The 136417-nt window shown below is 47.6% G+C and overlaps 6 protein-coding genes and 2 non-coding genes across 10 annotated transcripts; 4 read left to right on the top strand and 4 right to left on the bottom strand.

The window, feature by feature from the left end:
• Positions 1-21527: 21527 nt before the first annotated feature.
• trnae-uuc (transfer RNA glutamic acid (anticodon UUC)) lies at positions 21528-21599 on the top strand. The gene has a single exon. It is a non-coding gene; the product is annotated as a tRNA-Glu (tRNA).
• Positions 21600-23570: 1971 nt separating this feature from the next.
• urb1 (URB1 ribosome biogenesis homolog) lies at positions 23571-35293 on the top strand. The gene is made up of 38 exons (XM_076145979.1): positions 23571-23837; positions 24002-24141; positions 24252-24403; positions 24500-24629; positions 24717-24813; positions 24906-24991; positions 25114-25239; positions 25337-25467; positions 25549-25744; positions 25838-25975; positions 26069-26242; positions 26335-26536; positions 26628-26753; positions 26842-26954; positions 27063-27179; positions 27264-27380; positions 27623-27761; positions 27853-28011; positions 28199-28416; positions 28495-28707; positions 28790-28975; positions 29051-29888; positions 30013-30217; positions 30307-30552; positions 30631-30821; positions 30904-31014; positions 31121-31184; positions 31271-31439; positions 31516-31615; positions 31708-31868; positions 31956-32067; positions 32307-32413; positions 32643-32786; positions 32875-32984; positions 33076-33288; positions 33381-33622; positions 33864-34412; positions 34867-35293. The coding sequence occupies exons 1-38, from the start codon at positions 23711-23713 to the stop codon at positions 35073-35075; spliced, it is 6858 nt and encodes a 2285-aa protein (XP_076002094.1). The 5' UTR covers positions 23571-23710; the 3' UTR covers positions 35076-35293.
• Positions 35294-35366: 73 nt separating this feature from the next.
• On the bottom strand, positions 35367-36143 carry mrap (melanocortin 2 receptor accessory protein). Its single transcript, XM_076145982.1, has 3 exons — positions 35709-36143; positions 35535-35628; positions 35367-35441 (listed from the first exon to the last, which is right to left on the bottom strand). Exons 1-3 carry the CDS (start codon positions 35806-35808, stop codon positions 35393-35395), a joined length of 243 nt encoding a protein of 80 aa, XP_076002097.1. The 5' UTR covers positions 35809-36143; the 3' UTR covers positions 35367-35392.
• A 58-nt stretch (positions 36144-36201) lies between these two features.
• st14a (ST14 transmembrane serine protease matriptase a) lies at positions 36202-45361 on the bottom strand. 2 transcript variants are annotated; one of them, XM_076145981.1, is made up of 20 exons: positions 45291-45361; positions 44941-45146; positions 42662-42821; positions 42131-42261; positions 41964-42034; positions 41619-41785; positions 41492-41527; positions 40931-41165; positions 40475-40617; positions 40284-40387; positions 40078-40190; positions 39849-39985; positions 39385-39489; positions 38986-39093; positions 38784-38900; positions 38575-38694; positions 38210-38393; positions 37564-37835; positions 37258-37394; positions 36202-37133 (listed from the first exon to the last, which is right to left on the bottom strand). In XM_076145981.1, the coding sequence occupies exons 2-20, from the start codon at positions 44980-44982 to the stop codon at positions 36975-36977; spliced, it is 2541 nt and encodes an 846-aa protein (XP_076002096.1). In that variant the 5' UTR covers positions 44983-45146; positions 45291-45361; the 3' UTR covers positions 36202-36974. The 2 variants fall into 2 exon arrangements, with proteins under 2 accessions (XP_076002096.1, XP_076002095.1); XM_076145980.1 differs by having other exon boundaries at positions 44941-45319.
• An 809-nt stretch (positions 45362-46170) lies between these two features.
• trnae-uuc (transfer RNA glutamic acid (anticodon UUC)) lies at positions 46171-46242 on the bottom strand. The gene has a single exon. It is a non-coding gene; the product is annotated as a tRNA-Glu (tRNA).
• Positions 46243-46720: 478 nt separating this feature from the next.
• On the bottom strand, positions 46721-96106 carry aplp2 (amyloid beta (A4) precursor-like protein 2). The gene is made up of 17 exons (XM_076146419.1): positions 95798-96106; positions 70711-70884; positions 69655-69784; positions 64438-64550; positions 62040-62266; positions 61500-61705; positions 60824-60991; positions 59409-59542; positions 58451-58525; positions 57941-58099; positions 56576-56704; positions 54370-54469; positions 53435-53608; positions 51008-51087; positions 49566-49643; positions 48390-48545; positions 46721-48101 (listed from the first exon to the last, which is right to left on the bottom strand). Exons 1-17 carry the CDS (start codon positions 95867-95869, stop codon positions 48000-48002), a joined length of 2277 nt encoding a protein of 758 aa, XP_076002534.1. The 5' UTR covers positions 95870-96106; the 3' UTR covers positions 46721-47999.
• Positions 96107-98614: 2508 nt separating this feature from the next.
• prdm10 (PR domain containing 10) lies at positions 98615-108847 on the top strand. 2 transcript variants are annotated; one of them, XM_076146418.1, is made up of 23 exons: positions 98615-98688; positions 99747-99885; positions 100408-100569; positions 100708-100767; positions 100858-100962; positions 101083-101257; positions 101503-101744; positions 101875-102075; positions 102334-102406; positions 102499-102616; positions 102722-102842; positions 102931-103203; positions 103446-103790; positions 103876-104031; positions 104154-104333; positions 104415-104525; positions 104689-104889; positions 104984-105127; positions 105323-105493; positions 105594-105731; positions 105871-106045; positions 106164-106261; positions 106719-108847. In XM_076146418.1, exons 2-23 carry the CDS (start codon positions 99814-99816, stop codon positions 106905-106907), a joined length of 3510 nt encoding a protein of 1169 aa, XP_076002533.1. In that variant the 5' UTR covers positions 98615-98688; positions 99747-99813; the 3' UTR covers positions 106908-108847. The 2 variants fall into 2 exon arrangements, with proteins under 2 accessions (XP_076002533.1, XP_076002532.1); XM_076146417.1 differs by lacking the exon at positions 98615-98688 and adding an exon at positions 98723-98947.
• Positions 108848-109261: 414 nt separating this feature from the next.
• Positions 109262-113472, top strand: LOC142995036 (uncharacterized). The gene is made up of 9 exons (XM_076145917.1): positions 109262-109485; positions 110023-110250; positions 110355-110419; positions 110595-110733; positions 111089-111189; positions 111543-111723; positions 111853-111936; positions 112239-112340; positions 112435-113472. The coding sequence occupies exons 1-9, from the start codon at positions 109357-109359 to the stop codon at positions 112762-112764; spliced, it is 1359 nt and encodes a 452-aa protein (XP_076002032.1). The 5' UTR covers positions 109262-109356; the 3' UTR covers positions 112765-113472.
• Positions 113473-136417: the final 22945 nt, after the last annotated feature.

The raw sequence follows: 136417 nt of genomic DNA, 5'->3' as shown, positions 1-136417 counted from the left end.
GAGTGTGAGTGTTGCTATTCCACTGTAATTAAAAAAATACAGATTCCGACCCTGAGCGCAGAACCCTCACATGTCTGGGTGTAAAGTCTGCAACCATGTGTGCTGCCACGCTGAGCTTCTGTGGAATCAGCACTTTTGAAAGCCTCTGCTAAAGACTTCTTAGAGCATTCGATGCACACGCAGATCCAACTTCTATCAAACCATCTTCAGTTACAATTAAGAGTTTTGCTGTCGTATTAAAGGACATAAACGTTGGAAAGTGCACATTTAAGAGTGACGAGCATGCTGAAGACATTTCTCTGCTCTGATGTTCGGTTGCCGTCTGCAAAAGTGGAGCAACATGGAAATTATTCAACAAGATTGTCACCATCTGCTGAATAATCCAAAGCCACAAAGTGTCTGGGTGTTTCATGCAAAAGACAGCAGGCGTCTAATTGCCTGTGGTTCATAGAAATTCATAACTAATTGCGGTATAAAAATTAACACTGTAAGTCAGAGGAGTTCCTGGCGTTAACACTTCAAATCTCCCCCCAGTGGTTTAACCCATACCTGCAGAGAAACCGAGCATCCGCATATCTGTGTGTGTGTGTGTGTGTGTGTGTGTGTGTGTGTGTGTGTGTGTGTGTGTGTGTGTGTGTGTGTGTGTGTGTTCGCTCTAAATACCTCCCGTGTGTCCCCTGAGCGCGAGTGTGTGTGGATCTGTCTCAGCCACCGTGGTGACAGTGTGTTTGAGTGACAGAGTAGTACAGCAGAGTTGAAGGGCTCCATGCAGTCTACCTCTCTCCCTCTTTCTGGCTCTGCAGCATTGTAATTGAGGTCTGCTGGATGGAGGCCACGGCCGCGCAGGATTCCAAGGCTAATTTCAGTCTGCCGTGATTCCGAGCCCACAACACTGAAGATGCTAACTTTAACAGCCACCAAATTGGTTTGGATTGGACCGAGTGTGAGCGGCGAGAAGCTTTGAGGGAAATCGCTGCTTGTTTTGAAATATGACAGAAAAGTTAACAAGGCATTAATGTCCGTTGTTATTATATTAAGACTTATTTCACAGTTTAATGCTGAGGAATTGGTGTGGAGTACCTGGGTAGTATAAAAAATGACCACTGGATCAATTTGCCATCTTCATGATTAATTCCTACATCTTGCGGGGAGACCATAGTAATTCCACATGACAAGACCAAAACAGCGAGCACTTGAGATTCATCACTTAATGCCATAATTTGGATTGCTTTGGACGTGCTGTTCCTGGCAAAAACCTAAATACATCCACGAGAGCCTCCAAATCTTGACAGCACTTAAAGATGAAGGCTCTGCTGTGATTTACTTCCTTACAAAACTGGGGATGCACTTTGAAAAAAAAGAAAAAGAAGACAAGCACAAGAAAGGAACGACTTTCCAAGGCCGGATTCTTTGTCCAAATGCCACAACTGCAATAATGCATTCTCTGGTTGAGCTGCAGTTAAGGAGCGCTGCAGAGCAAAGCAGAGCCCGGCAGCTTAATGGATCTAGCAGACGCGCTCGGGGAGACTCATTTGCGCAATGCCAGGTTAGAAAGGATGTAAAGTTTAGAGGGGGGAAAAAGAAAACGGTTCTGTGTGAAGTTAAACAAGTCGCCGAGAATAGATTGGTGCACTTTAAAGCTTTATGGCAAGCTGACAAACTCTTCAACCTATGGCACCCACCAAACCACTCCACCCTCACCTAAAACTCCATTCCTGCTGCAGTGTGAGAGAGAGAGAGAGAGAGAGAGAGAGAGGGAGAGAGGGAAAGAGGGAGAGAGAGAGAGAGTCGGTCGCCTCTTCGGCTCAGGAAGGATATAAGAGGAAAGAACATATCTGAGCCCAGAGCTTCAGGAGGGAGAAAACATTCTGAAAATAACAAAATCTCTGATCTCAGACCGTCTGTTGCTGGTTTAAAGCTGTGGAGTTTGCTGAGTTCCAGTCCCACTGTGGGGCTGGGTTCACATGTTTCCCTTGCATCAGTGTCCTAAATCATGATGAGTCACTTTCATTGGTAGTTAATCCTCAGGGAGTGTTTTTGAAGTGACGCAGCGGCTCGTACCTCATGTTTCCTCAGCAGAAAACTTTATTTACACGTTGCGCAATCTGTACCGAAGCTACCTTTCTTCTTCTTCTCCTTCTTCTAAATAAGCCTGTTTGTGTAACACCTCATTGTTCGCAGCAAGGAAAGAATTAACCCAGTTCTCCCCCTGAAATCCACCAAATCCAAAGGTTTGTGGGATTTACATACAGAAAGAAACCTCTGTTAGAGCACAATGGATATCATTCTGGACATTTTGTTGGCACCGACCGGGATCGGCGTCAAAATCCCTTGGCAACCGTGATTGCTGAGAGCATCAGGGGAGCGTTGCTGCCCTCCCTGCTGTGGGCTGGATCATGTTTGGCAAAATGTCCAACCAGTCTTATTTCACGAAAGGCTGAAAATTAATTTGCTGATTTAGTTTGTGCTTCTCTTTTTTTCTAGCAAGTTCTATTGGTCTTTCCTGTGCTATACCGGAAAAGTGAGGAGGAGGAGGTGCTAAACTTCTCACAAGGGCAAATATGAGGCTAAATAACTGAGGAGGAATATCTGGAATAGGACTTTACACCAACAACAAAGATCCAATTTCAAGTTATGTCTGTAAAATGTAATTCACCCACTGATCGCACGCCATTCCTAACATCTATCACCTTCCTTTTCCACGCGGCAATCGTGCCATATTCCGATCCAAACTCCCTCAGCGTTCTGACCTCCATCAGGCCAAGAGGGACAACTACACCCACTGTGACAGACAACGCAAAATAAGCTTCTAATTCCATGTCGTGATTCCAGTTAAGTCAAATAAAACTCCTGCGGTTTAGCGAACATGCCAGGCTGCCTGAGGCTCGATAGTGCCATAATGGAAACCACAGAAGGGCTGGACATGAGGATGACAGGCGCAGCACAAAGCAAACCGAGAGAGGGAGAGAGAGAGAGAGAGAGAGAAGGAGAGAGAGAGAGAGAGAGAGAGAGAGAGAGAGAGCGGAGAAAAAAAGAGAGAAAGAAAAACCCTGAATGTTTTCCAGAGTTTTGCCTTTCACAAGTGCTGCATTTCTGTGCCGCGCGTTGGCCTTTGAAACTCCCGTCCCCGGGCATGTATAACGGCCAGGAAAAGCCATCACAGGCCTGGGATACACACACACACACGTATATGTAGGCACTTCCACGCCATAACAAGCAACCCCGGCTCCTCTCTGTCCCTCTTTCACGGTGAGCCAGTGAGGCCTGGGTGATTTCTTTCCCACAGCAAAGAGCAGCAGGAGTTAGCTTCGGCTGTTTGTGTAAGATGCTTGGGATAAAACACACACACACACACACACCTTCTGCGTTTGAAGAGGACACCGTCTGATAGCGTCGGGCAGCGAGAGAGTGGTCGCATCATTAAAAACACATGTGCATCGAGTTACAGTAGCAAAGAGGAGGGGGGCAGGAATGTTTTCACAACATCACTACAGCAGAGGTCGAAGGTTAACTTCTAGGCGCACCATTCAATTTAAAGTTTCTCAGGAAGCCATCGCGCCATTTACGTTTCTGAATCAGGAGTTTTGTCCACGTGGGGGAGGACGCCGGGTGTCAGGTGACCCAATCAGATCCAGAACCGAGGAGGAAGATCCCTGCAAGGAGCGACGGGACTTGATTTAGCAGTGACGACATCGCGAGGAGACGAGCAAAAACCGCAAAAGACTACAGCCAAGCACACTTAAGAGACGGCGAGGAAACGCTCTGTGTGGCGTCAGAGTGGCAGCTCCGGGAGGAACCTATCTTGTGTTTTTCATTCCTATTTGGGAATGTGGAACATTAGATTCATCAACAGCATGTGCAAGTTACAAAGCTCAGCCCGGCGAGATGATGACTTCATGCTGCACGCCAAGGATTCATGACATAATGCTTGGATGCTTATGAAAGATTCAAATTATGGTTTTATCCATCAGTGCCTCCTTTTTTGTTTGTTTTCTTGGTGAGTTATAGGTTTTAATTCAAAGCAGACGCATGGCAAACACTCCTAAAGATGATTTACTTCACATTACAGCTCAACCCGCACTCGTGTCGAGAATCTGAGGTGAACAAACCATTGAACAAACTACAAACTGATACTGATAAACTCATATTTCTGTGGTGCGTTCAAATGCAGCCCAAGTGGAGCTGCGCCATTGTTTTTAAATGAATGACTGGGCGGAGGGAGAGCAGAGGAGGAGCCGAGCTGCTTGTTGTGTCCGAACTTCCCCGTTAGCTGCATAATTACGCAGCTGCACCATGGCAACCATCACACTCGCAAAAACCCAAAGTGTGCGCTGATGGAACCCAGCCGAGGCTTAATTAATTTGTTAATTGAGGGAGAAAAGGAAGCAACTATTCACAAAGTCTGCAAGCACAATAAGAGAATAACTTCCCCCCCTACCCGACATGCGGCAGCAGAGGACAGTAACGCCGCAGATTGAGTCATTTAGAGGGAATTTGTCTTTAAATGAGGTCTCCAGTCTCAGTATGCGGTCGCTGTGCGTAAAAACCCGGAGTTCCGCTGATTATCAGTCTCCAGACAGCGCCGCAGAGGCACAAATGCAACAACTTTCATCCGTATAAACGAAAATATTCATGAGTAACAATCTTGGCTTTTAACTAACACGCACACACACTCTCTCTCACACACACGCCGCATGTGCCGATGTGGTTGAAGTGTGTGAGAAGCGTGACAAAAGAACTGAAACCAGCCACAACTTTTGAGCACCAGAGCTGTAAACAAGCGCGCAGAGAAATCAAGCAAAGTTCTGCAGATCTTTGCGCCATGAAAGCATCACGACTGGAGCAACAACGCGCGTGTGTGTGTGAGAGAGAGAGGATGTGTGTGAGTTATGAAGTGTGACGGACATGAATCGCGGTTGTAGGTATGATGGACACTCACATTCATCTGCTCCTCTTCTTCTTCTTCTTCTTCTTCTTCTTCTTTAACGGTGAACACACGCCGAAGTTGCAGATCTCCACCCTCAGTGTTCCCTCACGGAGCTCAGGTCCAGAGAGAAGAAGAAGTGAACTCCATCCATTTCAGCATAAAAGCTTTCAGATCAGCGCGGCGTGTCTCTGTTCGAGTCCCTCTGGAGAGAAGAGACTCGATCCACAAGTTGATGCTTTGCAAAGTCGCTCCTTTGTTTCCTTTAGAGGCGAAAAGGCTGAAAGTAAAACTGCAAACTTGGTGGATCAACTTCATCTGCATCCACCGTCTGCGTGTGTGAGTGAGTGAGAGTGTGTGTCCGTCTCTGGCCGCAGACGCACCGCTGCAGCACCGAAGTGTGTGAGTGAGAGTCTCGCGCTCGCTCTCTCTCTCTCTCTCTCTCTCTCTCTCTCTCTCTCTCTCTCTCTCTCTCTCTCTCTCTCTCTCTCTCTCGTGTGTGTGAGGGGGGGAGCGACCTCCTGCTCCTCTCTGCCCGCTTTGGTTCGCTGCCGCCGCTGCAGTGAGGAGTCGGGGGGGCCGCTGGTTTTCTAACTGAACTCTGGTGCCACCATCCTACACAAGAGGGAAGCAACAGTTTGTAGAAATAAATAAATATAAAGTATTAAATATGAATCTGACGACAGGATCTGCATGAATAAGCCTTTAAAGTGAGTGGAGTGTGTCTCTATACTGGACTAGAGGCTCTCAAACTGTGTTACCTGCGCCTCTGCTGGTACTGAAGGCGCCCCCTGGTGGTAAACTAGGGTACTTCTGTAATATTTGCAGCTCCATTGAGCTCAACAGGAGTTCCTTCAGTCTGGAAGCTTCTTCATAAATAAAGTACTTTTCATTAAGAAGATATTTTTAAGTTTAATTATGACTCTTTTATGATCTAAAGCTTGTAATCTCCTTTAATATTCTGTTATTGGTACATGTCTGCAACTTTTATTTTGGTGATTCTGAAAGGGTTAATGGTTATCATCATCTTTATGTTGTGAAAGAGAGGAGATCGAATCCTCAAGTGACATTTTGCAGATACATTTCCAGTGTAGCTGTTAATGATGATCAAAGGGTTACATATTTGCATTTATGTCTCTGTGATGAAAATGCAGTTACCATAACAACAACATCAGGGGTTTTAGCCTTGTGTGAAGCAACGATGCTGTTAAAGATTTAATTGACTATGTTTCAGGCAAAAAACTTACAGTACTGTAAAATATTTGACCACAATAAACAATTCATATATTCTGTCTCTGTGTTTGTGTTTGTGTCACACCTCATGTCCGTGTTCTGGCTCCAGGGTGCCATGGTAACCATGACCTCAGCATATAAGCCAAAGCACCTCATGCAGGCCCGCTTCCTCCACAGACGGAGCGTTTTCTCTCTCAGATGATGGAAGACAACAAACCTCCCGGGGATATTTTTCATCAAAGTGTCGGAAAAGAGACAATGCAAAGGACGGAGGGGGGACGGAGGGAGACAGGGTGGGGAGACGGGGGGGACGGGGTCTGCCACAGGAACAGAGAACACAGCCTCTAGCTTTCCTTTTCTGCGTCTGGCTCAGGGGAACCCAGCTTCCATCTCCACTCAGCTTTTATCTCCTAACAGGGGGCTGGAGCCCATCGCCTGCTCCACTTCCTTGTCAATCACCCAAGAGCTCTGAAACATATTAAACCTTGTCACTTCACATTTACGAGCGATAAACAACAGAGCAGCGTCCCAGCGTTCCATATTGTTGGAACAAACAGCTGAGACGCCGGAGTGAACTCACGCCAGCGGCCATCTTGCTTTCATTCTCGCTCTAGTTTAGCATTTTTCATTGCGATCACCCTTAAGTATATATTTATAAACCTGGCTCGACCTCGGCTAACCATTAAAAACTTTGGAACCACTTCTGCTTTCTGATAACAACACGTCACCTTGGCACTTAGACTCACTGTCCAAAGATATCGACTCGCTCTGCTTATTTAGTTTCACTTTCACATACGCACAGCTTTCTCTGGCAGTAACGAGCCATTTAGTTTGTGCTGATTATGGAAAAGTAAACTCTGAAATAAAGTTTGGCCATTGTCAGAGAGATAGATTTTCCCCCGAGGCGTGTTGTGTCTTTCCATACTGTGCAAATCGCTCTATCACTGCAGCGAGGAAGCAGCTCCAGCACTGCATGGCAGATCTTCATCGTTACGACGACAGCACACACACACACACACACACACACACACACACACACACACACACACTAATCCGCATACACTCATGTGGACGCACGGACACTGTGACAGAATCTGCTCGCAGCTCTCGGTCCACAGGGGACGAGCGTCTGAGTCTGAGTCCATCTCCTGCGTCTGAATGTCTCCTCTGTGGTTTGACGTCACAGATGCTGCTTCCTAATAAAATGTTTAACTCTGTGTTATTATTCATTTTTATTCATGGTGATTCTACTGCAGAAATCACAGTTTTGTCAGGGATTTCAGCCTTCGATAGGTAAAATATGCAGGTTGTTATGAATTTAGAGTCCAGAAAAGTCAAAAATCAAAACAAATAGAGTCACTATCTGAAATTAAAGACAAAAGTAACAACTTCAGAAGCTTTGACGACCTGTATTAGAATCAAAATGAGCCTAAAACCCAGTATGTTCCTGATTTTAAGGCGATGCACTGTGGATAAACTGCATCCGAACCCATCAGAGCCTCTGTTGTTTATGTGGCAGCAGCAAACCAAAGCGTACGTGCGCGGCTTTGTGCTCTGCTTCGCCTCTCAGCTGAACTTACATCACACATCCAATTAAGTTTTATGTCATGAGGCTGCAGCAGGTTTAATGCTCATCCTCCACCGGCTGACCGCTCCTGTGAGGCACCGCGCTGCATGAGAAAGCCAGCCGGACAAATCTGCAATTCCACTTTTGAGGTCACATGTCGTCCACATCACAAGTTTGCGGTCTGGGTCGTTTTTTTTGCGATGGCTATTTTGGTGACATTTTGACCGGGAATTAGAGAGGAAACCACTGAGCTTTGACTCCTTTGGCTCGGCTCAGAGTCCAGAGGAAGAAATGATACACAGATCAGGTTTAATCAAGGTTCAAGTGTGTGTGCGTGTGTGTGTGTGTGACTCTCAGGAGGCCGGAGAGTCGATAACCCGGCACCCGGACTGATTTCACACACTATCTATTATCTTTAGCTAGTTTACTCTCCCCATTTGTGAGTTGGTCAGTTCCTGCCCGCCTGTTTGCCGGTCGTTACCATGTTGGCTCTCAGTCAGTCTGTGCATTGTTTAGGGTTCGGGGCCCCGCATTGAGCCCGGACGGTCCTTTGTATCTGTGTGTGTGCTGAGTAAATAGTTGGACTTCACCTCTGCTTCCTGCCACTCGGTGTTCAGCTTAGCCTCTAACTGTCACACATGTATGTAAGGTTTTACTATCCCAACGTGTTTGTTTAAAGCCTGGACGGTGGTGAATGGGAGGAATAAATCCAGATCTGCACATTTGAAACAGAAACACAGTGATCTGCCAGTACACATTGTACTCACAGACTCTGTTGCTTCATTCCCCTGCACTTAATGGCATCAAATATTCAACTATTTGTAAGATACATAAATGTGAACGCAATTTCTGACTACCTGAAATATAAACCATCACTGGATCACTTCTCATATCTTGGATCAGTTTGTGTTTCTGTCAGTTGCACCTTTGCTCCCCTGCTGTGTTTTTGATGAGGAGAACCTCAGAGGTGCTTGGGGGGGGGAGGCACACATGATCACACTGAGGTCAAACGCAACATGAAACACTAAGCAGGAGCGCAGGTACACCAGACACCAGACTGCAGTGCTGCTCGTGAAATATGAGCTTCAGTTTCTCAGACTAGTATTTGAAATGAATGAGCAATCGGCTTTTGACTGCAGGCAAGATTTATGTCGAAATACTCAGATCATAAGTAAGTTAGTGTTTTTTTTATTTGTGGCATGTTGACACACTTGCATATGTGAGTGCTTTGTGTGTGTGGGGGTGTGTGTTGTGTGTCTACATCCTGTATGGACTGATGCACTGTGTGGTTTTCTCCAAAGGATATTAAATATTAGAGCACAGGTGGTTTTGATTTGGGCTCCTGCGCTTCATCTGCAGGTTAATCACCATGTTAAAGTTTTATAGATCCCTGCTTAGTGTTACTGCGGCTCTCCAACTCTGAATTGCAATAATAAATAATGTGGATTAGACACACACACACACACACACACAGTAAATTCATTTTAAAGCCCTTGATTGGACCTTGACAGACACGCCCACAGATTCTTTCTAATCAAACTCCAATCAATACAAGACTAATTCAGCTCTGGCTCAAGCTTAAATCAGTTTTATGTCCCTGAGAAGCACAGAAGAGTTAAAAATAGAAACATATAGATTAACAGCAGGGCAGGCAAAATGTTTGGTGTGATTTGTCTTCTCTATTCCGCCTGCAGAGGCATTTAAATACATGAAAGTGTTTATAAATAAGCATATGAAAGATCCCCACTCGTTCCAAGAGCCTGCAGATGAAGAAGAAGAAGTCACCATCCCTCTGCTGTTACTGGGTCAAAGCTCGCCGTGACGCCAGCGTGGAGACATTCATATTTCTGTCTCAGATGCCACCAGGAGCCAGAAACAGGGGAATATCATCACCGCTAAAGGCTTCAGGTTGCAGCGTAACACCATCAAGCTCCTCTTCTGCTGGCAGATATGCAAGAAATGCTGTATGAGTAAACACACTGGGACACTCTGCTCATCAGAGACCTGATCAGTGAGTAACAAGGGGACTAACTCAATTTAACCCTCTGGAGTTATGAATCTTGATATCAGCTTGGAGCAGTTTGTAAATTACTCATCACTGCTATCATAGAAAAAATGGATTAAAGGTGGTACAGGTGCAGATTTAGACCTTTAATTGGGTCAATGCTTACATTGTTATATAAACCTATATGTATGTTTGTATATATGAATTTAGTTCTTATATAAATGACAGGAAGCTCCCATGAATGGATCCTGAAACTGGGTCATTCTCCCAGTGCACTTGTGGATTCATAGCAGATTGAAATGCTGTGAAAAAGTATGAAGTCCTGAATGTCTGATTTTATTCAAAATGGTGAGAAAGAAAATCCTGCCAGGCATAATAGAACCCAGAAAATAACTCTGGATACTAGAAAGTAGTTTTACAGGCGTGGCAGAAGTGTCAACATTCTCACCCACCATGTTACGCTGTCGTCCCTAACAAAATGACACCATGGGCCAATTCTTAATCCAATATCCTTTTCATCTATTTAAGTGATAACACACAGACCGCGGCTCACATTGCAGAGGAGGACAGAAGAAGAGTGGGCGGGATTCTCACCGCTGATGAGACTCGACAGCATAAATGCATCCACAATGTGCAGTGGAGAAACCTCGCCCAGGCGGCCGGGGCGGCCCTGCACGGCTCCAACCAGATCACATTCCCCCTTCATGGTTCCTGCAGAGGGACCCTCCAGCAAATCACTTCACTTTCAATTGTTCATCTGTTGTGCCTAAGCAAGTCCCAGGTGTGAATGTGAGAGTGTGTGACGTGTGTGTGTGCGTGTGTGTGTGTGTGTGTGTGTGTGTGTGTGTGTGTGTGTGTGTGCGCGCGCGGCCATGAAGACATCATCGCTGACGAGGACGCCGCTACTCTGCAAATGTTTACGCGGAACCGAAAAGGATCCAAAAGTCCAACTAACCACAACAATGTCTCTGTCGTGTTCGCTCTGACGACAGAGCCAGCCAGTCGCCCGCAGCTACTTTGTTTTTCTCCTGCGTGTTTTGTTTACGCCGACTAATTATGTCCATCTACTGAGCATTAAAGGGGGGGGAAAGAATCCACCTTAAAACACTTTAATACGGTCGCCAAACAGCTCTTGGCCATGCAGCCTCTGCATTTCTGGGCCCTTTGTTGTTTTGCCGACGTCTTTTTCTAATTCGTGCATTTGAAGCAGACAGCATAACAATCTGGTGAGATATTGTTTATCAAAAGGCATCCTGGGAAATATGGTCAACCACTCAATGAGGTATAAACAGGAAAGCCTGGTTGAGAGACTGGAGGGCACACAGAGAGTGAATACCTCCACCAAGTCCTCCGTTTAGGACTCTTTGACTAGAACAGGATCTCATTTTGGATCTATGATTAAGAGCTCAAACGTTATAGGCTCACATGCTGCATTACGTTACAGCGCCACCATCAGGCAGATCAGAACAATTCAATATGTTCAACCTGCCCACCATGTGTCAGTGAAAGTCTGGAGCCATCCTGCCAACAGACACACACACACACACACACACACACACACACACCACTGAACACAAAGCGTACATCTCCGCTCTTCCAGCCGCTGCCAGGTTGACCTGAGTGCTGTGAGTGAAGTGTTGTTGAGGTGTTGAGGTGTTAGAGATGTGTCGACTCATCAGCCAGTCTGCTTTCTCTCTGAGGCGAGCAACGCCTGGAGGAGAGCAAAGCAAAGTCTTCTGTGAAGTTCAGATCTTCTCTGTGGGTTATCAGAGTCCACCGCATGCCTGGGATGAGAACCATGACATGGTTAACCCTTTAAAAACCCCTGACTCAACCCTTTTTTGCTTATTTATTTGTGTCTGTCCATTGCTGAGTCTAGAATTGTTTCCATCGCCCTGTTGTGACTAGAAACAGGCTTGAAATGAAGAAACTAAATGGCTCAAACCTCAAAAGCCGGTTCCTTTATGCCAAATGTACTAATGACCAAACAACAGCTGCACTGCACTGGAGTATCTCATCATTTGCTCTTGCAGGGTTGCAGTAAAGAGAACTCTCAGACAGCTTGAAGCATTCCTGCCTCAGTGTGGTTAGTAACAGTGAGAAACACTTCAGACTGCATCCTTTGGCCCGTTCACTGTGAATGCTCTCTAATTGATACACTATCAATCACGCAGTGGAGCATGTCGTTCTCTCGCAGGACGACATTCCTCAGACATTGTAGGGAGTCTGGCTGATTCTGATGGAGATCACCTTTATTCTTCTGGAATGCATTATGCTGCTGAGGACAGGAATGCACAGCATTGAGAGGGATGCCCTGGAATTCTCAACCAAAACAATTAAATTGTTCAAGTTACTTCAAGTGGGGAAGAAACTTTAGAGAATCCAGCCACTAATCCCATTACTCCACTTCACAATGCTGTCACTTCAGATTGTTTAGAAAGTGTTGACTCCACTCGGTCCATCATTTAGAAGCACAGCATGGTGAAAAAAGCTCCGGCGTGGAAATGAACAGTCATTATCAGGGTCAGCAAAGAGCTGCCGGAGCACATTCCTCTCTCATTTCACCAAAGCTGGAGTCTAAACCTGGCACACCAGAGCCAGAGCGCCTAACGGGAAACTGTTCACACACAGATGGACGGAGGGACGGGATCGACTGAAATAATACAACGGTGGAAACTATTTTCCCAACCAGGACTCGTCTGCTGTGAACATTTGATTTGGCCGGTGTGGAGTTTGAGGTGGTTCCACAGGAAGACTCACTCAAACGGGCCCACACCCTCTGACCACTTACACATGACAGCACGTCCCTTTATTTATGGCAGAGGAGCCAAAAGAGAAGATTCCATCACTCTGATACAACAAGCCTGCTTTTTTCTTTTTTTGCATAAGCAAACATTAACAGACGAATTATAAACAATGCCGGTAACGTAAATAGAAATTCTACCAGAAACTAGGAGGGAAATATGGATGGATAGATAATAAAAACATGATGCTGTAACATCATTCCACACATGTGAGCCATTGTGATGGAGTCCAAACTTAACTCTTTAAATAAATAACAAACAAGGCTATGATAAATGGCATTACTGTACACGTTACAGTTTTCAAGGCCAGGCTTATTGTTTACAGGCTCAGAATCCCTCATGCTGTTTCTTATTTATGGATTTATTTTACAGTGTGGCTTTTTTGATGACACATGAAATGAAATTCAGGAAAGTTAAATTGCAATAAATTGAAGTGAAGACTCCAGAGGGTTAAGCCGGTTAGAGTGCAGGACAAAGCAGCGCTGCATGGAAAGTGTCAATCGCATTCCGCTCCGCATGATATAGTGGTTGCCACGGTTTCGCTGAGCAATGCCTCGCTGATGACCCATTCACTGTTACTCCAGTTAAAGAGACATCAGCTGGCTTTTGATTCTTTTCCAACACGTTTATGCAACTTTAAAGCCAGACTAAGCCAAGGAGAATGAGGTTTCTCAGTCGGTTATATTTGGGGGTTGCAGCGCCGACGTACAAGGCTGCTGAGATTCACCAACAAATTGTCCAGGGGTCATATATCCATATGGCCTCGCTCATGAGCAAACATTTACATAACAAGAAACAGGGCTGAATGGTTAGAGCGGTTAAACACTTCCTCATGCAGCTGATGCAGATACAAACCAGCTTTCTCAATCCCCATAATCCAATTCAAAACAAATAATCCAGGGTTTACATTTTCTCCCTTTTTATTTTTAAAAAGGTCATTCATCGTTAGAAAAAGCTAGAGTCCATTATCTCTTTATATCAGATTGGAAATTGAGACGTTTGAAAGCTGTTGTTCTAAATTGTTGCCGTACAATTGAACATAAAGCATGTTTGAAGGAAATGTTTGTTTTCAAAGACCTGTGTGAATCCTGACACATAAAGAAGTTGCAGTGGTTCACACCAACAAAAGTGCATAAATGAATAAGAACCCAAAGGTGTTGAAGTGCCTCATTGGTTCACATCAATGCATGAGGCTAGTGAGGGAGTGTTTGACCAGTTCAGTCAGTAGAAAGTGGCTTGTTTTCACTCAGCGTGCCCAAAAAGCAGCCATTAAAATATTGCAAATGCCTCAAACCGGACCCTTACATGAAAGAATGTGGAAATATCTTATATATCTCTTTTTAATGCCAGACAATTAACACAGAACACAGCAGGCTACAGCATAAAGTTCATGGGAATTATCATGTTTTTATAATATATACTGTATATCCCCAAAGTATTTGAACAGAATATGACTCAGGTTACCTCCCATAGTTAATCACAGCAGCAGACTGGTTTCCCCTTCAGCTGAGGGCATTACAAAAGCAAACGCTCGGCTAATTCAAGAAGCAACTAGAGATATTGAGTGAGTTCTAAAGCAGCGTGACATCCTCTCTGGCTCACACTCCACCGGTCCAAACGGTTAACATAAATGTTCAATAAATCCTATCAAAATAAATGCCTTTCCCCAGGCCTCGTGTGTGTATATGTTCCTTGGATGACACGTTCCTTCCACCCAGCGTTAGCCGGGCCGAGCTTCAGGGCTGCAGGGATCGCGGGGTCGGATGAGATTTACACTGAGGAGAATCTCCGAAACAGTGTGACATCAAAGAGCAATAACTCACAGCTGTGGCAACGCACATCCACTTCCCTCAGTCTGGACAGCTGCTCGGCTATAATCTGTGACCTTAAAATCACCACACCGAGACCCGCAATAGCATGCAACAACACGCCCTGCAGTGTAAGACGAGGCCGTCGTGAGAAACCTGAGAGATTATTGTCAGGGGTTTTAGAGGATGAAGCTGAATGGCAAAGCGTCACACACACTGACGGAGAGCGATGGCGTATAAAGGTGATGGAGAGCGAATCTAATAAATAAACGGCTCATGGGAAGAGACTCTGACTTTTGTTTCAGCGTTTAGTCATGCACAGATGTTCCTGGAGGGAGCTGCTGCTACGATACCGTCAAAGCCATGTGCGCTTTGGTTTGCACAAACACTATAATCAGTAGCACTCTATAAACCAGCTGCCGAAGCCACAACTAAATATACGCGGGGCGACGTTTAACATCAGAAATTACAGATAAATACATAATAATTTAAACGGTGAAAGGAATTATTTTATATCTTCAGATGCAGTGAATACCCACATCCCATTTTCTTTACCCTTTGAGGATCCGTTGAGGTTTTTGGACTCGGGCGCTCATCCTGAGAGCAGAGGCGCTCCTCTTTTACTCTGACTCATCAACTGGAGAACCTCCAACCGACGCCTGCAGCCAAATAATTAACAAATGGTTCAAGCCGTCGTAAAAAGAGATAAAGTAGTGGCATGATCAAAGTGGGAGAGATGGGCGACGGAGAGGGGCTCTTGCATGTCAATGAAGTCACAGACGAGCCCCTAATGCAGATTCACTTCTTCCACCGAGTGAAGATCTACCGCAGGAATCTGAATCCGGACTGAGATTAATGCTGAGAGCAAAGCGAGACACTCGTGAGACTCATCCATGAAACACCCTCAGCACAGACTGCACACCGTGTCCTCCCAGCGCAAGGATACAAGAGTCTGATAGATAGTCGATGTCTGTGTAAGAATGTGCAAAGCGAAGAATGAATAAACATCAACGTATCCACTGGAGAAGCGTTGCGGCGACGTGCGAGGAAAGCAGCGCACAAATCACTCCTCTTTCTCCTCCTGAGGGAGGCTGAGGGCCGTTTGCTCCACTCGGGAGTCCCATTACTGCCCATTTAGGCCAAAAGAACCAGAACAGTCACAATGATTTTCCCATCGTGCCCTCTGATCAATGAGGACTCTATTTAATGACTCGGCTCCGAGCTCAAGGGTCGGAGAGAACTTTAGGAAATGATGCAGCTTCATCACATCTGCAACCGATACTTATATATTTATAACTTTCTGATTCAGAGGAGCTTCTATTCTGTGTTTCTTTTGGAGCACTGTCTCTTATTTAGGGGTGTGATCTCACTGACCTGGTTGCTTATTTGTTTCAGGAGATCTGGAAACACTGGCAATCGTCCCTTCAGAGTGAGATGCCATGTGTATGGGTTGGGCACGGCGATGTGTTTGATTTATAAATGAAGCTCCGTTTGAAGATGATGAAGAAGCCCGAGGACAGACTGATGATGGGGAGGGACAGAGAGGACGGTTCAGATGTGGGACTGTGGGTTCAGGAAAGCGAGGCGATGTAAATTTGAGAGGAAAAAAAACAAATGCCTATCTGGGGCATTGTGGTATTGATCTTATCACGACCCGCCGATCTTTGGAGAAGGAGGAGGAGGAGGAGGGGGAGGCTCCAACTCATCAAGCTTACACTGCAGGGAAAACCTAGAGAAGAGATAAACAGAAAGTAAAAGCCAATAAAAACAGAAAACCTCTCTTTGATGTGCAGAACAAAAAACATTTCATTCATAAGAATGGGGAAGGGGAGGGGGGTCACGGCGAGGCCACTTCACTAAACTTTGCTTCCGATGTAGTGCCTGGTGACCCCGGGCCTAAGATGTTGTTTTAATGGTGTGTAGAGAAAGGGAACAGGCAGAGACGGCCCAGGGAAAGAATAACAGGGCGTAATACGGAGCAAAGTGTTTTTCTAATCACCACAGGGAGGCTGCAGGAGCGGAAGACTCTCTCCAGAACATCTCAGGTCTGCTATTAACATCATACCCAGTGCATTAATATGTCAACTCTGCAATCACTCTATAGGTGCACTATCTTCTTATGTATGTATCATTAAGTTTACATCTCTGCAGGGGATTCAAATTCAGCTTCTAAGGATGGAAAATGACAAAACCGCCGGCGTTTAGATGTTTAATGTTCTTTTTTTCCCGCTAAAATCATATTGTGTGCAAAATATTTATTAAAAAATATACATGGATGCAATACAATGACTGTAGAATCACTTTCATTTGGTTGGAAAACAATTAAATGAGCAATACTAGAAATTGGGGTCACCAAAGTGTCAATACCTTGTATATCATGTATGAATTGTAACGTTACATCTAATATCCACAATAGAGACACGATGGCTGATGATTCTATACATATTAACCCCCAAAAATGTTTCCAGCGTTGCCCAAACTCACAATACCTCAAATACCTTCAATTCAGTGTCATTATGTGTTTAACAAGCACGAAGAGTCGAGTGATAAAGTAAATAATGGGGGGGGGATAAATGTCATTACGTGCCCACTCGGCTAAATATGCAGCAGCTGCTTGGGTTTGACATTTGAAGTTATGGAAAAGTATAAAGTAGCCGACTGTACACAGCCATTAACACAAAGTGAGTCTAATACCTTCACATTTAGCTGTGTGTTTATGGAGCTGCGGCATAAACACACACACACACACACACACACACACACACACGTATATCATCAACATAGGTGTATTAGTATGTTATGGTCAAACTACTTCACACACTTATTGACATTTCACTATCATGCAAGTCGCTCTGTTTTCCCTCAGCTTGCAGAATAGTGACAACCCACATGCCAGTAGCACACATCCACCTAAGTAGTCCACCTAACCGGCCGGAGGTCCAAACTGAAGTCTAAAGCGCGATCCATCTCCTGCTGGTGAGGAATAGAAACATCTGTACCTTACGTGAGATGCTTCCACATCTGGCCCGGGCCCTGACGGTCTCGGGGATGTGGGCATGCACCGGCAGCTGCGGCACAACCGCTCCCAGATGTGTCTTCCAGGCCGGGTGTCTGGCTGTTTGTTAGGCGTGGGGCGATCTTTGATCCTCTGGGAGTGTTTGGCGTGAGTGTTATCGTGAGGAGGCCCGGTGGGAACGACGCAACCTCACACCCACACACAGACACACACACACACACACACACACACAGGGCCTGGTAGTCCTCTGTGGTGCAAACAGGCTGGGCAAAGTGGCTTCAGCTGTGGAAGAGAACTCTTTGTGAAACCACCCGGCGTCTCTGTCCACAGCCAGCGCTGCTACTGGTTTTGTTGTAGAAGAAGTAAATATGTGAAGTGCAGTGTATAACCTTATGATTTAGAGTCCATCCTAAAGGAAACAGAAAAGCGTACAACCTGTAAGTATGTGTTTATGTGGAAAAATCATAAAAAATAAAATAATACAAGTCATAAAAACCTTCATGTCTACGTTAATGCATTTAGCAAAATGTTGCTTCGCTCGGTTTCAATGGCGAAATGCGATATGAATCAAATATAAGAGCAAACTGTGGCGTGGAAGGCAACCATGTCGTAAATAACCTCTCTCCTTTCCACTGCTTGGAGCTACGAAACCTAAACCCCCCCTCTCTGATGACATCATCACTCTGCCCAAGCCTGAGATGGTGAGATGGTTGCCCTGCTGCATCTCAGCCAAGAGGCCAGAGTCCTCCAGTGTTTCACGGAGAACAGACTTTAGGAAGTGGAGCACACCAGGGCCAGAACTTTGAAAATAAACACAAAGTTTATGGGCCGGAAAAGCGTCTCTGCATAGCTGCAGCGCTGCCGCTTCCTCTCCACGCCAGCGGTCGAGCCCCACGGAGAGAACGCAGCACCTTAGCAACGGCTCCTAATGAGGCGGCTCAGCTGGTTGATCTTCACGCGTGAAACAACGAAATACTTCTCCATTTCTGTTTTAACCAGCATGAACAAACATTTCCTAACATTTCCAATTTTGAGTCTGACAATGTTTCAAACTGTCCCGGTGGTTTGAATCCTGGCTGTCAAACTCGCCCATCATGCACACACACACACACACACACACACACACACACACACACACACACACACGCTCAGGTCGTGATATTTAGTGGCACATGTTTCAAACCTGGCGTCCTGGCGAGCGAGCAGAGCAGTTTATCGCTTTGTTTACGATGTGCTATACTTCCCACAGAACGTGAAACATAAGGCGGCGGCGGCTACATTCACCTTTCAAGTTCGTCTGGCGGCCATATCAGTCTACTGCACGCAGGGCCAGACCTGAACAGGATGTGTCAGACCTCCAAACTCCTGAATCCATTCTGGGATTGACCTTTGACCTTATAGTCAGTCCCACTTTCCCAGTCATAAAAGGATTCAAACTCTTGACTCGACTGCAGAGGCTTTCCATCTTTCTTCTCTGTCATACTGCAGTGGATCATTGACAAAACAAAATCTATCCAACCATTGTTTGGAGTTCATTAGTGAAGTAAACAGGTTGAGAAATCCAGACGCTCTCAAAACTTTGGATTTCCAAACACGGCGTCTGAACTCCATGGAACACAAGCAGCCATTGTACCATTTGAGAGTAAAGCTGATGCACATGTGAGGGGTTTGTGGGCGGGGCCATCAGGAGGAGCATAGGATAAATGTTTTAACTGGAACATGTGTGGGTGTTTGGTTCAAGCAGGTGTGTCAGATTAACAAACCAAGCGTTAAATCACTCACAGTGGATTATGATGCACCAAAATATGAGAACGGCACTTAAATGAATCCAACAGAGGATTAACAGGGAACAGGGATCAATAAAGCCCCACTATCAAACCTAACGACAGACCAGAGCCCCCAATCCTGTTCCAAAGGTCCACTTCCTGTTATCAGTGTACTTACATGGTTATTAATTTCAAATAGCAGAGGAGAATGTTTATTTATGAGCATGTCAGGGTGGAATCTGACCTCCGATGAAGGATGAAGCTCATTTCCACCTTAAATAAGTGACTACACAATGTGAAAGGAGGTGAAAATGATACAAAGAACCGCAGGGATGCTGAGATTAGAAGAATAACAGAGGCTGAAGCGAGGTCACGTCCCAGTTGGAAGCTCTGCTGAATAATATTCTTTATAAAACACTGAAAATTTGCTTTAGATTATAAAATACAAGACCTAAAATTGTATTTTCTAATTAAAAAGTTCATGTCGCCTAAAGTTAATGCGATGTCAGTATCAGTGTAACTTTCTCCCTGTTTCTTATTAGTTTCCAGCACCATTCTGTAATTGGTGTTTCTTGCACACGCACACACACACACACCCACACACCCACGCACTGGTGAAATCAACAGCATGATGAAAACCTTATGCAGAAATCTATTCTCAGCACTGTCAACGTCTCAGTTTCTTACCAAAATACCAACTTCTGCCGTGCGGAGCTTCAATTGCATGCGACTCCCATCCTGTTGTTCTCCCACCTCCATGCTGTTCACACACACGGCATTAAACAAAGCACATTTTTTCCAGGGAAAATGCCACGCTCTCATATTGCTTGTGCCTGTGCCTGCCGCAAAGAAGGGGAAAGAAAGGAAAAAAAGCCCTTTGTGTTGTTGTTTTCCTGAGTAATGCAAAATTGTTGTGGTGTGCCACAGTTAAACACATTCATGGGAAACCCTGTAATCAATCAATCCATCCGTCCAAACATTTTCATTATCTAATAACGGCGCTGGCACACACACACACACACACACACACACTCACACACACACACACTCACACAACCCTCGTGTTTGCATTGTCAAGCAGCAGGCCAAGCCCACTGAGTGTAAACCTGACAGGGATTGCATCTGCTAGCCCTCAAATCCCTCCTCCGACACCCCTCAGCTGAGGCTTGAGATGGGGGTCAAAGTCAGCCCAAGCTGCTCTCTCCACTTGAGAAGAACGCTCACAAAGTCCTCCAGGCGGTTTAACATGCAGCCTGCACAGCCTTCAGACTAAAAGCTCCACTGGTGCTGAAGAAAGACACGAGATATTCAAATATTTCAGACATTCTTCAATAATCTCTCCACAACGCACCCACTCAGGTTAAAGTTGGACGTTAATGTGCTGAAAGTCTGGCGTGGCATCAACTCGGAAAAGTAGCAGTAGTCTGTATCAACTTCTGTATGAAAGCAAAGAACTCACAAATAATCAATACCAAGAGTGCAACCACATCTGATTCAAGAGACAGAAATGGATTCAAAATTCAGAATGTTTGTTTGATGGTCAAATGAAAGGCCGCAGGTTCGTCTCTGAGGGAAATCATCGATTATTTAACAGCCTCGTTCCTGTTTTGATGTTTTGGGCCATTTTTTTTCCATTTCCACCTTTAGTGTTTTTCCATGTTGGCACCCTGAATGAAGGGTGTTTACATCATATTCACATCAGACGGTCCTGTTAGTCACTGGCAAAATGTGTCACAGGTTTACTTAGTGAGGAGGAGTAAGGACTCAAACGTAGGACACCAAACATAAAGTAAAGCAGTCTTTGATCAATGAAATAGTCCAAGTAAAGAGTAAGGAAGTAACGCAAAATATACAAGCAGTTCAGAGTCAAAGGCGAATATAAGTCCAGAACTTTAAGTGACCAAGCAAACAAGAATCCAATAAGGGCAGGAAAAAGTAATCTACATGACACAAAAGGGAATCCACAAAGGAAACAAAGTGCTTGACAAAAATCAACTTACAGAGCTCAGAAGAAAGAGCCAGCGGATCAGATGAGGAACCCAGGAACAGAACAGGTAGTCCAGTAAGATAAGAGGGAGTGAAGGAGCTAAAGACTGGGAACATCAGCAGAGACCAGGGGAACAGGAGACCATGTGGGTCAGGAGTGAGACAACTACGACAAAAGGACAAAGACATGTGACAGAAGGTGAGACAGGAGGTGAGACAAACATGAACAAAGGGACACTAATGAGACACAGGTGAGACCAATAAGGGACAGACAGGAAGTCAAGAGGCAGGAAGTGAAGGGGACAGAAATGAGAGCAGAGGGGAGGACAAAGTTGAACAGGAAACAGACGATCCAGGACCATGACACAAGGTGGGGCTGAGATAGGGAGATAGCTAGATAGCTTAAGGGGAAGGCAGGTCCCATATGGTCTAGCGGTTAGGATTCCTGGTTTTCACCCAGGTGGCCCAGGTTCGACTCCCGGTATGGGAACTTACATTTATTGGATTTACCTCTTGGGCATCAATAAAGACTTAAGTTAGATCAAACAGCCAATGACGCACATTGCTACAAAAGTGGAGCCAATAACGTTCTGATCCACAGAAAGAAACTAGCTGGTGTTTCTATGGTTACTTCTCTTTCGTACTTTAATGTGAGTATAAATGTGTAACATACCCCTAATATATCATGCAATAACAATGAGGTCGATAAACTGCATTGTACTTAAATCACATGTGTCATTCAGAGTGTCTTTGGGTTCTGATCCTCCTGGAGAACAGCTGTCTTTCTGCTTCAAGCACATATGTATCACATCGACTGAGAAAAGCAACAATTTGGACTTTAACTTCCTCTAGCGGGGCAGACGATCAAACTTGACTACCAAGACTCTAGATAGTCAAGTTTGAACGTCTGCTCGGCGCTCAGCTGTGGCCGACCCTGACAGGGCAGACCCCAGGACCCTTACCAAGCCAACCAATCAGTACCAGCCTATTAGTACCAGTGATGGGTGCTGTGACTCATTTATGTCCATTAATTTGTTATGTGTTGTCAGTGATGTGTAATTAAATAGATGATATTAACAGATGTGACTCCAGGGGATTAACAGAATGGATATACAGCTGTGAATGTGAACAAAATACACTCCGTCTGTAAGCAGAATGGCATAGAAGATACAAATGATGATGTTTCCGTCATTATAGCAGTATAGTCTTGAGCTGCATCTCTATATCTTACGGACATTTATGAGGACGGATGCTGGTTCGTGATCTCAGTGCAGATCTACTTTGTTACCTGAACCTTATTCTGCAAATGTCTTTAAAGTCGTGTTTGGTTGCTGCTCCACAGGCTGATAGAGTTTTTATGATGCACAGCAGCCCCAGACAGCAGCAGGCTTGTCAGTAGGCCTGGGTGTGTGTGTGTCTGCAGCAGAGTCAGAATGCTCCTCACAACCTGAACCACAACACAAAATATGATGCAAGAGTCAGGTTCACAGTCTGTCAGTACAACCAGCAGGTATTTGCTTCATTAGGCCTCACGTTTGACTCAACAGCTGGTGGATGACAAGATTGTTTGTAACGGTTTCATACCAACCGAAAGCGACCCCTGGTGGCCATGGACTACAATGACAACACAAATGATTATTCACGTGGAGATGAAGCTCCAGACTTGTACAGATTTGTGAAAGTCCTTTCCTCTAACAGTCAGTAAATCAGATGTGTATCATTTGGAACTGTGGTCCATGTGAATCGTCCACAGTCGACCTCATTTCATATCACATCCCTGTCAAACTAGTCGCCTTTGGATGCAGGAGAACTTTCTTGCTTTCATGTGTCAGAGCTTGAGAGTCAGTATTCAAAACATTTAACATTTGATGAAAACTGAGTTCCTTCATTGGACACTTATGGCAAAACGTATCTTGTTTTTCTCTGAGGACGACAGGACAGAAAGTTGTGTGGTTTTATGGGATTTTAACTCGAAGCATCTGTTCATATGCAACTTGTTACAGACTGATATGTAAGGGTTTTCACATAAACTGCATCTCTGTGACGACATGATTTGCTTTTAAACTAATTACTTTTCGATTTGGGGACTTTAGTAGTGTTCAACTTTGGGGAACAATAACAAGCAACATCAATTTACACCCTCGACTAACATCAAAGAAAGGGAGATGCGGCCCGAAACACTTTTATCATTTTAGATAATGTGATATGCAAAACTGCCGGAAATTAAAATTTAGCAATGTTGCAAAAGTGTGGAAGCGAGGCGGAACTTAGTGTAACGCAAGAATACGCAATCTATGAAAAAAAAATTGAATAGATAATCAAACTAATGAGTTCCTTTATTTAAACGGACCGACTAACATTTGCCTGGCTTGTATTTAATATTTACGAAGTTTTCTTGGACGAGAAACGTAAATAAAACGAAAAGTAGTAGGCGCGGAACGAATCTTCAACAATTAACTTTTCCTGGCCGGACGACAATCCCGGCGGACATCTTTCTGTTTACACCGCAACGTGGGAAACACTGACAGACAGTTTTTGCTTTTATGACGATCAGACAATAATTCAAAAAGTTGGTTGCAGTTGTTTATCACGAGGAATAAAATGTCTAAAAAACGGCAAAGCGAAGACTCGGTGGAGTCAAACGTTAAGGCGAAAAAGGAGAAAGTCATAGAGTTCAATGGGACGGTGTTCAAAGCCATGATAAAGGAGCCAACCACAGCTATCAAAGGTGACGGTTCAGTGTGTTGTTGTCACACAAGTTAAAAGAAGTCATGCATGAGTGAATGAACGAGATAAGTTTATGTGTTACTGCATCTAAATGTCCAGGCCAGTATCATCTGACTGCACTCTGTTGTTTCTGCTTTAACTCTCTGTTTTCTTTATCATCTGCAGGACTTGAAACATTCATATCAACTGCAAAGAAGCTGCCGAGCCCTGACTTGTACGATGTGGTGGAAGGTTACATTAAGATCTCAATGGAGTGTGCGGAAATATTCAAATTACTGGATGGAGACAAGCAAATAGAAAATGAGGTATGATGGAGTTTTTGTACCTGTGATTGGTTTCCTATAGAAACTAACATTTCCTACCTTCATGTATTCCTGCTGTTTGAATTTGACACACTTCCCCTCCTTGTGTCCAGCTGGCGGTGATCTTTGAGAGCTTGGAGGCGATCCTGCTGAGGACAGCCAGCGACCTGTCACACTTCAGCGCCGTGGGCAACGCCATCGTGAAGAAGATCACATCCAGCTACATGAGGCTGCTGCAGGGCTCCTTCCATTCTGAAAACCACAGGTGAGTGGAAGCAGCTTTGTACCAACCAGCAAGATGAAACATGAGTCTGCTGTCTGAGTCCCTGATGATGTTGTTGTTGTTTACCTCTGTGCGCAGGTTTGTCCGTCAGTGCCTCAGCTTCCTGTCTGCTATGACATCACAGGGACCAGAATCTGCCAGAGAGGTTTTAAGTTCCATTTATATCAACAAAACTCTGTCTGGATTAACAAAAAGAAAAGATAAAAGGGTGAGATACACTTTATGCTTCTTTTTCTCAGCATGACTTGTTGATCGATGCATGTTTAAGTTCTTCTGTCGATCTCTTCATTCTTAGGGAAGGCCGGATGTTCGCATGGCGTTCATCCAGTGGTCTCTGTCCTTCCTGGTGTCTGGAGACAATGCAACAGTGGGACAGATATTAGAGGTCAAAGGTAAAAGCTCAGACATGGATTAGAATAGACACTATTCATTCTATCAATGTGTGTAGATTGTGTGTTGATTGTGTGTTGATTTTGTGCCCCAGAGCTCCTGCCAGAGATCCTGAGCTCAGGGCTGAAGGAGGACAGGATGTCCATCGTCAACCTGATTCTGTCCACCCTGAAGACCAGAGTGAGTGTGTGTGACATCGCCGTTCACTCCTGACAAGGAAAGGACGGGGTTAAAATGACAACTCTACAAATATATTAAAACATGTAATCGTCATGTGTGTTTGTGTGTTTGTGTGTTTGCAGGTTGTACTTAACAAAGCCATAAGTAAAACGCAGAAGGTTCGCTTCTTCACGCCCGCTGTGTTGGCCTGCATCGCCTCTCTGTATAGGTGGAACGGGATCGTGGATGCGAGCGCCGATGACGACACAGTGAGTTCTTTGCTCCTCGTCTCCATGAGCTCCGTCGCCAAACTTGAACTTTGTCTTCCACCAGATTGTTCTAAACATGACTTTATTGTCTTTTAAGATGTCAGGGGACCCAGAGCATGCTGGGATATCTGTAGTCCGGGGTCTTGTCCACTCTTTCCTCCTAGACCTGTGTTGCTCTCGTAAGCACGGCATCAGCTTCCACGACACCAGCTTGGGAACCGCCGGCAGGTGAGTCGTCTGCAGGTTTGGAGGAGTCCGCCGCTCGTCGCCCTCCTTCGCTCTGACCCGCACGCTTTGCTTCGTCTCCAGACCTGGCAACATTGTCCTGCTGCAGTTCCTGGTGGGGCTGAAGCAGGCCACGGAGGATGAGCTGGTGGCTGAGCTGGTGGTGAACGTGCTGAAAAGCAGCCCGGACATCCTATCCAGATACTTCAAGGAGACGCAGTATTCATACACGCCGCGTCTCAAAAGTGCCTGGCAGGACAACGTGAAGCTGCTGAAGAAGGTCAGCAATGCTCCTGTTTATGTCGAGATCTCAGTGTTTGTTGCATTTTAACATTATAATGATAATAAACCTTTTTTTGTGTTTGCATATCAGATCTACGAGGCTCAGCCAGAGATCTCCGCCGTCTTCCAGACCCGTGAGGTCGTCCCTCTGCCTCGCCTGCTCTCCATGATCATGGTCATATCCGTCCCTCCCGTCTGTAACAAAGCCTTCTTCACTCAGGGCCTCAGTGTAAGTGCCTGATCCCCTCCTGCAGCATTCTCAGCAGCTGTCTCACCCACGTAGAAGCTGTGTCTCTTCAGTGTCTCCTCTGGTGTTTCGCAGCTTGCCAACACCACAGTGCAGCACACGACTCTCTCCATGATGAATTTCCTCCTAAAACGAGCCCAGAAGAACACAGAGTACCTTCTGGATAAGTCCGCCTGGCACAGCTCAGACTTGTACACCCAGGACATGATGGATGACTTAGTGCAGCAGTACAGAGAGACGCTGACTAAGGTAACCACAGGAAACAGCAGATTTAGACCTACAATTGTAATCCTGCATCGCTTTCATTTCAAGTTTCCCTTTTTTTTCATGCTTCGTTCCAGATTTTACCCGATATGACGAGCGTAGTGGCAAAGTGGCAGTCGCTTACCAAGAAGGAGAAGACAGAGGGTGGAGATAAGAAGTCCAAGAAGGAAGCCAACGCCGCCAACGCCGCCACCGCCGCCACCGCCGCCACCGCTGCCACCGCCGCCACCGCTGCCACCGCTGCCACCGCCGCCACCGATGGGAAAAGCGAAGCGCCTGGTAATCACATTGAGTTTGATCGGGCCTGTGAAGGAAAAGGCACAAAAGTCATTGTCAGCGGTGTGATTTGTGTGTTTTTCTGTTTGTGTAGCTGTTGCTGAGTCCGCTGAGGTCATCCTGCTGAAGGCTCTGATTCTCCGGGTCATCTGTCTTTACCAGAAAGTCGTTCCACATCTGGTGAACCAGTGCAAGTTTGACTTCAGCAAGCTGTTTAAAGGTGAGGTGGTGCTTTGGCTTCAGGGTGAGTGTGAGATCTTCTTCATTTTGGAGGTTCCTGCGTCTGACTCTGCTTTAAACCTCTGCAGGCATCGTGTCAGAGAAGGGGATGAGGGATGAAGTTCCCCCTGTCCTGCAGTATCAGATCCTGCAGCTGGCCTTAGATCTCCCCGCCAGCAAATTCTCCTGGTTCCGCATTCAGGTGCCGAGCTTCATCTGAGCTGCTTCTCACAGCAGCAGCGTCTCCAGTGTGATGTCCAGGCGTCGATCATCAGACGTGGCTTCATGTTATCTCGCCTTTCTTTCCCAGGATGTGGCAGAAACAGAATCCTCATCTGGAGAGAAGTCGGTGCTTTACCTGCTCCTCAAGATGTTTGTGGGCAGCAGCAGCCACCTGAAAACCTCCACCCGTCTGCTGCTTCTCAAGGTAAGGACAGCTTCATCTTGTTAAAATATCTACCTGGGCAAAAGACGACTGACTAACTTTCTGTTTCCCCTGACTTCCATCCAGGTGCTGAAGGACAGCGGGGTGTTTGAGTACACCTGGACCGAGCTGGACCTCTGGCTTGACCAGCTGAGCAGACTGGAACCCAGCCGACAGGAGACTGTGATCCAGTTCTTAGAGAGGGTGGGTCCAGGTGTTTCAGACAGATGTGCAAGTACAAAGCAACGCTAAAAGAGCTAAAGGATACATTCTAGACTGCATAAAGGCGATAATTAGTCACAAATGTTTGTCACTGTCTGCTTATGTCATCTAATCAATGGTGTCTAATCCATGCAGTGTGGCTTTGACTCACAAACACAGTGCTGCTAAATGAGTCGCCCTAACTCTCTCGTTCCGCCTCTGAATCCTCTCTGCCTCCTCTCTAGGTGCTGGTGAAGCTGGTGTGTAACTCCCACGTCTACACAGATAAGGTGGCCGGCCTGGTGCAGGAGGCGGCCTACCTGCAGGCCAACCTGTGCCCTCAGGACGGAGACGCCGTCAGCATCCCTGTCTCGCACATCGACGGTGAGTCATCATATAAGGTGCGACCGCCCGCTCCTTTCCCCCCCCTCCAGAGCTGAAACCTCATTTCTCAACCTTAACGATGTCTCCCCAGACGTCCTGGACATGCTGGATGTCATTATGGAGGGTAACGAAGGGGAGATGGAGGAGTTTGGGCCGTCTCTGAGCGAGGACCTCATTATCCAGACCTTCCCCTTCAGCGCCGCCGTGCCTGCTGCTCTGGAGGCGCGGAACACACTGCCAGCAGACCGAGGTAAAGACTCAGGACGTTAGAGGAGATGAGGGGAGGGGAAGAAGCTCACATGGGAACTAGGAATGCACTCCATACCTCCTCCAAACAACCGACCCGAGAGAAACAAGTTACAACAGGAACAACAACTGAGTGTTACTGAATCAATATGTCTGACCAGGTTGTGTGTTCTTCTTCTTCCTGACCTTAGCGGTGGTGTTTGAGTATCTGTCCTCGGTGCTGTCAGACGTGCTGCACTGTCAGAGGGATCCGCTCCCTCTCTGTCTGGGTCTGCTGCAGTACGATAAAGAGCTCACCTCCTCCGAAAACCCTCCTCCTCTTCCTCCTCCTCTTCCACCTCATCCCTCCATCATTCACCTGCACCACTATTACTCCAAATGGCTTCCAGCACAGAGTCGGGAGGAGCTGGTCAGTTTGCGGCGGCGTCACTAAACTCTCCGATGTGATTTCTGGATGTAGAAAATAACATTTCTTTGTTTTGTCCAGTTTAAATCTCCTGAATGCGTCTCTGAAGATGTCCCGGCCTCCTTCACCACACTGATGAAAGCAGCGTACAGCCGGGGAGCCGCCGCTCTCCTGGAAGACCAATTCAGGACAAACGTTGAAGAAGCTGCAGCTAAACTCTCCATGGCCGAGTTTCCAGTGGCAATCAAGCAAATTTTACTCTACGTCAAATCCACAGTGGACGACTTTGGCACGGTGAGAGCAAAACGCCGGCCCGGCCTCGGCCCCGACGTAACGCCACATGTTTACACAAACCTTAATGTTGTTTTCCCCGCAGCTTTCCAAAGACGCAGGAATTCCACTTCTGAAGGCCTTGATGGGAATCCTGCAGGATCTGCTGTCCAAACTGCAGGGATTCCAGGAGACCACGAACTCTGAGCCAGAGGCAGAGAGCGGCCAAGAAGGGTCGGACCTCTTCCTGGACCTCAACCAGTCCTCTTCAGTGGAATCCATTAAAGAGCAGGTCAGGAAACGGTTCAGCTGTTTACTTTCTGCTCTACTTTATCTCAGTGTTTAATCTGTGCGTCTGTGTGTTCAGGTTCTCCTCTCAGCTCTGGGTTCCATCTTCAAGCATCCGTGTTTGGAGCAGTGGTTTCTGGCTTTGGAGCTCTCTGTGTTCCCCCCTCACACTCTGAACCCCGTCAGGCTGAAGCAACTGTGCGCTCAGCTTAGCGACGGCGTCCTGAACCTGCTGAAGTCCAGCGCCGCCACTCTCCACGATCTGGGTCACCTGGACCTCCTCAGCAGCTTCATAGGGGCCATAGAACGAGCCGTGCTGAAGGAGCTCGAGGAGAAGGGATCAAAGGCTGCTAAGACACAGTCCCGACCTTTCCAGGCCCTCCTGTCCCTGCATGGCTTCATGGACTCCTCTAATCTAACAGAGGTGGTCTCCAGGCTGCTGCTCCTCCCCCAGGAGAGCCTCATCTGCTCGGGCGGTAAGGACAAACTCGCCGAGCTCAGCGTCTACGGCCACACGGCGCTGCAGATCCTCACTGAATGGAAACGCGGCTCGTACCAGGAGCGGTGCATCTTCCTGTCCCAGGCTCACCTCCACGGCCTGGGGACCCTGCTGCTGTCCTGCTCCAGCCCGGCGCTGGAGGACTTCCTGCTCCAGACGCTCTCCAGCGAGCCCGGCAGTGCCAAGCTCATCCACACGGAGGTGCTGCTGCACTGCCTCCTGCAGCCTCGCCTCACCGCTCAGGCCATCGCCGCTCTGCTGCTGCACAACTGCTCCACACACAGACTGAGCTTTGAGCTGTGGTGCTCTGAGCCTGCAAACATGGAGACGCTCTCCGCTCAAACTGAAGACTTCCTACCGCCCATTAACACCTACCTGCAGGTGGCAGAGAGGGAGGATCCGGCCCGGCCCAAAGATGGTCTGTACTCAAACTGCTCGTCTGAAGTTTGAGTAGCTTTGTGAATCATTGCCAAAAACATACAGTGTCAGATTGTTCGGGTGTTTCTTGGTGGTGATTGATCTTCCTCCCTTCTCTCTTCCAGTGCAAGCCGACGTCCTCAAAGCACTGAAGCAATCGCTGCTGGCTAAGTTGTCCCACTCAGTCCTGGGGAACCTGGAGGAAGCCTGCGGGGCGCTGCATGCAGAGACTCTGACCCGGCTGATCAAACACTCAGCTAACATCAAGGACATCCGGCACCTGATCACCAGCCTGCCCGCCGCCCTCCAGAGAGCCGACAGATTGGAGACGTAATGTTCCACCCAGACAGCAGCAGCAGCTTCAGTGTCGGTGTCAGCAGCTCCTTCCTGCTCATACATGGTTTGTTTGTCTCCTCCAGGTGGCAGCTGGTGGATGTCGTCGCGGAGAAACTGGCGGATTTCCCGGAGGAACAGGAAACGTGGAGGAAGACCGTCGCCTCGGCCGCCCTCAAGTGCCTGGCCGCCTCTTACAGTCACGCCAAGGAGCAGGCGGCCTCCCCGTCGGCGCAGGAGCAGAGCGTCCAGGAGAGGCTGGGGAAGCTCCTGCTGAGTCCCAACGACGTCTCTGCGTCCGAATGGAACGGCTTTGTCAAGAACGGACTCAAGTAAGATAACGATTCTTCTCCGCTAAGTGTTTGATGTGCTTGGCGTGTTTACATGTGATCGTTCCCTCCTCACTGAAGGTATCGCTACAAGGACCGCCACTTCCTGGAGACGTTGTGCAGCCTGTTGGAGGTGATGTACGGCGGCGAACCCCCGAAGGATCTGACGCCTTTATCCACCCTGCACATGATGACCAGCAGCCACTCTCTGTTCCTGCCCACCATGTTGGAGTGTGAAGAAGAGCCCAGCAGTGACCGCTCAGAGGTTAAAGGTAAATACACACAGAGTCTCATCCCACAGTCTTTACATTCATGGTCACACACACACACACACTCTCGTTATTGTCATTTCAGAGGCGCTGGTGTCGCTCCTCCTCTGTCTGGTGAAGAAATGTCCCAAAGTCTGTAACGTCAATCATTTAGTCATCCTGCTGGGAGCGTACGGAGCCACGCTGAGCACTTCAGGTAAATCAGTCCATCCAGTCGTCTCTCTCTCTCTCTCTCTCTTTCTCTCTCTCTCTCTCTCTGTTTGTTCCTCTTCCCTCGTCCTCACATCTCGTTGTGTTTGCAGATCAGAAACTGTTGCTGCTTCTTCAGCAGTACGAGAGAAACGACGTCAGTGTGCTTAAGTTTCAGTAAGTTCTCTTTTCGATTTCATCAGGCAGGAAGCACGTGCAGTTTATCACACGCGATTGCTCATTGTGCGTTTGTTCTCATCCAGGTCGTTGTTGTGGGGCCCCGCAGCCGTGGAGCATCACAAAACCAGGAAGAGCCTGGGAGCGTCTCTGTGGAAGCAGACGGGCTCAGACGAGCTGCTGGCACTGCTGAAGCCTGACAGGATGCTCCGAACCGTCACACACTTCCCCCAGCAACGCAGGATCCTCCCACTGGTCAGCACCTACTTCATGTTTAGAGCCATACTGCTGTGAGACGTAGCCTTAATGTCCACATTTGTCTCTCTTATAGGAAGGGAAGGAGCTGTTCAGCTGTGACGGAGAGAAGGACCCCGGGAATCTTTATGATCCCTGTTTTCTCCTGCCTCTGTTCAGTGCCATTCTGCAGCCAGGTGAGGTTCACATCCCTCTGCAGCGCCACAGATCATCTCAGGGTGGCCACGCTCATTATTAACACACATTCCTCCCTGTGTGTGTGTGTCAGAGTGCATCGTGGACTGCCTGAAGTTTGTGTCCAGCCACGCCCTGGGGGTCACGGTCACGGCCCTGAGCAGCTACGACCCCAAACTGAGGGCAGCTGCCTACCACGTCCTGAGCTGCTACTACCAACACCTAGAGGGCGCCAGATTCAGAGAGAGGAGACAGGTGAGAGCCACGTTTAGCCTCCAAATGCTCCGGCGTCTGAGAGATCCACGTCAGAAACCTGAGGAGCTTCTTGGTTTTGTTTCACAGGTGCTGTACCTGATCGACACGGTGAAGAATGGGATTCGACAGCAGAACCTGAGGCTCCCCTTTGTCCTGACCTCCTACATCACCAGAGTGGTTCAGCAGATGCTCAGACCCGGTGTGTAAACCAGGAAACACACACACACACACACACACACACACACACACACACACACACACACACACACACACACACACACACACACACACACACACACACACACACACACACACACACACACACACACACACACACACACACACACACACACACACACACACACTTAGTGAACTTAGGCTGTTGATATTTCCATTATTGATTTTGTATGATTTGTAATTGATTTGTTTCCCCTCCAGAGGATCACATGTACGTGGTGCTGAACCGGTTCCTGCTGTCCCATCAGAGTCTGGACTTCAGACGAGTCCCTGAGTTCTTCAAGCTCTTCTATGGCTTTGACTTGGAGGTGCAGATTCACACGTTTTACTTCCTGTTTATCATTAATCAGAACTGCTGAATCTCAACCCTGACCACACACACCACCATCCAGATAAGCTGTGTGTGTGCGTGTGTGTGTGTCAACAACACTCAGCCTTCATCTGTTGCTTGTTGGTGTCGGTTCAGGGTTTGTTTTTGAAGGTGACGTCATCTGTGTGAGTGTGAGTGTGAGTGACGCTGTGTTTTGTCTTCTTCAGCACAAGATGGAGCGTGAGTGGATCCTGAGCGTGCTGGAGGAGGGGCTGACTGACCGACACTGCTACGAGCTCTGTCACCAGCAGGGCATCTTCCAGAGCCTGTTGGGCTTCAGCAGCAGCCCGCTGTGTGACGAGCACACACAGGTACACACACACACACTCACACTGTGGGAATCAGCACACATTAGTGAATTCAAACTGAAGTCGATCTCCCTCTTGTGCGCTCCACCAGGTGCAGATCCTCAGGGTGCTGAGCCGGGCGGCCCATGTGACCAAAGCTGCGTATAACCTCACCAAGACCTCTGGCCTCCTCACCTGGATGCTACAGGTGGTGGACAAAAGGTGAGGTCAAGCCAGGTCATCACAATAAAAATGTCCAGATTGTTAGATTCTACATATTCATACCTTTACCCCCTCCCCCTCCCCCCCTCAGGCATCTGGACCAGCATCTGCTCGTTGCTATTGTAGATCTGCTCCACACACTGTGGTTCACCAACCTGGGGCAGAAGGAGAAGCAGGTGGAGGAAAACAAGACCTCCTCCTCTGCAGCTGGGGAAGAGAAACCTCACATCTCCATCAAGTGTCTCCCGCTGCCCCTCATCAGTGAGTTCCTGTGTGCAGCCTCCAGCCTCATCAGACATCTCAGGTAACCATGACTCCCTCCACCATGTTTCATTTCTCTCCTTACACTCGTCTGGTTGAGGATTCCAGTGTTTTGCTCGATCTCCTCCTCTACAGGTCGGGTGTGAAGGCGGCTCAGCTCCGCCTGGTGCTGCAGACGCTGAGCTCGGCGCTGAAGCATCACGGCACGGCTCTGAGCGCGAACCAACAGGCCGACTGGCTCACGCTCCGCCCGCAGCCGCTCTCCTGCACCAACGTCCTCCTCCTCCTCCACTCCTGGGCCTTCCTGTCCCGAGACGCCGCGCTGCTCGCCCAGCTACAAGCGCTGTCTGACAAACACAAAGTGAAGGAGCTGCTGGGTGAGTCGTGGTTCTGACCCGGGTGGAGAGAAGCGTTCATGAATCAGTCTGGAGTGAGGCAGGCTTTGCCGCTCTGACCCAGTGTTCTGCTGTCTGCTCTGCTCGGGGAGACGAATCCTCCTGGGCCCTCACACACTCACATTACATCACATCAACACATTACACGCCTGACTTATTTATAGGTTGGGAGACTTTAGAGCTGTGGACCTTTTTGTAATGGATTTCTCATCTTCCTCCTCAGGCACAGGGAAGGATAAGGCGAGAGGGAGAGGCTCTTCTTCTCAGGCCCGCCAGAGGAAGGAGGACCCGGCTGAAGACGGCGACACAGAGAAACAAGAGCAGGCGAATCTGTCCGAGTGTAAAGTTTACCTGAGCGCCATCTTTGTTCAGTGGGAGCCTGTGTGCGCCCAGGAACAGGACGCCAGCTGTTTGGACAGCGACACGGCACACCTGCTGACCAGGTGGTCCCTGCGGCGCCTGCTGGAGGGCTCATACCACAGGAACACAACAGAAGACTTCCTGCTGTGGCTTCAGCGGGCCGTGATGAAACACAGAGGCGTGGTGGACGCCGTGTTGCTCGACCCCAGCCTGAAAGCCGACCTGCTCAGGCTGTACCACCGAGCCTCGGAGGCCCGGTCTGACCTCTGCCCTCCGACAAGCCTGGAGACCTTTAAGCTCTTCACCAGCATTATGATTCACTTCCTGGAGAGCCAAGGCCCCCTGCCAGCCCTGCACCAGCAGGTGGTCTCTGCATGTTCACCTGAGGCCACATGGGATCGGTCGAGAAGCGGTAAGAAGCTTCTTAATCACGTTGTTAGTATTTTAATCCTTATTTGCATGCAGTTATATTACAAGAAAAACACTTTGAGACTACAAGGCAGCAGATAATCAATGCAGAAATGAGTGAATGCTGTTTACTTTGCTGTGGATCATGAAACAGAATGCAGACGCAGACAGATTTGTCTTTTCTGAGTCTCAAGTATCCGTCAGTTCATTGCGTTATTGGAGAGAAATCAGTGAATATTTCCACTGTGGCTTTTTAAAAGGCAACAATAGAACAAAACATGAACTCTCAGACATTGCAAACATTCAGTCTGAGCTCCAGAAGCCCTCAGGTTTAACCCTTCATCACACACTGTCGTCTGCTGGAGCGCACAGTGTTGTGGCTCACATCCTCCAGATAAATAAATCACTGGTAACATCTTGTACTGTAAATAAACAAAAGGTCTGCGTTCTCCTTTCAGAGGCCGGCCTCGCTCTGTTGTCGCTCTACGTTCACGAGCTGTGGAGCGGAGCCACGTGGCCGCAGCTCTTCATGTCTCATGTGGGCCTGGTGTCCAGAACCAAGAGCAAGAGACAGAAGACGTCCAAGACATCGCAGAGTCAACCGGCCATCAGAGCGCTCTGCGCTGAACTCAGCACCATGACAAGGAACGCTGCTCCTCCCTCATGAAGGCTCGTGTGAAAAGAGACTGAGAAGATTTTGTAAACATTTATAAAAAGAGCGTCTACTTTAAATCTTGTTTTAGAAGTTGTCAATTCTTTTTTTTTTTGTACATTTGCTTGCAATACATTTAAAGTCTGCTTGTTACTTTGTAGGCAAAATCAAGTGTAAAAGCAAATTTTTGGTCAAGAAATGTTTAATATGTTAACAATAAAAGGTGTTGACATCTCTTTGAATGAACTTTTATCATTGCAAGAATTAAATTCATTTGTGTACATTATTTTCATGCTACATACATGAAAAGTATCCTGATTCATGACGGTCAGTCAAGCATCGGATGTTCTGTGGCGTCTCCTCAATCGAGATATGTTAACCCTGCAAAAACATTGATAAGTGTTAAAACAACAGTAAACAGTCACCTAAAGTCTTAAATAAAACACTTCTGAGAGCATTTTAGTCGTTACTCACCTCAGCAGAGTTCCACTGTTGGACAGAGACAAACTGAGGAAGAGGAGTCCCACAAAAGCTGCCAGGACGATCCAGAATATAATAACAATGGAGTCTGAAAGGAAAAGAGGAATGCTGATGTTATGGTGTTTAAGAGGAGGAACAGCAGAATCACACATGGCATTAAAAACTTACATTTGTTGTACTTCAGCTTGCTCTCATCCACAATCTGGGGGTCGAGGTAACCGTAATAGTACTCCCATTCGTAGTGCGCAGCTTTGGTGGAGTTCTCCATCGCTGCCCTGTCCCAAACCTGTGTGTCTCTACAGAGGGGGCTGATCCAGAGGCAGATCAGCTCCAGCCCCCACTGTGACCCTGAATGCAACACAGCCAATGCATGCAGTGTTCAAATTGGCCACATGAGGGCAGGAGTATATTTGTAAACATTGTCCTCTGCAATACACACACAGACACACAATACAAATGTCCCTCTCGCGTCTCACAGCAGGCTGTCCGTCTGAGACACGTCCTGCTGAGGTGGAGACAATTTGTATTGCAAATGTTTCAGAGTGCAGAAGTGAAACTGCTTTAGTTATCAAGTGGATGTAAATGAGGAGCAGCAGAAAAGACGAGTTGCGCGTCAGTGTGTCGGAATACAAATGCAAATAATGGCTGATGTCATAGAATATTTCATTTAAAAACATTTATTATAAAATACACATTTACACAGGTCTGATGGATAGACTGGGGCTGACTGTACTCGTGAAATGTTGAGTGCACAAGGTCGTTATGGGACACGGAAGGTTCAAACCGGAGATTTGACTGTTTTGTTGTTCACATATTTTAAAAATAAAATGCCACCCCTGATGAAAAGAACACATGCACGCAAAAGCATTACCTCACCCAACGTTTAAGGATCCACTGCCAGACTACAAATCAACATCTAAATGCTTAAAGATACCAAGCCATAGGAGGTAGGATGGATGGAGCTCGCCGCCATCGTTTCACAACAAAAGACGACAAGGAAACACAAAAATGGAATTCATTCTCACTACAGCGGCGGATGAAGCATAATTTACACAGCCATGCTCCGTGTGCATTTAAATTCTTCAGTACATTTGTAACAATCACACCCGAAAGCTACTCCTCCTGTGAGGAACATGGACACACACGGTAAGACCACAATCGCTAAAAACACAGATATAAAATAAAAACCTTTATTTACATTTCAAAACGTCACACCAAAAACCACGAGTCTCCTCTCGTACAAACTGCAGCAGACGCTAAAATTTGTTTGATTTACTCTTCAAGCAAACAGTGCATTCTCCACAGGGGGGGGCGGAGCTTTGGGCCCTGCAGAGTGGCGTGTGGCTGACCTGACAAAGCGTCCGTGCTGCAGTTCCTCGTCTGTGTTCAGGTCGACCTCGCCTGACCCCCGCTCCCAACGCTTCCCAGGCCATTCTACACTTTTGTCTTTTCCTGAATCCAGCCGCGGAATTTGGTGATGGTCGTGTAGATGCCGGGTTTGTTCCTGCGGGCGCAGCCGTCGCCCCAACTGACGACTCCGGCCAGGAACATGTGACTGCCGGACGGATACGACAGAGGGCCGCCAGAATCACCCTAACAAAAGCAACGGGACACGTGTGTTAGATGATATTCTATACACTGATATTCTGTGTGTGTGTGTGTGTGTGTGTGTTATGTGTGTTTGTGTGTGTGTGTGTGTGTCCAGCTGTTATGCTACCTGACAAGCATCCACTCCTCCCGTGAGCACGCCGGCACACATCATCCGGGACGTGATCTGCCCCCCCATCAGTTTGTCGCATACTTTTCTGTTGATGATGCGGACCTGAGCCTTCTGGAGCACCGATGCAGCTGATCCTGGGTTAGAGAAGACAGAGAACGTGTCAAACCGTCTAATCGCACCAAAGACCAAGGTGTGATCTTCTTTACGTTTTTATTATTCTATAGTTGTGTGAGCACAAACAATGCGTCCTCTAGGGGGTGCTAGTCTGAGACGTCTGAGGCTTCCACAGCGATCTGGACTCACCTCCTTCTCGCGTGGCGCCCCACCCGGTGATCCACACGGAGTTCCCCACGGCGAAAACGTGCTGCGCCGCCGGCAGGCAGATGGGCCGGATGTAGTCGGTGAAGGTCAGAGGGCTGTCCAGCTCCATCAGGGCGATGTCGTTGTCGTAGGTGTAGGCGTTGTAGTTGGGGTGGGATATGACCTGCTTCAGGTTCTTCTTCACCACCGTCTTTCCATTCTGTCTCTGGGTGTGAAGGCCAAAGAAAGCTTCCCAAGTGCCGGGTTGGGAGTATCTGATGACACACACACACACACACAAACAGGTTTGTCCTTAAACTGTTCTAATTAATAACAGGTAGTCAATTCGACATCGGGGTATAGAGTTTGACAACCTGAGGTAACTTGCACCTACACGTGTGAGCAGCAGACTGAAGGTGCCTTTAAATGATTCACACCCACACAGTCCAGCCTCCTGTTTCTTGTTAACACACTGACATCTAAGATTTCACTTGTGTAGCTAAATGTTTACACGACTGTCAGCAAGGTTACAGTTACCGGACTCTTCTACCTGTGAGGACTTCAGTCAGTTCACTGGATAATCACTTAATCCACGACCTTGAAGGCAACACATGGCGGAAATGGGAAGGGGAATCAACCGAGAGTCTACCTGGTCTTGGCGTCGTCTTGCACACAGTGGGCGGCGGTGACCAGCCATTGCGGGCTGATGATGGAGGCTCCGCACACGTGGCCGAAGCCTTTGATGTGGAGGCTGACCTGCCAGGGAAACTCCCCTTGTTCCGCCTCCTGGCCGCCCACGATACGCGACGTCTTGAACAAATTCCTGCCGCAGTCTGAGAGGAGAACAACAGAAAGACAGAGGCCTGTTGGAGCATGCTGGGAGTGAGGGCGGAGGTCTGAGCTGCGACCACATCTGCTTGGTTTTGCAAGTGGAATAATGAAGATGAGGATAACGTCTGGCAGCTAATCGCTATAAATCATGCTAATGGACCCCCGATGAAGGCGGAAACGTACCGCAGTTGGCCTCGTCGGATCCATCCTCACAGTCCAGTGTCCCGTCACATTCTGGGTTCACTTTGCTGATGCATTTGTTGTTTTTGCATCTGTACGTGAGGTCGGTGCAGCGCACGTCACCTTTACACACGGGAAAGAAAAAGATGTGAAAAGTGAGATTGAGATTGTTGGAAAAGCATTTTCTGAAAGAGGACGCCAAAAAGTCTCACCTCTCGAGCAGTCCAGCTCATCTGAGCCGTCCCCGCAGTCGTCCCGGCCGTCGCATCGTTTCTTTTCTGACACGCATTTGCTGTTCCGGCACATCACCTCTCCGCTTTTACACCCGCCTGTTTGAAGGAGAAGCCTGGTGAGAAAACGGGCCGAGAACGTTGCCGCACTTGCGTAAAACGTGTCAGCGTCAGCCGATCTTACCGCAGTCCTGCTCGTCTGTTTTATCGCCGCAGTCGTCCACGCCGTCGCACTTCCAGAAGTCCGGCTTACAGAGGCCGTTTTTACATTGGATGTGGTTTGATTTGCACTCTGGGAAAAGAAGAATAGAAAAGAACACATTAAGTGAAGTAATGGAATGAAATGCAGAGTCAGCAGGTGATTCCAGGACAAGCAGGACATTTAAGTCTCGTATCTTGAGGCGTCTTGTATAAACAGCTACTGATTACAGAGGTCCACAACAGCGAGCGCTCTAGTTACCCCGAGGATCCGGGATGCAGGGCTGCCATTTTGTAATGAAGATTTCATCACGCTCACTACACAACATCGCAACTCACAATCGTCTGTTGTAGCTCGAGGTTGTGGGCTTTTATCTGTACTCACTGCAGTTCAACTCGTCGCTCATGTCGCCGCAGTCGTTCCAGCCGTCACATCTGAGCTGTGATTTAACACAGCGCTGCGTCGCACACTTGAACTGAGCGGGACAAGCTGTGGACAGACACACATGCAGCTCAGAGTGACTGTCCATACACAAAACAGATACACAGCAGGATCAATAATAATAGTAATAGCAACTATGGTAATAACAGCAATAGTAATATTATAATAGTTTAACCAAGTAGAACCAAACACATGGGGATGAGACAAAGTGCTAACACAATGAGAAGATCAAATCAGGAAACAAAAGGCAAAAAATGTAAGAAAAATAATACTTAAACACTGAAATGAACAAAACAGTACCACTAACAATGCATAAAATAAGAAAAACAAAGTTTAGGTAATGACAGCTTAACCCTTAAGCTTCAGTCATCATGGAGTGGGAGAAGCTTTGTGTCTGTGGGACTCACGGTCTTTAGAGTCGATGGCCTCGTATGAAGCAGAGAAGCCTCTGTCCACATAGGAGCGGTCAGACAGGAACACTACGCTCATTTTGTTGGTTTTGCTGACCTCCGTCACCTCGCCAGCCTCCTTTTCTCCACACACTCTGAATGAGGACGCAAAACACAAGCAGCGACATGTCAGTCCTGTTACGCAACACCTATTAACCTCTTTGACGTCTTCGGGGCAGGGACTCACTTCTTTCCTTCGATTTCCACATAGTCCTTGCGACAGTCGGTGCCCTTCTCTTGTCCGGGTTCAGCCAGGAGGAACTTTGAGAACGTGATCTTCACCACTTTACCAGTGGGGACCTTCATTAATGACACACAGAGAGGAAAACTGATGAATACGTCTGACCTGGGATCTGACGAGGAGCAGAACAGAAAACAAACACTTTGTCTCACCTCGATGTTCCACTCACACACGATTCTGGGCTGGTAGTAATTGGGATAGTTGGGGGAAGTGAACGTGCCTGAGACACCTCTCAGCTGACCGCCACATGCCAGCTCTGACACAAAAAGCAAAAGGACGGGCGTTAGTTCAGCTCATCACAAACCTTGCGGCGTCAACAAGCCAGCGCTGCCGTCCGTGTTACCTTTACTTCCACGCTGGATTTGGGAAACGTGCGCTTGGAATCCCGGGAAGTTCTTCTTCTCATTTGTAGCCAAGGTCACCAGCATGACGTTGCTAGATGATAGGAAGGTCATAGGCTGGCTCGGTGAGACGTACCCACACATCCTGCGGAGGAGAAACGCACAACATGAACTGTCTGAAGAGCCGCGACTAACTGACCAAGATTGTTATCAAATTTCTAACAGCTGATTTGATGTTGTGATCATCTTTTACATTATTGTGTGTTCATTGTGAAACGTATACGACAATGGAAAGCTACATGTGATGCTTTCTGACCATCTGACCAAAACAATCATTCCTTTCCTCTAATCTGAAGTATCTACTGTATGTGTCTTGGTATGAAAACAAACCCACGATGAACCCAAAGCGCACCGAGCGGCAGGGTTACTGATTGAGGCGAGCCAAAGGTCAAACTCACTCATCCATGACGCGGCTCTCGATGGCCACCAGGGAGTCGTAGATTTTGACAAAGTCGTTCTTGCAGTTCTCCTCCAGGTTAAAGTTGTCAAAGTCCAGTTTGATGACGTAGCCTTGGTCGGCTCTCAGCTGCCACTGCATGAAGGTGTTGGCGGGATACGGTTTGTTGGGGAAGCCGGGGGACTTGATGGATGCGATGTGGTTGGACCTCGTATGCTGGGAAAACCTGAGGAAATCTGAGGGGAAGAGTTTGGAGTGAAAATCCAGAATTCTGACCTCTCAGAATCATTCAATGTGACCCTAATATTCTCTCCCACAGTTTTCTCTAAATATGAGCATAAACATGTCCATCGTGCCTGACAGAATGTACTTTTCAGATGAATACAAACGTGGCACAATGCATCTTTACAGAGTTCTGACTTAAGCTTCTTATAAAAGCACCAACCTTCATTATTTGCTCTGACCAAAGGCAATAATGTTTGCAGCTATGGTAAAATGTTCCACGCCCTGTGAATTATTAACTCTGGGAAGAAGCCGTTTTAAATGCAAGCAAATTACTCACCATCAAACGACGTTGAAATCAAGCGAGTGTCGAGTGCTGCGAGACAAAACAAACACGCGTGAAAATAAATCCACCACACTGGCAGCATAAGTGGAACCAATCAGTGCCATTTGGAATCCGACTCTACCTGATGACACCACGTCCTCAAAGACCAGAGCGTTGGAGTTTTTTTTTATGGAGCGTTGCTCTTTGTCCACTAGTTTGTCCAAAGTTGCCATGACCTTGTCAACAGCTGCCTCCTGGCTGGCAGGGACGTCGAACTCGGACAGGCAGTAGGCCATGACGCTGCCTTCACTGGGAGAAACAAGTCAAAGCCTCAGTCTGTCAGTTTAGTTAAGACAGGTGTTTGCAGATGGATCACAAACACACACGTCTTGCTTTCATTACAAACAACAGAGGCATAAAGGAGCAGAACAGGCATGTGGTTCATTTGTGATCAGACAAACACAGTGACCGACGTGCTGGCCCGTACCTGAAGGCCTGAACCGTGGATCCAACGTAGTACTTGGCCAGCTGTGGACTCTTGGTGTAAATAGCTCTGAGCTGAGAGAGACGGCAAAAACATGACGCGTTTTAGATAGGAGATGAGATTAGGATGATAAGGCGGGCGTTTGAAGTGAATCTGATGGGCGGTCTTACCTGTGTGGCCACCTGCTTGGCCAGGGCTTTGAACTCGGTGCTGTTGGGGTTCTCGTAGGCGTCCTCAAAGACCTGGTTGGTGATTCGCATGGAGCCGCTGTACAGCTTCTTCACCCGTACGTTTTTACGGACTGCAGGACCACACACACACACACACACACACACACACACACACACACACACACACACACACACACACACACACACACACACACACACACACACACACACACACACACACACACACACACACACACACACACACACACACACACACACACACACACACACACACACACACACACACACACGGAGAATGAGGACCCGTCTACGTCTCCGCACCACATCATCTTCATCCTTAAACCGTGCTGGTGCTCAAGTATCACATCACTGCACATTAACCATCTCTACTAGCTCTGACCACAGCTGATTAGCTGAAGTGGAGCTCTGTGGTCTTTATTTGTTTACATTCTCCGTCCAAACCTTTTGTGTGATTCTGTACCTGAGTGGACGGAGGGAGCGGTTACTTACAGTGGAAATGCCACACCAGCAGTCCTGTCATAAGTGCAATTACAGCGGCGAAGATAACTATGCCGATCACAGCTCCGATCTTCCCTGGACCCTTCTTCTTCTCCAGCTTTTTGTTATCAGACGCCGGCAGGAACTGGACAGCGGGATCCCAGTCCCGGTCCTGGGAGACATAAAGAGAAACCAAGCTGATATTATACTGTGCAAAGTACAAACGCTATGAAAAATGTCGTGGACTCCTAAACGGTGCAACAAGGAAAGACAGGGGAAAACAGAAGCAATCAAATGTGGCATAATGGATACAATATATGTGTATCTGTCATGGTTGTGTTACTTTAAAGGCAACCTGGGACGGTTTGAATGTCCTACAGGAATAGATGTGTGCGAGATACACCACTGGAAGTATGTGACAGCAGCAGTCAGCGAGTAGGTACTTGTGTATTGTAGGAGTGTCGCAGCTGAGTGACCCAACAAACCAGAGAAGAAGATGAAGTGGCTGAGCTAAAGTGTGCACATATATCATGAACACAGACAAAATACGTTTCTCTGACAAATACACTCCGCTGTCTTGATTCTCTCAAGAGGTTTTCCGACAAAAGCTGCCAATCAAACGCTTCCTTGTGTTTTTCTTTAATGAATTGACAGGGAGTTGCGTGCCTGAGTCACCGCTTTGTGGATACTGGAGTGAAACGGGAGGGGGAGGGAGCGCAAAAGGTTTCAGTAAAATCCTGTCAAACCTGCTGGGACCACACCACTTGTGCGCCTACGGAGGAATCACAACAAGTTTCTGTGACGGCACGTCGTGTAACATTACAGGCCAGACTCACGCCGGGTTACTGGGTCAACCGGTAGAGAACTTGAAAATGTCTTCACTTTCTTTAACTAGAGTCTTCTGCAGTACAAAAGCACAGCAGCAGTTACTGTGCTATTTAAGTACATAAAGCATGGAAGCGTTCTCTTCCCGTCCTCCAACCTGAAAATGATCCTGAACGACAAGAGGAATCACACTGCGCTCTTAAGAACCCTGAGACATCTCAAGCATTCAACACAGCGGCTTGACTGAGCAGGACTCCTATTTCTCTCATGGTGGAGCACTTACAGCAGTCTGTGGAATGGATATTTACTCCGATTCCTTTTTTGTGTGGGTCTCTTTTGTTTATTCACCAACCATTACACGAGATGTGCTTTCACCGCCCGGGGTGTTTGTTCTACAGGAAGTGCTACAAATGGCGAGAAAAACAAAACGCTATTACAATATTTTTTCCAACTGATACACAGAGCAACTGCTGAAGGAAAAATGCTTGGCACCGTGACGTCGCGAGTGATTTATTCAAGAATACCGACGTGTGAGGCGATTGCTCGTATTTATCATCAAACTGTGACCGAATCGCAGTTTGATCTTCACTTTGCAGGCAAAAAAAAAAGGTCTGCAGTCAACAAGTCACAACAGGGCAGAGGAAGCTGGAGGAATTCAACCATCTGCCCCTCGCTGACTGACTGCATTCAGACACACACCGATGTCGTGCTGGACTGTAGAAATAGGAACAATCCGGCCGACAACTGTGCTCATTTTCTCGCCATGCAAACGTCTTCAGACTTGAGGTTGCAGAGAGGGTTAAGGCTCTTTGTGAGGAGGAGTAAAATGTGGAAGCACGCCTAAAATGTCATGGCAAGGACATGAAGGCATTTGTTTGCACTGTTTTGATTCTTTTATCCTCATTACTACATGTTGTCTCCAGGCAGACCTGTGTGTTTGGGGTTATTTGGGTTAAAAACACCCAAAGATCTGCTGACACCTCTACACTGCTGAGCTAGCAATGTCTAGATTTAGTATTATTGCTCAGTATTACACCAAAATACCACCTCACTTGTGCAACACCTGTGTTAACTGTAAGACACATTCCTTGTTTTCATTTTCTTATGCTTGCGTCTTGTGTTTTACTGACATTCCATGGTTGTTAGCCATTATTTCACGTCTATATTCTGTCTACCTCACAATTGTGTCATAGTTCAGTGTTGACCTTGGGTTTTAACCTGTAGGCACATACCAGAAAACCTGAAATCTCAACATTTACACCCAGCAGGAGCATTTGCCTGCATATATTTGAAGTTTCTAGCTCGCTTCTGTTCACTTCCTAATAGCGTTTCAGAGGAACATTGTAAAAGTATGACCTATTTAACACAATGGACACTGTTTTCGCCAGGAATAACGCACAAACTTGAGCCATGATGAAACCAAGCCACCACCTGTCCCCTCACCAGCTGAGGTCAAGTCAACTTACCGTCTTTGGGGTGTATCTCATTCCACTGTTCATGTAGTCCATCAGGGGGGGTCAAATGACTCTTTTCAGACTGAAAACCACCTATAAACACACACAAACACACTCTTCCTCTTGCCCTTCCTCCTCTCTCAGGCTTGGTTTGGGCGCGCGAGCCTCTCCCGGTCTGTTTCCCTGTAGGTGAACCTGCAGGCCTCGCGACGCGGGGACTGAAACACCGACGGTACAAACGGTCAATTAACTAAAAAAAACGCAATTACAAAAACAAGAAGTGAAGTAAAAAATGTCCTCGCGTGGTTTAACACACACCGAGGGCTCCGCCTGTGCTCGCCTGTTCGCAGTATGTCGCCTACCTGTGTCACTCCAGCTCCGGGCACAAACACCTTTTCCGGGAGAGTTGGGTTTCAGTGGGCGGGGCCTCCGCGGAGCCACTTCCCGTTTACCTGTGTGTGACAGGTAACGCCGCGTCATGGCTGCTCTCAGAAATGACGCGTTTATGACCGGAGGAATATCAAAACGCTGCCTTAATTAGGTAGAAATTGTGACATTCGTTAAGTTTACGTTTTGTCGTCGCATTGTTTTGAAATCACTGACAGTGATTTTACTCCGAAACTGTCATCATTGAGAGTTTCACTCAGTCTATTTTTAGAATGAGTCGTGTGATTTGTAACCCTTGAGCAGGTTTGATGAGTCATCTGTCCTGAATCACCTGAACATCACCTACAACTCAAAATCCATCATGAGACATATGACACACACACACACACGCACACAACACGCCCCCGCTCTGAGGAAATCCCCCCATTCTGTCTGGACATGATTCATTTGGTGTATTTATTTCTGTCTGAAAGGATTCACCTCCAAAGACAAAATATAAGACAAAACCCTAAAGCCTTTTGGGATGCAACTCATTATTTCCATTAACAATACATCGGTTTCTATTTATCAAATGTGATTCGTTATTGCAATACCTATTATATTCGTAAACCATTGGATGTGGAAAAGGACCAAAGGACACATTTCAAATGTTAAATTTACAGTTAAAGATTAAAGATTAAAGCAAGATTGGGAAATATTAAAGGACTTGTGAAGAGGGGAGAATTAACGTAATAGAACGAGGACATACTTACGTCTGATATTATGAGAGATACTCAGAAGGCTTGTAACATTTAGGAAGCTTTCTATTGATTAGTGAAGGAGTCATTACCAATAACGGAGAAGTTAAAGAGTAAGTTCCCATACCGGGAGTCGAACCCGGGCCGCCTGGGTGAAAACCAGGAATCCTAACCGCTAGACCATATGGGACCGCTACACCAATGTTATCTTTCAGACTACAGATAGGTCCGTGCATCACTCTAAGGAAGGGCAGGAGACAGGCATATGGAAGTTGTGAGTTTATTGATGTGTATCCCCCCTGTAACCATAAATCTGTTTCCATTGGTGTCATTCAAAATGTTTAAAATCACTAATATGCATATTATATTAGTCCCCAGTTTCCTCCCACAATCAAGCAGGCAGTTACAAGATTGAAGCTGATTGGGTGCATAGTGAGACAGTCACATACAGAGATACTGTCACAGGAAGAGAAGAAGAAGAAGAAAAAAATAGAAAACAAGAAAACAAACTTAAAAATATATATCATTTCATTTAAGAACAATGCACACCACAGGAAATCCTCCAGAAAAAAAGCCATGATTGCAACATCAACTATACAGGCATACAAAGACGATACTAATAGAAAGAGAAAAGAGGATTCCAGGATTCAGTTAACTCGTTTGTGCCATTCTCTACCTGTAAAAATACAATAAGATAGCTTTTTTTTTTTCAGAAACCAGCTCTCCAAGCCTCGTCTTTCTGTGTGTCTCTGTCTGCCTGCACAGCCCTCCAGCTCCAACTTGTCTTTTATTGGTGGCTTTTTATCGATCTCCAGACTTCTCTTGCACTTTAGGACCAGCACAGACCTCCAACACGTGCTCATCATCCCCCAAATTTATCTTCAGATTAGTTTATGGAGTTTGCTTTAGGTCATTTGTGCAAAACAAAATCAAGTTTGTGGCTTTTTGTCAGTCAAACCAGCGCCACAAGGGAACACATCAGGTACAAAGTATAGAGAAAGGCTTCCACATTACATTCAGTTATGTAACACATCAATAGGTTTTTACTTCATCTGATGCTTTATCTATTTACCCACTAATGGTGTGTGTGTGTGTGTGTGTGTGTGGGAGGAGATAAGGGGTTCAGCAGAGTCGGTTCTGATGTGTTTGAGCTGGGGGCCTGTGCACACCCTCACTTAGTCCACCTCTTTCCAGCAGTATGCCTGCAAAAGCAACTCACGTCATCACGCTTAGAACCTTTAAGCCGAGTCGGAACCTCTTCCCTGGGAAAAAGGTGGAATAAAAACATCTATTCTCATATATATATTTATATATATATATATATATATTTCAACTGTAATATGTATATTTTGTCTGTCATCATAACAAAGAACAGAAAAGTAAATCAGGATTTTGTTGTCATTTTTTTCTCATTTCTCGTTTCGCTATACATTTTAATTGGTACAAACAACCTTCATATACAAGCAATCTATTAAGAGAAGAAGGAAAAAAACACCAATTCTTTTTGAGAAAACCATCAGGAAACCATCGGCGTCTGGCATGTCAGTTTGACGAGTTCTACTCAAAAACATTGAACTTTTCTTGATTTGCCTTACACTTTTTTTAAAAAACAAAAGAAAACATCGGAGGAAATGTTGTACATCTTGATCTGATATCATCATAATTACAGAGAAATCTGCAGAATCACATTTTCCAGAATGCAAATTGGTAGATACATCACCTTTTCAAAAAGAAACATGATCAAAAAGAGCTCTATAGTACAATAGTAGCAGTAGTGGAAGTAGTAGCATTACTTAAGGACTGTTTTGAACAAACCAGTTAATGGAGTTTGGGATGTATGCAAATAATTTTAAGGATAGCATCATATGTTATTGGTCAGTAGTACAGTATGTTCCCCTCGTTTTGCCTTCCTCGGTCAGACTCCACAGCACCACCTGCAGGCTCAGGCTAGATCTGCATCTGCTCCAAGTATTTGTAGGTGGGGTTCTCGTAGCCGTGGTTCTGCATCTTGTTGAGGTGGCGTTCCTCTGGTGTCAGCATGGGGTCAACCTGGACCAGAGGAGGACAATGAGGACAATGCCGATGAGTTACCGCGACGACGTCAACAGCCATCAATCGTGTCTCAAGAACATGTGTGTGTCATATGCAAATGCTATATGGACAATAATGTAATTTACCGTGCAGTAATGAAAGTCCATTTACATAAAACATGATAATTTATTCAGAGTCTGACACTTTGTGTAAGATGGATCGCAGCTTATTGGCAGAATTAGTGTGTGCAGTTTACAACCTAAACCCCTCCTTAGGTGTGTGTGTGTGTGTGGCGTGGTGCCTCACCTCCACGATGCCATGGCTGATGGTGCCATATTGCCTCTTCCTCAGCAGCACCAGGCTGATCACAATCACAGTTGCTATGGCCACGGCGATCACCAGCAGGCCAATCAGTGCACTGCTACTAAAGCTGAAGTCCTCTCCCAGAGGGCGGTAGGACTCCTACCAGGTAGAATCAAAGAGAGCAGCAGAGAGAGGGAGCGACAGAGAGAGAGAGAGCGACAGTGAGGAGACCATAAACACAGACACGGCTGAGCACAACACAACTCATCAGATGTCGGAATGTTTTATTTGATTTAGCTTGGTAATTTACTTTAGCAGAACAGGAAAAACTGACATTGTTGTGATATTGTTGTGTTATATGATAATGTATGAAAAGGTAAAGCTCCCCTCCAGCTACAGCTAAAGTAGTTACACTTCTTCGTGCATAAACAAAGAAGAACTGCTTAGTCGCGACAACTGAAATTAGATTTCTCCATAATAATTTAAACTCTGCCAAACTGTAATAAAAAAATCACATTTAGAATTTAACCTTCCTAACAAAAGCTTTAAACTGCGCTCGAGTAACTGGAGGACAACTTACCCAAACACTGTCATGGATTCATTCTAGATTTTGTCAGATGTGATTGACTTCAACCGAGAGTGACCATTGTGTATGCATGCATGAAATGTGACTTTGTGCAGAGTGTTAATATGTCGGCCTGTTCATGATACAACCACAGTCAGCTACTCTGCCTTCAGTCATCTGGCATGTATGACACAAACTAATCATATGCAAACAGCCGCCGGGGGATCATTTCCTGCTCATCCTCACACATAAACCGAGAGCGCCCTCAGTTTGTGTGGATTCACATTCAGTATGTATGAACTGAGATTGTCATGTGTACATTCAGACACATTCACATAGCAAACATGCATCCATGCAGAAATGACCACAACGTATTCGCCTGAACCAAACGTGTCACAGTGCAAGACTGTGGATTCAGGGTCTCTTCCAACATGTGTGTGTGTGTGTGTGTGTGTTTGTGCGTGTGTGTGTGTGGTGTATTTCACAGTATCAACTGCAGAACTGGCATTTCTGCGTTATTCACACTCCCACACTCCCTCCTTCTTTCGTTCCTCTCCCCATTTCTGATAACTACATTCCCCATAGAGCCCTGTGGAGGGCGCTGCTGTACTCACCAGCTCATCATCATGCATAACGCTGACTCTCTCTGCACTGTAAACCACTTCTTTAACATCCAGAGACTCATCAATCACCTGTCAACACAGACAGGGGAGCCCAGGTTACACTTGGTGTGTGTGTGTGTGTGTGTGTGTGTGTGTGTGTGTGTGTGTGTGTGTGTGTGTGTGTGTGTGTGTGTGTAGGACCCTATGTGCGTGTGTATGTAGAGTGAGGGAGAGCAAGTGAAAGAGAGAGAGAATATGAATGTGAGTGTAGTAGAGTGTAAGGATTATCTGTGTTTAGGGATGATACACTCGGAGCTGTCTTGTACAAACTGGAGGGAGAGAGGGAGGGGGTTTGCAAGCATAAACAACAAATTGCCGTCTGGGCACAGAGTTAGATGCCCTTCTGTCAGCACAGACAGACCATCAGTCACTCATTGCTAATCTGAAGAAGCACTGAAAGTGAGGGTGGGCGTAGTCAGAGGGCAGATTAAAGATTGGCTGTTTGTAGAGACAGAGCAGTCCAGAGTCCAATTTATGTGAGCAAGAACAGAGAGGTTTGAGGTGGCTGCCTCCTCACCACCATGAGAAAAGGCCAAGTCATTTGAAACGCCCCCAGATTGCTCCGTCTTAGAAACCTTGCATGTACAGAAAGAAAAAGAGGTGCATGCGTACAAAAACTTGCATGAGTCATACACACACAGATACACACACACACACACACACACACACAGAGCTTTTTCCCGCTGGACTCAGATTTGCATGCGAAACACAGCGTGCATTTAGCAGCCGAGCATGATTTGAAAGCTCCACGAGGAGGAATGGTGCGTCTGACAAACAAAGGTGGCATGCGGTGACTGCTGAACAATGCGTGGACTTGATTATGAATGAGGGTTAGTTGGCAGAGGCTAAAGAGGGACACATAAATAGCGATAGTGTGAGATAGCTGTAACTATGACAACATAGTTACTGGAGTAATCCGACTCATTAGAAGCTGAACTCAAGAGAGCTGTGTGAAAGCACTGTATGTGCTCATTACTCCACTTCTTTGCCACAGTGGATCTGAGGCTCTGTGCTTCATCACCAACAGAGAATCAGCATACGAGCCTCTGCATGTTAACGTCCAAACTTTAGGCCAATTCATTACAAACACATTTCAATATGAATCGTTTGCCACAGTCACAGAATTTGTACCCTTATTTCACTCATTTCAGTCTTTTCTGGAGCCAGCTGTGTCAGCCTGAGGTCTAGTGGAATAAAAGTCATTTGTTAGACGATCATCTTTTATGGAATATCTTTACTACGGGTAATAAAATCTCTGTATCTGTGTTAAGGCTTTTTATTTGTTTTGGCTTTAACAAAGCTGCTCTCAGTTCATTTTGTAGTGCATGTTAGAAAGTTCCAGATACACACACGTCGACATGATAACAACGTGGAGGCGGTGGCGGCGGTCTTACCACATTGTCGATCTTGGGTTTGCTGTTGATGATTCTCTCCTCGGCACCGATCAGCCCGTCTAGGCCGGACATGGCAGAGCCTGGCGAGAGGTGAAGAAGAAGAGTTAGGAGCAGGAAAAGAGCACACACAGCACAGGGACGGACTGGATGGATGGTGGACAGCTGCACGTATGTATCCAGCGGATCTCAGCCTCACTGGTGACAACAATGGCCTTTCTTCCATTCAGCGCCGTCTGCGTCGCTGGAAAGCTAAGCAGTCACATGCCCGCATCGCACTGATCTTACATTTTACACAAAGGAACCACTCAAAGCTGCGTTCTGCATTGCTCTGATCTCTGTGTAAACACTGAGTTGCATGCTTTGACTGGGTGAGATAAACATGTCATACAACACAAACACTTCACAATTTATGATTTGGAATCCCTCGGATGTGTTTTCATTTGATCAAACCTATCCATCGCAACAATACCTCCTCATCATCGCACCACTTTATAGCACTCGTGTTTGCATTTTAGCAGATAAAATACACAAACTGTAAAGTCCCAGAGGATCTCAGTAAGTGGATTGACCAAGAAAGTGGGCCAGAGTGTCAGAAATGCATGTTAGCAAGACCAATGGCTTTGAAACAGACACACTGACTTAGTATCTATTAATACACACAGCAGATACGCCATGAATAAATCAAGAGCAGGGAGGAGAAAGAGACGCAGCCGTGGCAGGGTCCTAAATGATGTACGGGGGCCGACGAGTTTGGCGGCGGCCCCGGCGTCTCCTGAGGGGCTCAGCCAATGACTTAAGTATGAGATTAGAACAATTACTGCCTTTGGATTTACTGGGGAGAGACAATGTGTTTACGAGCCTCGTTCAGTGGCGCTGACGTCACACACTCTGGGCAGGGTTATCAGACGCTACAGCAGGGTGCACACACTTTCACAGTCAGCCACACTACCAGTCAGTGAGTTCACTCGGATCGTAAACACAATACCGACGACAAACACAAGAGGGACGGGGTTCTACGGGAAGCTCGGTAGAAGAATCTGGCCTCCATTTGCTCTGAAATCTGTATTCTATTCATATTTGACGACATGGAGAGGAAGAGGAAGAGGTCCCGGTGTGTTTTAAGCCCAGATCGGCAGGTTTGGACCATTTCAGACGGTTCTGACTGGGCTGTGGGCGAGCAGAGACGGCGAGATTCAGACAGGGACACTGAATCACACAGCTTCTATCTAGAAGACAGCAACTGATGAGGGGGATGAGTGTGTGTGTGTGTGTGTGTGTGTGTGTGTGTGTGTGTGTGTCTGGGGGTAATTAAGCAAGGTGCTTTGACAAATGTGCTGAGAACGTAATGACAGCGAGCAGACGCTTAAAGAGGCTTTCTTAGAGGGAAGCTGGCTGTGACTGATCTCTGCCACACTTAGAGGCCCACGACTTCCCGGGAACGTCCGACCATAAAGCTCACGTGAGCGATCAAAAAGTGGAGAGAGAGAATGAAGCATAGAACAGATGGCTTCTGATAAAATAGCAAGAGTGGGAGACAGAGAATCCCAAATCGCCCCAAAATAAGGGAGGAAAAAGGAACAAAATTAATGGGAATGGCTTTGAAGATGAGCGGGGGGAAGGGGGGGGGGGTGAGAGCCGGGAAAACAAGAGGCAGCAGAGGCACCAACCTTTCTTGAAGGCACGTGGGGAGTCTGATAGATCGCCTTGGCATTGGAAATGAGCAACGGAAAAAACAGGGAAAAGAAAAAAGGGAAGGAGAGAAAAGAGAGAAAACCCAGGTGAGCATAGAAAAAAGGCAGATTAACAAGGTGTGTTAATTGATTATGAAAAGAGTCCAGTAAGAAGAATGCAAAAACAATTTAGAGGGATAACCAAACTCAAAAGGAGGAGCTGTTTCAGAACTGGCGAGCCCTCAGGAAACCCTGCGGGCTGTTGGCATGTATATTCAAACGTTCCTTGTGGGATTTACTCATATTTTTGCCTTCTGTCTCCCTGGAAGCGCTCCATCCCTCACTTTGTTCTCTGTTTGAGGATCTTTTTTGTTTTGGCACAAACGTGACAAAAACAGAACCATAACGGCTCACTTAGAGTTGCAATTTCTCAGCTTCTAGAGCTGAACGAGGCCCGAGGCTTTTCTGCATCTCAACTTCTGTGGGGTTGCACTGAAGTCTGGAGATTAGGCAACAGGGAATTCTGCAGGAATAGATAAGTTCCGAAACCCAGGGCTCCGACAGCCCACTTGGAATGGCCTGAAACACTTTAAATCCCTGCTTCACTTTCGACATGAGCTATCCTTCCTCCACACTACAGCACTCCGCTACGCCGCTTTAGGCCCCGCGGAGAGACGGGTGTCGTTCCCCCCACGCCGACATTGTGGACTTCAATGCCGCTGTCCGTCACTGTGACTTGGCGCCGATGGCTGCTCACCCTCTGGCTCCAGGCGGGATCCCAGGGAGGTGACCTGGAAGGGCCGGTAGGGTTTCCCCTCAGACACTGGGACCTCTACGCTCTCCTCTGAGGACACGGTGACGTCCGGCTGGGACTCGGAGATGGACGACAGGAACTGGTCCATGTCGGCTTTCTGCTCCTGAAGTAGTTCGTCTGCAGGAAGAAACAGCGTGTAAATTGGACGTAACCAGGGTCATTGGAGGTAATGAACAAAAAGTGAGCCGCACCAATTACTGTGAGCGCTCTCTTTCAACCATCACGGCGAAGGGAAAGTCTGTTCTCGTTTCTGTTAACTACCAATTAGTCATTTTTCTGAGAGCTATTTTCTGTGTAAATCTGCACATCTCCCAACAGGATGCAGCACAGTGAAAGCTGTGACCTAGTTCTGTCACTGCACCCACACCACTTTACAATCTGTGCTACAACATGACTCCACCGCTCCTTTTATGAACCAAACCAAACAAAAATAAGACGAGGAGACACGGCACATTATCCCACATCCGGACGATTCCCATCTTAACTCGTCCCGCCGGAGATTAATGCGTTCGCGATGGCTCCAATGTACAGTGACGGATTTAATTTTTGCAGAGGGGAGCTGATGGGGGCAGCGGCGAGTAATAGCTGCGTTACACTCCCATGCACAGGCACACAATACTGCTCTGTCTTTGGTAATTGGTTCACACACACAGTGCCAAAGCTCGGCCGCTTGTCCCCTCCTGTATTTGTGTTTGTGTCGCATTATTACTTAGCTTGCATGAAATACCCCCAGAAAATAAATAAAATATTGTCAAAATTCATCCAGAATATCCTGTGTGTGAATTCAATCACGTTTTCCATTTCACTTCGTTTTACTGCAGCCTGCCACCCCGCTCCTCCAATCTGCCTTGGGGGGCCGGCGACAGGGCGCCACTCACCAATTTCATCCTGAATCTCCTCGGCCACATAGGGGACCTTGTAGAGCAGCGACAGACTCTGGTTCATCCTCTCCTCGATCACGCGGAGGTGCGTCATCACCTGCAGCCGGGATAAAAGGAAAACAAACAACAATCAGACCAACAAAAGCCTTCCTCACCTTCATGATGCCAACATTAGATCTTGAATGGTTCAATCAATCGTGTACATTTACTAATCTGTACATTTATCTGTGTTAGATAGTTTTGAAGTCCTGTGTGTAAATACAACCTCCCATTTATCTTAATATTTAACTACAGATTGTGTATTTTTATATTTTATCCTTTGATTGTTTTGGAGTACAAACAGTGTGTGTGTCTGTTAAATACTGTCGCTGCTGTAACTGAACAATTCCCAGCAAGGGATCAATAAAGACTATCTAATCTAATCCAACTAATACAATATAATACAATAACCTCCTCAGTGAGATAATGAAGAAGATGGATGCGGAGGAAGAAGCGGATGAACAGTTTGATTACTTTGTTTAGCATGGTTACCCAGTGAATCTACCTCAGCTCTTAAATAGGTCAAAAACAAAAACATTATGTTTGTAATGTGTTTTTATGACGTTAGATTAGTGTGTTTTTAAAGAATATAGTGGTTCGTGCTCACAGATTCAAACACAACTGTCACAGAAATGTGTTTTCCTAAGCACGGCACACAGGGAGCCAATCTACAGGCATAAAACAAGCTGCAACATGTTGTTTTCAAATCAATGCTGTTGCACTGAAGTGACCTGACAGGATCTACTGCCTGTCAGGCGCAATGATGTCTGCGAGATCACAGAGAGGCGAGTTTGAGTAAACAAGCGGCTCTTTTGATCCACTGCAGAGCTCGCCTCATTTCAAACACTCGCAGCATTTTACTTTTATTGTGTTATGATCAATATGATGTTTAGAGAGGAACACAATTTCCAAACTAGCTGCTGCCAAAGTGGTTGGCAGAATATAAAAAACCGACCAACCACTGACAGCTGACCAGCTTTTGGCAGGTGACTGGTGTTAATTTCCCGCTGTGTTGATTGGCCGTCTTCATCTTCAAACAGCCACCAGGGTGTAATGCAGCAGAGTGGGCCACAGATGGCAGTCATGTACCTTCCCTCATTAATGCTCATGTGCTGCAGCCTTAATGTTCCACAAACGCAAACTTCATTCTGAAGATCGCCTCTCCTCATTTTGCCGAGACAAATATACGATAATGTGGCGAGCGTGCCTGAAAGCAGACAGGTGAGGATCCAGCCGCTCCGTCTTTGAAATGACAAACACAAACGACAGCTATTCTGAGCGCAGAAACCACAACAACAAGCCGTCCATCTACAGAAGAAATCCTGTGTAATGCACTTTAAAGTCCCACCAGCCAATTCCACAAACAAGGAGACCGAAAAATTGCATATCTCAACTCGCAAAAGGATTCGCTGAGCGGAGAAAGATACACAAACACAGGAACTGGGCTTCACAAATAAATACAACAATACAGATCTGCTCCCCGTGACTGAGCACAGCGGCGCACCGCCCGCTATGTCCTGCAATTCATCTAAATTGTGACCCTCCAGTTCCCCTGACTGTTGTTTCATCCATCTGCTACGTGCTCTTTAACAGTCCAGGGTAACTATAAATGGTGTCAAAGGGCACTGACACAGACTGGCGAGCACATCTAACAGTAGAGCTCCCAGCCAAATCCCTGTGCAGTGGCTCAGAGTCCAGCATTACACAAGACCGGCGCAATGTTAATCTTCCGCTGGGGCTTAAGTGAATGAAACACTGTATGCCCCCTGTCAGACGAGCCTACACACTCCTCTTGGGCTTCAACTCGAGAGGAGAGAAGAGAAGCGCACACACTCTTTCTACCTCCTACACACTTTAGAAACAGGGCAGAGAGGAGCAGAATGAGACATCATTATCTCCTCCGTGTGTCTGAGCAGGAGCCAGAGTGTGAAATCCCGGTGTGGCTCGATGTGAGAGGTTCGAAATGTCCTGAAATCACCCAATTCAGCTCAGGAATGTTACTAAACCTCGCATCAACCAATGACCGACGATGACCAACAACGTCTAACACAGCAGAAAGGGACAGACGTTTTGTAATCCAAAACTGGAGTCATACAGAAAAAGTAATGCATCCTTGTTTATTTCTTCGTTCAAAACTAAAATCTGTGTTCAAAATGGCGCTGACCTGGGACTTCATCTGAGCAGCCTTCTCTGGATCCACGGCCAGGACGTGCTGGTAGTGGCGGATGGTGTGCTGGCGGTCCTTGTTCTCGGCGCGGACGTACCTCCTCAGGGCCTGCAGGATGCGGTGGGGCTGTGGGGACAAAGGCATGAGGCTGAGCAGAGTTTCAGGGAGTAAAACATGCTTTCATAATGCTTTTACATCGTCCAGTGACCCTGTTAATGTACAGGTCAACACTGAGTGTGGGAAGGTCCACTGGGCTCATCCCTGCTGGAAAAGGAATCTGATTACAGGTCACGATTGGGGAAATCAAATCAGCTTTGCTTTGCTTGGCGCGAACGGCTTTGTGTTTCATCACGTGTGAATGCAACATCACGCAGTGTGTGGAAGAAAGAGTTCAAAGGCTTCAGATAAGGATGAAGTCTGAAGATTATCCCCACATAGTTCTGCCTCCATGTGAGAGAGGGCGATCTCAGTTTAGACACATATTCCTGCGTCCTTTCTCCATACCAGTCACATTATCGTCCCTTTTAAAGATAAGATTACATTCCTGAATCCAAAAGGTTTCATCAGTTTCAGCTTTACTTACTAGTTTGAATAATAAACCTGAATGCGATGAGATGAGAGCCACTTTCCTCTCATGTGTCACCGCCGCACGACGCTGTGCCACAGAAGATACAAAAAAAAAACAACTCTATTAAAGAACAATCGTCTGTGTTGATGTTATTGAGGGGAGAAAATAGTCAATTTTGAATTTTGCAGAACGGCAAAGAATCCATACTAAATAACACCCGAACCTTTGCATCGCGTGCTGAAATAACATCACAGTACCATGATGCAATTGTGAATATCGCCGGTGCAACGGAGAAGCGGGAGAACAAATTACAAGCCAGGCAATATTATTACGTTTGAAAAATTAACAATTCAACCCTTTCTGGATGAAAAGGCCAACAGTGGCGGTTGTTAGGAGATGACTGGGATTTTTCCAATGCTGAGTGCTGGCAAAAGGATCAAAAGTCTATTACATAAAAGGAATTTAGCACGACACAGTGATTATCACGGAAGCTGGAGATGAGATTGCCTTTGTGCTGATGGAGGATTTTGGAATGTGCTTTTATGGCTACAGTAATCAATTCTCCTCGTGATGAATTGGGAGTTAGCGCAGGGGTCTGTTGACAGGATATAAGATCAGCCAGAGGCTTTAACTAGTGAGACTGAGTGTGGCCCCACAGAAATGTGTGTACGTGTGCGCCAGTTTCACCACTGAAGGGGAACAGAGAGGAGACACGTGGGAAGAATTGAGAGGAGATGAAGGGCAGATAGAAGATGCCCTGAGAGGCCAGAGGGTGGGGGGTGGGGGGGCCTTACCCTGGGGGGGTCGGCCTGCAGGGCAGCCAGGTAGTTCTCCAAGGCCAGACGGCGCCGATCATTCAGCATAGCCTCCACCCGGGCCAGGTGAGTCTCCACCAGCTGCTGCTTCTCACTGGCTGCCTCCTCCTCCAGGGACTCCACCATGGCTTGGAAATGCTGAAACCACACACAAACACAATCACACACACACATAGATAAAGAAAATAAACACAGAGACCTAAACCCCCTCATCCGCAGCAAAGCTCCTTCAATTTCAGCGCACAAATAGCCTTCCATTCCACTCATGTCGCCTCTCAGGCACGTCAGGAGAGTTTGGGACTCATTTAGTCGTCTCTCCATTCAGAAACTGCCCTAATTTAGCCTTACAGTGATAAAGATAGAGCAGCGAGGGAAAGGCACCTTTAATAGGGCAGGGAGTGAGGGACCTAGGTGCTGTAAGTCATCATATCGCACCCAAACAAAAGGACAAAGGAGGGGCTCCCTGGGGGGGACGGATCAGTGTCTTACCTGGATCAATGTCTGCCTCTCAGCCTTGGGCAGGTTCTTTGCCTCACGCTCAGCCTCTTCCCACTCCTTCCTTACCTAAAGTGACCGGAGCACAGAGAAACGCAATCAAACAAGGTTTTCCTGTAAACTGTAAACATAGATGTGAAAGGATTCAGTGTTCAGTGTGATGTTATCTCTCAAATTGGCAACATTAATGGAGCATGGAGTCTTTATATCTGCCTGTTTGCCAGCTGTGGATTGTTAGAATTTTGATTGTTTGTTCCCTTCAGGATTGTTCAGTGTTTTGATTGCATGTCTGAGTTAATATGTGCAGTTAAGCCTGTTGTTTATAGTGTTATGCCTTCAGATTGGATTCATATACAGTAAATCAATGCAAACTCAGCCCGTCCCTGCAGAAGTACAAGTAGTTTCAACTGTTATTCACTCAGATTTCACTTCCATGCAGCAAACGGTGAGGTAATCAACAGCAAGGTCCAACTGCTACGCTGCGTCTGTCTCCATTTATAGTTCATGTTTAATAAAGGAAATCGATAAGGTACATTAGTTTTCAAACACCCCTCATCACTGTGCTTCATGGAAATACTAATCTTTTACGCATTTTTTCTTGAATGCATTTGGTGTGTGTGCACCATGGAGGAGTGTGTGCTAATCAGACTGGGGTTTCATGTGGTTGGTTTGCAATCCAGCTTGGTTCTTTGTAGCTGAAATGTTTTGGGGGGAACCATTAAACAATTAAGTTGTTGTTAGGGATGTTTGTGTTTAACAGATTCTGGGTCATTCCGAGAGCCAAAATCAGCACCTGGCAAAGTATTTGTTGATTCACCGGTGCTGAGCAACGACCTCATCAACAGCCATAGTGAGTATTACGGCCATTTTCTGAAATGAGGCAGTAAAAATCCAGATCGTGGCCTCTAATTACGGACATGTTGGCATGAGTGAGCCTGGTATACTCTCTTACCCTCTCCATGCGGTTACGGTGCCTGATCTCCAGCTGCTCCTTGGCCCTCTGGAAGCGGCTGTGCTCCTTGTCGTCGGCGGGGGTCTCGAAGTAGATGTCCACGTCGTCGGTGGGCTGGGGTGTGGGGGGCACGGCTGCAAAATTCAGACACGGCAATGTGAGCGGGCGGACATGTTTACAAAATGGATGAGGAGGGAAGACGGACATGACAGCAGGTCCAAGCAGACACAAGACGGACAGACTAAGGTGGACAGGAAACGGCGAGGAAAGAGAGAGTTACAAGCAAACAATGCGGGTTCCTAGCAGGGCAGGAGCATCCCCCCCTTCATCGCCCTTTCATCGCTGGTCTTCCCCCTTCGGCGGCTCAGATAAATTTAAGAGAATCTGACAGTCTTTCCTTTTTCATTCATTTCGTCTTCCTGTCAGCTTCCTGCCGAGAGGTCAAGTCTCTGGCATTAATGAAAATATCACCGCGTTTGACGGCTGAGGTCATCCGCGGTGAGACCAGAGGTGTTTCCGCTCTGGACTCACTCCCCTGCGTCGCTGCAACGCTACCATGAGCTCGTGAACGGGACCAGATAAATGAGTGTTTGTGCATTTAAGTTTAATGCTCATGCTCCTAACGTGCTCGTCTAATCTCTGAGCTGTGAACCATGACTGAGCTGAGGCACAGCGGGCCATCATGATGAGGTCATATGCTGGTTTGGGTCTGGATGGCAGACAGACAGGGCTGTGAGCAGACAGACAGAGGAGCAGGGACAGATGGAGAGCGAACAAAGATGGCAGGAAAACATTAAAAAAGTGGTGTTAAAGTTGATGTGCATGTGACTGAATAACTAATAAAGGAGCTGCCCTGATTGTCCAAATGATGACATGTTTTGATGGGTATTGTTGGATATTAATTGATATTAAATGTGCTTGTAAGGCTTATATATGCAGCTGTAAGTGACAAGAACTTTCTTTCACACCTCAGCAGTATTGTTCCTATTGAAAAGTTCACATTCAGTCGTGAATTAAGAAAAGCTGATGTACCACTGAGTGCTCAGAATGAAATCATTATGCTCTATTGTGTTGTTCTGAGTGGCTTAATTAAAAATTACAGATGTTAAGTGATGTTAAGTGTGACATTTAATTGTGTGTAATGTCAATGAACTACAAGTCAAAGGGTGATGTTGGGTGAAATCGATTGTTGTTGGCGGAGGTGGAGGTGACGCCGTAACAGCTAGCGGCAGCTTTAGATGAATGAGCGCCGGCGGCTTAGCGAGGAACTAATCTACACCTATGTTATCCTAATGTGTGTGAGAGTGTGTGTGTGTGTGCAGCAGGGGAGAGAGTCTGAAGCTAAGGCACAAACAGGCAGAGAGAGGGAGGAGGTTTGTTTTTGTGCGACCCAGCCTCTGTGGCGTCAGACTTACTCAGGCGCCTGCACACGGCCATGCAGTACTCCTCCGAGTCGAAATTGTTGCGGTTGCCGGCGCAGCCCCCGTATATGAAGCGCATGCACTTCCTCAGGCTCGTGTCGAAGCGCCAGCGGGGCATGGAGGCGCGGCAGGGGCCGGTCTCCGCCTCCAAGGTGCACACCGCTGCCAGGAGGGATATCTGTTAGATCATCCAGGCCACTAGGGGGCACCACTTATATCCTCCTTTACAGAATTATACCAATTCATACGGCAACATCTACAGCTACGATTAAACAGCAGGGGTCATTTCTGTACAAGCAGTGATTGGCAGGATTTGGAGGCGTTTTGGCAACAGCAGCAGCAGCATCAGGCCGGATTGCTGGTGTAACTCTGACAGGGCAGATCAGTACATCACTGTCTGCTGGGTGGAGGGAGGTGAGGTTTTAGCTGATGCATACACTTATCTGATCACAGTGTGGCTTATAAAAGGAAGTTCAGCATAATTACTTATAGTTTATAATTTAAGTGGTAGGCGCAGTGCCCAGAGAGAGAGGGGGAGGGAGAGGGGAAGAGAGAGAGAGAGGGAGGGAGAGAGAGGGAGAGAGAGAGAGAGAGGGGGAGACAGAGAGAGGGAGAGAGAGAGAGACGGAGAGAGAGGGAGGGAGGGAGAGAGGGAGAAAGCGTGCATTACCTTTCACTTCCTGCAGACTCTTGTCATCATCCAGGCTCTCTGACATTTTGCTGCCCTCTTTCTTCTCCTCATCCTCATCCTCCTCCTCCTTGTCTGTCTCCCCGTCATCATAAATGTAGTGGTAGTCGTCTTCCTCGTCGTCCTGCTCGTCGTCCCCGTCCAGCAGTTCCTCCTTGTGCGTCGGCTGCTCGTCGGGCACCGCCACGCTGTTGGAGGGGAGAGGAGGGGAACGGGGCAGAGGGCAGGAGTGATAAGTGGAGAGGAGGAGGTGATGGAGTGAAGGGGAGGAAGCCAGGCAGAGGGGTTATTCATCACGCACGGCAGAGCAGCTGCCACAGGTCAATGTCACAACACTTTAACTCATCCAGATGACCAGTAATGTCTGCCCTTCACAAGAGAGCACATATTACAGTCGCAATACATCAAAGACACGCGTGATCATGCTACTACATGCACTCACACACACACACACTACTCCATCTCAAACTTGTAACCGGCATGCATCCACCTTCCCCTCACAAATAACCCTGACAAGCACACCTGTCCTCTACGGTCTCCTCATCCTCCAGGTCGGCCATGTCGATCTCCTCGTCCTCCACCTCCTCCTCTTCGTCGTCATCATCCTCCTGGGAGGGCAGGGCGGGAGGGGCAGCATCCCCGCTGCGAGATGAAGGGCAGCACACGTACTCGGTGCCGTGGAACTTGTCGATGCCGCAGGGTTGCAGCATGCCGTAGCTGTGCAGCACGGTGGAGCTCTTGGCGCAGGCCTGAGGGAAGATGGAGATGATATCAGCTCATAGAGACACAAGGTGAGGAGGCTTTGGTTTATATGTCTATTATAGTTTGCTGAAAACTGAAATCTCCAACTCGTATGTCATTATTTTAAGACCTGAGGATCTTATTATGTAACCGCTGTAAACTTGGTATTCCTGTCTTATTTTGGGACTTGTTGATATGACCTATAAATCAATTCTCTGCATTATGGATCTGGTTTGTATTCATTTGTGCAGCCATTTCTGTAATCATGACTCAAGGCTGGAAAACCTTCATTTACTCACTATTCTGTATTAACTTTGACAAGGTTTCATCATGGGAAATTTCAAGGACTGAACCAACATGGGGATTGGGCTCAGCGGTCCGTTCCGTGCTTTGGTTGTTTCTTCCAAGAAGCACTGGGAACGCACTGAAACTGAACCCGTCTCACCATCTGGTATTTACCACCTTCTGATGAGCGCCCGAACGCAGTGTTAGTATTTAGGCAGACAGCCACCAAATTGTACAACGTGTTCTGCCAGCCTGAGGTGACTGGCAAAATAGCAAAGAGAGAAGAAAGCTCATTTGTACGACCAAATGTTCTATTTCCAATGACATGTAGGTAAAAAAACATCTAAAAGGTATCATTTTAAAGATCTCCTCCTCCTGGATAACTTTCCCTGTAGAGATTGAGTCATGTGCAGAGGACTGTGGCCTCATTCTTCTACTGAAAGAGGAAACATGAAGACTTCTCTGTTCTTCTTTCAAATCTGAGTGAGTTAAATTCACCTAAAAGCCCGATGTGACATCACCAGACAGTGGAGACCAAACGTGTACTCACACCAGCTGTGCCGGCTGCTCTGAACATTTGGTTTTCTCTATGAAGAAGAAAGACTAGACGCATGTTTTAACATTTTTTAGGGGTTTGATTCATTTTTTCCTGCAAAAGCTATTAATCGACGTGAAGTATTTTTAGATGAGTTAAAACGTGTCTGGAGGGCATCTTTAATGTTTAAGTTAGCTCATTAGCTGCATGTGGTGGAGGTCCAGCAGTCATGATCTGCCAGGAAAGCATTATTTCTATTTCAGCCATCTCCTTAACAAGCCTGCTAATGTTTTATTAGAAACCCTTAGGGATGCTGTCCGATCGCTATTTAGTCAGGATCTGACTTGGAACCAGACCTTTGTCTTCACACTGTGAGTGGGGACCGGTGGGGCCAAACTACAAAGTTCAGTTTGGTTCTTGATGTGTCTCACATCATAGCTACAACTCAAGCTACCAATTATATTACATTAGGTATTACAGATTAACACATGGAAGCAAGAACCCCGACTGGAGCGATGAATTATTAGCTGCCCTGCTAAAGAGCATCTCAGCAGCAGTTAGTGAGTGAGGGGAAATTGTTCCTGAAGCGTTTTTCTACCCAGATTTTCCCTCTGCTAATGTTTACTGCTGCTCAATTATAAAACATTTACAAAACTGTAGGTAATTTATATCTCCAGATGTCCCAAATTCTAACAGTGCAGATGCTATGAGGGTGCAGACATTGATAACATGTGCAGCAGACGAGTAAGAGATACTAAACACCAGGCTGGGAGTGAGCTGAGCAGGAGGTTTATGTGCTTGGTGAGCTGTTGCTCTTCCTGTTGTGGTCAGAATGGCCCCTGAGGGCCGACTCCAGAGCTGCCCAGAGGGGATTAGCTGCTCTATAGCCACAACACTAATCAGATTAGTAGCTGAAATGTGAGGGCGCCTAGTCAGACTGTGTGAGAGGTGCTTTGAACCTTACAGGGAAAGATGCAACCATGGGCAAGAAGAAGGGAGAAAAAATAAAATAAAATAAAATAAAATAAAATAAAATAAAATAAAATAAAATAAAATAAAATAAAATAAAATAAAATAAAATAAAATAAAATAAAATAAAATAAAATGTTTTATCTGTCAGAACAAACTGTGTTTTCTAAAACATAATGTGGACTGAATTATACTGATTGATTCATGGGGTAAACATGCCAGAACAAAACAAAACTGTTCAAAAACAAAAACATGGCCACAGGCAAAAACACAAGGCTGAGAGCCAGCGTGAGAGGGAGATATCAGGGTAAAAAATGTGGTTATCTTTGCAGTATTGTAACAGGGGGACAAAGCCTCCCACTGTTTCCTCTGCAGTAATTCTTTCCTTACCTCTTTGGCAACGCCGTGCCACTGCTGATGGCTCACACACATGTCCATGCGCTCCTTGTGGAAGAACTTGCACTTCTCGGGGACCAGGAGCACGTCGCTGACAAACTCGCCCACTGTAAGAGCAAATCACAGTTTAAGCCACTGATCTGTCTGAAATTCATTCAGCATCAGGGTCAGAAGTGAAACCTCGCTTTGTTTAAGCCAAAAAAGAGAACAGCAGATGAGTCTTGGCAAGACGGGGAATAATTCAATAATTCATAGTTGCCTGGTCTTTTACTTTTCATTATAGCTGGATTACAGAAAGGGCATTTGACACTTCTGACAACATCTGTCTGAGCACCTGGAGCAGATCGGGCTTTTTCCCTCTTCTGTAGCCTCACATAAAATCTGTCATTAAAATGGTAAGGGGAGAAAATGCTGGTTTCATGCTGCGACTGCTTTAAGGAAGTGCGCACTCTTCCTTCCTGGCTTTATTCAGAGGACCTGACAGAAAGCAGAGCTGGGAAATCGAGGACACGAAGGGCATCTTGGAAATTCCTATGAATAGTTCCTCACTGAAAACCACACCTATGTCAGCGTATGGCTGAGGGGGTCATAAACAAGATTAGATCAGGGCGAGACCATCACAAACAAATGGGGAGGCGGGCAGGAAGACAACGGAAGAGGTAAAAGAGACAGAGTGAGTGAGTGAGTGGGGGAGGAATAGAAGGTTTAGGGCAAAGTCCAGGCTGAGATTGAAGCAGCAGCCGAATGGGCGGACGGAAAACATACAAATGAGGGTCTAGAGGTTTCACATGGAGGGCTGGGATCTATCCTATAACTGCTCATTTAGTGGTTTGCTGTGACTGCGGCCAGAGCCAGAGGCTGCTGGATGGCTTTGCATGGGCCAGGCTGGGTGAAAAAGCAGTGTTTTGGAAAATGAGAGGGTAGGAGAGGAAGAGGAGAGCCTGAAATAGCAGAGGACTTGGCAGCTGCTTCTCTTCTCCGCCCAGGAGGTGCAGTAACAGAACCCTGACACACCCCCCCAACCTCGGCCCCCTTAGCACCCAACCTCCCGCTTTGTGACCGCCCTGCTCCTTCGTCAGAGCTGCGGGAAGAGCAAACCCCCCTGAGTATCTCCATATCCTTCACACAGGACGCAATACCGGGGCTGCACTGGCTTCCTGGCCCACTTCCTAACTCCTTCATTCACTCACTCACTCACCCGTGTCCCTTCCTCTGTCTCTTTATGTCACACACACACACACGCGGGGGCTCTCGGGTTGTTTTGGATGCGATGAGGGGAGGAGTTTGCAAGCCACACTGCAGTGGGTGATGAATGGCGGTGTTTGGAGAGCAGCTGTGCCACGCAAATACTGCAGCTCTGCCTCTGTGTGTGAGTGTGTGTACGTGTGTGTGTGTGTGTGTGTGTGTGTGTGTGTGTGAGAGAGAGCCTATACGGCGTAAAATGTATTCTCTGTGACCTCCTCTCCACCTCGTCTATTCATCTGTCTTTGATTTAACCTCCTGTGTGTGTCTGACACTCTCTCTAACACTCTCCGGCCAGACCTCCTTTACTGTAAGTGTGTTGGAAGCAGGTAAGCGTATACCAGCGACACCACAGATACCTGCAGTGTGTGTGCGTGTGTGTGCGTGTGTGTGTGTGTGTAGGGGGGGGTTCAATTAAGCATCTAAGTGCCGCTTGTTGACGGCAGGGCTATTGTATTTCAAGGGCTTTTCAGCATCTGGCAGCATGTGAAGTGACATTTAAAGTCAAAGGTGTAATTTGTTTGGACTTCATACATCTGAGGTGGATTCACATTCATGATTCAAGTTACAGAGGGACAAATCATATCAATAATCATCCCTTCCTAGTTACAATCTGCCTGTTTAAAGATGTGTCGGTCAATCGGAGAGTGACAGCAGGGTTTATATTTTTAGGTAAAGGAGTTGCCGTGGTGATCGTTTCGTTTGGATCAGGGGTTGTTCCTTAAATCGTCATGAAAGGGAAGCAGTTGCTAGTTTATGATGAGTAATGGAAAACAAGTCTGACCTTGCAAAGAACTCAGAGATGTTGAAACCATCAGCAGAGGTTGAGGACTTAAACCAATTTGTTTTCCTTCCCCAAACCTTCACGTTCACTTTATAACATATAAAGAACAAAGGAGTGTTGGGTTTGCGTGAGATTTCCCTAAATTTACATTCACAACACTTTAAAACATACGTGGTCAGAGGCAAAGCAACGCGCTAAGCCTGGGGCGTGGCGCTTTAAGTCCACGCCTGATTTGCACCCATAGTCTGTGTTCACACCATCACAAGTCCTTACGTTTACGATGATGGACGAATGTGTCACTTCCTGCCCTGCCCTTGATTAAACCAACAGCCCTCGTCGGCAAGTAAAAGGTGAAAGATGATGAGTCATATCTGTGAATCCCCTTATTAAATCCCTCTAACGCCAGCCTTAAACCCCTTTAATTCCTTCATTCCCCAAATGTACACGAGGCAGAAAGTCGCAAAGACCCAGAAAAAAATATCTCATTGATCCCGACGCTCCGGGGAGATTGAATAACGAGCCGTGTCTCGCCTCAATCTGCCCCCGAACGGACACGGACACTCAGAGGCATGGCTGCACAGACAATGGGGAAAGTAAATAAATGAATGTCCAGATATCCGACATCAGAAATGACTTATGGATTTGCCTTTAATGCCTTTTGTTTTTCACCCCGGGAATACTTTCAGTCTGCGTTGGCCAAATAAATGAAACCTCGGTATAAACATTCTGTGCTCCAATTTTTAAGAGGAGTTGAAGCACACACACACACACACACACACACACACACACACACACACACACACACACACATAAAACTGTATATATGTACGGATATATGTGTACGGATGTAACTAATAGGATTGTTGTTAGCTGAATCTACACGGCTCATTATTTAATCTGCTTAGGAAATGAAGTTTGCCTGTTTTGTTTGCGCGCTGAAGAAGTGTTTACATGCTCAGGCAAATCAATTTACCGTCACCGTCATCCGAGCGTGTTACTCAGAGGACAGCGCTGCCTGATTACAGTTGTTTACACTCAAAAATCCAATTATCACCACAGAATGGAAGTTTAAACGTGCGTGTAAACATGCAGAGCGTGTAAGAGGCACATCGGCGTCACACACCTCAGGCCAAACCCCCCTGCCTCACACCTGTTACTGGTCCGGTCACACCATTCAGGACACAGACGGGGGAAGGGAGGGAGGGAGGGAGCGGGGAGAAAGTGCTGTAATGATCCTGAGCTGCTGGACAAAGACGTCATGCGGCATGGATTAGAGCGCCGCCGAACAAAAAATCACATTCATCGACGCTAGTCCGTTGTTTATGGGAGCGGGCGGACAGGCAGGACTGCGGCGCTGTGTACCGGGCCTTTACACAGGCACGGGGAACGATATCAATCCATCTTGGTCTCTTCCACAGAGCTCCGTCCTAAGCACCTGCATTATTCACATCAATCTATTAACTTCACAGGAGCCCGGGCCCCTTTTAAATCACATCTCCCCCTGAGCCGCAGCCCTCCTCCCTCCCTCCCCTCCCCTCCCTGTTCATTTCCTCCCGATTCTACTGTAATTACTGTACACATATTTAATGCGGCCCTCCTCAGATGTCCCTTTTTCTTCCGACACGATTCGAACACCGCAAATAATGAATAATTGAACGGCGCTTGACACCTGCGCTTGATATGAAAGAGGGACCCGACAAATTACAGACTGGAGAGGTGAGACGTGATGAGGTGGCCACGCCGGCTCCTAGCATACGATCAGAGCCCTCCAATTAAGCCTCTAACATGCTCCGTTACATAATTAAGCAGGAACCCTCTCCAAAGCTCCCTCTTTGCCAACACCTTATGCTTACCTCGCCTTCTCCATCTGTCTCTGCCACTCTCTCTCCTCTCAATCTCCTTATTTGCACACCGGCTAAAAAGGAAAAAAGGCCTCTGCGGTCTGACGGGGGTCCGCCAGAGTGCAGACCTTTAACAATCAGGATAATGAATGTGCAAGAACGAGCAAGGAGGCTTATTTAATTATTCTGCGAAGATATAATGGAGTCCTTTTTAATTAAATGGCAGCTACGGCACTGTTGCTGAGTCATAATGAAAGGTCGCGGTTATTGATGGAGACGGAGACGGAGGCGATGACGGCGAGGACGTCAGAGATGAAGATGAGGTTTTGCCCCCAAAAATGCAAAACTTCCAGAGCACTTTTTCAGGCTGTAACATGAGAGGCGTGTGAGTTTGAGCCTGTGAGCCGCTCATCTGTATTCCTGTCTCAGACGCTGAGTGGCCACTCCAGTTGTGCTGTTTGCTGTCCCACGACTTTCCAAAAGCCTTGCCTCTCGGTGTTTGCCAAAAAACGCTCTTGAACGCTCGCCCATTTCACAGTCCAATGCAACTACTAATGGCTTTCTCATCCAGGAAAATCAGCACAGCTCAATCATCGAGAGGCTTTCGGACGGAGGAAGGGTACTGGGAAGCGTTTCCATTCCAGGAGGAAGATGTTTCCCCCCACCGGGCGTCTGTCATAGCTGGACGAACACAGTTCCGCCCTCGTCTCTAAACTATTTGCGCATTATTGCAAACCCTCTTAGACAGTGGCAAACGTTTCAGGCTCTATCTGACATCTAATAAACCAAGAATACAGCCATGTTGCCACTTCTGATTACCGTGATGCTGCAGGAGAGGAGAGGAGAGACAGAGGTGTGTACCATATCGTGGCAAACGGAGAGATGGAGGAGGGTAATAAAGCTCAGCTCCTCGCAGAACTCCCTCCCTCTCTCCCTCCCTCCCTCCCTCCCTCCCGCTCGCTGACCCCCTGTATCCCTGTGACTTTATGGCCACTATATGAGGACTGGAGAATAAGATTGTGCTTTATTGCTCAACAAGCCTCGCCAACAATAATAGCTTTTCTCCCCTGGCCATCCTTTCTGAGAGACATTAGCTCCCCGTCCAGGCTGGATCTGCTCATTCTGCGGCTCAAGGCCAGGATTAGTCAAGTGAATCAGACTCCAATATTGCTCCGTGTCACCGCTGCCCGTGGCTAAGATGTATCATAATCTCTTCTTTCTCTTCAGCTCCACGGAGGGGCTAATTTGAAAAAGAGGAAGGACAATAGCGGCGAGGTAGCTAAGATATGAAAGGCCACACAGCCGTCACCCTTATGAGTTCTGTTCCAGTTGTTCCAAGCTTACCTAGGCATTTGTAAGGCACCACAATGTGGGCGTGGCCTTTGCACACCTTCTTCTCCGTCTTGCACCAGTTCTCGATGCGTATGGGTTGGTTGGCTTCCACCACGTTTGTGATTTGCAGCTCGGGGTACATCTGTTGTGGGGAAACAAGCGGAGGATCTCTGTTACACACACACACATATGTTTGGATACACTGAGGGAAGAATGTTGTATACCAGTGTGACAGAAAGGTGGAATAAATGGACTTTTGATGGGAGCCATTAAACCATCCTTGATACTCTTCAGATTGCATCTGCCCGACCATGAAAGTGCACACAATTTACGCTTTCCCTAAATGCCATCAAAATGTCATCCGTAAATGCAACCCGAGCTCATGGCGAGAAAGCTTTTTGAAAGGAAAAAAAACGTACAGCTCGGCTTCCCGGACAACTGACATTAATATCACCTGAATCTCTGGGTGGGAGGAAGTAGTAAATAAAAGAGAGAGAGAGAGAGAGAGAGAGAGAGAGAGAGAGAGAGAGAGAGAGAGAGAGAGAGAGAGAGAGAGAGAGAGAGAGAGAGAGAGAGAGAGAGAGAGAGAGAGAGAGAGGCTACACGCGTGATGGAGGAACACAGCCGGGGGAACTGACAGCCACAATGTCTGCTAATTGAAATGCCACCCACTATACTGTAAATAGTGTCTGTCTGTTTACAGCTGGCCAGCGACAACCACTCCAACGCCAGAGAGATGAAAAATGCCTTTTTCCAACCTTTGTGCCAATTCATCTCCAAATATGTGTATTCTGTTTTGAAAGCACTAATATTCCTCTGGCGGCCGTGTTTGTCAGCTAATTATCCTCACACAGCTGCGTGTCTGTCACAGGAGAGCTCACGGAGGTGCGGGAAGGAAGAAAAACAGAAAAACAAGACCTTTAGAAACGCGACCCCTATGCAATTTGTTCATTTTCAATTAAATTTTAATTAAAATGTCATCAGCTGTGATATTCTGCTCCATCCTTCAGAGGTAGGGGAGAAGGAGGGGGGAGGGTCCGGTGGCATGAAGCTGAACCTTAGACTCACCTCCTGGCAGTACTGCAGCACGCCCTCTTTGGTTCCGACGCAGCTCTTGGTTCCGGACGGGTCTGGCTCCCAGCGGCCGGTCTGGATGTTCACGTGCATGTTGAGCTTCCCGCAGAACATGGCCACCTGCGGCTCGGCGACGGCGAAGCCCGTGCCCGCGTTGGCTGCCAGCGCCTGGAGAGAGAGAGAGAGACGGAGAGAGATGAGGGTGAGGTTAATGCACTTCATCATAACAGAGCCATAAACGCTCGAGTGTTCTGGCCAACAATCAGACCCGTAGACCCGGTGTGCTCGCTGCTACGAGCCCGACGTACACGCTTTACGCTATGAGGGGAGAATTAGTCTTGAACACATCGAGGCAGCGCCCGCTCACGCGCTTCCATTACTGCGTGGTAATTGCGAGCGATGTGAAAGAGGCACGACAGCGCTGACAGAGCAGACAAAGCAGACAGAGAGGCTCGGAGGGGAAGATTAAATGAAATGGCGCCTCCCAGCCAGCAGCTTGACAATGTTTGACTCAGGTGATGGCTGGGTTTGAGTATGAGGTTCTTTGTGACGATTAGAAATGAGTGACTGAGAGGCCGCACACACACACACACACACACACACAGGTAGACAGAGAGAAAGAGGACGCTGTAGTGGCTTTCCGTTATGCCTCACAAACCAGGACGTGCCTCATTCAGGGCAGAGCTTTTGCCTCCTGGGAGCAGAATTCTTGCTACACACACCCCCGATGTCCTTCCTGATATCACATGGTTCACTAACTCGACCCTTGAGTTCCTCTCTGAAAGCAGGAAGTAGGAACACCCAGGGCCTGAGGTACATACAAGAAGCGAATGTTGTTGTTGATGTGCGAAATCAACGTCTCATATACTCAGGCTGTCTTTCATGGAGCCCTCAACAAGCACAGAATTCGGAGCGACGCGCCCCCTGTGGTGACTCACATAAGCGGACATGCAAACTGCACTTCCAGTCCCTTCCGCCTGTTTGAGACGAATGTTTGTTACAGCAGAATGCCTCAAATCGGAGCCCCAAACCTGCCTACAGGCTCGGTGCATCTGGCCCCGAGTCTCCTGACAGCGAGCAAGCTACCATCCGAAACTATCGTGCAATTATTTCTAACCGGATCGCCTTCAAGGTTCCTCGCTGAATTTCCAGCAAGAGTCGTCTCATTAGTTTGTGATTTGGGCAACATGTCACATCTGGGTGCCACTCGCCTGACGATAGGAGAGTCACAGCACAGGAAACTCCAGTGAATCAGCGAGACGTGAAGCTCCCCGCATCTCATAACACACCGGGGAGGCTTCAGACAGGAAGCGGAACCGAAATTGTCATAATGCCTTCAATAAGTAAACAGGGCCGTCGGATTGGAGCGCGCGTGCCTCCGAGTCCTCAGCCCGGAGGAGGAGACGCTGGGTACGGACGTGTCCTCTGAGCCGGCCCAGACAAAACAAGGGGATGGGGAGACTTGAGTAAGAGTGTGTTAGACGAAGCCTTCAGTCTAATTCTGCACAGTCTCCCAGGCCGATAATAAACAGAGAGAGAGAGAGAGAGGGAGGGAGAGAGAGAGAGAGGGAGGGGGAGACAAGAGGACAAAACAAGAGGTGTAATCAGTAGTTGGCTGGAGCGGGGCGATGCACCACAGAGGCAGTCGGAGCTGAGTCTGCACACACACACACACACACACACACACACACACACACACACACACAGACACACACACACACACACACACACACACACACACACACACACACACACACACACACACACACACACACACACACACACACACACACACACACACACACACACACACACGCCACCACGCAATTTGGCTCCTGCCAAGCCGGTATGAGCCTGGAGTCCAGAATCTTTCTTTATAAAACGACTGAACCAAATCCATCTGCCAACACACAGAGAGATAATTTCACCCCGAATCCAACACAACAACACAACTCTACTTGTTTTGTGCATTTTTTGTGCACTAGGATAAATAAAAGGGCATCAGCTGCTTGGAACATGTTGATTCTCATCAGGGGAAAAAAAGCTTGAACTGATCTCAGGGCAGATATTTTTCTCGTTTTGGTGAAAATAAGACGTTTCAGGACTCAGAGACAGAAATGCTTTTGGACAGATGGAGAATTCTGCAGTCCATACAAACACGCACGTGTAGCTGCACGTTAGCGCCCATGTAAGCACTGAGCATCTAGAAATGCACACACAAACACACATCGCCCATCCCTGCACTGTGGGCACCGTCACTGATTGGCACAAACAGCCTTGGATTCAACTTCCTCTCCCCTCCTTCGTCCTCAGGCTCGTTTGCTCTCGTCCCTCTAGCAGTCCTGTGTGATTGGCTCAGGATCTATCAGAGCGAAGGGGGGAAGAAGCAATGGAGAGAAACCGCCCTGCAATGGACAGCCTGACCTCAGTTAGACCCTGCGGCTGAGGATAAACAAGTGTCTCAGCCATCACGGGAACCCTTCATCGTTCCACTACGGTAATAAATGTCGCCCAAGTGCGACAAAGCCGGGAAGGGAGGCAGAGGCGGAGACGAAGCGGGGCAGGACGGGCCGAGCGGTTAATAGCATCGGCTTAAATCTGGAGTCACATGCTTGTTTACTTCAGGAGGAATTGCCCCTAAGCCTCAGCCAGCCTGGCCAAAAGCTGCCACCACAGGGGGCAGCAGAGAGCACAGACACCAGCCGCTGACACACACGCCACGGGACGAAGGGGATTTGTCGTTATAGGTGAAGAGGAAGTAATTAAACAGCTTTTTTTTCTGCCTATCGCCACCACAGGCAGCCAAAAAATCCATCACCATGGATACGGATAACGACACCCCGCTCAGCCAGCCTCGGCGATACATCAGGTGATGTTTCTGCAAAATGCAGAACAACCTCGAAACAAACAAGCATGTGACATATTGAGTGAGGGAGACGGCGGTTCTGGAATCATCTCTGCTAGATTCTGACTCGGTCGTACTCTAAGAACAGGTCAGAGAGACGGATGGAGTGTCACTGCCCCCCCTCCCCCCTCCTCCCCTTGGTGATATCATACAAGACCAATTTATTCCACGGGCCAGTGAACGCTGGCGGAGACTATAGACACAAGAAAGAGGAGGACGAGCGAGCAAAGACTTTAAATTACACGGAGCACCTACGGAACACACTGCAGGTCGCGCTTGGCTGAGCATCAAACCCGATTTCCACTGTTTGGATATAACTCGCCCTTTTATAAAGATTCCATGAAATGTCTCCGAGGCTGTAATTTCCAGTAATTGAGAGTAATTGCCGCGCTTCCACATCAAACGGAACGTCGAGCCGAGGCTTAACATCAAAACGACTTCATTTCAGAGTTCAAATCAGGTGGGACAAAGACGGAGAAATAGAGAGGATAAGACACCCTCTCCATCACACCACAATTACAGAGGAGGATGAAGAGGAAGGAGCTGTTTGGGGTTCATCTCAGGTGTCAGAAGTAGTGTTTGTGCCTTTGGATATGCTGAGATAGACGCTAATGATGACGGAGCAAACGTAGGAAGTATAGATTCCTGTGAAAGCCGTGAGTGCTGCACAGCTCAGTGGGATCTACGGCGTTTATAAAGACGGGAGCTGTCGGCTGCTGCTCCTTCTTCTTCCTCTTCTTTGGGTCTATGATCACATTTAACCAGCTGGAAGTATCGCATACGCCCCCAAGGTGCAAGATGAGTCATCTGAAATATTTTGACATCTCAGATGAACAGAGCAGGCCGGGGTTTTAACACCAGCCCACGAAAAACGCTGACATATTTGGAAAGGTAGAAGTAATGTGTTAGCTCAGACATTTGGGGGAGCGTATGTGGAGCTTCCTCTTATTTTAGAGTTTTGAGGAAGTGGAGGGAGAAGTTTGAGTGCCGACGTGCGAAAAACTTGAGGTTAAAACCTAAAGAGATGCACACAGCAGGAGACACCAATGGCCTTAAACGCATCGCTGGAGCTTCCATGACCTTAACGATGTCACAGGAACATAATATGGCACCACGCCTCGCACACCAAAAAAGTCACTCAGCATCCATTTGTCATCACTGACTCACGGTGCGATGCTTTATCAGGGAGGGAGCGGGGAAGAGGGAGCGGGAAGAGGGAGCGGCAGTGAGACAGCGGAAGCTCAGATAAGTGAGGTAAATAGACGACGGCAGCAGGGAGTGTGTGCTGATTGGCTCCCATCCCAGTTTGACATATTAATCTGAAATGAGCGCAGACTGTAATGGAATAAAGAGAGCAGGAGAGGGAGAGAGAGGGAGAGAGAGCGAGGGAGGGAGGGAGAGAGAGAGAGAGAGAGACGAGCCCGACGCAGACACAGACGCTTGTCAAAATCTGTGTGGGCTGAGGATCGTTTAGCTCGTTTTCTCTTTTTTACTGCAAACACACACAAACACACACACACGCGCGCACACACGAGTCTGTCGCTCCTCTCCCAGTCTGCCTCCCGCGCACAAACACGTTTTATGAGGCCGTTCCGTGTCGAGCCAAATTTTCACACAAAACAAGCGAAGACACACTGGAGCCCGTGGTGGAGTCGACGTGCGGAACATTGCATCGCACAGAAACAAACACTCATTTTACACCTCCCCTCCCTGTAAGTGATAAAAATACCTCAGAGGGCCTAGCTGTCTAATGACTAAACTATGAAAACACACACACACACACACAGACACACACACCGACACACACATACATTAGTAGAGAATCTATCCTCATCTCTCATGGCAAACATCACAGGAAGATCAGAATAGCGATGTTATTCATAGTTACGGCCCATTTGCTGTCAACGTCTGGTTTACTTTACCCCCCTCAATCTTTTTATTATGCAGGTTTATATTGTCAACATTTACTTCCATTGGCAATTTGACCTTCACGCTATCACATCTATCTTTGAGATGACTCTAAACAAAGATATCTCGAGTAGAAATGTGACGAAAGATGAGATCCGCTTAACTTCCCCGACTGAACGCTTTCTCCCGGATGGAGGGAAATTAGACCTGACATCTCCCGCTATGCCTGTGTGTGTGTGCGTGTGTGTGTGTGTGTACGCCAGCGGGGATGATGAAAATAAAAAGAGCAAGAGAGCTGGCACCATGTTCTAAAACAAACACAGGCGCGATGCTTTAAATGAGGGCTTTGGCAAAAGTCTTCTGGTCTACGATCTGGTCAGTTATTACGAGCGAGACGGCATCTGGGGAAGATCCAAAGAAGCTAATCCAATCTGTGTGTGTGTGTGTGTGTGTGTGTGTGTGTGTGTGTGGCCTCGGGTCATCCACTCAGGCCAGCATGATGATCAGCAGGCAGGCACACACATACACACACGCACGCACATGCCAAGAGGATCTACTGTGGGATGGTGGAAACAAAACCCAACGTGGACGATTAAAAACAAATAAAAGGAGCGGTGACTCCAACAAAGCACACAAACCTCCCATCTGAACACACACACACTAACAAATAAAGGCCTTAGGTGGAGTTTGCGTTTGTGTTGATGGACATGAGAGCTACTAATTATTTGCTTTGCATGAGGAAAACGTAAATCGCCTTGTGATCGCACCCGAATCGCCGACTCCCAAGACTCTCGGACATCAATTTAGGCCTGATTAAAGATGTAAACACCATCAGATTTGGGACAGGGGCTTTGTTTGTTTCCCTGTGTCACTCCTGGACTCTCGGACTCTTCCCAGAATACTTAACGTCCATGTGACTCGGTGGAGAAATGCCTGGCATAGCTAAGCCGGCTAATCCTCTCCAACGGTGACTTAACGCTCGGACAAAGACGGGGCAGCAGCGGCGGCGGCGGTGATAGCGAGAGCCCGGCGACCTGCACTCTAATTGTCTGCGTTATATCAGTCTTGATTAGTGTGCAAGACCGGGGTGAGGATGTCGAAATTCTACCGCTTCCTTTGGCTTAATGTCTGTAGCTGAGGCGGTTGATGAGCGAGCGGGGTTTGCTGCAATCACAACAGCACTCTTATATCTTTATTAGCATCTGTTACGGCTTTTATATCGCCGCCTTTACCACGCCGAGGTTGTTGTTTATCCTTTCTTCAGTCGAATTTCCCTCTAGAACGATTTAAAAATGCGCAGTTATTACCCAACACAATATATCCACAGGGGTTATGTTGTTTGGATTTATTAATCAATGATTGCGTTGCCAGGTGTTGAAGGTTTCACAGGCAACAACTCCCGCCGTATTTCATCCCACCGATGAGACAGTAAGAGTCACAAGGAAGCGCGTCTCAGATTCATTACTGTGTGTTGAATCGTGTGTGTTCGGGGTTCAGAGGAAATTAAAGCGGGCGCGTGCCCAATAACCAAACGGAGGGATTCCAGGTGATGGCTTCCTCTGTTCTGTTCGTGTCGGAGACAAGACGAGACAGGACGAGAGAGCAGAGGGGAGAGAATTACCGCCAGAGACAGAGTTTTTGTAGAAAGTCTTTAAAAACCTCCCTTGTATAAGTCAGGAGCTCACTGGAGCAGAGATTACTTGGTGTAGTGAGCTCCACCCTGCAGTTAATGAGCCATGGGAGAGAGAGAGAGAGAGAGAGAGAGAGAGAGAGAGAGAGACAGACAGACAGACAGACAGACAGACAGACAGACAGACAGACAGAGAGAGACACGAGAGAGACACGAGAGAGACAGAGCGAGACAGAGAGAGATAGAGAGAGAAAGAGAGAGACGACAGCGTCCCTGACATCTTCTTCTGTTCCTAAAAAGTTCCTGTGGTGTGAAAGGAGAAGCAGACACATAAATTGGACTCTACAGAGCTCTGCTGATTGCTGCACTATTGACACCTACAAATTAATTTTTGTTTCCTCTCGCCACACACACACACACACACACACACAAGACACACACACACCAAGCCACGTTGCTGCTTCATTCAGCCGCGTGGCACAGAGTCAAACCGGAGAGAAAGAGACCAGCTGAAGCTTCATTGAATCGGCTGAAATAATCTGGTTGATTGTGTTTATTCACATCGCAGCTTTAATGCCGGTGAGATCATCTTCTTCTTCTTCTTCTCTTTTTTTCAAAAGATGTTTAAATGGCCATAGAAATAACAAAATGCTAAATTATTCACTTAATGTTTACAAGCGCATGGATCTGTGCTCTAATGACAGAGCTTAAATGTCAAAGCTTCCTCGGTTGCTGACAGAGGTCAATACAGCCATTAAAGTCTTAATGCCTCCTTTAACTATCTATTCATCCACACACACACACACACACACACACACACACACACACACACACACAGGCGTGTACAGGCCTATGGGGAAGGCCACAGGCTGAGCCACTCGCAACAAATCTACACAAACAAGCAACAGATGAGAGGGAGGACGGACATTAGGGGGACAGAGGGACAAAGACCAAAACACCTCCAGCACCTTCGTCCCTCCAAAGGCCAGAGAGTAAAAACAGAATAATAAAGGGAATAAAAGGTGTCGTGTCTTTAGTGTTTTGAATCCAAAGGGCAGCCCCCTCACTGCAATGCAAATCAGACCCTCTTCCTCACTGAAACGGCCTTTTGTTTGGAGCGTTTGAAGTCTCCCGTGACTACAGTGGAATGGCCCTATGAGTCACCACCGCCAATCCCACTGAGCCAAACACTCCGCCGCGTGGGGAGACTGATGCTTTGGTCCAAAACGCAGTGACCTCGCACGGTGAACTTTACCACGTAAGCTCTGTGTGTGTGGGATGTAGAAACTCTTCCTCTTTCTACAGAAGCTTCACCAGCGCTGCCACTTCCTTCTTTACAAAAAAAACCCCCAATAGTTTCAATGAATTGGTTGAGTTCATTTGGATAAGAGGAAGAGTTCAAATATGTCATGTAAAACTACTACTATCAGTATCACAACAGAACAATCCATCCTTTGTACTCTTAGGCAAGTAAATAGCATTCATACATTAATAATCACTTAAGCTGGGCGAACCCTGAAACTCATACCGTCTCCCAGCAACAGCAACATGTTCCGTCAAATTCAGATAATAACAAATAAACATCTTTCTGAAATGCAGTGAAATAAAGAAGGAAAGAAAGAAGATTTTACATATACGAGTACATAAACGTGCTTATTTACGCCTGAGCTCTATATGTGTGTGTGTGTCTGTGTGTGTGTGTGTCTGAACAGTGTGTATTTGCACACCGGGGTCACCTCTGTGCGGCTCATTAACTTCCCATCATTCACAGACGAGACAAGACAGGACGGGAGAGGAAACTCTGCTGTTCCGCCCTCCCCAAATTTGTCACAGGAAGGAGGGGGTCGCGAACCCAACGCCCTCCGTGAGCGATAACGGCCTCGCCTGTGACTCGCCGGTACCGGCACCAGTTCGCGCACTAAAGCCTATTTGTAATCCCCGACGTTAAACCTGTGCTTGATTGAACACGTCTTTGTTAATGAGACACTGGAGCCGTTTCCCCCAAAGTGTTGCAACTCTGGCGGAAAATACCGCCGAAGCGAATACGACCTATATTTCATTCCCGCGTCTTTAAGCCGAAGCGGGGCGACGGCGGAGATGGAGCCTTCATCCGCTCGGAATTATTCAGAACGGAATGAGGTGATCTGGCAAATCGACTTCAAAGTGACGAAGGATCTGAGGCAGACTCCATGAGGACATAAGTGCTCCTGATAGAGAAGGTCTGCAATTACAGTGTAAGAGCCCACTGCCTGAGAAGCACTTGGACTTTTCCATTTGGACTGAATTTTTAGGTCTCCACTGCTTGTTTCAGAGCTTTTTGGATCAGGTCATCTTGAAAAAAAACCACCCAAACATTCTACATGTTGTATTTCAGGCTCTGTTGCTTCCTTTCACATCTCAAAGTTTCCATTTGCGATTATCTTTAATTGTTTTTTGACATAAGAAAGAAGCGTTTAAAATCGACCCCTAAATCAATTCCAAGGAGACGAGCAAACAAGTTGAGACGAGTGGAATGTGGTGGAGTTGTGCATTAACTGCAGAGTAAACCGTAGTGGTTAAGAGAATCATTTACCGATGTTAAAATGTTACATTTTTCCGCCTCGCGCAGTTCAGAGCCCCGTGACCGACTCCAGTATTTTAATACATAATCGACTTAAGGAGCATAAATCTGTTCAAATCCCTCATTGAATTGATGTAATATCGTTTCCCTGTTTTTGTTATGGCCTTTTTGCTTGGGGGTTATTTCTTCATTAAAGGGGGAGCATGTTAATCTGTCTTTGTTCAACCTCGCCAAAGTCAAACCTACAGGTCCTGAGCTGCCTTGGAAGCTTCCTTATTGATTCATCCTGTGTTATGTAGCATGTCTATATCAATATGCCACACAAACCTGTCTACACACACCTGATCACACACACGCACCGATGCCAGACGAGCGAGCAAACATCCGTGAAGCCGACGTCGCAGTTGGAACCGAACCTCAACTGTGCCTGACCTTCACCTTGATCTCGTAACCCATCGCCTGAACAAAGGCCGGGCGGACGTATAACGGTAAAGAAACGCGTACATAACTAACGGTTTGGGAAGATGCATAGCAACTCTCTGCTGGGCCGGCGTGTTGACTGAGCGGCGCAGGTCTGCCTGTGTGTCGGGGGGAGATAACATGGCCTCTCTCCCCGGCTTACAGCAAACGGACGTGAATGACGACTTGTTCAAATGGCCCGTCACTATGGTAACCTTCCACAAAAGCATCCCAGCTATTCACACAGAGGAACATTGAGGCTGCAGAAGAAAGAAAGTCAGAGGGAGAGAGGGAGAGAGAGAGAGAGAGAGAGAGAGGGCAAAGAGAGAAATAGATTGAAGAAGTGGAGCAGGGAAGAGGGTGGAGGGGGAGGAGGGGAGCAAAGCAGAGAGATAGATCATCAGAAGCTCCCAGCGATGGTGTGAGGACGAGGAAGAGGAGGAGGAGGTTGGGGAGGAGAAAAAAAATTAATGGAGAAAGAGGGAATGAGGCCATGATTATGAGAGAGTGGCACATAAAAAAGACGGAGGGGCGAGGGAAGTGGAAAGAGGCGGTTGGGATGATGGCAGCCAGCTATGTACGTGCGTGCGTGTGTGTGTGTGAGCGTCAGAGAGGACAGCTGTTGGGAGAGACGTCCATTGTTTGGCGCATTCAGCCCACCCTGTGTCCTTGTGTGTGAACAGTAAAGCGACCCTGGACTCCATGTACTCCGGCACACACATGGCGAACATACAGTAAACACAAAGCCCGGTCTGTGCTCGGCCCCCCTCCCGCAAAACAAAAGAGACGGTGCCCATCGCCATGGCAGTGTGCATCCGTGTGTGCAGCAATGTCTTCATTCCCACCACGACGAGCAGACACTGCACCAAACGCTGCCCGGCTCCTTTACCAAATATTTCCTTAACACTTAATCCTTTTAATCCTGATTTATTTTTGTATTTTTGCATTTTTAGCGAGCTCTCAAATTCATCACACATCACACAAAAAAGTCTTCCTGCTTTAATTTGGATACGACGTAGTGACAACACATGATTAACTCAAAAAGAGAGATGTGGGAAAGAGTGACAGAGTGGTAAGTTCATGTTAAGTTCTTCCTCTTAATGAGTGGACTGCTGAAGATGAAGTCTGGATCCTTATATTTACATTCAGACTTAGAGCTGAGTGGCGGCCGCAGTGGCGGCACTTCTAAGCAGATCTTCACAGCCACTTCACATTCTCTGTCGCAGGTTGGAACATTTAATTCAAGTACCTCAACTTGCCCTCTATCTGAAACTATATCCTCTCAACTGAGTCCCCCCTTCCTCCTCCTCCTCCTCCTTCACACCCCCCCTCACCCCCCACCCTCGACTGCTTCTAAATTGCTCACGGAACACCTTTGACACCTTCCTCTTATCTCGTCCGTTCCCTCCGTTCTTCCTTGCCCCGCGTTCTCGCACGGATCGCTGTATTCCCCCAGGAATACTGTCGAAGGGAGGGAAGACTGCAGCGCTCACCCTTACAACCCTTTTGGTATTTGCCGGCTGTGTGATCTTGGTAATTATGCTGAGTTCATTGTAAGTGGATGTACAAGAGTGTCAACTAAAAAGCCTGCAATGTAAATGTAATGTCGGGAAGATATTAAGCCAAAGGGACGAGAGGAACGGCGCTGATTAGAGCCCGGCACTTTATTCCTGTGGCACGCTGCCGTCTCACTGGGGAGAGCAGAGTGTGTGTCTGGGCTATTTATAAGCGGCTCCAGCTGGTGGGACGGTCAGGGTCTTGTCTTCCAGTCCTGACCCGGGCCTCAAAGAGAACACTCAGATACTAGACGAGGCACACATACCTCCGCCAAGGACCAGGAGTCCTCCAGTTACGGCTCTACCTCATTCAAAAGTTGGAGAGAAACTTTTACAGCTCTGACTATTAGACGGCCACCTTCAGGTCAGCGCCACCATCAGGCTGACATGTGTCAAACTTCAATGGGCTCTTCATTGGATCAGGTCTAAACCGCCCGCAAAATTTCGGGAACATGGGTTTATAACTTTCCAAGTAATCAAGCGTAAGGAGGAGAGCTTTTGCATCAAGTTTCACAATGTAGACGGGAGCTAATTCTCACCTTTGAGAGATTCGTCTAGTTGAACACAGCAGAACACAGGCGGCATTTCATTTAAATTCACTGTGAAATTAGGGATGTGCTGTTGAAATCTGTCGGGTTTGGATGTGTCAAACCTCTGATGATGAAGAATAAGCAATGTAGTCAGGCGAATCACATACTGGCTGACGCCGCCCTGTCACATTACATCAATCTGATGAGTAAACATAGCTCGCAGGTGATAATTAGGTATCATGTACAGTAATGAGACGAGATAAGAAAGACACAATGCCCGCAGCCGTTCCGCAGCCTTTGTTTCGGAGAGATATTCATGCTTGTAGTCATTCATCAAACTATACACTGCAGGGATCTGGGGGGGAATCTAAAGCGACTAACTCCACTGTTGTGCCCTGCGAGTGAGAAGTAAATCATAGCAGAAGGGGGGACACAAGGCAGAAGACAGCAAAAGTTCACCTGCATTAATACGTCAGGGATTGTTGGAGGATGTTAGATTTTCCTCCAACATCACAGAGCAAAGATAGTGCCTCTCCCTTGTATTTACACCTTCTTCTTTACCTCCCTTCCCTTACAGACTGTCGGGTTGTTGTTTATCTATATCTGACAGATTCTCAGACAGCCAGTGTTGTCGGTGCTGTGTGGTCTTGCCATCTCTCTCTCAGCGGTGAGACAAACAGAGCTGCTGTTCTGATGTCTTCGGGCTTCTCTCTGCGTGTGAACATGCGCCGGCTTTTGCTCGGCGGTCGGCATCAAGATGCCTGCTGCGTCTTGTGTTTCATTACTTTTTTATTCTGCGGGCGGTGGTCTCAAGCGAAGGGAGGATTGCGAGGTAGAGCAGCACTAGGAGGAGACGGAGCAGCGTTCCCCTCACGGCCCCCTTTTGACACAGATTTTAAAGGTGCACGCATGCAACAAAGGCGCCACCTCCTAGGATTATTGCTGTTCCACCTCCGCCTCTCCAGCCAATCATAAACACCCCGAAGGGTCGTCCCTTGCCACCAACAATATTAGATTTGTTTTCCTTCCTGCCCACTAGGTTAGACCGGATAGATGCGGAGCAGATTGGCTTTCTAGCTGGCTGAGAAAAAACAGGAGGCAGAAGGATAAAGCAGCAGCAAGCAGGGACGTGTTTGGATTCCTTCTCCAGCTGTAATATTTGCAGGAAATGCCGCCTCACTTTGGAGGAGACACATACAGCTTCCTCGTTAGTCCCAATCGTTGTGACAAGGGGAGAGAGGCGAGGGAGGCGAGAAACAAACACGGGCTGAGGAGAGGAGAGGAGAGCAGAAGAGGGGAGGGGGCTCGGTGTGACTATAAGCCAATAATGTATGGACTTTGCTTCCTCCTACAGCAAGAATCTCTGTGCTTATCCAGCAGAAAAACTCATCTGCTGCTCTCTTGGATCCTGAAAAGAATAGCAGCTGGGTGTCACAGCAGGTTCAAAAAAGGGGAAGTGTAAATAGCGAATTAATAGCTACATTCCTATTTGGAGTCTTCATTAGTGCGACGATTGAACGCGAGGCTGTATCTCCATTGATCGCACACATACACACTCATTTGGCATGTGCGGATTGGTATTCTCCACTGGCAGGCAACCCTTAGAATAGAATATACCACTTCTGAGGTATGCGCCGTCGTTTGTCGAGAAGGTTCTCACACACATTAAAGCGAGTCAGCTGAGGAATAACCCATAAGTGTGTGCAGCAACAATGAGGAGATAATTACACGGAGGATTTTAACCAGAGCTTGTTGTTTAGTTGCTAAGCTACGCAGGTGCGATTTCATAAATAAGGCGCCATTAAGGGGGTAAAGACAATTTCATGCAGGAGGCTGATAATTGCTTTTCATTTGGTGTTAATGACTTGAAGACTGTGGCGACGGAGATTCATTTTCAGGTAATTGTTCGCCGCCTCACAGGTGTGCGAGGAGCGATGGTGGACGAAGCAGCGCACTGTGCAATCATTCCTCATTCCTTCAGCAAAAGCTATCTGGATGAGCAAACCCTCAGAATCCCCCGTCTCCACCCTCCTCTCTCATCTTTGGGCAACCCAGTCTCAGCTATCTGCCATACGTTCGCCTGTCCACCTGCTTCCCCCCCTCCCGCCCCCCCGTCCCTCTCAGAGCCATGTGACCCTCTCCGCCTCTCTATCCAGGCTTAGCATCCACGTGACCGCAGAGCAGATTACATTCTTGACATCACCGTGCCAGATGTTTTGGACTGAAATAGACGGAACAATAACCGCCGTGGGAACGCTCCTCTCGGATGAACTTTCTTGGAATGTCCAGGCACGAGCGGTTCTCTCGTTGTTTTAGTAGGAAGGACTCACTTTCACCCCATGAAGCTCCTCTCTTCTCCTTCCTCTTGGGCTGTGCCACCGTTGCTGTCTTCATTACCTTGTTCAGGAGACTAAATTGACTACCTCTCTTGTATTTTCACTTCATTGCTCCCCTGTTCCTCCAGCTTAGGGCATTTCTCTTCTTCCTCCTGCAGCTCCTGCCCCCGGCTCTCTCCAGTGAGCAGGTATGGAGATCAAATAGCTGATAAGCCGCCCACTGTAACATACACATTAGCATGATTAAATTGGCCATTGCCTGCCCATTTATTAAAAGCCTCGCTGTGCTGGGTGGGAGGTCTATCTGCCAGGGGGAGAGACAGGTCTGTCGTGTGTGTGTGTGTGTGTGTGTGTCCAAGTCGAATATCACCAAGGCGAGGAAGTTAATGAAGGTTGAAGGGGTATTTCTGACACACTGCTGGCTTTCTGCAGGGGAATATCATCCTGATGTGACAGAGAGAGAGATTGTTGAGAGATGGTGACTGGGTAGGAAGCCATGTTGCCCGTGTTTGGTCCGGGTCTGGCTATGGCTACACTGGAGATTTAAGGCTTATGGCATTTGTCAGACTGGGCTCAGTTTGTTTTGAATTACGAGCCAGTGTTTCTGTGGACACTGACTCTTACCCCACTTTGCACTGCACTCTCAGCAGTTTAAGAGAGGAGGATTAGACACAGGACCGTGCCTCTCTCTCCCCCCCATCTCTCTCTCTCTCTCTCCCTCCCTCGACTGTCGGCGAGCACAGCCACCTAATCTCTGGTGCAGTGGAGAGATTTGGGAGAAATGACCTGTGCTCACTTCGCTTTTTCGTGCTTTTATCCCTCGCTTCCCCCTGCAAATCATGTCAGAGCTCAGTGCTGCATCCTTCCCCATCAATCCCACTCCCCCCTCTTTCATTTCCCTGCCGGATGACTCCACGCTCATCAGCATGCTGCTCCATGCGGCTGCTCCTCGGGCCCCGGCATGGCAGGCAGACAGGCGCGCAGACTTGTCAATAAAGGAACCACAGTAACGCGGCACCTTAGCGAGGCCATCAGCTCCGTCACTGACATCTTTCTCAGCACCCTGCACTCCCTTGGTTAATGAGCCTTTAATTGTTGTGCAAGCAAAGGAGAAATTGGTAAAGCGAGAAGGAAAAGTGAGCATGAGGTGAGAGGAGTAATAAAAGAGATAGGAGAGAGAGGAGAAGGAAGCGAGGGCAGATCCCAGTGAACAAAGGAGAGAGTAAAGTAGGCAATTTGTTCTAAACGGTGTAGAGCACTACAGTCTGCGGAGGGACACTGTCTAAATTAGAGGAACGGAGGGAAAACGCTCCTCGTCGGCGGTGGGAGCTGACATTGAGAGGTGCCGAGGAGAGCCAGTTTCAAGGACAACATGGAAATATCGCATTCAGTCGCTACAAGGCAGCGCCGGGTTGTGCCGAGGCCACGCAGGAGTGGGAGACCGGCCAGACAACGGAGGGTGACGAACGAGATCAAGGACACGGAGCAACGTGAGCGGAAGATTTGACGACGTGAAGCAGCGGGCAAGTGACAGATGGAAGCGGTGTAAAGGCTGAAAGAGAGAAAAAGGCGCAGCGCAGAGGTCACACAAAGTCGTTGACCCTGCGAGAGACGATATGATCGCAGAAATACTGTTTCTTTGATTTGATACTTCAAAGGTTCTGCTGAAATGAACACTAGATGATGTCGTTAAGGATGTCAAATGTGAGTAGATTCATTTAAATGTAAAATAATTCAGGGCAGACTCATGTAAAGACGTCTGTGAAACAGAACGTAGAGTGTTGATACGTCTGACTCAGCTCAGGCGTCGAGGATTATTTGCCAAGTTCCACCGTTGTTAAATACCTTTCAGCGATTCCAAATTCACACTTCATTATTTAAACCCTGGTGGGTGGGTAGGTGTGTGTGTGTGGGGTGGGGGGGCGATGTGTAATATGGGGTTTCGGCTTGGAGAACAAATTTGGTCGACATATTGAATGTTTAAATATTAAATTCTGAAATGGTTTTAGGCAGAACAGTGCTGAGGATATTTCCGTAGTTGTACTCTTGCGTACCACTTGGGAAGTATTCTATGTTACAGGATCCAGCCATGTGTGAAGCGCCTCACTCCCATGACCACCCAGGCAGGAGTTTTTAAAATGAATCCCTACTCTTATTGCAATCCATAACACACACGCACACACTTACTCTCCGCAGCAGAGCAGAGACGCAACCCACACATCTGCATTAGCCTGCGACGCTCTAGGCGATACAAGGGAGGCTGTCTATGCCAGGGGACGATAAATGTAATGTAGATATACTTGTCTGTCATTAAGCCCTGCTCTGCCCCCCCTCCCTCCTCCCTTCCTCCCTCCCACTGCAGAGCGGTGGAGGGAGGGCGGATTTCAATCAAGGAGATGAGAGAAGAATATTACTCTCGTGAGCTGCGCCTAACAGCTAATCAGTCATGTCTCTTGTGGAGAAGACACAGACTCCACAGCAGCGGCATCCATCTCTCTCTCACTGGACCTGTCTGCTATGATCAGGCATCTGACCTTGTGTGTCTCCCCGCAGTGTACGGCCCAAGTTGAACCCCCTCTGCGACATCCTCCTATTCCCTCTGGGACAGATCCCAAACCCAAACCACAAGGCGACGCCGACTACAGGCCTGACAAACATCTACCCTCGCACGACCGGGCTGCCATGTCAACCTGTCAGTTCCCGACCTGTTAATAATAGTGCTGCGGTGCTAAATAGGCTCCTGAAACATAAGGCCAGGATGTGATGGAGCAGCGGTTGGAGCGCCAGTGTGGGGGAATGGAGGAGGTGGAGACTGGTGTAGCCGGCTCGCTCCTCAGAAATGCTCTATAATTAGCCACCGAGGATCAAATGACTTTTAATGGGTTTGTCTGAAAACAGCGCACTATTTCTGATTCGCGCTTGGAGCAATATTCATATCTCATCAAACTAATGGAATTCTCCAGAGTGCTTGATTGGTTTTTATCTCAGATCAAAATGGTTGATAAAGATGACGGCTGCAGCAATCACAAGCTCCAATTTTATAATGGAGGAGAGCCAGAGAACGTTGGGAACAATGGCAGCGGATTTAACCCCAAATACAATTCCACAAGGCATCAGGTGACACAAGCATTCCCCACTTGTGATCCCACAACTCTCTCCCTCTCTCGCTCTCTCTCTCTCTCGCTCTCTCTCTCTCTTCACGGTGTGATACACAATCACTGTTGCCATAGGACTAATTTCCCCGTGGATGTTTCGGCAAGAATTATCTTTTAATAACTTCTTACAACAGATAATGGAAACCTCTCCTGGTCATTAGTCAGATAATTAATAAGAGAGGATACTACAAGAATAATATGAGGGTCACAGCTCAACCATTACCTGATCTGGGTGGAGGGCAGGTCTCGCACCGAATGCCAAGTATGTCGTCTACAATTAGGCCTTGATAAGAGGTGACGCACACACACACACGTACCCACACACCCACACACAGGAAAGGTCCCTGCTATTTGGCTTAACAATGTCATAAAAGCTGCTGCTGCTATTACTTACATAAAACTGTATTCCCTGAAAATGTGTTGTGCACCATTGTCGCAGAGGAAATAGAGTCTAATACAGATGGTGTGTGTGTCTGTGTGTGTGTGGGGAGCTGTAAAACATGCTTTTGGCCTTTATTTCTTCGGGTTTCCCCACAAGCATCCATGCTACATTACCCCCCCTCCCCCCCTCTCAGTCTTCTGGGGCTGTTCTGTTGCAGACTGAGGAAATTATGCTCAATGAACTCTTCGATTGCAATTTCTCTCCAGCAGCGCTCCACCTCTCATTCACGCCGAGCCTTTTCCTATTGAATTGCACGGCACAGTTATAGCGATCCAGCTCCATCTCCATCTCCCCTCCATCATGTGTGAACACCCTCCGTTTAATGAATTACAGCGCTTGTGAAGGTGGGCGCTTGGAGACATGACAGGGAGGAAAGTGAGAGGAAAGAAAATGTTCGTTTCATTGAGATTACGGAGCAAAAAAAACAACAACCCCCTGTCGGCCTTGTAAGACAAAGGAAGAGTGATGATAACAACACCTTCTCTCTTTCCCCTTTTGTCTCCTTTCACAGGTGGAATCTCCCTCTGGTTTCCGTCTGTGTCCCAGGTGAGCCATCGTGCGGGGCTCCTGTTTGTCCTTGGCTACCTTCTCCTTGAGAAAGTGCTGCATCAGACGGCCGTGCTAATAGGGCCATCACACAACTTGAGTACCAGCGGCGGCAGAAGCACAGGCGTCTCTCGGGGGGTATACACTTACACGGCACTGCTTCTATCTCTTACTTGTTCTGACATTTTTCTTCCACCCTCCCCACCCCCCACCTCCGCTCTCCTGAGGGAAAGAAAGGATAGAGTAAAGGAAAAAACAGGATGGAGTCCACGCTGCCCTTGGTTCCAGTCTGGATGATACCATTTCCACTGCAGGCACAGGGGGGAGGGGGGGGGGGGGGGGGGGAAGAGAGGAGAGATGTGAAGGAAGCTCTGCAGGAAGACAGACAGGGAGGTAACCGGAACTAAAGCGCTCTGTTTTCCCTGGCAGAGGACGGAGTTTATGTGCAGAGCTGCAGCAGAGCAGCCTGCCAGTCATCCTGCCATCTTATCAAAGTAATAGCACCGGGAGCTTCCTTCCCTCCCGTGGCTATAAAACACCAACACTCCCACCATTGCTTATACCAAGGCACGGAGATAATCTAAGGGAAGAGCGAGATTAAACAGGCTTCACTCGGGCTCTTAAATCACCACCGTGCACAGGGAGCGTGAAAAATAGAGGCTGCTGCAGCTCCGACCACCATCAGCAGTGTTGCAATGTGTGCACAGCTCGAAGCCAGGAGACATAATAACAGTGTGCAGGCACAGTGAAACCCTAATACTTTGAATTAATGCTCAAACAGTATAATGGGAAAAAGAAAAATGGGAAGCATTTCAAACTAGCACCCGTGAAAAATGTGAAAATGTTGAAAGGAACCACAGAAAGAATGAAGCCTGAAGGCCTGATTAATGTGTGAATTCTTTCTTACGTGAAATAATGAAGTTATAAAGCGGTTAGAGTGACAAACTGCTAAAGCTCCAATCCTTTGAAGCAACCAGTTGTTTATAAATAACAGGTGCAGCCAATTAAGCAGAGACACAGAGGCAGTTTGAAGGCAAAAAATGGCGGAAAACCACATGTGCAACAGCTGGCTCTCACTCAAAAACCGTATGTTCTATGGGAAAACGGGTTGAACCATGAGAAGCAGGAGAACTTCCTGAAGATAGGGATGTATTATGGTCCAACAAGGCCAAAAGATAAAGAAGGACTGACCACCTGAAATAAATTTCTCTCCTCAAAATGTAACATTGGGCAATGTGGGGTTTCACAAAATAAATATTCTGAAAGTGGGCAAACCTTCCTTCATGTCCATGTATGTATTGTTTGTGAAGTCTCAAGTTCGTGGAAGTTATTACAAGTTGAATACGTTTTTGAAGTTGAAAATTCCAGCAGCTGAATTTAGAGTGTGCAGCTGTCAGCCAATTGGCTTCAGCAACCCCACATAAAACAGCCATTTATACACAGAAATGCACAGTAGAGCTCACACACACACACACACACACACACACACACACACACACACACACACACACACACACACACACACACACACACACACACACACACACAAAACAAAGCACTACAAAAACATGAACATGACTGAAGTTTCGAAAACTGCATCTGATTCAGCTCCACTTGTTCATCAAGAGAGATACAGTTGAGTTAGAAACAAATGCTGCCACAGCGTCCTTTGCTCTCCGTTCCACATTTGCTTATGCAGCTGAACAAGCAAAACAAAGGGAAACAATGACCAGCACGGAACTAAACTGGCCGTTTGATTCTAAACTTCTCTCTGCTTTGCACAGGCAAATAAAACCTGTCAGATAAACTGGCACACAGGCCTCGCCCCAGCCTGTGATGATGACTCACCGGCCCCACAGAAAGAGAGGGAGGGAGGGAGAGGGAGAGAGGGACTTTTGGGGGAGACTGCAGGTGCGGCACAGATGCTGAGGTCCTCCTCGTATGGACAGACAGGGACAGAGAAAGAGACAGACAGACAGGGCCATAGGCGGTGAGACAAGCGTGCAATAACTCATCATAGACAGCACACCTGATGTTTTATTCATGAGAAGAACATCCCAAGCAACTGAAGTGACTCACGGAGCAAGAGGCGCACACACGGTGACACACACACACGCACACACACGGGCTGAGAGGAGGGGGGACGGGGTTTAACACGGCCACACCGACCGCCTGCTCACACACAAACATTAAAAAGTGAAGTCTCACATGCCTGCGACTGCTTTGAAAGGGGCTAAAAGTAAACGTGACGTCTTTGTCTCCCTGCACCTTCACGGGGAGAGAGCTGCTCATGGCGCAACACAATGAGCCATTGCACTTCGGGCTATGCATTCCTGAGCGTATAAATGGACAAAGGGAATTCTGCCGCGGTTAAGCTGAGCCTGGCTGCTGGCTGAAACACACACACACTCAGGTGTGCACACGTATTCCCCTGACTACACGCTGTATACACAAGGATGATCCTGGCTATCAGAACAAGATGCCTACGGTTCAGCCATGTGTCAATTTGAATATCTGAGACAACCCGGGTGAATATACGACACACACTGATCCACGAGCGATTTAGACACGAAGCGGTCGCACGAGGCTGCAACTCTGCTAGCTCGGGATAATAGGAGCAAACACAAGGCATCGTGAGAACAAGGTTCACCTGATGAAGCCTATTTAAATCCCCGGAATGAGCTGGAAGAAGTGGTGTGTTGATGGCATCGCTCCAGAGGACGTGCACAGGCTTGAGGGGTAGAAACACCCGTGGCAAAGAGCGAGAGAGAGAGAGAGAGAGAGAGGGGTAGCGGGAGGCATGGAGCCGTAAATTATATCTCGGTAAGGCTTCTTTGAGGAAATGAAAGGAGTAAGAGCGAGGCTGTTCAATCAGACACCCCTTCCTACTGTTAGTCATAAAGAATAGAACAGCAGCGGACGCTAAAATTACATGCAGGTGACTCACTAAAGTTCTGCTTGACTTTGAAGTCTTTGCAGGTTGCGGGAAATTAGGGTTTGACAGTGAGTGGGCGAGCAGGGGAGAGAATGACACAAGCACGGGAGTGGATTTGAGTCGACTGAGATGGGAAGGGCTCTGGGATTAGCACCTGTCCTCGTGCCGATCTATAAGCATCCCGTGTTTCTTGTCGTTAAGAGGATTCACATGGATACCAGGCTGTCCCCGACAACTTCAAAAACAAGGATTCCACGCTCTAATCAATCAATTTCAAGGGCGGGCAAAGGCTGCCATCCACTGCTGATGGAGCGCACGCCTGGTTGCCTTCGCCTTTGATTGACAGGAACGTATGGGTCAAAGAGGCAATCTTAATGGCTTAGAGGAGAGAGAAGGAGCAGACGGCAGAGGCTTAGCTGTGCCGTGCCACCCACAAAGGTATACTCAAGAGATCTTTCTCAAACGCAACGGATGCGGAGAGATGTTCTGAGGTGTCTTCAGGCATGAAATCTCACCAAACTGTCTGCATTTGCCTTCGGCTCTCCGACACGTCTTTATCACCTCTGTACGGTAACGACACCCCCGGTCGCCTCGTCCGGGCTATTCAGGGCCACACAAAAGGCCCTCATAGGAAGTCATTCAGCCCTACAGCGGACGGCTCCACAGCACCCACCTCAACAATCACAGCCAACTGGGGGCATTCATTCACATTACAATTGTGCACTATCAGCTCATATCCAGGGCAAATGCACACACACACACACACGCACAAAGAGTAATATCAGTGCACACCTTGCAAATGCACACGGAGACTTTGAGTGATAAGGGTTAAAGAAAATGCAGCTGCAAGAGGACTGCAACCAGAGAGCAATCAGTCGCAGCACCACAGTCTGTTTGGGGGCTTTCGCCTTCTTCGCATCATAGAAACACGGCGTGCTCAAGACGAGCAGCTCTGATCTGCTTGTCCGATGCCTCTAGGGCCACACTGACAAGCATACGTTTGCCACCAGATCAAATAAAGCCAAGGTCAGCCCACCAGTGCCGGTAAACACTGGGATTCTTAGCAACTCTCCACCCTGCCTTGGATTAGGACGCACAGTCGTGTTGTTATATCTTGACACTACAGACCCGCACAAGAAGAGATCACACAGACATTTTCTGACTTCATGGCACAGAATCTGCCAGTTGTGTTGCGCAAGCCTCCATTTTTACATCGCGCGTCACAGCCGTGCGATAATTGCCGCCTGCTAAATTCAACCGAGGATAAAAATGAATTCCAGTTATTCTGTGTTCCGTTAATTCAGGGGGAGCCATAACATACGAGCAGATGCCTCTGTGTGATGCAATCCTTGAGGGTAGAAACGCTCTGTGGTGCAGCCACGCACCCTGTTTCTGCATTGGCTCCAGAGAAGATACATCTGCTCACCCAAGATTTTCCAAATGAGAGCCTGTTGTTTTCGAAGATAAAAAAGGCATCTGAACTATACGGCGGGATACAGCGAGCAAAAAGCTACAAAGTACAAGAGCGAAACCCCTTTGAAGCTGGAGTCTGCACCGCCTGCGACACAGAGATGTTCAGACCAGAGGGGAAACACAGCTGAAGAAACAAACGCTCACAATCTGGCACTCTCACAGGTATCTGATAAAAAACCAAGCCGTTTACACAGATGAAGTAGCCGTCTATTTCCAGAGGAAGAAGGAGGAGGAGGAGGATGAGGATGGACAACAACAGAGACCCACGCAGGGCTGGTGACACCTTGACAATGACAATAAGCAGAGAGGAGGAACAATGGATGAAGGGGACGAGAACAAACAATCCATCTCTGACCACAGAGGCCTGGACAGCAAGGCGCCCCGATGTGTGTGTCTCTAAAGAGCTGCTTGACTCATAAATTCAGCTCAAGGTCCACGGGTGTATGTGTATGTGTATGTGTATGTGTATGCGTATGTGTATGTGTATGTGTGTGTGCAGTCAGCAAAGCCAACTCAACCTCAGCTGTGATTCTACAAGCTCATCAGCCAGGCTCAGTTTGCTCAGCCCCCTAACCCTAACACCAACACAGTCAACAGCAATCTACTTATTTTAGCCTCTCTGTTTACAGCCCAGACAGGTCAAACATTTGAGGAATGAACTAAACTGCGTCGGCGCAGCTTTCGTCACAGACCTCCAACATTAAGCTCGCTTCGAATATGAGCCGTTAAATTCTCTGGTGGTGAATCTGTGAACTCGCATTCCGTCAGCTGAACTCAAAGGCGTTTCTTGAGCAAGACTATGCATCCATAAACTCTCTGGCGTTTGGCTTCCATGTTCCTTTCCCTCCTTCTCTGTGATTCTCCTGCTCCGGTGAACATTTTTACATCATATACCCTAAAGGTGTGTACTCAGGTGCTCTGATTGTTTCTGCTATAGGGTTGCGGTATTAAATTTCAGGGGCCGTGTGCGTATTGTGAAGGGAGCAGGTGCATAAAAAGAGGAAGATGAATTTCAATGCACGCACGCACACACACACACACACACACACACACACACACACACACACACACACACACACACACACACACACACACAAATAAGTGCCATGACGAGCACAGAAACAGTCCTGGCCTTTAACATATGCATCGATTTAAAGTAGAAATCCCCAGCATGCATGACACAGCCCGGGAGCATTAGTCACCGTAAATGTCTCTATTTAATCTGGGTGACAGATCAAGAACATTCATGGATTTATTCCATTAATCATCTCAGGAGAGACTGCTGGGTATCGATCATGTCCTCCGTGCGGTTGGGAAGGAAGACTTGGGAGGCAATAATTGCAGAGAGGAGAAGGCTCTTGTCTTTCTCCACTGCGTGCAGCTGCATAGATTTTGCCGGGGACATAATAACCTATTATTTTCCCCAACACAATGTCAGCCAATGCTGCCACAAAATGGCCGAGGTTTTGGAGCTAATGTGTGTGAGAGAATAACATTCCCTGATAACACACTTAACACTCGGCACAATAGTTCCGGGAGGAGATGTCTTGTTCAAATGTTTTGTCACAGTTACTCCAACAGAAGGCAGAAACACTTGTGTTTACCCTAGGAGGGGGAAGCAGCAGAGGGGGGTTGGGCCTGGTGTGTGTGTGTGTGTGTGTGTGTGTGTGTGTGTGTGTGTGTGTGTGTGTGTGTGTGTGTGTGCGTGGGGGGGTTGCTCTGAAAATGGGTGCATTGTTATTCTGTGACACATGTCTGACACGCTAGGGATCATCGTCCACGGACAATAAGTGGTGAGCCAGCAGGAAAATAGGACATCAGGTGAGCACAAAGCAGGAGCAAGTGTGTGTATGCATATGTCTACAAAGGAACTAGATTTAGGCCAGGCGAGTCTGCCAAGCGGACTTCTGTACTGTGTGTTTGTACTTTAAAGGACAATACAAAGTACAAACGCCTCCAAAGCTCCCAGTCAGCCACCCGGGCCTTCATCTCCACCTCAGACAAGCAAGGAACAGGTGAACTAAGCCATCAGAGGATATGACCTGTGTGTGCATGTTATAACTACCAGCCATGGCAGAGTGTGTGTGCGTGTGCGTGAGTGAGTGTGTGAGAGATCCACTGCAGAGTCTCCTGTGTGTCCCCACAGGCCTGACAAAGCACCAGTTGTCTTTCATTTGCTCTCTGCAGCAAACCTCTGAGCCTGTCCAGACCCACACTGTACTACAACTCAACACACACGCACACACACACACAACACAACACCAAACTGTAAGCAGCCCGGGGGAATGAACTGAACACACGCTGGGTGCTGTTTCACTGAGACTAGATCATATATCAGCCTTGATTTCTATGTTTAAAGGCCTCTAAGCTATAAACACAGCGTGTAAGTTAGAGGCAATGCAGAAATCCAAACATCAGAACTTGGAATTAACTTGCATATTATAAATGGTTACATAAGAGCACAACGTGGGGGAAGTAGAGGCTCTGTAGCAACAATATTAGAGCACATTAGTGTGTGTTTAGATCACAGTGTAAAGAGGGCAACGTAAAGGCCAAAAACACACATTTGCTTTTGCATGACTAGACGTGTTTTGAATCGTCAACACCAAATATATAAGAAGAACTAAATCTGAAAACATTCCATACCTCAATATATCCGGCCAGCGTTGGGACCACAATGCCCAACACAAGGACAGATATCGCCGGGACCGAACCCATCTTCCAGGATCTCCTGTTATTCTACTGTCAATAACTTATATCCCGCAGATTCTATTTAAACGCGACGTCCGGGAGAATAAAGAGCGGATAAAGTCCCGATCAGTGATCTGTCGGTGTTGTTTCGACGAGACCTCCTGCGTCTGTTTGGTGACCGGAGACCGACACACAGGGAGAGAGAGAGAGACTGTGTGTGCGGACGGTGCGTCTCCTGTGGAAATGTGGACTGTGTGTCTCCGGCGCCTCGGCTCTGCCTCCCTCCCCTCTCTCTAACACACACACACACGGAGCAGAGGGGGAGCTCACAGCGCCACCACCCGGTCAGAAGAGCCACCGTCTGCTCATGTCTCCCTCACACAGACACGACGAGACATTTTCTTTGCTTTGAAATCTGTGACATTTGAGGAAAAAGTCCAATAACATGACAATTGAGTAAGTATTCAATTTCTCTTTAAAAAAATCCAGGAATTTACCAACAACACTCTCAACAGTCTCAGTGAGTAGGCAAACAGTTTCGACCTTTAACATTTACATTTGGAAAATTTCACTTCTGCCTTCCTTTGAGTTTCTAAATGACTTACAGTGAGATGCTGTTTCTCGTAAATGAGTAACATGCTTCTCAACGTCAGATAGAGTAATAACATTCTACATCTGTAATGGGAATTGTCTGCCATAGAGCTATAAATTCTAATATTCATTACCATATGGTCACTTTTAGTTGTTATTGTTTCACATATACTTTAATCTAACGGATAATAAGCTCATTGGACGGCTTTCAAGAAGTACATACCTGAATACAACAGTTTAGTGCTGGATTGCATAATTGCCTGAAGGTAATGATTTAATTTGACGATAATAATCTGACAAATCACTCTTTCCCGTGCTATTATGAAGCTCTTATCAGTTATATGTGTGGCTTTTTCTTAAAGTGAATTAAAAAGAGTATTATTACAGCTTGTGGTACATTAGTGAAGTAGCCTACTTTCAAGCAAACCAGTATCTTTTTGCACACACACACACACAGATCAAGATCCCACTCTTATGATTTGAATGACTTGTTCCCATCTTCAATTTTTTTTCTTCCTAGATTGTCTTTTGCGTTTCTCTCTCGTGGCCTATTGAAAAAGGCATCATGCAAATTTTATCTGCGCTGCAGGCAGGGTACTCAGAGTGGTTATTAATTTTTGAAGCATCAGCCATTAGACATGTTAGAACAGGATGCATTCTGGCATTTTAACTCTTATCTTGGGACGTGTTGATTTCATCCCAGGGTACCCCAGCAAAAATGCCTCTGGAAAAACAGCAAAGAAAGGAAGCTGGGAATTCATTTTCAATTCTAGTTCCCCGGGTAACACCAGTCACGTGACAATAAACCAAATTCTATTTTAGTGTAACTCTGCTTTGTCAAGATGTTTGAAAAGGGGAGCCTATCAGAATGTGGTAGTCTTTTCTTCTTTGTAACAATATCCAAAAGGCAGAAACACAACTGTGGACACTGTAATACCATGTATTGTTTACAGAAATGGAGACTTTGTATCATCCAAACCGCTTCATGTTCACAACTGAAAACATGTTACAGCCCCCAAAACCCCACATATCAGAGAGTAGGTTGTCCCAATAATAAAAATGTATTCAAAACCCAGCAACCACACACTGTGTTAAACAAAACATGGAAGGAGTTGCTTCTTGGGTGTAGATGTACAATGTAACTGAGCACACTGAGCCTGTTTTTCCACATCAGTCCTCCCCACATCCTTAGAGCTCTAAAAAGCATAAATATCTACCAGGTGTCTCCAAATAGCTCCTGCAACATAATCAAAGGCTTTCACTGCCTTATAATGTGGGTTATATTTCCTCACTGGCTTGTGTGAGCTGTGAATGCATCGACAACAAACAGTCTCTGTAGGGCATTATGTTGTAACTACTGGATTCTTGATACACAGTTCAGTTATTATCCACCAAACACAGTTTCTGTGGCAAGGGCCATGAGGCCAACTACTCCAGGTATCTCCTTTCATCCTTCCCTTTTAAATCTCTCTCTCCCATACACACACCTTATCAGTTTCCTCTTTATCTGATGTAATGTTATGCTGGTTCTGTACCAAAGTCGATTCACTGTAAAGTGTATTTTCCTTGTCTAAAATCAACGAATACCTCAAGGACATGAGTTTAGCAGAGAAAAGGTTTTATTGGAAGAAGACTGCCCCCTTCTGGTCAGAACCGGAATGGTATAGTAGATGTAGTGGATTTACTTGTGCTTCTGCTTAAATATGAATTTGTAATCACATAATTAACACGACATATTCTGGACAGTTGTATCAATCATAGTACAATATAAGATAGGTTGTGGTAGCTAATGTCATGATATAAGAGTTGATCAACCATTTTAAAATTCAGAAAAATGCAGAAAAATAAATCAACAAAAATATGTGTATAACATTTTACAGCAGGGAATTATGATTAGATTTAACAGCTGTATTAAAACACGTCTGTATTATTGGAACATTTAAGGGGTTAAATTCAATTGGCTGATTTCCGTGTATCTTTTTTCTCATTGGCTGAAATTGAAACAACGACTACGACGTCTTCTTTTTTTGTAACAACAATTTCAGACTCCCTGTACTGAAACTATCAATCAATGCCGGCGTGCTTTACAAAATGTCTCACCGGTATATACAATATTGGGTTATAATGTTTACAATACCCTCGCTGCTTTAGTGCCGGAGCAAATAAGCGCCTATCGCAGGCCATGCTGCGGTGTGTTGCTAGGTAGATTATGTTAATATATGCAATGCAGCCATCTCTGCAGCTACCATTCTGAGGTAAGAACAACTTGTACGATTTCCACAAAATGTAACAAAACTAGGGATTGCTTGTCGGTCCGCTATGTCGTCTAATTCCCCGGTGGTCTTTCTATGATTACAAATAAATGTCCGAGTTGGTTTGTAGCGATAGAAAATGTATTATTTTCTTTCAGCGCCTTCGGATGCGGTCGTTGTTAGTCCCACCCAAAATGGAGCCCGTTCTTCCTTGTTCTACTGTAGACTTGAAGGGCTGGGCTCAACTGGAACGGGGGGACGGGTGGGTCTACCCAAATAATTTCAAGCCTTCGCCGCTTAAAAATGACTTTTGTTTAAACATTAGAGTGCGGCCCATGCCGTGGGTCGTGACAAGTAATGTTTATTTCCACGGTCGGCGCTACAGCGAGACTATACGAGCATAATGCTAATGTCGCGGTGCAGTAAATGCCCGGGTTTCTGCGGAGCTGATTTTTGTGGTATGGTCCGGTTGGGACCGAGAACCTGCGGGGTTAAATAGGGGGGAATTGAATTTATTATTGATTATACCAACTACATTTCTGAATGAGTTGATCGAATCTCGGTTTCTCGGCGTAACTATTGTGTAGATGTGCTGTTGTGTTTTGACACCGTTTTCGCGGCGCCCTCGTCCGCTAACGTTGACCGTGTTTTCCCTCGTACCCCCGCTGAGTGGTTTGTGAGACCGCGCTGTATATGAAGTGACATGCCGGTTTATTTTGGAGTGCTTGTCCTCTTATCCCAGCCTGATGAGTCTGGACCCACATCCCCAACAGTCATGGGCTTAAATTCATTATCACACAACCCAGAAATGGCTGCTGCAGTTCCCCATTGTTGCATCAGTACAGCAGCACTGACGAGGCTAGAACATAAAATGACTGATTAAGCTCTTAGCTGTAGAAGGTTCATCATCCATGAATGGGATTATGTGAGCTGTATGAACAGTTCTACAGAGAGTCTTTCGTTTAAATAATTTCACAATGTTCCATAACTTTTGAGATGACTGACGACGTTGCGCTGCTAATGTAAACCATCACAAATGCTCTTATCTGTGTACATTACAGGCTCCCCTAGCTATCTCAGGAGTGAAGTGATAGGTGACTTGGCAACGGGGCCTGGCAGCGTGCTGCCATGGAGACCAAGCAGGAGCCCTCAGCTGTGTGGAGTCAGGCTGCCAACAACGACTCTGGCAATGCCACACAGGTCAGCTGTCCTGCCTGAGGTCACTGTGAAAAGCTACATGTAGTGGTTCCCAAGCCTGATCCTCATGAGCCACAACGCTCCATATTTCCCACCTGTCCTTGCTCTGCCTTCACCAGATTAGGCAAATCTGTGTGTTAAAGCTCATCAAGACCTAGGAGGCCCAAATTAATTATGTAAAATTAATGAATTTAGCTCATTGGGTGAAGGTAGAGCGAAGGAAGATGAAAATATGCTTGAGGATCAGTTGTGAGAACCACTAGGCTACAGTATATTAGAACCATAATCCACAGAATGATGCAATATAATAAGTGTATCAGAGGACAATATACCAAACACACAAACACCCTTTCAGATTTCTTGTGGTGTCTTTAGCAGCACTTTGACTTGGATTGTGGGAGAAGCTAATCACTTGCATACACTTAGTCTAGATTTTCCTTTGAACACATTAATGTTGGATACTTCACAATAAGAGGGTGTAATAATTCCCCAGATGCTTTAAAGTGGTTGTGTGTTGTATTTCAGGTCCATTTTGAGGGCGGTGCAGTGGCCCAGATAGTGTACAGTGGCGATCAGGCGGACCGGGGACAGCAGCAGGTGGTTTATACAGCTGACGGGAACTCCTACACGTCAGTGGAGTCTGCTGAACACACACTGGTCTACATACACCCTGCAGATGGCAGCCAGGTAAACAGGAAGTCCGACATGGATGTGTTGAAACTAGAACCCTCTCCATCCTATGATAAATACATGTGTTTTAATGGCATTTCTTCATTTTCACATGGATGAAATGCAACAACAATCTACTGACTGTCTTTCTTTCAGGGGGTATTTGCTGATCAGCCGCAGGTGGCTTATATTCAGCAGGATGGCACGACTCAGCAGGTTAGTTTACCAAATACCTCCCCACCCATCCCTCGCAGTATATTGGGTTATTTTTATAGAATGTCATAGCCACGAAAACGTCTCTCCTAGGTTACGGTGTTGCTGCCCAGTGGACAGAACATGAATGCTGCCAATCTGCATGTTCTCAGTAACGTAGCTGAGGGGCCGCAAGCCATGCTGGAGCCGGTTTCCCAGGTAATGATTGTAAAGAGCAAAATAAGCTTCCATCACTCCACCTAAACGAGTTCAAGTTGAAGGCGTCATAGGAAGCACAAATTGATTCTTGATGGCGTGATGTGATCTAAATGCACACAGGAGCAGCTGTCTGCATCCAACTCGCTCACCTCCATCCCGGACATGGCGGACCCTCCCAGCAGTCCCCTTGGAGCCACAGACTCCACAGAGGATTCTGAGGAAGAGGACGAAGAAGAGTCTGATATGGAAGACTGGGAGCCCAGTCAGCCCGAGATGTTTGACCCTCACAATCTCTGTGAGTGACACCAACACTCCTAACATGGTTTCCTGTGGTCCGTCAATAGGATTTGTCCCTCATGCAGACAGACGCACACTCTTTTACTGTGTTTATAAGGTTCAGCTTCAAAAGGACCCAAGTTTAGAAACAACATTGTACATTTATTCATGATATTGTGTTCACTTCTGTCCGTTCACATTCAGTCCTTCTTAGCCGTGTTGTGATGTTCCCTCTCATCTCTTCCTCCCTTTGTGGCCTCTCAGGGTGTGAGGAGTGTAATAACGCAAACCCCTCAGCGTGTATGAAGCACGGCCCACTACACCCCATCCCCAACCGGCCGGTCATGTCCAAAGCCCGGGCCAGCCTTCCCCTGGTCCTCTACATCGACCGCTTCCTGGGCGGGGTGTTTTCCAAAAGACGCATTCCCAAGCGCACGCAGTTTGGACCAGTGGAGGGACCGCTGGTGCCACAGAGGGAACTGCAGGAACATTACATTCACCTGAAAGTGAGTTACCATTCTGACTACAGGGACGTCTCACAACTCACTGCCAGCCAGAATAAACATAACTCAAGATTATTGTGACCCCGGGTTGAACCGTGAGCTAATCTGTAATCCTTTGTGTGCGGCGCCGTAGCTCTGTCTGCTGGACGCCGAGAAGGGGATAGAGAAGTCGGACGACACGTGGTTCGACCTGTCAGATGTGGACAGCTGCAACTGGATGATGTTTGTGCGACCCGCTCAGAACCACCTGGAGCAGAACCTGGTGGCGTATCAGTACGGCTCTGAGATATATTACACAACAATTAAGAACATCCAACCCAAGCAAGAACTCAAGGTAGGGACTGTGGGGTAGAGTTTGTACTGCGTATGCATAAACTGGATCGGGTGAGGGATTGTTGGAGGCATTATGTTGCTTTGTGAAAGGAGAAAAATTAAAGTTTCATTGCCGAGCAGATGTCTTGATTAGATATCGGGTTTCCAATAAAGATTTTATGAAGAACTGCTTTTTCATTTCCTCTTCTGCTCCTCGGCAACATTTCTGCACGCTGAAATATTAAAGTTGTTTGACGGCGATTGATTTATTCTTCCACAGGTGTGGTATGCAGCCTCTTATGCCGAGTTTGTAAATCAGAAGATCCATGATGTTACAGAAGAAGAGAGGAAAGGTGAGACTCTGTGCCATGTGTCAGTCAGGCTGTTTGTGTGTGGTGTGTGTGAGTTATTCCTCATCTTCATCTGTTTTGTTTTGTTTTTCCAGTGCTGCGGGATCAAGAGAAGAACTGGCCGTGTTACGAGTGTAACCGGCGCTTTGTGAGCTCTGAACAACTGCAGCAGCATCTGAACATGCATGATGAGAAGCTGAACTCTGTCAGCAGGTCAGATACTTCTATGATGTCACTTCTGGTTTAGTCTCCTTTTCTATCACACAGGAGCAACTAGGAAATCACATGGAAACAAACAATGTCCTTTCTGACTTTTAGATCAAGAGGCCGTGGAAGAGGAAGAGGCAGGAAGAGATTCGGGACGGGAAGAAGACCGGGAAGACCGCCTAAATTTATACGTTTGGACACGTCGTTAGATTCTGATGGGGAGAAGACGACAGTAAGGGAGATGTTTACATCCTGATAGACAAAAACACACAATAATATAAAGGGCGATGATGTTACTCAGTGAATTACATTCCAAACAGGAAATGCTGGAGCTGACGGGGCAGCAGGAACTTGAAGAGCAAGCGGAGGGACATCACAATGGGCTGAAGGTGGTGGAACTGGAGCCGGAGGAGGTGGTGGGGTCAGAGGCCGAGGGGCAGCTCATCCCCTCCGCAGGGGAGCCGGTCTCAGAGTCAGACACCCCGGTGTCCAGCACGGACTTTACCATCCCGCTGAAGGAAGACCCGGCGTCGAGCAGCCAGGAAGAGACCCACCTCGTACCTCAGGACATTCGCCGTGCCAAGAGGATAAGGGTAAGACTGCATCCTGTCCTGAAACACACCCGCCTGCTGTTTGGTGTCACGGTGTTTTAGATTCTCTTTACAACAGTTTGTCTCTCTTCCTTAATGCCTCAAAGATGGATGTGCAGGTAGGAGAACAGAACAGAAAGCACGAGGATCAAAGAGTCCTTCTGTCGTTCCCTCATGGTGTAAACATTCATGCATCTCTCAACACTTCTCCGGTCTCCGTTCCTCATTTCTCTTTTCCGTCCCAGAATGCAGCACTGCAGCACCTCTTCATCCGGAAGAGCTTCCGCCCGTACAAATGCACCCACTGTGGCAAAGCCTTCAGAGAAAAAGACCGTCTGGATCAGCACCTCCGGGTCCACGGCCGCGAAGCTTACGCCTTTTCCTGCCACATCTGCGCCAAGAGCTTCATGAGCGACTCGGCCTTGGAGGACCATCTGGTGCTGCACACAGATAACCGCTCCTACTCCTGCCTCCTGTGCCCGGAAAGCTTCGAGAGGCTGGAGTTGCTCAAAGACCACGTCGGTGTTCACGCTGTGGACGGCTGCTTCACCTGTCCGTCCTGCAAAAAGACCTTTACAGACTTCATACAGGTCAGAACGTTTGACCTTGGAAAGAAAGACAAACAGGTCATTCTTTGTTATAATTCTAAATTGTTCAAACTGTTCTCGTCATCAGGTGAAGAAGCATATCCGCTGCTTCCATTCAGAGAAGATCTTCCAATGCTCAGACTGTGAAAAAGCCTTCTGTCGGCCGGACAAGCTGCGGTTGCACATGTTGCGCCACTCCGACCGCAAGGACTTCTTGTGCTCAACATGTGGCAAACAGTTCAAGGTAAGATGACAGACAGACAGACAGACAGCCGGGACCTGCAGACTCCTGGTAACTGAGCCTGTAGATGTTTTGAGTGTGTCAAAGTTCACGTACAATGTTCTTTCCCCTCCTGTGGTGCTCAGAGGAAAGATAAGCTTCGGGAACACATGCAGAGAATGCACAATCCAGACAGAGAGGCCAAGAAGGCCGACCGCGTCCAACGATCCAAGACCCTCAAACTCAAAGTGCCCACCACAGACTTTGAGAGCTTCATGTTCAAATGCAGAGTGTGCATGATGGGATTCAGACGCAGAGGAATGCTGGTGAGGAGCAGATCGTGTGCAGCTCTATCTTTTGTTCAACGTGACTGTGAGTGGGTTTACCTTTTATTTGTCTGCTTACAGGTTAATCATTTGTCCAAGCGTCACCCGGAGATGCGTATAGATGACGTGCCTGAGCTCACGCTGCCAATCATCAAACCCAACAGGGACTACTTCTGCCAGTACTGTGACAAGGTGGGTTTCATCAAAAATGCATCAAATCTTGAAAACACACTGCCAATGTCCCTGCACACCTGACTCACTGTTAAAATATGAGGGACAGGAAACTCCCACTTCACACCAGAACTAGAAGAGACCAGTTTTCAGTGTCATTTTGAATCATTTACCCAAACCTCAGGTGTATAAGAGTGCCAGTAAGAGGAAAGCCCACATACTGAAGAATCACCCTGGAGCAGAGTTGCCCCCCAGCATCCGGAAGTTGCGCCCGGCCGGTCCCGGAGAGCCCGATCCTATGTTGAGCACGCACACGCAACTGACCGGCACCATCGCCACGGCACCCGTCTGCTGCCCGCACTGTGCCAAGCAGTACAGCAGTAAGGTGAGAACAAATCGATCAATCAATTTAATACGATTTCCAATAAATAAATGTTCCAGGAAACTAAATTGAGTGATTGTATGTGTGCATATCTCAGACTAAGATGGTGCAGCACATCAGGAAGAAGCATCCAGAGCTCGCCCCACTGGTAAACAGCATCCAGGCTCCCATGACGACAGCTGTGATCAGCGGTGCCCCTGCAGTCATCAATGCAGACGGCACCACAGCTGAGGCCGTAGTGGTAAGAAGAAGAAACAGTGCATGTTTAGCAGAACTCTTCTCTGAAAGGTGTCACATATATACTGGCTGCCATCAAGCATATGCAGAGAGAATGTTACACTATGTTATAAAGTCCTATAGGCAGAATATGCTTTGGTACATAACCGTTCACATCTACCAAAGCCAAACATTCACTCAAATCTAATGTTCTCCACAGACGACGGATCTGCTGACCCAGGCCATGACGGAGCTCTCCCAGACGCTGACCACAGACTACCGTACGGCACAGGGAGACTATCAGAGGATCCAGTACATCCCTGTGTCGCAGGCAGGGGGCGGCCTCGCTCAACCACAACACATTCAGCTCCAGGTCGTCCAGGTGGCTCCGGTAAGATTCCTGCTCAGGCTTTGGACCTAAACATTTAGATCAGGTGATAAGAGTGAATTCAAAACATGATATGCACCTCTAACTTGTGTGTGGTCTCCAGGCGCCCTCCCCACACTCTCAGCACCCGGCGGTGGATGTGGGCCAGCTGCATGACCCTCATGGCTACAGTCAACACTCCATCCAGGTGCAGCACATCCAGGTGACTGAGCCCTCAGGCAGCGGACAGGGAGCCTCCCAGGTAAATTCCCCCCCCTGCCCCCCCCTCTCACTCTGACCTTTGACTCTAACCCTTACCCCAAACATCACAGATTAGAAAACACAGAAAACTACTTTGCACCTCTCTGTGTCACTCACGCCGGCTCTTCAATCATATTTAGGTCACAGGTCAACCTCTGAGTCCCACGTCGCAGCAGGCCAGCCAGGAGGTAAGCCCAACCCAGCTGACCCCTGTGACCTTAGCTCAAAGCCACACCCTCCAGACCGGCAGCACTCAGCAGCAGGGGACTGTGCAGCACGCCTACATACCTGGCAACTGGAATTACCGTGGTTACCGTGAGTCCCGCACACACGCTCACACTGATGTCTGTAGACCGTTTGATCACGTCGCATCAACGACAGTATTTGTTATCAATGTGTCTACCTGATCCTCACTGTTGACTTGTTCTTCCAGCATCTGAGATCCAGATGATGGCTCTGCCACACACTCAGTACGTGATAGCCGAGGCCAGCACGCCCGGGTCTGGAGTCAACAGCAGCCAAGTGAAAACAGTGAGTCATTGTAGCGCTACGTGTGTCTGCACCATGAACTTCACCTCTGTATACGTTAGCATCGCTGTGTAGCTGAAACAGATCAGCTCCTCTGCATTATTATTGTGTGTGTGCAGCCAAAAGATGTTTTCTAATAAGTATAACAAGCAGAAAGTCCCATTTGTTTTAATTCACAGATGGAACGCTTTAATATTCAATAACAGTTCCAGATTCTGAGGCTTGAGTTTGGAATGAAATGCATATAAAACGTTGGAGTCCTTCTCATTTTATGTATAAAACTATAAAAGGCCCAGACAGATGTGATCTTTTATGTCATGTGAAGGCTGTGTGCATCTCTTCAACTGCTCACATTGTTACCAGATGTTAGAGTTCCATCCCTAGACGGTGAAAAACAATAAGTGATGAGGAGGAGGGTTGGTTTATGTGCGGCCTGAGCTTATAAACGTCTCCCCTGCAGACACACTACGTTATCTCTGAGGGTCAGACGGAGCTGGAGGCCAAGCAGGTGACGGTCCCCCAGAGCTCAGGCCAGGGCCACGGCGAACATCTGGAGCAGCAGACCAATCAGCAGGGCCCCACGCAGTACATCATCACCACGACCACCAACGGCAGCGGCACCAGTGAAGTCCACATCACCAAACCTTGACCCGAGCAGCGGTCCTCCCCCTCCCCCCCTCCTCTCCTGGAGAACTCCACTAAGACCCACAGACAGATCCTGCATGTTGTCCCAAGCAGCTTTCACGCACACAAATGAACAAATACACACACAGGAGTACAGACTCATGTACATATGAAGAGCTGAGAGGATCCAGGGAAGCGGCCTGAGCGAGAACAGGCTCGTGCTGCTGCCAAAACTTAGAAGAAGAAGAAGCCTGGAAGCTGTCGGAACTTTGTGAGAAGAATTAATTTAAAAGATTGGGGAAACAACTTTTGATCAAGAAAAGGGAAAAAAATAAACAGGAGTATTTTGAATACACAACAAGAGGCCTGTGGAATGGAATGACTGTGTTCATTCTCATACAGTTAACTTCCTCTTATAAAGGCTCTGACATGATGGCAGACAATGACAGTCGTTGGATTCAACTGTGTGTCAAATCTTAAACAATTTGATTCACTCAGATTGTATAAACTCATTTTATACACGTTTCCATATGGACTTTATTCTCACCCGGTCATCATATTTCACAGGTTTCTCTGCCTCACTGACTTCATCTCCTTCATTTTACCCTTCCATGTTGTGTTTTCATGCTCCAAAGCTATTCAATTACATCATGGCCATTTTCAACTGAATCAAATCATGAATTTTTTCACTCTCTGAGAAGCGTAATGACACAGCATCGTTACTCGTTGCCATGGCAGCCATCATTAGCAGTGTCTCGCAGGTGGAAGAAACCGAATGAGGCTTCATCATGATGCAGCTAAAAACAAACAAACATTTTGACCTGCTGATATTTCAGAAGGACAGTTATCAGGAGATGAAGAGCGTTTCTCATCTATGAATTCGACTCAGAGTTGTTGACAGCATGCAGAGTTTAACACGTCTGGATAGAGATGAAGGAAAATATGAAGGATTCATGCGACGCTCCTCTCACAACCCACTTCTTTATATGCGTATCCCATAAACATGAGTGCCCATATTTCATGTTACTTTCTGATGAAAATGTGATGTAATGTTTCTCCTCTTGACTTTTTTAAGTTGTTTCAGACTTGTTTTCTTTCACTCATTGGAATCGTGTTGAGTTCAGAAAGACTTCTGTTACCAATATATGTTCTCGGGTCAGCACAGAGATTTTGTAGTAAAATGCATCAAATCACATTTTTAATTGCTTCCTCTCCTCCCAAGACTCACAGAGCTACAACTGTCTTCTGTTATGAATACGGATAATGTTTTGCATCTCCTTTGTCTTTGTGAGGATTACCCAGCGTTCTCCTGCAGGCTGTCGACCCCAGACTGCTGGATGATTGATCATTGACCAGAGAGAAACACCATGAACCTTTTTTTTTATCTTAAGGGTTCTAATGGACTTTGCACTTTAAAGGAAGATCATGCATTCTAAGTTTTAATATTTTGAGCTTGTTTATGTTCCTGGACCTCAGTCAGCTTGAGTCCAGTGAGCTGATTTGTTAAATCATGAATTTCACCTACGTTACCTCTCACACACTGATCATGTATTTGGCCTCTGGTTCATTTTTGACTTCACTCATGCTGATAGATGCTCATGTCATTCTATTGTTGCTTTGAGACAGAAAAAGTTCTAAGATTGGTCAGGATAGGAGACACACACCAAGCCACCAAGGACTGCAAGACGACCCAGAGGAGCCACACACCCCAACAATACAAACAACAACGAGCACGCGAATGTAGCAAGATATCAAAGAACAACAAAGGTTTTTCTGTCTCTCTTCCTCCTCCTTATCCTCCTCCTCCCTCTCCTCTTCTCCATGTTCCTTCTCATTGTCCAGACCACAAGGGGGATCTGGACATCCGTGTGTGTGTGTACATAACCCAAGGTTGTGTATAATGTTTGTTATCATTGTTGCAGGGGATTTTGTTCTCTTGTAATTGTGTTTAATTAAATTAAATTATTTTATGTGTTTGTTTCTGTTAATCCTGTATTATGTTTATGATTGTTGCCCCAGGTTACACCCTTAAACACAGTGCCAGGTGTTCATATGCATTATTTAACCATTAGTCTGGTAATTAGTGATTAACTATGGGCTCAGGTCCATTTGGAATCTCTCAGCAGGATGAAGGTGTCGCTGCTCTTGGATCAACAGATTGTTCTCTATGGTCTAAGCTAAAATTAACTCAGTAAATGTGTGTGACAGACGTACAATCATTACCTGCAGGTGTGGGTTGGGTTAGGGTGGAGCCGGGCACACACATTGTGACCGACACGTCCAATGCATTCCTCTGCAGATGGAATGCAGGAAAACGCAAAAAGGAAGTGCCCAAATTAAAAAAAGGAGACCCAGGTGAACCTGTCGGACGGGTCGGCACGTCACACAAGTATTCACAAATTGAACAAGGTGTGTATTGTTCACTTAAGGTTCCCTGTAGGCTGAAGCAGAATGTGTGTGTGTTTGTCTCCACTATGCCTCAACTGACCTCTGTCTGCCCCAGAGGTGGCGGAGGAGACGGACCGGGCCAGGACAGAACCTGTGGATGGATGGAGACCAGGATGGAGGACGGGGAGAGAGAGAAGACTCCGGGAACCGCACAGGTACGTCTGTGTGTCACTCAACAACGGGCCTCTTCTCTCCGATCCCAGTCCTGAGTGGCAGGTCTCTGATTACCAGGGAGGAGGAGGTAGGAGTGTGTGTGTGTGTGTGTGTGAAATGACGGTGCAAACACACTCCACGGATTGTGTTCAGACTGCGCTGACAGCAAACATTTCTCTGGCCCATTAGGCAGTTATCTGAGACAGAAATGCTCCACATCACACACAACCTGAAGGGTCCCTCACTGTCTGTCTGTCTGCCTGTCTGTCTGTCTGTCTGTCTGTCTGTGAGGACGTCTGGAAATGTCAACATCTCAGTCTGTCACTGTGCTGTTCTTCTTTAATACGCAATACAAGCTGTGTGCGGAAATATCTGTGTGTACTTTACAGAGTAATACCAAGTTTCAATACTATGTTTAGATTTTTGAAGCTTACATTTTCAGTTTATACTCATTTCTTTTCTCTTTAACCACTAAAGGTTTATATTCCATAATCTTTCTCTCTGTTCTGCCTCTCCCCCTCTGCCATGTTGGGTCACAGTGCAGGTCCTGGTCTCGGGGTCTGCGGGTCTCTATACCCTGGAGAGCCTGGTTCACTATAGCTACAGTGGGTGTAGTGTGGTCAGTTTGCCAGCTGGAGGCGCCGGTGCGTCCCTCTGTCTCACCTGTGGACGTCGGGTGGATGTTTGTGCTGGTCTGCACACTGTGGATGCTCCTGGGTGGTTGTGTGTTTGCCCTGAAGCGCTACCTGCAGCTGGGAGAGAGACAGGTGAGCAGCACAACACACTTATGGATTGTTATTGTAATGGCTCGTGATTGGGCGGTTATGTTGACATGTTGTCGAGATTAAGTGGCCTTGTTTGGATTTTTAAGGTGGAGCCTCATCAGAAGATACAAGAAGAGCCTTTGATGCGACGCAGCACTGAGCGGTACCAATGGTGAGACTGGACACATGTACTTCACCATCTAAACTGATCTTTGGTGTGTCTTGCAGTAAAGATCTCCATAAGAATCAATGTTTCATGTAAAGTTCATACATGTACAGTGTCTACATCATCATTTGTGGCTGTCAGATCAGACCCACGCTCACCTTTAGTGTCCTTATGTCTGCAGGACGTCCCGACCCAGGACCTCGGCCCTCCGTGTCCCTCTGGCTCTTGCCCTGACTGACAGCCTGCTGGTCTGCGTGCTTCAGGAGCCTCTGCCGGACCCCAGTGTGGCCCACATTCAGGCTCTCCTCTCCAGGCTGGAGGTGAGATGAAGTGTACACACACACACACACACACACACACCACCACCACAGAGCTGCTGGTCTCTGTTTGAATGTCTCCACTCACACACACCTCTCTTCTTTATATGGCGTTCCTTCTTTTCATGTTTCTGTCACAGTGCAGTTTCGTTTCCTGGCGTTTAAACCAACAGTCTGGTTTCTCTGAGGAGCAGTTAGATGAAACACTGTCATCAGCTCAACCATTTTGTGTTCCAATCCATCCATCCATGCTGGAGCCTATACCAGCGTTCACTCAAAATGGGCAGCGTCCCACCTGGACACAGACAAACTCATTCACACATACACACCCTGTAATTCTGTCTCCCTCTTCTCTCAGTCGGTGTCTCACACACTCGAGCAGGCTGATACCGCCTCAGAGGCCAGGGAGGACGAGCTGAGGAACAAGGTGAAGGTCCTCAGCTCGTACCTGCGACAGAGGTGAGGTTCAACACACACACACACACACACACACACACACACACACACACACACACACACACACACATGCACACACACATGCACACACACGCACATATGCACGCGCACGCCTGCACGCGCACACACACACACACACACACACACACACACACACACACACGCGCACGCGCGCACACAGACAGACACACACACACACACACACACACACACGCACATGCGCACACGCACACACACACATGCGCGCACACACACACACAGGCTCACACACACACACACACATGGCAACCGTTGCTCATGGTTGCCTCAGTTTTACCCTTGTTAATGTCACACACTCTCTCACTCTCTCCTGACAGGACGAAGTCGCTGCGTCGGCTGGTCCATGCGCAGGAGGACTTGGAGGCGGGTATGAAGGACATGCTAGAGGGCCTGGGCGGCCTCTGGGCTGAGCTGGAGGAGCTGCACACCAGGGTCACCCTCACTAAGGAGGGTGTCCGGGGCCACAGGGACCTGGCCTCGGCCCAGACAGAGGCTGAGGTAAGGAGGTATGCAGGAGGACATGTGGGGATGAGCTCATAGGGTGGAAGTTCAGTTATCTTGTTCTAGTTTGCCTTATAATTGCAAAATGCTGTGTAATTCATAATGCTGGTGTGTGTGTGTGTAAAGACTGTGTGTGCAGATCTGGGTCGCTACAGGAAGAGACTTCATGGCTGCCAGGCTCATCTGAAGGACTGCACGCAACTTCTGCAGGTAAAATCCTCCTCTGATGCTTCCTGCTGTCTTCACTCTGCCTCAGCCTCTGCACACAGAAACAAAGTCTCATTTATGAGTCTAATTAATGAGATTGGATGTCACAATCTTGACAATATCAAGTCAAAATATAGCAGGTTCTTCTTCAGTAGGTTTTCTGGCTATCAAGTTTGACTTGTGAAACGATGAAGTCATACTTTTACTTCATATTTATCTTAATCGTGGCTTAGTTTCATGCAGTTTCCTCAAGCTTCCTGTCCCAAAGTGTCTCCTGTAGCTTCAGTCTCTGCTGTGTTTGACAGGAGTTGACCTGGAGTCGTGCACACATCAGCCACAGTGTGAGCAGCAGCAGCAGCACGGAATCCGTCTGGCCGGAGCGGCTGCTTCAGTCCAACATAGAGCAGGTACGAGCCGAGGCCCCGCCTGGAAGACAAACAGCAGCATGTGGTTGGTAAAGTTTACAACCAGCTGACAGTTCAACCTCCTCTGTCCTCACAGTTTGACAAGGTGCAGGAGAGATTCCTGTCCTTGGAACAACAGACCTGCACGTTCCAGGCCCACCTGGAGGGGCTGGGAGGGGAGGGTGATGAAGGACACGCAGGGCCTCTGTCTCCCTCTGCCTCTCCCCTCACTTCCCCGCGCCTCCTTAACGGACGCAGCAGTGACGCTTCCCTCGAACCAAGCGACTCGTCCCCCGCGTCCACGTCTGTCTCGTCATTGGACGGAGACGCAGAAACAGACACTGCTCTCGCTCGGTGCAAGAGGTCGGCCATGCAGCTCTCCTCCGCTCTCGGGAACCTTCGTAGGTCAGGGAGGAGGAAGAAGTAAACTTTGGTTCTCCTTCCATGTTGAAAGAGAATCCTGATTTTCAAATGTTGACCATTTGCTGGTTGCCTTAATAACTGAATATTTATTGAAGTTCTTAATTGCTTTACTTTGATTTACAATTTGTTTATCACAAGCTTTGTTTTTAATTTGCTTTTGTCTGCTTAAAGTTTATTTTTTGTCACGTCAAGTTCCTTATTAAGAGCAGCTGTGTCTGTTGGTTTGTATTTCAAACACAAGGGGTCGCACTTGTGCCAGTAATTACAAGCAGTAACAGAATAGGTCTCACAGGAGCCGTTCAGAATATGACACCATCACAACACACACACACACACACATACACACACAACACACAGTCATTTCAGATCTCTGTAATGACTTTTTTTCCCCCTTTGAAGTAACTTTATTGAAGGGAAGTCTTCACACACACATCCCATAAATGTGTTCCGCAAGATCTGACAGTCAGTTACAAGTGAAGGTTTGAAGAATGTCAGAGTGATGAAACGTTCAGATCTGTTTTCATTCTGGATGATCTGTCAGGTTTTTAGTGATTTATGGAGAAACTGATTGATGTCATTATCAGCCCGTTCATACTTTTATGAAAATTGTGAAATATTGTAGATCCTATATTTCATTATTGTGCTGCTTTGCTTTGAAGCTTTATCCAATGTCTGCTTCACTTTTGTTCCCCAATGCTGTGAAAGTACAAAAAAAAGAAACTATTTTACATTTCTCCATGATTTTTAAGTTTGAAAGTCCAGAGGGAAAAAGTTCCAGGTTAAGCAATCCCAGACTTTTAAAAATCTATTTTTTGGTTCTGTCTCCTTTTATCAGACGGAGCGGCTGAGATGACTTGAGCTCTTCAAAGCGGGGATTTCAGGTTGAGGGCAGAGGGGAGGGAGAGGAAGGTAGAGAAGGGGCAGCGAAGGTCAACGCCGGAAGCGTTTCTGTTATTACTAAAAACTCAGCAGCCCTCCAGACCTTTTTTTTTGAAAGACTTGAATGTCTTTGATCCAAATTCAATTACCCCACAGCTCCACGCTGAAGACCGTGAGGCAGACGTAGTTTCCCCCCGCATCTCTGGATTCCCATCTGGGTCGTAACGGGATTTCAAATGAGATTCTGTTAATTCATGCCGGGCATTATTTGCTAATTGCAGGGAGTATGTTCTGCATGCGTGACGTGATGTGGCTGCCGTCGGGCCGTGGACACGCCAACCATCTGACATCTGAGTATTTGGTGAATCCTGCATCTGTCTAATTCCCTCAGAATGGGGGCAGTGATTGGGAGAGGTGGGGCTGAGCCTGGGGGGGGGGGGGGAGATTCTGGGATGAAAGGAATGCGAGCCCAACGCTGCAGGATCTGAGCTGTCACAACACCGAGAGACACACACACACACACACACACACACACACACACACACACACACACACACACACACACACACACACACACACATTGTCTCAAACTGGGTGGACAGAGAGAGCGAGAGAGAGAGTTGTAAAGAACTGCGGGAGAAGTTGTGCATTTTGCTTATTCAAACTTGGTGACAAGCAGCTTGGCTCAGCAAAAAAAAAAAAGAAATCAGTTTTGACGCCTCACATGAATATGCAACATTTTTCCAGGAATCAAGTGAAGAATCCTCAGAAGCAGACCTGCTCGGAGGCTGGCTTACAATAACAATGACCACATATTGTTCCTGGTCCAACGGCTAAGAAACAACAGCATCTCGTTTTTTTTGTAATTTGATTTATGGAGTTCTTTTTATAACTGAAGACAGCAGGGGAAGCACCGTCTCTCTGTTCCAAACGGCTCTAAACTCAAAACAAGGCTCGTGGGGGACATCCCAGGCCCCCGTCCGCACAAACTCATGCCTGGCATCGCCGGCGTGTGATGTCATGGCCAGCAGAGGGACGCCGCCGGGGAGAGAGAGAGAGCAGCCGGCCGCTCTCTCCCGTCTCTATCTGCTTACTTTGAGAATGTCAAAAGAGCGACGAGAGAATGAAATTACCGCAGGCTTTGTTTGGTTACACTAAAAAACTTGATGACTGGCTTCCTCGCAGGCCGCTCCAGTCCTGGAGGAGAGGCCGTTTCAAAGCCGGCTCAAGTGTGTGTTGTTTCAGAAAATATGGTTCATGGCAGAGGTCAATCCCTCGCCTTATCCTGACAATTACTCAGCATCGGGTTTCACTGGTGCACGCATAGAGAGCATTTGCGATGATCCCCTCCTCTGATGGCACCTCCAGACGCCTTCCGGCCGTTTCAACGCTCGCCGTTCCGACATGGACACAGGCGAGGCCGTGTCAGACAACATTCATGTGAGCCGACTTAAATAAGCTGTTAGAGGAACTCTCACTGATTAAAATCTAAGATGTAAAACACAAAAGGTGCGGACTTATTTGACACGGCGCCCTTGAGCAAACATAAACTGAACTTTGTGTAAGTTAGTGTTTGTATGAAACAAGGGAAACATATAAAGTATCATCAAAACAAAGGCAGGAACTGAGCTTGCTTACGATACACAGGGGGTGGTGTGTGTCTCTGTGTGTGTGTGTGTGTGTGTGTGTGTGTGTGTGTGTGTGATAAGGGCCTTGTTAACCTTTGAGCTTAATGGCAGTGACATTTCCCAGGATGAGTAAATAGCAAAGGCCACGTCGTCTTCGCACGAGGATCCAAAGAGCACGACGATGAATTTAGCCCAATATCTTAAACCCTGTGTGTGTGTGTGTGTGTGTATGAGAAACCAGCATGTGTCACGCAGAGGCTGCAGGTTTCCGGTCCAACCAAACGATGGCACACCAGCTGATTCCAATGATCAGCACACAAACACACACCATCAGAGGGGAGGAGCCAATCAGTGAACCCGGGCGCTTCTTATAGTTTCCTCCACGGAATTGATAATTGCTCCACATCAGCACTTTCGGGGCCTTCTAGTCACTTCAAGGCCTGTCGGTGAATCACGTGAAGCACATGCACGCTGGTTATTACAGGGCTGGACACACAGATAACGCAGGGCCGCGCCTCTTCTAACCGGAGGCTGTTGGAAACGGCGTGGACAGCTGCAGCGCTGAGACAAAACATCAAAAACACCCCCGCCACAGATGCACGCAATTAGCAACATGGTAGACATTTGGGGAGCAAAGGTCCATAAACTTGCAACTTATTATGGTTGATCCAACATGGCCGGAGGGTGGCCTGAGCTCAGCAGCAGTAATGAGGGGGAGCCAGAGGGAAACGTTTCCGCCATCTAGCGTTTTAATGAAAATGTCAAAAAGAAAGACTGTCTCACACCTTTAAAGCTTGATCCTCCCTCTCAGTGTGTGTGTGTGTGTGTGTGAGTGACACAAATAGGCTTGGGGGGGTGGGGAGGAGAGGCGCCCCTCCCCAACGTGTTTCCAATCATTAGGAAACGCTCCGCTTCCTGTTTGTGTAAATATTTTCTTCTTCTGTTTTCTCAGAGAGCGGCGTAGAATAATCGAGCGTGACCTCGCTGACCTCCTGTTTCCTTCTCTTCACGTGGACGCTTCGCCCTGATGCGTCGGCACTCCTGGGACCTGGAGCCTTTTGTCACGACCCCCCCTCGCTGACTGTCAGGAGAGAGGTGAGTCAGGAACGGACGGACAGATTGTCTAAAGGTCACGGGCTCCGGTCGATGGCTCACAGCTGTGAGGCGGTTTAGACTAAAGTCACCTTCCACATACGTGCAAATGACAGATCAAATCCTAAACCTTTGATCAGTTATAGGGAGATATTCTGTGGTAAATGGCGCTTTGAACAGCTGCCTAAGTGAAATGTTTGTTTTTCATTCCTGCTGTTTGCCTGTTGTGCTTTGAGAAAATCCAATATAATTCATTTGAATGGAATTGATGGCTGGCAGAAAATGAGATTGAATGATTCATCACGCGTTTGCTGAAAGAATTAAAGTGGAACTAAATCATGAAAGTCCTATGTGCAGTCATATGTGAGGTCAAAATGGAATTCTTTGGGGGGTCGAAGCCCAAAACACTGAGTTTAGTCTACGGATGATTCCCCATCCAGTCAGGTCTTGTTCTTGTTCCTTCCGTGTTTTCCTTCTGCTGCGCTGCCAGTTTGATGTCCGACAGCATTCCTCCCTCATAAATGATCATTTTTGGAAACATTTGAAGGCATCTGCTCCCAAGATGCCGCGGCTCAGATCTCTGAAGGTGGTTCTGAGTTATCGTCGTTAATTTTAGGGTCTTAATGCGAGCAACAACACAGGCGTGATCCTCAAACACCTTTGCACCATTTTCCCAGCAGTAAACAGGATTCCTGTCTGTGCCTGGCAGCTCGGTCTCTCCTCTCACCTCTGGCCGTCTCGTCTCTGTATCCCTGTACGAGGCATCAATGTGTGAGGCGGCTCGCTGACGAAAGGCTAAACAAACAGGCCGGCCTCGGCACAAAGAGTCCGCCACTCACAGACATGTGGCAGCAAAACCCTCTCAATCCCTGTCCCCACCCCACACACACACACACACACAACTCTGGTCCCCCCCTCACACTCCCACCGGAGCCACACAAACCCTTCCGCATACCCCCGAGTGGAGCCAAGAAGAAGGGGAAAGATGGAGGAGGAGGGGGAGCGAATTCTGATTCCTATTCACCGAATGTCACCGCCTCACAAAAGGGGACCGCATGACACTGCCACTAAATCAGAGTTAATGGACTCCTTTCTCAGTCCCGCGAACATGACAGGGGGCGTGTGTGTGTGTGTGTGGGAGGGGGACGGGGGCTGGTGAGGGTGCCTGCTTGCCCCATTGAAGGGGCACACGGGCCAGTGAGCCTTGTGTGATATAGTGCGAGCAGCTTGGTGAGGGAAGTGTGTTTCTTCGGGGGCTTGTGTCTCATTCAGCACTTATTTGTTTTAAATTCCTGTATAATTCACCAGATCAAGCGCCTAGGTGTGTGTTAATCACACGGTGTGTTTGACTGCTCTGTCACGCTGCCACGCCGCCTCTCGCCCGTCGCTGATTTGCGCCTAAGAAGCAAAACAACACGGCATCAATCACACACACACACACACGGCCCGGCGCTCTAACAGTAAGTAGAAGGCCACGCCGCACCATGTTGCTCTGTAGGCAATCAATCAAAGGCCCAAAGCGAAGGTGCGGGGAACACCATCCCCTGGGCTTGTGGGGCGATTGTTGATTTGCATGTGAACACTTATTGGACAATGAGGAGCCAGACTGGGGGACAGCAATTTCTGAGCCGTTTGTTATTTTCCCTACAGGGCAGAACCTAATAGCAATAACCCCGATCCCCCCCCCGGCCCCCCCTGCCCCCCCTGAAACCATGCAGGCCCGCCCCCATGCTCAAAGGGGCGCGGTGGCGGCGGCGGCAGAGATGAGTGAAGATGGCATTGGTGTCACTTGGCAGGCATTCATCGCTGGCGCTCCCCCCCCCCCGCCTTCAGCCGTGCAGGGGGAGCTGCGGAGAGACAAGAGGCCGGAGAGACGGCGAGCCCCAGGTACCGACCTCATTAGCAGATAAAAGCAACCTTTCCCCGCGACCCCTGACCCCAGAGGTTGCCATGGAGCCTTCCAGTCGAGGCAGAGATGGAGCATGCTGGGATTCCTCCCCGGCAGGGTGGAGTGAACACTGGGCTGCTCTGAGACTTATTTAGCCCCGCCCCCTCTCCCTTCGGCTCACACATACATGACAAATACATATTCAGCCACAGCAGCTGAACTTTGCTTCATGGAAGTATGATGGAGCTCTTCTTCTTCTCCCATTTCCTGCTCAGCCTCCAGTCAAACCAGAAGCCCACAAACCTTGGCTAACAACTCAAAGGTTATATAAGAAAATCTGTTGTTGCTACAGCGCCACCATCAGGTTGATTCAGTTTAGGATTTGGATTCTATGATGTACAGTTCAAAAGTTATCAGCCAAAACATGTGAAAGTGTTGATTACAGCGCCACCATCAGGCTGTCTGGTACGGAAACTTGTTGTTTCTTCCCTGGTTTGTGTCCAAGCTTGAATTTAATGAACATCGCTTCATAAATTCTTCTCCGTCTGATAAGCAGACAGGGAAACCAACGCGGGCTGACACAGAAACCTCTTTGTCCGAGCTCATGAATCAGACCTTGAAGTACTCTCTGTGTTTGTACCTGACAAATGGGCCGTGTGAGGCGTTTGTTTTAGTTCTTTACTGTGCACATACTGTACCTTATCCTACAAAGCACATTCCTGACGCCCTCCCTCTGTCCTCACACTGGACCTCACTCACTCACACTCATGAAGACAGAACACATGAGAGGAAGTGTATCACCATGTTAGAGGGGGGGGGGGGGGCGTGCGCTCGTGTGTGTCCACGTACATGTGTGTGTGTGTGTATGTGCGTGTGGCTGTGAGAGAATGAGGGGGTGGGGGGGGGGGGGTTATATCTTGGTCATGCTGACTGAGTTTTATAAGCTGTGGCTAACCCCACTCCCCACAGCTGACTGAATATTAAATAAACAGAGCCAAGTGGCTGAATTCAGCAGAGTAAGTGCTCAGGCTGGAGGAGCAGCACAGGCCCGCCCCCCCTCCCCCCCATGGGGCCCCCACATCAGCCTGTCTTATTCTTGGCAGCTGCACTGGAGAGAGCCGGCCTATGGGGTGGGGAGGTTTGGGAGTGTGTACGTGGGGGCTGCAGGACGAGTCAGCCCCCCCCCCCCCCCTAAGATGTACAAAGACACACAGAGGAGGGAAAGTTGGGAAGAGTGAAGAATGGGCAACGCGGGTGAGAGAAAGTGGTCTCCTCGTGTTTTAGAAATCACAGCGATGGAGACGGCCAGAGGAAGGGAAGGAGGAAAGTGGTTTGCAGAGCGCCACGACGTTTCTCTGGGTTCATTTTCCTGCGGTTTGAGCCGTCGGCGCGCGGAGCCGGCGCAATCCATCCATCCTCCTCCTCCTCCTCCTCCTCCCCCTCCTCCTCTGTCAGCCTCTGTGATGGCGAGTGTGAAAGTAAGGCAGTGTGTCAGTGTCAGTCAGCCCTCAGCACACTTCCTGCCAAGCGCACCGCAGCCCCTTCATGCTTAATCCCAATCTGCTGCTCCTATCTGACGTTTCTCTTTCTCGCTGTGAATATCTATTTTTGGGTGAAACCTTTAAAAAAGATCACGGCTCCATACACTGCTTGTTTCTAACACATTTCAGTAGAAGAAAACAGTAAAATCCCCTCACACTCGGCCAAAAAAGACCTAATTTTTGTGGCCTGTTAGATTTCCCGCACTCACAAAGCAGTTATGTTGACTTTTTCTTTTTTTTTCCAAATCTCTGTGTAAATAAGGAGGGTAACAAACACAAAGGTTTGGCCACAGAAAGCTTGGTCAGTCACACAAAGTCAACTTAGACTGCATTTTTCCCCCCTAGAAACACACTGTGGGAACTGTATCTGTCTCCAGGCTTTGAAGGAAACAGCGGCACATGTGCACACACAGCACACACAGCACACACAGCACACACAGCACATACTGCATATACTGCATGCATCATAGGCACAAATCAGTCTGACTGTACAGAGCTGAGTTGTGAACACAGCCACAGTCTCCCTCACACACACGTCAGAGCACATGAGCAGTGTGGGAAGTATCAGGGTGCAAAAAGGCCCAAACGCTCCTAAAGTCGACATTTATGCCCCTAAAAACTCAATTAGACTGGAAAGAAATTGGAGTCGGAGCTGATAAGACTCCCGAGTGATGATATGAAGCTGTGGAGTCGACTTAACTTCACTTTATTTGATGAGAAAACGTCCCAGAATGCAACTGGAGTCGCTGCTTGATTTGTGACGTTTCTGCTTTCAGCTTAATTCTAAAAAACAAAATTAAAAATATATCACTCATTTTCTATCCAAGACATGAACATGGTGTGTGTGTGTAGCGTACACACACTGTCACACAGAGAGAGGAAGTGCTGTCGGTCTAGACCCCCTCCCTGCTAACAGAGCCCTCTCACACCCTTGAGAGTTTCCTGTCTTGGTGTTGTTTTTAATCTGACAGCAAAAAGGAAGAAGATGTGGCTCAACCCCAAACACACACACACACACACACACACACACACACACACACACACCCCCTCTCATTCCTGTGTGTTCACTCATCCAACGCAGCCGAGCCAAAGCGTTTTGATATCACGCTCCCGTCTGATTGAAGCCGCCCCTCCCACGCCGGCGCTCTGGGGTCACGTCTGTGCGGAGGCCTCAGGCGGGTCATGGGAGCCAGAGAGTGAATCTGCAGGGCCGCAGCCTCTCCAAACACAGCTGTCCGTCTCGTGTCTCCTGTCACTGCCAGCTCCTGCGCTTTCTTCTCGCCTCCCTCGTGTAATTACAGCCTTGGTGAGCGGCGGCGGCGGCAGCATCCTCCCCTGTCCTTTTGAACGGATGTGGGAGAGCTTCGCTAAGCTGTCCGGTTTGATTACGCGGCGAGTGAAAGTGTTTGGGATGCTTTCCCATGTTTACTGAGCAAGCACTGACGGAGGAATGCACCGCTGCGAAAAACGCCGGCCGTCATTAACGACTCGCACCAAAACCAGCAAAGCGTGTAGTGAGAGTTCAGCTAATTGAAGCCAGCAGCCATGTTTTTGATGAATTGTTGTCCTCTTCATATCCCTCCCCAAGCGTCCTCCTCTCTGGGCTTCAGACCTCCCACAGAACTCTACACACACACACACGCTTACAGATATGATGCATGCAGGCACATTTACACACACACACACACACACACACACACACACACACACAGGTCGGGGGGAACTGCAATTGGTCGTGACCTTAGAGGAGGGGAGGCATGAGTGCAGCTTATTGGTTTTCAAAGGGTGAATGAAAAAGGAAACAAAGATGGAGAGTGATTGAGAGAAAGAATAATTGTGTGTGTGTGTGTGTGTGTGTGTGTAGTGGAGGGAGAACAGCACAGTCAGCACGTTTACATGCAGTCAATACTCTGGAGCCTTCGTCCTCTCTGAGATGAAAAAGGCAGACATGCATGAGAGACACTTGCTGCTGAAACTCTCTCTCCTCCCCTCCGATGATTCCCTCGCCCGCAGCTCCCGGGTCCACGTTCCCCCTCGCTCTCCTTGTGTGGTCCGGAGCGCCGAGTCATTCCCAAACAATCGGCATTAATCCAGGGAGCGAGGGGGCCTGGAGCACAACGCTGCCAGACTGCCAGAGCGCCCTCAGCCCGGGCCTGCGCTGATGCACGGTACACTACAACCCCTGCAAACACACACACACACACACACACACTCAGAGTCATGCAGCCAGTGTCAGGCACAGTACAGTATCGTACACACAGTGACTTAAAACAAGGTCATAGAACAGAGTGTAGCACAACAGACATCACAGGCATCTAAACCACCGTCACTGTCTAATGTAACATGTTTACGCCTCTGTCATCTCAATCATTAACTCATTTTACTTTTTCTCTACTGCAGCCCCCCCTCCCCCTCCTCCCTTCACCCCTCCTTGTTCTGTTGCAGCCGAATTTCCCCGGATTCGAAAAAACAGACTCTGTCTTTTCCATGCAGCAACCCATGAAATCTGCACCCGGCACATCAGGCAGGTTTCTGCACTTGAAGGCCTCACATTGACCAGAACCTGCAGAAGTCTCTTTACCTCCAGCTCCGCCCCCCCGCCCCCTGCTCCCCCCTCCCCTCCCTCAGCTCAGGCACTGGGGGATTAACTTGCGGCGCGCTGAGGCCTGGAATGTATGTCCTGGCACTGCTCAGGGTAAATTGCTGTAATCAGCCATTACTCTAATTCAGTCATTTACCTGACTTTACACATTCATCACTTTCATATAATTCCAGGCACACAGATGATGAATTGGAGTGTTTGTGCCCACCCCCCCTCCCCCCTCCCCTCCTGTACCCCCCCTGCAGTAACAGCCTAGAAAACAAGTCTCGCCGGGGGAGCAAACTCCAGCCCCATGCAGCCTAATCACCAGCTCTGACCGACCATTAGTCAGTCAGTTCAGACACCCTGACACCACGTCCGGTACCCCACACCAGGCCAGGAGACGGGTGGGGGGCTGGGGGGGTGGGGGGGGGTGACGGCTGGATGGAGGAACCAGGTCACTAACCCCCTTATAGCCATTACTGTAATCATACTTGGCGTTGTTAATTGTTTTTCGTCGGGCCTAATGAGGCGGTGGTGGGGGAGCGGCGCAGGTTGAAGGAGGCGGCGGCAGGTTGGGTGAAGCAGAGAGTGAGGAGGAGGAGGAGGAGGAGGGGGGGGGAGGGGTGAAAGACGAGGAGGGAGTAAAGCGATGGAGTGCGGAATTGAATTGTCAGTCCAGGTTATGATTAGAAGGCGCAGATGCGGCCATGTGAGAAATGAATTTCATGCCTGTTGATTCTGCGATTTCTCTTGGAATGTGGGGGTTCGCTGCAGACAGAGGGCCTAACTTAGCTGCCTCGGCTCTGACACACACACACACACACACACGGAGAGATAGAGAGAGAGAGAGAGAGAGAGAGAGAGAGGGGAATTAAGCAGTGCGGAAACAAAGATTCATGGGTTAGAAGTTGCGCTGCGATCTCCTTTAATATCCTCTCTCTGTTCAGCAGCGTGATAAGGTGCACATGACTGGAATGTAATGAAGGGACTCGATCTGACCCCAAACACAAAGCCGGTTTGTATTCTGTCCTCTTCCAACATGTGTGAGAGGAGAATTCGCACTCAGGGCTTCACCGATTATCGGACAATTAATCAATCAGACAAACATTCCTTGGTGTTTCTGCAGAGACGCGTGGGTTTGGAATAAAGGGCTGAAGCTCTGGGAACAACCGACCTTTGACTCCAAGTGAAATGCTGCGTTCAAGTGGTGTTGGTAAATCGGGACACGGTATATTTACAACTTGGAAATTGGAACCGATAAAGTTTTATTTACAAGTTTTAAGGATTCTTAAGCTTTGAAACTGTTTTTGTTTGTACCTCTTTACCTTTTTTGTCCACATCACCTTCTGACGAGCACTCGAACGCAGCATTAGCATGTGTTTTCCATTTCTGTTCGGCGTGTCAACCAGAGTTATGACACTAAGTACAGGACGGGGTGTGTGAATGCAGATGGGCGCTGCCAGGCTGTGTTTACACTGGCGAACAGCAGTTATGGATACTAGACTGCCAACCTGCCATCACACACATCAACAACGCACGACGGGTCCTCTCCCGCCCTGCTCGCTCTCCCAGGCTCCCACCTACATGATGTGGACGTCTCTTGGACCGGTGGAGCGGCCGGGGCGACGTCCCAACATCAGCATTCAACTTAATGTGCATCAAAAAGCGGCAATTATTATTTTTCCAAACATAAACGTGGGAAACCTTTTGGGTTTTGGGCGTCACTTGCTCACTAAATGTACTAGACACTGTGGACTTGTCCTTTAGTTTGACCTCTGTCTTTCCTCTCTTTCCTGGTTGTATCCAGTCCAGTCGGAGGGAGTTAGGACTTCTTGGGTTCCTGAGCAGTGAGGTAGTGTGTATGCTGTAATGGGGTGTCACAGCGAGACGCACAGAGTCGTGTGTGTCCATCGGGGACATCACATCATGGAAAGTCGGCACAGAGCGTGGCCTGTGTGGACGTGGACACGGCGCTTAGTTTGACGGAAATGAGTCAGCAAATGAAAAGTGGCGTCCCTCCCTCTTGTCTGGTCTGCACCTCACAGTGTGGGAGAGTGTACAGGTGCAGTTCCCAGTGAGTGTGTGAGTGTGTGTGCTGGTTGGGACTCTCCTGCTGTGTTTGTTAATGAAGGAGTCTAATTGGATTTTTTGGGGGGTTAGAACTGGGGTGTCCAGGAGAGGGCGGGGCAAGGGCCGAACCCGCCCCGCCCCCCTGAGGAGAGAGGAGATGAAGGGAGGGAGGGAGGAGGGGAGGAACCTGCGGGACGGATTACCACCGCGGGCCTTTTCTCTCCCGCTCTGTCTTCCCAAGGTAGAGGATTAATGCGTGCGTGAGCGGGGAAGCTGGTGTGAGAGCGTTTTAGGCGAGTGGGGCCTTGTTAAGATAAAGGGCAGGTCATGCGAGGCTACACAAAGTCCGCTTTGAACAACAACGTTAAAGGGATAATGGAGGGTAGGTCAGACGCTGCCAGTCAAAGCAGCGGCAGCCACAAAGTCCACCGACCTGCAGTGTTATTCTAGAGAGTTAGATGAGAAAGAAGAGAGAGAGAGAGAGAGAGAGAGAGAGAAAGAGTCTCAGTGAACGGGACTCCAGTCAAGTTCAGCAGGTTAATCACCGCCCGGTTTTTCAGTCAATGCCTCGTATTGTTTTTGGCTTTTTTCTTTTTCCCCATAAGTGCTCGTAAATTGAGCTAATGAGGTTTTTACGACACGCGACTTTATGAAACACTCGTGGCTAAAAGTCGCCTCCAGCAGAACGTGAACGTCACTCAGCCGGTTTACGGCCTCGACCCGTCCTGTGAGCAGTGACAACATAAGAAATAATACAAAAAATAAGCTGGCTGCTCTCAGATTTACCCCCTCAACCCCCCCTCCCTCCCTCCCTCCCTCCCGCTCCCCCTTCCACAAAAGCTTCGACACAGAGGGAGACATGGTGTGAGGGTGAATGCAGGTTTTGCCGTCCGTCCCTCTCTCTCCTTCCCAGCCTCCCTCATTCCCTCGCCCTCCGCTCGCCTATTGTCCGCCGGTCCCCACCCCTCCTGGCCTTCCGGCTGGGACTGGAGTGTTTGCCGACGGCCACAAACAGGATTAGGGGCACCCACGGCTCCGCTCATTCTCCCTGGATTTGGGAGTGTTACTGCAGCTTGGCTGGGCTATGGTGCTTTAATTACCCCGCCACCAGGGGGCCTCAGAGGAGCCCGGCGGGTAACGAGGGGGGCGAGGGGGGGAAGCCTTCGTCTTGACATGGGAATAATCCTGAGCCGCTCTCACCGGGTCAAACTGTACTAAGTGCTGACAAGCAGTTTGAACCCTGAATACTTTACAATGTCATCGGGAAACATACAAAAATATTATCACACATTTTGAAAGCTTTTCGATTTTGTTCTCTATTGCTGACCTGAAAAATTACTCAAGTTATCAGAGGCCTCATTTTCAAATTTGTTACGGTCCCTGCATTAGTCGCTCCATCATCATCATCATCATCATCATCAGCATCACATTTACATCAAATGTCAAAATCAAACATTAATAACTTAACTTTCACGTTGTCTACAGTTACATTTAACATTTATTGATGCCCTGTTCAGAATTTTTCTTTGCCTATATCCATATTTTATTGGCGTCTTTACATCTTTAAGTGCCTCATATGTGATACCTGTGTTTACTCAGTTAGAGCAGAAGGTGTTCTGGGTAAGCAACAGTGGAAAAATGGCTTCATACGTGTTTTTGTGCAGGCTTCCCTTGAATCTCAGCATGTGAGTGTTGCGTGTCCATTACACACCCAGTCCCAGCTTCCCCCACACACACACCACTCTTACTCCAAATACTTCCTTGGTTCCGCTTCATTAGTCTGACAGTGTTATTGTAGAGTTGACTGTGATTGAATATTTGTGTAGGTGTCCCTGCTTGCATATACAGTAAGTTGCTGCACGCGCACATGTGTGTGTGTGTGAGACTGGGAAGTGTGTTAGAGCAGGGCTATGATCACCGCAGGAACTTGACTTTGTTGACTCAGGCCACATTAGTTTTCGGGCTGTGTAATATCCTGCTGTGAGCAGAGCCGATACGCTGCACCTGCTAATCACTGACAGACTTCATCTGAAGGCAGAGGAAACTCTCTCTCCACAGCTGTTAACGACGGGCAGCACACCATACTCCCAATCAAACACAGCCAACTGATATTTATGTTTTTTGTTTGACTGAAGAGGGAATTTTTCTTTGCGGAAAATCTTATTCCAGTATATTTACAGCATTGTTCTGCATTTCATGGAAGTAAAATTCAGCTCGAGGCCAAATGGTTCAGAGAGGAATGAGGAAAATATGGCACAGGCCGACATCTGGACCTGGCTTATTATCTGTGTTTGCTGTATGTCTGTGACTGTACGTGTGTGTGTGTGTGTGTGTGTGGTGGCAGATACAGTGAGTGTATGCATGCCTGTGAGAGAGCAGGGCTCTGCAGAGAAGGAGGCAAAGCGCGGGCACAGACAAAGGTAGGCCTGTGTGCCCCCTCCACTCTGACGACCTGTGGAAAATTCCCCGTCAGCGCTGTGCCAAAGCGCCTGGACCTACAGGGAGGGAGGGAGGGAGGAATGTGAGAGGCAGAAAGGACCCCGGGGTGCCAGCATCTAGGCCGGGCCAGACAGGGTCCTAAAGGTGCAAGAACGTTTTCAGTTTCTCTTTTCCTCCCTGTTTCACTGCGACTCACCTGATCTGTTTCTTGCACCAGACTTTGGTATCGTAAGAAAATGTGAGCCAGTGAGCCACGAAACCTCAAGATGTGAGTGTTGACGTGTGTGTTGTTGTTGTTATTTTGTCTGGAGTCAAATGTCAGGGAATGAACCAGGAAAAAGGCTAAAGTGTAGATGTTCTGGGTTCAGACATCAGGACTGGACATCCCAGAGTGTCTCGTCTTCTGCAGGAGACTTGTTGTGATCTTGTGAATCTTGAGGTCCCGCTTGCTCCAGCTTTGATAGTTCCCCTGCAGCTGTCTGGCCCTGAGGTGACAGTCGAGCCCAGGTGTCCCCCCTCTGGTGAGGTATGTCGGACCTACAGGAAACTTGCCAAAACATCCCACCTGCACTGGGACCTGCAACCCCTCTCCAACCTCCACAACCTCTCAAACCGCTGAAGGCTACACGTCACGCTACAGTGACTGCAATCTGGGGCCGGAACTGTTTAAAACGGCGCAGCTTCACTAATGAGCGGGAGTTATTGCTTTAGATGGACATTAATAATGATGACTGCACCGTTCCAGGGGTGCTGCTCCTCAGCTTTGATGGCCCTGTAGACTTCGGCAAGCGAGATGACACAGATGTTTGACATTATTAATAGAAATATCGTATCTATCTTACTCATAAATCCAGATTGCGTTGTGGTTTTTCCAGGTAACCTTGGCAGTTGACGAGGTGAATGGGATAGAGAGGAAATTGCCTTGTCTGCCAAGCCTCCGTGGATCTTGTGAGAGGCTCCACGGGGGCTACCGAGCCTCCCTCAATCAAGCCCAGGAGCAGAGCAGGACCCCTGCATCTGGTCCTGCTTAGGCGCCGCCTCCAGCCTCTCTTGAATAACCTCACAATCATTCGCTTTTGCTTTTTGTAGCACGGTGAAGCTGCAATGCGGCTCGCTTGTGAAGAAGACAAACTGCTGGGTGTGTGTGTGTGTGCGCGTGAGTGTGTGTAGCCAACCAAAGTTTGGTGAAACACATGCACAAATCGATAAATAAACACACAAGCAGACGCGCTTGTACAATGCAGAGAGAGAGGGGGGTCAGCTTCATGGTGCCCCCTCCCCTCTGAGACATTCCTGCAGCACCTGCACTCACTTAATGTTTTGGCAGGAGAGGAGAAAAAAGCTCCTCTGCTCAGCGCCTGTCATGTTTGTTCACTGAAGGAAACAAGTTTGGTTTTAATTAGAGCTCCTGCCAAGAGCTGAGGTAATTGCCACTCTGGATGTCTTGCTTTGTGTTCTTGTTTTTTTTTTTTACTTTTTATATTTATTTTGTTGCTACATGAAGTTTAAAACAGAGCTGCATGTCACTGAATGCTCTCAGGTGAGCAGAGTTCACTTATGTGTGTGTAGATGCGGTCCATCCTGGCTGCCAATGGGACAGTGTGGGAAAAAACAGAAGGCCCCTCCATGTGTGTAGACCTGTATTCATGAGCGGTTATGGATATTTATTAACATGTAAACAGAATAAAAGCACATGGAATCAGATACTCTGATATCATCGTCTCTACACACAGACTTGCATTGTTCTCATATGAATCACAAACAGTCGCACTGTAGTCAATTAATAACTAAAGCTGAAATGCTGAAATGATAAATATAATGACTTTAAGGGAGATTAAGTCCAAATGAGGTCAGTGACATCATTTCTTAGAGCTTAGCATTGACTTAGCAGGTCCCTAATAGAACTGCAGTGTAACAGAATAGAACTCAAACTATGGAACACATCAAACTGCGACCAAAAACTACTCTTGTTTTAGGTTAGTATAACTATTAATATATAAGTTATGAGTTTAATTAGATACAAATGTGTCCCCTGCTGCCTCAGAAAGTGTTTTTATGACACTTTACCCTGAAACATCTGTATTACATCAATCACTTTTCTATAGTCTCTTCCTGGTCGCCTCTCGCATCAGTTTATTGCTTAAAATTGTGATGTTTTCCCATGACATGTGGCGGAAATACACAATACAAAATATACAGATATAGGGAAAAAAACGGAATCTAACATCAAGATCTTAATGTAAAGATGGACCCTTAATGTAAACGTGTCCTATGTGTCCCTGTCTGTGTCTCTCTTATAGTGTTATTGGCCAAGAACAAGGTTTTGTCCCCCAGGGGTCCAGGGTTCCACTCTGATTTTACCTCCTTACACACACACACACACACACACACACACACACACACACACACACACACACACACACACACACTAAACCAACCCCTTCCCTCCACCTGTAACCCAGCTGTGGCCTTGTGAAGCTCGTGAAAGTTCCCACCAAATTATTCTGACAAAACACCAACATCTGCTGCTAAGAGACACTCCATTCCTTAAACACACACACACCCACACACCCACACACCCATACACACATATGCAGTTGATACACACATGCTTAGCACACTCATTTACATATACAAACAAACAAATCAAATGTGTTTTGAGCCCTTTGTGAACACAAACACACTTGCAAAGTCTCCATGTTTCATTGCAAGGATGGATAGATGGCAAACACACACACACACACACACACTCATCCTTCAACCTGCTCCTCAGTTGTCTTTCCCCTTCTTCTCCTGGACTCAGTTCCATCACACCTTGAGCGAGCAGTGGCAGTGATTGAGGGGGTTCGACCGCGGGAGTCAGGAATAAACTTTAGATTTGTCCTGTTTGTCAATCTGAGGATGGGAATCAGACGTGTACTTTCTCCCGGGATCTTTCCACAGGGGCCTCAGATGACTCGAGCACATGCCGAGCCTTTCAGAGAGCCTTTGACTTTGACGTGACACCAGCAGGGGATGGAACGGAGCCTGCTCGGTCTCTCTCTCGCTCCCTCTGTCTCTCCGTCTGTCTCTCTCTCCCTCCGCCCGAGCCCCCCGTGGACCCATCAGAGCCGCGCTCCAGACCAGAGATGAGACGCCGTCGTGCTGATTTACTATTCAGAGGTTATTCATTGCCTGTGGATAAAAAGACAATTGAATTATGTTGCCGGAGGAGCCAAGGCTGGCCCAGAGCACTTAAGGACGAGCGATCTGCATGAACCGAGACGGAACAAGACAGAGAGACAGACAGACGGAGGGAGAGAGAGAGAGAAATGTCTGATCCTTCTTGTTGCTCCAGGCCACTTCCTGCTTCTCTGATCACTTCTTTTTGCTGATGGAAAACAGGGATGGAAATGTTGTTGTTGATGCTCCGTCTCATCAAATACAAATATGTGGTGCTGGAAAGTTGATAGTAGCAAAACGTTGAGATCTAAGCCTCAAAATGACAAGAGAGAAGAGGGAAGAGCAAGAAAAAAGCTTTAATAACAAGACAAATGGTTAAAAACAAGGCAGCGAGCAGATAGCTTGCTCGCTAACGTTGGCTAGCTGGTTTGTTTTAGCATTCTGGGCCAGCCTGTTCCAAAAATAGCTAAAGGGAGGAAGGGTCTAATTAAACTATGGTAGAAACAGGAAAGAGGAGACGGTCTGCTAATGTGTCAGCATCGATTACAACAGAGAAACATTTAGTGGGAAACGGAGAGAACATTAATGGAAGATTAAAGGCTCGGTCACGTCTCCTGTTTCAGCACCGATGAGAATCAAAAACACAACAGGCTGATCTGGTGGAGCTCCCTGAGCCCCGTGGCCACGTTCTTCATGTTTCCTATTAAATGTCTTTTTAATCACAGCAGCAGAGATGTCTAACCCAGATGCACCCAGGTGTTGGCAGGACATCCCTCGTTCTGAAGGACATGGATGTTTTACCCATTTCCCATCAGTCATGTGGACTTGCTGATATTAAATTGAAAATGCACATTGGAAATTTCTGGGACACACACGAATCTCCCAAAAAAAATCAAAACATCAACAACACTAAATGGAAAAACATTTCCTAGCATGGATCTGTACCCGGCGGAGCAGCAGCTGAGTCAGATGGGTGGCCTTTGCTCCGGGGGTGGCCCACCACAGCATGTTATGAGTGTTGATTGTGTGTACAGTGTGTGTATCAATTGTAACACCCCTCCTCTGCCCGCCAAGGGGCACATAGCTCCTAGAAGCCCCTAAAACCTCCCAGGACACAGAAGGTGAACTGGACACGGGCCCAGATAAATGTGCCGTCTGTTCCAGCTGGGGTTGTGTCAGGATCTCCTGGGTTGCGGGGGGACAGGCCCGTCTTTGTCTGATGGGAGCTGCGTGTGGTTCGGTATCTTAAGAGAGTCATAATCACATCGGTGATCGGAGTGTTAACAGGCCCCCACAGCTGTCAGAGAGTGATGCACCCTGGGAATGCATGACGAAGGAACCACTGGCCTTTTTGGAGTGCACGCTGCCTGAATGTGTTAATCTCCGTCCTCGCAGCGTGCATATGTCCGCCGGTTGCTCTGAGTGTAATATGGGTGGATGCCTCATTTCTTGTCCAAACACACTAACAGCTATGGAAACACATCAGCAGCTTCACCCGCCGGAGCCTAAATGACTTTATGAAAAGCATCTGTTTGGGACGTTGTATCCGAGCGGAACAGCCTGGAACCGTGTTGTGGTATGTTCTTTGAACAAATGACTAAAAATAAGAAAACAACAATATAATAAAGAAGATAACACACAAAAACATCATCTGTTTTAAATCCCGCCGGAAATATTCTCTCCACGCCGAAGAAACATTTGGAGGCCTTTTGATGCCTTCAGGGTCATCTGAAAATAGCCTGGTGATTAAGCAAGAGGATCTAAAGGGCATTGCACACAGCTCTGCTTATGACCCATGCTCAAGTACCTCCTGTCCAGGGGCTGATTCATGAGCAGGGGTCAGTCCTTCAGAGTATATATCAGGTTCTCAGTTTGTTGCTTTTAACAGCTGTTATTGCATTCAAGAGACTGAGCTGCTTGCGGCTGCCCCCAGTGAATTGCAAGCAGGAGGGGGCGGGGTCTTTGCCCTCGAGGGCCCTGGGGTGGCACATTCACCGTGACGATACGGTGCAGCGGCCCAGCCCAGGCAGAGATTCGCTAAAACACTGCGCCCCTGCCAAGCTGCGTCCAGGCTGGCAAACGCAGCGGCACAGGCTAGGTGGTCCAACCTTGTTTACCCCTTCAGCCGCACGCGCAGTCTTGTTTAAACAAAGTGGGTGCCTTCATAAGCTTCCACTTGGTCTGTGGACGTCATCAAGCAGGCGTGTGTTGATGTGGCCGTTCCTTGGAGCACCCTGGTCTGTGTTCTCTCTTCTCCGTGCCCAGGTCTTCTCAGCGAGCACTGTGTATGTGTGTGTGTGTGAGAGAGAGATGTTGCCAGCTGCAGGTCTTACACCACAGCCCCGTTGTCCTCGTTGTTTGACCAGATAACCGCGGGCCAACCCGAAATCTTGGCTCTCTGGCAGCGCTGATTAACATTTGGATCCTAACGTGAAATATTCCTGCCAACGATTCAAAGTTTTTCCACTCCTCACACACTGCCAGCTCGGTCTGTGCTCCCTGTATACTCACTCCATCACCTGTCGCCTGCTCCTTACAGGTGAGCTTTACCATTCTGACCACTTGCTAAACCGTACCAGGGAGGGAAAACCACACTGGAAAGTACAGTTAACAAAAGCCATGTGTGAGAGAAGGGTGTTGTGAGTATAATGTCAATTGTGGGTAGTTGTTATATGGTGCATGAAACCAATAAAGCTGAGATGTTCCTATGTGCCAGAACCAGTCCATGTCAGACGCAGGAGAGCAGAAAAATCTTTCAGCTCTTCAGTTCGTCCTCGTTTCAAAATTATCAGGAATTACATGTTAGCTTGTCGGTCAGATGTCGTAGATAATTGTAACCTTTGTTTGATTGTTCAGGGGAACAATCTGCAAAAAAACCTGAGGCAAATCAAAAGCGAACATTACTGCCCCCCCAGGAGGTTTGTGGGTATTGCATCTTTCAATTCTAGAAGCTTTTTCCTAATGAATACACCGGTCATTTGTATAATCCTGACTTTAGCCTCTTAGGAAGTCATTTTTAGCTTCAAGCCTAATGTGCACTGCTTGGTATCTGCAGTTAAGTGCTCTAATCAGCCGAACCATATGACATGAACGTTATCTCCTGTGAACACCACGCTGCTATCAAGTCGTATTGAACCGTTTTCACTGAGGAATTTTAACTCCAGAACCTGTCCTTCTGGCACAGCACTGTCACTGATACCAGCGCACGTCCATATCAGTCACACACAGTTGAGTGACTCATTAGTAGAAGCCACAAAGGCCACTTGACTGCTCACGTTATCATTAATCAAAGCTCTTTGCCTCTTAATGGCGACCAATAGTGTGTAACAAGCAGCGCTATCTGAGTGCTTTGATCCCACATCTGTCTGTTCTCTGTCATACCGTTGGCCCCCGTGTGGCCCTGGTTGGCCTTCTGTTGTGGGCTTGGCCTGGTCCATAGGCACAGGGGTTTAGAGAAGGTGACCGTCCCAGATCCCCTCCCCTCCTCCTCCTCCTCCTCCTCCTCCTCCTCCTCCACGCTGCTGTCCTGGTCTCCCTGCCGTGTCGGCCTCTGCGGCTCATGAAAGCTAACAGAGGGCAGGCCGGTGTGATCCCAGTGGCTGACATGAATTTTTGATCAATGGCTGGTGCCTCTGAACGGCCTTCTCCAACACTGCTCCTGTTGCCAGCCTCCCCGCCCCTGATGGCAACCTACCCCCCCACCCCCCCTTCTCCTCTCACTCTAAAGCTTAGGCAACTCCAAATGTCAATGATGTTAGTTTAGCCATTGTACACGGCTGGCCGCATCTGAATGGGTGACTTGTCCCCAGGCCAGCCCCCTACAATGGCCTCCTTTCTCACTCTGACTTGTTCTCAGCATTTTCCTCTCCATGAAGAGAGGGGTTCTCTCTCTCTGGCTCTCTCGGCTCTTTGGCTCTGCTGAGAATCCTAGAGCCAGAGTATAACTGGTCGAGCGGGAGCAGGGGATCAAGTAGGAAAGCTAGAGAAGAAGAGGAGGAGTGGGGGGGTCAGCGGGGAGGTGGACCGTGACGGAGCAGCGAGCGCTTTTATACGCAGAATTGTTTCAGCGCACTCTGCCAATAATTACCACCACAGAAGAACGGCGGTAAACCTGACTTTCACACACCCGGCTAAGCTTGTTAGTGTGCTTAATCGGACAGGGAAAGTGTGTGTACGGACGCCGAAAGCTCTCTGGGGTGGGGAAAAAAAGCGAAAGTGCTGCGTTTAATGAAAGGTGACGAGTGGAGAGGAGGAGGTAGAGCGGCTTGAGGGAGGAAAAGTAATACATGTATGGTGAATTTACCGATGTGGATGGGTTGAAATTCCTCAACTGTGAGAGAGAAGACAGGCACGGAGCGACGAGGCCCTGGGGTCAGGCAGGGTCACGGACAGAGAGAGAGGGGGGGAGAGAAGGAGGGGTAGGGAGAGAGAGAGAGAGAGATGCACTGTACACTACTTTGCCACCTCCACTGATTGAAAGAGAACGGAGTTAAAGAAAAGGAAACAATCTTCTCATTTATCACATCAGTTGTGGTTTCTCTTCGCCTCACTGGCCGCTGAAATAATTATTACTATTAAATACACTACCTCATATTCCCCATATGGAAGAGATTTATTACAGCGCTTTATAAGAAAAACAGTGTCAGTGTAATATTTTCTGGAACAGCTGCTCACTGGGCCTTTGCCAGAATGTGTGGTGGAGACACACAGAACACAAACCAACTCACCCCCTGCTGGGTCTTTATCAGGAACTTAACATCTGGATCAGGAGAGGCAGGAGGAGGGGAGGAGGAGGGGGGTGACAAGCCGCTCATTGTTACTCCTGCTGGATAGAATGAGGTCATTATATTGGCATGAACAGGGATTATCTTATTATCTTCTATGCATGAATCATCCACTGTCATTACTCCTCATTGTCGCTGAAGGAAAACATTTGTGACATTTCCCTCCCTGTGACGTGACCGAAGCTTTAAATGTCACAGAGTAAAACTAATGTTTGTCGTGAATGTAAATGGGAAACAAATAGGTTTCACAACAACGCCTCCAAACTAATGCTCATTTCCAAAACATTGCTTTCCGCGTCCCAACTCAGCGTGCTGCCATCTGATGCCTCCTCAAATTGCCTTTTTTGGTGTCTGGGGGTCAGGTACGTCCACATCTGGAAGGCACATGGCCCTCAGACAGACCTATGGGGGGGTCAGGGGTCATCTGGGCCCTTTTAATGCAGATTAAAGAAGAAAGTGAAGAACAACAGAGATGAACAAACGTCTGTAGTGCTTCCAAGGCTGGAATACACAGAGGGACTGATCGGCAGCAGTCAGATCTGCATGTGGCGGTGGAGCGGAGCGGGGGCTGAGGCCACAGAGGACAGAGAGTGGGGGCACAAAGCTCAGACCACTCAGACTGAGACTTGGACTGAACTTTGTGGCTATTTCCAGCAAATATTCAGCTGTTTTTGTCCTTTGGTGACGAACGTGCAAACTTCTGAAAGCCTTATTTTGAATGAAGATGTCTTACATGGTGCGCTGCTTAAAAACAGACTTGTGTCGAGCCTTTGTTCCCTCTGTTCCCTTCGTCCTTGCTCTGCTCAGACATGTTGCTCTCTCCCTCCCCTAAATTCCCTTCTTTCAGAGAGGTCAGAGGTCAGGGACTGTGACCTACCCTGGGGGTGGGTGGGAAACCTCCCATCCTTCCCATCCCCAAAAAGATAGGCTGTGCTTCCCCATTTCTTTATTTTGTATACACCTGAGTCCCTTATTCTCTGACAGAGTGCAGACAGAGCTGCTGGATCCGATTTCCTGCCCTATTTTGGTTTGTTTGGGACCGATCAATAAGTCTCCACATGCAGGCCTGTATGGAGTCATTGTGTGTAACAGAGAGGGAGAGAAGAAGAAGTCATGGAAACTTGATTCAAGGTTTTCATTATTGTGCACGTAACAAAGTTGATTGTGCAACAGAAAATACAATCAATTAGTTTATAAACTCCAGCTGACAGGAGTGAGAAAGTTCCTGTTCCACTTAATTTTTCCTCAAATAATTCTCTCCAACGCAGCAGAAGCTTTCCAGATCTTGTAAAAAATGCTTAGTGGAAGATAGATAGCACGGTTTATGGACGGGCTTAACCTTAATCACTTTTCCTGGCACAGGAAATCACATTTATACAGTATATGGGCTAGTTCTCATGGAGTGGTGGAGCTGCAGAGACGAAGCCGAGTCAAAACAAAGATATCTCAGTCTGAAACAAGTCAAAGTCAAGATGAAGCACTCTAAAGGTTAAAAATGACTAAAATGATGATGCTGATTGGTATTTGTTTAGTTTTGAAGTATTTTGTTTGGATAATAATTGTACTTTGGTGTTGAAACAGACCCTGATG

This window comes from Genypterus blacodes, unplaced genomic scaffold, assembly GCF_046128005.1.
Source record: "Genypterus blacodes isolate CSIRO-AG114 ecotype Tasmania unplaced genomic scaffold, CSIRO-AGI_Gbla_v1 ptg000032l_1, whole genome shotgun sequence".
NCBI lineage: Eukaryota > Metazoa > Chordata > Actinopteri > Ophidiiformes > Ophidiidae > Genypterus > Genypterus blacodes.
Note: the sequence above shows the minus strand (reverse complement) of the source record. Positions and strands in the feature narration are given on the sequence as shown.

What these genes read in the sequence shown, in the direction of transcription:
- LOC142995036 (XM_076145917.1), top strand. Translation starts at nt 109,357, where the DNA reads ATGCCTCAACTGACCTCTGTCTGCCCCAGAGGTGGCGGAGGAGACGGA. An exon ending in AGACTCCGGGAACCGCACAG is followed by an intron (nt 109,486 to 110,022) that starts GTACGTCTGTGT and finishes GTTGGGTCACAG; the next exon opens with TGCAGGTCCTGGTCTCGGGG. An exon ending in ACTGCACGCAACTTCTGCAG is followed by an intron (nt 111,937 to 112,238) that starts GTAAAATCCTCC and finishes TGTGTTTGACAG; the next exon opens with GAGTTGACCTGGAGTCGTGC.
- aplp2 (XM_076146419.1), bottom strand. Translation starts at nt 95,869, where the DNA reads ATGGGTTCGGTCCCGGCGATATCTGTCCTTGTGTTGGGCATTGTGGTC. An exon ending in GGCCGTGTGCAGGCGCCTGA is followed by an intron (nt 59,543 to 60,823) that starts GTAAGTCTGACG and finishes TGAATTTTGCAG; the next exon opens with CCGTGCCCCCCACACCCCAG. An exon ending in AGAGGCAGACATTGATCCAG is followed by an intron (nt 58,100 to 58,450) that starts GTAAGACACTGA and finishes GTGTGGTTTCAG; the next exon opens with CATTTCCAAGCCATGGTGGA.
- st14a (XM_076145981.1), bottom strand. Translation starts at nt 44,982, where the DNA reads ATGGACTACATGAACAGTGGAATGAGATACACCCCAAAGACG. An exon ending in AATCCAGCGTGGAAGTAAAG is followed by an intron (nt 40,388 to 40,474) that starts GTAACACGGACG and finishes TTTTTGTGTCAG; the next exon opens with AGCTGGCATGTGGCGGTCAG. An exon ending in CAAGACGACGCCAAGACCAG is followed by an intron (nt 37,836 to 38,209) that starts GTAGACTCTCGG and finishes GTGTGTCATCAG; the next exon opens with ATACTCCCAACCCGGCACTT.
- urb1 (XM_076145979.1), top strand. Translation starts at nt 23,711, where the DNA reads ATGTCTAAAAAACGGCAAAGCGAAGACTCGGTGGAGTCAAACGTTAAG. An exon ending in TGGAATCCATTAAAGAGCAG is followed by an intron (nt 28,976 to 29,050) that starts GTCAGGAAACGG and finishes CTGTGTGTTCAG; the next exon opens with GTTCTCCTCTCAGCTCTGGG. An exon ending in TCCGGCCCGGCCCAAAGATG is followed by an intron (nt 29,889 to 30,012) that starts GTCTGTACTCAA and finishes TCTCTCTTCCAG; the next exon opens with TGCAAGCCGACGTCCTCAAA.
- prdm10 (XM_076146418.1), top strand. Translation starts at nt 99,814, where the DNA reads ATGGAGACCAAGCAGGAGCCCTCAGCTGTGTGGAGTCAGGCTGCCAAC. An exon ending in GTTTGACCCTCACAATCTCT is followed by an intron (nt 101,258 to 101,502) that starts GTGAGTGACACC and finishes GTGGCCTCTCAG; the next exon opens with GGTGTGAGGAGTGTAATAAC. An exon ending in AGGTCGTCCAGGTGGCTCCG is followed by an intron (nt 105,494 to 105,593) that starts GTAAGATTCCTG and finishes TGTGGTCTCCAG; the next exon opens with GCGCCCTCCCCACACTCTCA.
- mrap (XM_076145982.1), bottom strand. Translation starts at nt 35,808, where the DNA reads ATGGAGAACTCCACCAAAGCTGCGCACTACGAATGGGAGTACTATTAC. An exon ending in CAAGCTGAAGTACAACAAAT is followed by an intron (nt 35,629 to 35,708) that starts GTAAGTTTTTAA and finishes TTTTCCTTTCAG; the next exon opens with ACTCCATTGTTATTATATTC. An exon ending in AACAGTGGAACTCTGCTGAG is followed by an intron (nt 35,442 to 35,534) that starts GTGAGTAACGAC and finishes ATGTTTTTGCAG; the next exon opens with GGTTAACATATCTCGATTGA.